Raw genomic sequence first — 114,685 nt, 5'->3', positions numbered from 1 at the left:
TTGTTTTCTAATTAATGTTGTTTTCTTGACGATACCCCCCGGATTTTTACTTTTTTTTAACTATATATAGTATGAAGTATTTTTATTCGGAAAGAAAGCTACTGAGTAGAATAAATCCACTTATTTATTTCAAGATATATCTTGTTGATTAACACCGTTCGAAATCGCACTTACCAATGTGTACATTTTATTTACAAGATATTTATTTTTGTATGCTTTAATTAGCTATAAGTGCTATTCGTGGTAGGGGAACGCGCTCTGCGGCTGAAAGGAAATAATGTTAAAATGAACACTGGTTTTCCCCGGTCGTCCCAAACCGGAATTTTAAAAAAAAACGTATCACCCCTATGACATCACCGGATCATTAAAGCGATCTCATGTGAGAGACCCCGCTTACCCACGCACAACCGTCTTCACCATCCCATTTCACTACCCCCTCTAAAATATGCGCTTTTAAAAAAAAAAAGAAAATAAAAACACGGTTTGAGCCGCGCGTTGTAATTCATCTCCGCTGTATGCGCGTCGCCGTGCTGTTCCTTTCGTGGGACGGGCACCTCGCTTTGTGTCGATCTGGGAATTTGGGTTTCGCACTTCCTGTTGAATTTCGTGGTGATTCTGGTCCTTAATGCTTTGGAGCGGATAGCACAGATATAGGCTACGCTTTTCCCTCAGCCCCTTCAGTGCTGCGATTGAGTATTTTTGCGAAGACCAGCGTTTCGTTACTGTACAACATCGAATAGGGTCTGATTCAAACAGGTGGAGTGGGTGGAGTGTGCAGAGGGGTCCTGCTAGTATTACCATATGAACATGTATTATCTGTCAAATCGCTCCTAGCCCGGCGTCTGGGGGAGGTGCAGCCCATTTCGGCTGTTCCCAAAACCGCTCAGTACTCGCCAGCGTGTTACTGCGGCTTCTCCGCGTCAGTTTGGCTTATTCGGGTTTTTTTTTCCTTCAAATAACAGCGTGAACATTTCAGAGACCTCTTAACATACAGGTGGGAGATACCCTCTCCTGTAGGACAGCCCCCTTTCTCTGCTGTAACGGAGGATGTGTGCGGCGGGCATTTGTCGTTGCGTTTTGGGACAGGAGGGGAATCGCTATTGCAAACAGGTGTGATAGCACACGGAGAGCCGGTTTCCAGGGGATCGGGGTTACACGCCAGACGCGCATGGTGCTCATCCTCTCGGACTAGAGCACCCCTTTTTCTTTTTGGCTTTTTTTGTGTGCTGAAAGGACATAAAAAAAAAGAGAGGCCGAGCGATGTCTAAAAATTCAGCTGTGGATTTAATAAGGAGAAGCCCCGTGTCGGAGGGAGAGATGTTCAGCGAATTTCAGGACTGGTGCCTCCGGACTTACGGGGACTCGGGTAAAACAAAGACCGTCACCCGGAGAAAATATAACAAGATTCTGCAAACGCTGCTCCAGAGCGACGAGTCGGACGGCGTCTATATCGAGAACAACCACATCAACGCCAAATTTAAATTCTGGGTGAAATCTAAAGGGTTTCAGGTCGGGAGCGGTCACAGCGAGCCGAAGAAAGGCGCAGCGGGGAAGCCTGTACTCTACGTCCCCGTAAAGACAACGGTTAGTCTATCTTTCTCTGTGTTACATACCCTTGCCCTGCTGCGTAACTAGAATTCGGGATCCCCTCTCTCCTCTTTCCATTTCTAACTTTTCTTCCCTTTCCTTTCGCCTCCGAGAACCGGGAATGTAAAGGACACGTCCCAGCACCGTCACCCATGAGATGGGTACGGGCTGTGGGAGCCAAGCAATGTCGTGAGCTTGCTTTTGTGTCCTAACAACTCTGGGGTTTTTATGGAGAGAGAGAGAGAGCATCTGTTTGTTTTATTATTATTAAAGGGGGGTCCGCTCTAGCCGTTCATTAAACTCAAGATGGACAGGTTCCCATTAGGTCCGATGTGTCCCGTGATAGTCTATTAGCAGATTATCAATAGGTGTGCGGGCGACGTGGAAATTGTGTGTATGTGGGTGTGTGCGCGCGTTATGGTCACGATGCCCTGTCCTGTCAGGCGATCAGCCTCGACCGATACGCTGACTCCTTGCGCAAGCAAGGAAGCACAGTGGATTATAAAAGTGGTATTAAAAAATAAAATGCAGACGTTTTCTTAATTACCGCATATGAAAATTACAGATAGTACAGGAATAAAAAAAAAACACATACTATTCCACTTATGCGGGTCAATTTCATGCATTAAGGAAGGTGGAAATGTGAAATATCCACGTTCGTATTAAATATGCATAATTTAATATCGCCTTTTAATAATATAGCACGCCAGTAAGTTTGATGTCCGCATTCGTGCCTACGGCTCAGCGGTGCCTGTATATTAGTGACCAGTGCCTTGTCTTGCATATCCAACAAGCTGGGTGCCCGCTTGGTACATTCGTCTTTATGATACCCAGTACCTGTTCCCCTCAATCTGATAGAACACTTTGTTAATCTATTTTCGTGTGCCTGCTGCACCATTTAAAATGGCTTAATCTGAAAGCAAGTACTGCTTTCACTGAATTCATCTGCCACTTGTCCAATGTAGTCTGCTGGCCTGCAGGAGTGCTGGGTCTGATTTTGTGTTCTGCTCCTTCAGGAGTGGTGGGAGAAGTAATGTATACCATTAAAGTCTGGTGTTAATTGTCTCATTAATCTATTCCACCTAACGGCACGTTTTTTAAGTATTCTCAAAAATGCTTTAGCAGGGCTACCACATCTGCATACGCTTTAAGACTACTGCTTTGTTACAGCAATCTTGTGACTTTAAAATGAGCGTCAGGTGAAGGCTGTTATTGAAAAGTCTGACACATGAAAGACTGTTTTTGGTTTGGGATGGAAGACCTAATTCTTGAAAAAATACCCATCTGATATACTGTAGATCTCTCCCATAACTTTCTGAAGAGGGTTTTTATAGACCTCGATCTAAAATGACAGTAGGCGCTCTATTGTTTTGACTGCATACTAGAGAAAGATCCATCAATAAGAGTTGGGTTTATTTTTCAGATGATTACATGAGCAGAAAGCGACTGTACACTGTTCTCTTGGCGTGAGTGTGCTGGTGTTAGTCTTGCTTGTGCTTTGTTTTGTTATAAGGGTTTGTCAGGAGGTGTGACAACTTATAAAGCCCTCCTAACAGACTTAAGTTATTTTTAGTTTCACCTGTGAGTTATGTAACAGTTTGCATGAAATTATGTAGATGGATTCCATTCAGATTTGTTTTGTGCACCCTTTGTTTTCTTCTAGGGTTTGCAATCCAGCATATTCTTTGTAACCGCATTGTAAATCAGCATAAAAGTGCAAAAACTACAAATCGTTACCTGTATTGTGAGTGAACGGCACTGGAAAGTTGGACAATTGCCCAGATTTTGGCTAAATGAGAAGGAATTGGCAATCTCCCCTGTTTTCTGAGCCAGGTTTCAGTGTGAACAACTTCTGTATTTTCTCCTCTGTTGGGGAGAGAATGAGAACTTAAAAACAAGAAGGAGATTTAGATTCGAGGCTGTGGGGGTTTCACTGGAAGATAGGTTCTGAATTCTATGAAAAGCAAAACAGACCTTCTGCTAACATCTGTGGATAGTGCAGATATAGTGTTAAGCCTTTGTGAAAAGCTATTCTGATTTCTATGCTATAGTATAATTCATATCCCTTATATACTAATTTACAAGGCATGCCTGTTAGAAAAAGGTTATGATTTGGTATGTCCTATTGGAAAGGACAAAGAAGGTCTTATCACTACTTTTATTGAAAACTCTTCTTTGCAGCATTTCTCCTTATGTTCTTACTTTGGTAAAGGAGAAACATCTGCTGCAATGAATTAAGACCTCTGACAGCACCGCTTCTGCGCTTACTCGGGGACTGTGAAGTGTTAATGGCAGCTTGTAAAGTCAAGATCCCTCGATCATTATCAACCCTGTGTTTCCTACTTTCATTTAGTCATCACTCTTGAATGGATAAATCATGCTCTCACTTTTAAGTAGTCTCAGTGTCATGTCTGTGGCCGCTGGGTTTGTCTCATGCAGCACAATTTCCTGAAGAAATAGGTCAGATGGGATTTTTTTTTTAGTTCCTGTCAAGATTTGTACTATTCCTATCAATGTGTCCTCTAACAGGACATTTCTTAAAACCAGGCAATTAATGAATGTTTTCTTCTCTCATGCAAACAACAGAGGTTTTGCCCCCAAAGTTGGTCTGCTGTTTAAAAATCACTGAATGTGGTGGTCCTGGTTTAAATTCAAGAAGAAAGAAAGATTTCTGGCAATCGTAGACCTTGAATTTGAAGAAAGTTCAAAGTCTTGAAGGCTTTTATAATTCAGTAATTCCGGCTGCTCTTCTTACTGCTGGTACTGTATATGTAGTTGATTCAAGACATCACATGCTTTGAGATGTTTTTATTTAAGACCACCTTTTAACTCGGCGTTGGGGATTAAAGGCAATGTCATAAACTGCTGGACTTTTCTCTTAGGTTAGTTGTATTGTTTTTAAATCTAAGTATTGAACATTGAAAGAAAAATAGTGGGATGCAGGAGCATGTTTTACATATAGCCCTCTTCAAGAGAGCACACAACCTGTCTCCCTCTGGATGGGAGTTCAGTCCCTTGCACAAAAGCAGCTTTCAAATACCAAAATAACATGGAGACCAAGGCCAAAATTTCCTAAATAAAAGAACACAGCCAAGAGTTCTCAAACAGCAGTACACAATTGGTTCAGTGCCAGTGAGAGTGGTTTTATTGTCTAATTTAGTGAGGTGACATCTCCAATGCTTTGTGAAGCACATGCAAATTTGCACTTACATCTTTGAAAGATGTGCCCCTCCAATCTACGGTGAGGCATCATGTGAAATGACACGTGGCTCTGAACGCTGCCTGAGCTGGAGGAGTATGCATGCATGTCCTCATTCTCCCCATTTGTGGTACAAGGGTGGTGACTGTTTAGATGACTCATGAACAATTAATTGGCAATCCCAAATAATTCAAGATTTATTGTCCTAATTAAAAAAAGAAAAAATGGTCTGTGAACAGGATGAAAGGAATTAAAAAGGAAGGGTGCCCAGGGTCTCACTGTCACAAGCTGCATTGGAGGTGGGCAGCTGTAGTTCTCTAGAGCTGCACCACCTATCCTCAAGCCAGCAACTGTGCATAATGTGTTAAATTTAGCATATAAGTGGTTCAATTAAGTTAACAGCAGAGCATAATCTAAATGACCCTGCCACCCTTGAGAATGAGGTGTCCATCACTATACTGTACGTTAAACACCTGTTACACAACCCTGTTTGGTCGAAGAGTTCCTCTCTTCAAAGAAGACAGGAGGCTTCATTTCTTTTTGTAAGAAAAACAGGAGCAGTCGCTGTGCATTTACACTTATGGGTACAGAACCTGAAATGTCTAGATTGGTGCACAAGCATGGGATGACCAGGACGAAGCTTTGTTTTCGTCCATTTTCCTCTCCTTTCTTTTTGTCAGCTGCACTGAGGTGTTGAAGACTTTCAATAAATGTGTGAGCCCAGGTAACCTAATTGTGAGCGCTGCTATCTTCCCAGAAATCTGTGGTCTCAATGGGGCTCTTATCCTGGTGAAATAAATACATGAAATTGAAGATAAAGTGATCTGTTTTTTTCTTACCCCTTCTGTTCACACGCAGTGGGTGTGTGTGGGGGGCAGGGGACAGGGGAGCACCTGGCTTCCAGTGATGAGTGTGCAGTAGCTGCCTCCTGGTTAGTAGCCATGTTTGCACAAGTGAGCTGGCAGGAGAGATACAGGAGGAGTGCCTGTGTGTTACAGTACAAGAGTGAGGAGGAGGCTCTCTCTGGGACTCCCACTAGAGCATCATTAAAAACTACTTTTGTTTCATAACTCAACACCCCAGAAGGCGGTGTGTACAGGGGAGCCCGCAAAAGGTCCACGCACAATGCTGGACCTTTTGACATCTTTACATAGTCCTATTTTTCCTTCCCATTTTGTGTCCTGAATCAGTTAAAGAACTTTGCCTGTAGAAGACTAAAAACAAACTCATGCTGTCTCATGCTGTCACCTCCTGACAGACAAAGCAGAACTGCCACAGCAGAGCTCTGTTTCTTCAGCCAGCGTGTGTCCAGTTTGGAAATCGTACATTTTTTTTTTCTTACTGACTGAGTCCCTTGTTTTTGCAATTGAAGCTATCCAGAACCCGGTATTTTCTGGATTGCGTAGCCAGCAGCCAGGCCTGTCCTACACCCGACAGTTCGAGCTAAAAGACGCTACGTCTGACCTCTCTGCATTGTTGCTTTCAATAACAGTGTCATCTGTCACAGGACAGGATACAGATGCTAGCGTTCTCTCCCAGGGGTGAGTGGGGGAAGTGTAGTTACAGGGGAGGGGGGAGGAAGGGGTGAGTTTGGGGAGCTTATCTACCTGCTCAATTCGATTTAGCTCTTGTTTGGCTATAGAAACAGCAGCTGTCGTTTTGCAGGCTTTTATTTATCTCATGCTGTTCCGAACTGATCTCTGATCTTGCCGTGAGAATCAATAGCCATAAAAAGTTGCATGGCTCGGTCTGAAATGAAGAACGAGTGAATTTACTTTTTTTCTCCCCCTGTTCTTTATCCCATTCAAATGTGTCACCTGGCCTAGGACAGACGTGTGGGGTGAATGATTTGCAGTCACTCTCCAGAAAATATGAGGTGCATTATGTCAAGGGACCCGAAAGCTCTGAAAGAGATCCTCAGTCTGGGCAAACACTGTCCCATTCAAAAACAGCTGCAGTGTAGCCAACTGTAAATCAGAGTGTGACTTTAATTATATTAGGATGTCCTGCCCATGGAGGGGGGTCAGGGAGAGAGTTGGGAGCACACTGGCCACAGGCACACTGTGGTCTCTGGGATCCCGTCTCATTTTTCTTTTCTCGTAACTAAATACATATCATTCAGACCTCAGGGAGAGCTGTTTAATAGGAGTGCCCTAAAGGCCTGGTTTATGTTATTTCTAATGCCCTAGGCATGTAAATTGGATTTTGGTCAGTTCCATCCAGTGGGTGGGTAGGGGGTCACATTGTTGATGAGTGCATTTAGAAGGACTTTTCATCTTTCAGTCGAGGGGGAACTGAGAACAAAGATGTAGAGCAAAGGCCAAAGAACGTCTGACTGTGGCAGACAGAAAACCGAAAACGCTGTGGGGATTTTGTGAGCCACTTTGTTAGATGTAGAGAAATTTGGCATCGTTTATTTTTTCCCGTACATAAAAAAAAATGATAACAGAGCTAAAGAAATGGAAGAAAGCATGTCTACATTTTGCATCCTGGGCCTTAAAGGACTTAGCATCCACAGTTTGGCTGGAGTGTGTTTGTGTCTCATGCCAGGGTATAAACTGAGCCTCAGAAACGTGTGCACGCATTTGAGAATGAGAGATTATTAAGAGTGCATAATGTTTCTATTTCTTTCCTTTTTTTTTGCTGTGCGGTAAGGGTTTCTAATTTCTAGTTTTAACATGAAAATCGGTGGGAATCATCTAGGATTCTGGATACCTCTGTAGGAACTATCATTATATAATAGGTTGAACTGGAGTATTAATAATATTATGACTACAAACAAAAAGGAAGTTTTTAATTCTACACATGGATTAAATGATAGAAAAATCATTTGTTTTTACTTCTTTTAGACAACAGTCTTCCATCGTGGTTCTTTTATTGTTACTTTTCTTTCTGTCCAGCTGAAGGATCTTTGCCTGAAACACAAAATAATCATTTAAACCTCGTGCCTGACACAAAATCAAAACAAAATGTTCTTTTAAGTGTTTAAACATGTGGACAAGTTGTTACATAATGCTAAGATCATTGTAAATCTTAAATTGATACTGAGAGCAAACTAATCTATTTATCAATTATTTTCTTTCCAATGGAATTTTAAGTGACTTTGAACAACTGAACTAGAACAACTGTGCAGGTTTTCAGGCCAATTCCCTGTATCTGATTAGCTCTTTTCATCCCAGAGCACTTCATATAGGAGGAGACCCACTTAATTCATCCCTACAGTGCAGCACCCACCTGGGGGGTGCACAGCAGCCGTTCTGCACCAGACGATCAATGTGGGAATTGATGAAGGGGGGATTTAGGTATGCTAGACTGAAATTTGGAAAAGCAAAAAATGTAACCTTGTCAACATACTTTAAAGACAAAGGCAAGTTCAAGCTGAGGCTAAAACATCACAGTATCCCCGTCATCATATTGGGACATTGGGGTGTAGAAATTCTGGTCCACCTTATGCCCATACATACTGTACCACTGATTTTCCTTGGGTCTCCATCCCAGTACCGACCAGAACCAGCTATGCTTAACGTATGAGAGCTGATGAGATCAGGGTACAAGGTGGTAACTGCTGGAATGAACTGCAAGTCAGGCTACTGAAAACAGAAGAGCAAACGAGAATTAGCGAGAATGCTTCTGAAGATGACACGTGTCTAATGGGGAAAGTGTCTTAGTGCCTAGAAAGAGGCTTTTAGTCAATGCGTGCTGCCTATATTAACATATGAAGGCAAAACATGGACCCTAAATACAAGAATGATACAGAAACACTACTATAGCAAACCTGTAAGAGACACAGAAAGATGTATGCATGGGAAAACAAAATGAAATGGGTAATGTCAGGAATGGGTTAAAACGCAAGAATGCAACATCATTACATAAATAAAGAATTTTAATTTACAGTGGGCAGGATGCATAGGAAGAGAAATGGCCAAGCACTGGATCAGATCTAGAAGAGAAACCCTCAAAATGAAATGGAACATGATAAGATGAGAAAGGAACCTTTAAAATAAAGATATTGACTGGAGCGAGCGGGCTGAGGATCGCTAGGGAGATGCTCAAGGAAAGACTGACAGGCCTTCCTCTAGCAGTGGACAAGGGCTGATGATGATCATAGATATTGTGACACCAGGAAGGGCAGAGGTCTCTAAAAAAAGGAGGAGGTGCAGCAGATTCTGGTGGAAAACTACAGCTCCCAGAATCCAGCTGGTCAGTGGCCAGCTGACCAGGAAACAAAGGTGGGATGTTAGTCCTTCAGTATTAAGTGGGAATGGGTCTGTGACCCTTTGTTGTTCTATTGTTACAGGGAGGCCATGACAGGTGCACTCAGAACTTGGAGGACGGGTGGAAGGGCCAGAGGGAAGGCAGGTGTGCGCTGTCAGAAATCGACAGAGGGAGAAAGCAAACTTGAGTTTAGAGAGAAAGAACAGCCGGCGGCAAAGATTAAAAGTCTGTTTTGTTGTAGAACACGAGTGAGAAGCGCGTCTGATTTTGTCTTGTGCAGCGGAAGCAGAAAGCTTGCCTGGCTGCTTGGGAGAGAGAGGGAGAGGGGCAGGGAGGAGTGAGCTAGCACTGCGAGGCAGTGCCAGGCGTTTGTTTGTTTTTGGGAGCTAGGTTTTGTAAATAAACAGAACGGGTAACGGTTTATTCCTTGCTGAAAGGAAAAGAGAGCCGACGTTCCGGCTGCGGTGCCGTCTTCAGGCGGGAGGGAGAGAGGAAAACCGGCAGCTGATAGAACCTGAGAGAACTGAAGACTGGCGTTGAGAGGGGGCGGGAGCAGGGGAGAAGGAGTATCGGCACTCAGGTGGTGTGAAGGTGGTGCAAATAAATACCTTCGTTATGTTAAAGACTTATCTTTTCCTGCTGGAGGACCAGCCTGGCTCCCCAGACTGATAGGACACCCGGAAGCCTGTGTTTTGAAGTCTGGCAAGGCAGCCGTGGTGTCCTGGTGTGTGGAGTGCCCTCTTCACCACACCACGGAAACTGCAGTGTTTTTGTGAACGTGTGTGGCTTTGTTTGCCCATTCCCCTAACAGGGTTGGGCTGGTAGGTCTGACTGAAGCCGAACAATGAGCATGGCGTGTGTGTGACTCATGCCCAGCCAGGACCTGATCGTTGCCTTTCTGGCATCTCCTAGGCCAGAGCCCCACAGCACGCAGGCCTGTTACTCCAAAAGACGAGCCAATCAACTCTGGGAATTTCCCTGCCTCTCCCCTGGGGAGTGACGTCCCCACAGCACAAACAAATAAATCCAAATTGCAAGAGGCCACATTACCAGTAGGAAAAGGCTGGTGCGTCTGAGATGTCTGGTGCTTGTCGAATCTGGCTTGGTAGAAGGTGTCAGAAAGTCTCTGTTCCTTCAAGGTGGGGTGACAATTCGAGATGATCGAATGGTATGTTGGGTTGACGGGGTACTCCGCATTGCCAAGCCAGAAAAGGATCTGAAACTAGAAGAAACCTCGGTTAAGCACTCCTATTTGCATCTGTAATAAAATCTGACTCACCAGAATGGCGACAGAGGGTAAGGCATGGGAGTGTTGTGAGAAAGCCGCTTGCTTCTGTCAAGACCACAGCAGCCCAGAGGCTGGGTGTGTCAGGCTCGAGGCCCTGCGCAGCACAGCAGAGCCCATTGCAGGGCGCACAGAGCACACACATTCACTCAGGCTCACGCGAAAGTCCGAGGCGCCAATTAACACAGCCAGCATGAGGTAGGAGGAAACTCTTCCAGAGAATAGTTGTTGTTACACATAAAAATTTTCCTAGTTCAAGGCCAGTTCTGCTGCCCGTAAAACCAGCACACTGTGAGTGGGGGAATACTTGCTATCTGGGAAGATTCTGACTTATTTTCACCCTTGAGGTCAAGGTATTTCCCAAAAGGCCCTCATGAGATTTGCGAATTTTATCTCAGATTTTTTTGTGGGAGTAGAGATCAGATACTCACTGAAGCCTTTTCCTTTTACACCGGTCTACCTGAGCCATGCTAACTCCGTCTCATTGAAGTGGGATAACCTGGTGTAAGTATACCTTTCAGTGAAAACAAGACATTTTTTCCTCTTTCAAAAGGCACAGGACACATTGACTCCCAGCCAGAAATTAGAGATCTGTACAAGACACTATTCTGTTGGTACAATCCCAGATGTAATACACTAAGTCCTATTTTTTTCACATGTGTACACTCAGACACAAGAATAACATCCTGAAGACATTTAAAATGCAAGATTTAAATGTAGTCATTTTCGGGGTGAACATTTTGCCAGTATCTGGACAGTCGTGCTTAAGAAAGTCGTGCTAGTGTCCAGCAAAATTGTATTGCATTGTAGTGTAGATGAGTTTTCAAATTGTTTCTCGACTTTTCCTTTTTCATTGTCAAAACACCTTTGCGTTATTTTGGTAATAAACCAACCAACCAAATGATTGACTTGCTAGTTTAATAGAATTTTAGAACATGAGAAGGATCACTAATGAGTGGAGGTCCTTTGGTCCATATACAGTAGCCTGTTTGCTAACTGGTCTTCTTGAAAATAGCCAGAGCAAAATTGTGTTCTGAAAGCATTGAACCCTGACAGGAAAAGTTTACAGTCTCATTTGCATGGGACGAATTTTATCTCTCTGGTTTCATTAGCTCAGGACAAGGGCTGTAACCACATCTGAAGTTTTGTTGGTGTCGGGCAGCTCCGAATTGGATGATATCTGCCGATGTGTAGATGTGCGAGCAGATTCAAGTGCTTGCCTGTGGTTTAGCCCTCTGCAGCTGCTCCTGGCATGCACTAGTTTCAACTGCCAGGCCTCCCCGTTTTTAACTCGATTTCACTGGGGAAATGAACCCAGGCTCAGTGATTTCCAGAGGCAAGTAAACGGCGCCATATCCTTTAGTTCAGCAGTTGAGGGGGGGGTTAAGGGTTTGGTGTCTGCTTGGGGAAGTAAGTGGCCTGTGAGCCAGTTTCAGTAGGCATGTTGTGGGTGCAGAAGCTTTAACTTGTGAGTGCTGGAAAATTTGCTGACAAGGCGCCACACAACAAAGATCATACCAAGTCCCATCCTGTGTAGCTGGAGGTGGGAGTTGGGCAGGGGAAGGGGTTGGGAATAGAATATAAGGTCGTGAAGAAGCCGGATGGGGAGATTTTGTGTTAACAGGGCTCATTGTCCCGGTGAGCTCTGAGCTGTCTGCCCTATTGGCAGGGAAATGCTCAGCCAGTTAGCTTTGAGGTGCTGAAGCCTGCCTGATGTTACCCATCCATCCCTTGTAGCTGTCCAGTGTATGTTTACTGTACAGTTGCCATACACATTGGATTTATATTGCATTTGGCTAATGCTTTTATATAAAGCAAGTTGCTATCACATGCAGTTAGGATGCAAAGTATGCATAAAACTATAAAAAACGTATGCACGGCGTTAAGTGCTAGGATGTTGCACAGTGCTAAGCGGTTTCAGTGCTGCTTGACGGACAGACAGGATGCACTAACAAAGCGCAGTCACTATGTCAGGGCCAGGCACCGACCTCTGGGATCAGGTATATACCGCAGAGATGAGTTGTCAGTCTGTTCTGGCAGATGGCAAGCAAGTCCGCAGTTCTCACTGTGACAGGTATGTCGTTCCACCACTGGGGGGCAGTGCCGAGAACGGTCGCTCCTGGGACTTGCGGCCGCTCAGTAGCGGCATTGCCAATCAGCCTGATGACTCGAATCTCGGTGTCCCAGTGGGGGTGCGGGGTGTGACAGTGGTCTGGAGGCATGCTGGCATAGTTGCCTTGGAAGAGCTGTAGGCTGGCACCACATGGAATCACCCAAGGACTTGTTTTGAAATACATAGATGAGATATAATAAATGATGTTTTTTTGGACCCCGTGATTCTATATTCTACAGTTTATTGCCTTGATTTGCATTATAATAGCAATATCTACATGAAAGCCATTCTAAATTTTGTTCTGTCCCATTTCTGTGCTTCCTTCATCAAATTTGAACAAGCAGTCGGCATACATTCATAAGGGTAACGTTATAAATTACAGACGTCAATTGTGTTTTTTAAACCGCTTTGTCCTTATAGCTTATCATCAGAGCAATAACAAATTTTAAGAGCTGCTCTGGTGCAAGTTTACTGTGGTTGCAGGCTGCCTGCAAATCTATTCTGAAATGTTTGTAACATCAGAGGGTCTCAGTAAGCACCCATGCAGTGTCAGAAGGCAGACCCAGTTGACCAGATGAAAGAGCGCGCTGGTCCTTTCCGAGAGCTAGCGCAGCTGCTTGTACTGGGCCTCGAGGAAGTGGCGTGCAGAGGGTGCAACCATGTCTCCGAGGGGCCCCCTGCTCTTCTAGAATGGTGCCAGCGCACGAGGGGAGGAACAATAAATCGCTCCTGACTTCCTTTGTCCAGCCTTGTACCATCACCACGCAGCAGAGGCCCAGACAGAGCTGTCGTCCTTCCAGCCGCCACTGCTGGCGGTGGAAATCTAAGGCCATTGGCAAGGATGTATAGCTTTTTTTGTATGTTTGTTTTCCCTGCAAAGCAAAGGTCACCAACATGCTTAGACCAGTGATTATTTTAAGTCCCAGTAGGCTGGCAAACTTACTCTATGTATTCTTACTAACCATTCAGTTTAAAGGCTTCAGTTCTCTTTTTTTTATCGTGATGTGGGAGACCGGAGTGTGTGTTGCCCACGAAGCATTTGGATTGCAGTGGGGGCTGCCTTGCTTACAATTGCATCACTGGAGTCTCATGGAGAGCATGCTGCCTTCAAATTAAAAAAGCGCCAGTGGAAAGGCTGGTATTCATACCGATCTTACTGTGCATCTGCAAAATTTGAAGTTGTTCAATGACGAATGACTAGACTACTTATTGGATGGCCCGGTAAGCAGCTGAGGAACGCTCTGACTTCTTGTCGTCCTCGCTATTGTCTAGTGTGGGGAAGTTCTGTTTTAAAAATGAAAATCGGTTAGAGATACCCCCATTTTCACCCCACATGCCCCCTGCTCTCCGCCAGGCTTAGCAGCAATGTTATCACACCTCCTGATTCAATCTGTAGCTCTCTGGTACCACCGCCCCAGAAATGAAGCGCTAATTACGTGGGAACTTAAGAGTTGAAACGAAAGGAACATGAGAACAGGCTCACTCCCTCTCCTCCCTAAATAACCCTGTCAGATGGGTTTTTAATTTCCAGCGGTAGAGAACTCTGACGCCACACTCCAAAAAGGAGATGCAGGTGATTTCAGACTCTGCTCACCATCGCTGTATAGCTATATTGTCGAGTAAACCTTGGTTTCTTTCAGGAGCCATCTGGATGAGATTCTTGGATCGATTACGAGCTACCAAAAGGGCTAGATGGGCTCCTCTCTTTTGTAACTGTTCTTATCTAAATGCAAACTTTACAAGCATGAAATTAGCAGCATGGATTTTCAGAAGACCAGCCTCGGCCCCCAGTAGGTTGTGAATGCACGCACAGTGCTTGAGTCATCGACTAGGGATCACACAGGAAGGTGAAAAGATGTATGACTTTAAAGGGGGCACAAACCGAAACCACGCTGGCGAGAGGATGCATGTCATTGCATGTTTGGCTTCTGGAGCTCTGAAGAGAATCTGAAAGACACAAAGAGCCTCCCCTCCTGTTTGGAGCGTGCTGCTGTTGCTCGTCCTCGTCGAGAGGCCCTGCCGGCGCGCAGTTTGACCCCCACTCTGCAGTGGGAACGCAGCGCCGGCGACAGCGGGCTTGGGGCGGGCCGCTGGTGTGTCCCAGCCTAGAGCCCCCGCGAGGAGGAGGAGGAGGAGGAGGAGGAGCCGAGGCAGGGAGGGAGGGGCGGGCGGGGCACAGCGATGTTTCCAGGTCTCTAGCAGAAGTAACCTTTCTTATTGACACTGGTGACAACGGATGTGTTCCCGAAAATCCCTACAAGTTCTTTTCACAGAAAAACCCAGGTGTATTAAATGTAACAGGCAATTCTTTGTTCGCCCACGAGTTATTAACTTCCATAGTTGATTTTCTAAACGACTCCCACTTTCCCACAATGCTGACATGGCTTATTGTAAGGTTCCTCTAGCAGGATCTCAGATTCCACAATCCTTGCATATTGCATCTGTCACTGTTTTCACTGTTGCACAGTGGCAGGGGACTGTAGTGAAAGTCTGGTTTGCACAGCAGAGGTGGTTTGGGGAAGCTGTATCTGTACTCTGCCATGACTGGTAAGACCTGTTAGGTTCTCATTGTCTTCTGGGCTTGAGAGGCAGTGGGCTAGGGAAACTGTTTCAACACACTGGGAGCCATTGAGAAACTGAGCAATTGCAAACAGGATTGAAAGAGAATATGAAATCAATCAACAGCAACAGTTTGATAAAGAGATGTGGATACCTGCGGTGTTGACCTTTAAACCACATTACGTACAGTGTTAGAGACGTGTTGGTGACCTCATGTAAATATGGTGTCAAAATGTGCCCTTAAGACACGAAGCATCCAAAAGAGACATCCTTTGTTTTAACTAAGACTGTCTTTACACAAAGGGTTGTGGAAGTCTGAAGCAAGCCAGGCTGCACATCTGTGTGGTTGAAGCCAGTACTTTTGCTGCTTTCGAGAAACCTCTGAATGACATCCCAGCACCAGTTAGCTACTAGAAGTGAGAAATGGTCCCATTTGCTAACTTGATGTTCTTATTTCCTTTAATCAGTATGAATGAATCCTACACTGCTATTTTGAGCAGGGGGACTGCCCTCAAAAATACATCTGAGAAAGCTGTGGGAACCGTGGCCCTGCTTATCAGCTGCCAGTGTGCAGAGAAAAATGCCAATCAAATGGTTTGTGCAGCTTCACAGGCCTCTGACTTTAGATTGTAAGACTTCTAAGACCTTTGTAAGAAAAGCTTTTGGGAGACACTTTGTTTATAATGAGTATTTGCTTACATTAGGTTTTTGAATATAAAATTGGTGTCAAAATTGGGCAAAGTGCATGGTTATGTAAGGATAATATGAGTTTAAACTTAGCGCTGAGTTAGAACAAGCCAGGCTTGTAGAAACAGCTCTTGGCTCTCGCTCTGCAAACTGACAAAGAAAGTCTGCTTTTCCCTCAGGATCAGATAGCAAGTGTGCAATTTACAACCTAAGTCATGATCGCTGATAAGCTTTTAAAAAGGTGCACAGTGATGATGGAACAGCTTTAATTTTTGCTTGTGTGTTGAGTCTCACAGTCTTTCCTACAAGGTTCCGCGGCAGTGCTTGAAAATGCCACTTTTCATGAGCGCAGTTGTGTTCTTGCAAATAGCATTGCACATCTGCTGCACTTCCACAACATTTAGCTTGCTCCTGCTAGCAATTTATCAGTGACACAGTCTATCGGAAGGCATATGCATATACTGTACACGTTTTGAAATCAATGCTTCCCAGCGCAATTCACTTTCCCTTTTCCAGAGGAGAGCTGGGACAATAGCAGTCTGCTCCGAAGGGAAGAGAAAGCTCTAGTCCCCTACCCCCACCCGAAGGCTGTGCCCCCTTTAGCTCATCTTGGCTCAAGCTGCCAACTCCAGTTGGTAATTAGCATCCTAGCGTCCTATTAGTGCTGTCTCTTTGGTCTAATTACAGTGTGATGTAGAGAGCTTTCAGCAGTCACTTCATAACTCAGTATAATTAGATTTGCGGACCAACCCCTCGGAGTCGTGAAAGATTTCTTCTTTACAAAAAGGGGGACCATGGAAAAAGCCTTTTGTTTTTATGCTCTGCGTGGTGATGCCGTTGACCAAAAAGTCGACCAATTACTGCATCTGGAAAAGAGTAGAAAGTCATCAGTAGAGCTGCTGTAGTATGGTGTAAGCGTCGTGCCTATGCTATGCCGCTCAGGATCAAGGACTGTCATGTGTATTTGCGTTTAATCAGGCTTTGGGAAGGGTAAAAGGCTGTGAAGCCAGAGGACGTGTAGATATAATGACGGGAGAAGCGAAAGGAAACTTATTACCCCAGGAGATTATATGTGAAAGAAAGAGAGACTGTGACACATTCAGCAATTAGTCATGTAGGCATTCATCTGTCTTCAGTCTCCTGTGCCGACATGAAGACTGAGCAGTAGATGTGATCAGTGAAGTTTAAGCACGATGAATGTGCTGGGCTTTCCAGACTGATGAGCGCGTTGGGAATGGGCCGAGCTGGACCACTGGAATAAGCAGAGGAACACACAAGGGTTTTGCCATGACCTTTAGGGACAGGGACAGGGAGAGCCTGGGCTTGTTTGCCACAGAAGGTTGACTTGTAAATGTGACCTACTATTACATTAACAATCTGCTGATCCGATGATAGCTCGAGGGCCCCTGTGTGTTTCTCACTTGAGTGATCTCTGTCCGTCTGCGCAGGGTTTGGCTGCTCTTGGGCAAAGCATGGCCATGTTTTTCCATCAGGGAACAACAAGCTACTCTGCACTGTAAAGATAGCGATACTATAATGGCATATTATAACAGGTGATTGACTGTGAAATGAAGAGTCCAACATGTGTAAGAAATAAATCCATCCTCTGTTATTTCCCAAATAACGGTAAACGTTCGTGTCCAATCATTTCATGATCACATAAAGAGGCTCTTTTTGAAGAAACCGTGAGGAGATCAGCAATGCAGCTGCTCTTGTTGTCATTACGATCAGCAATGCAGCTGGTAGTTTCTTATGCATTTATTTGGTTTGCACTCTAGGGTCTGTTAAAGAAGCAGTGTACTAATCTGCATTTTGATTACGTCAAAGACGAACTTTTTGAACAGAAAAACCAAAAAGCGCTGCAAGAAAAGTACCCATTTGCAGAGATGACTGTCGTATCTCCCTCAAATTACCCTTTAATCCACTGCTCTTCCATGTCATCAGTGTGACAGGCCACCAACCCTCTCTTCATTTCCTGTGGTGATGTGACAGACGCATGTTTTACTATAGATTGTAGCTTCACAAAGCTAGACGCCACTTCATTTACTAATTATTTTACTGTAAGGGGCAGCATCTTTAAGAAAGAAGTGATCATTTTATTGGATCACATCCATAGAGTTTATCTAACAACCATGTGGGATTGCTGTCACTGGAACAGGGTATGATTGGAGTTTTTTCTTCTCCACCTGTGCCAGCGAGATTTCAGATCATTTCACAGGAAACCTTGGTTACAGTTGGTCTTGGGTACCTGGTCTTTCAGATCGGAATCCCTGTGACTTCTGGGTGGGATTTTTGGGTGGGTCCCGCAAAGGCAAAATGTTGAGCAATTACACACGACAGATGTCTGGAAGGGGGCAATATCCAGAGTCACAGTGGGCAATTGTCTTTGTCTACAACATAGAAACGCCCCCCGGCCTCGAGGTTTTTTTCTTCTTAGTTTCCGGAAACCTCTTTATGAATTATCACTCGTAACAGAATTATGTGCAGCTTCATAGAAGGCCTTTTTCAAAGACCCCACCCCCAGAAACAAACAAACAAACAAACAAACAAACAAACAAACAAACAAACAAACAAACAAACACAATTACAGCGTTACCCTTGCAATGCTCTATAAACGCCTGTTGCTCTCCTGTTGTTCACTCGGTCTGGATATTTTAAGCAGCAGCGCGCTTCATTGAGATGTGGTTTAGAGCATTTGAATGGCGTCGTTCTGCTCCCCTCCAAGCCTGGTACTGTATACAGCACACTTTGCATCTCCAGAGCAGCTACTTCCATGACGGGGGTCATGCAGCCGTTTACCAAATGAACCCTCTGGTATCCTAGCAACAGGGCTGCACCTTTGAGCTGTTTGCTCTGGGACGAGGAAGGCTCTGCGATAACGCACTGGGAGAGAGGCAGGGGGCCTCGGGCTGGGAGAGGAGAGAGGCAGCGCCTGGCCGGGGGGTCCATGTGAAACCGTGGATCTGCAGCCCAGCTCCGGTCGCAGAACTGTCCTCTGGAAGGCGGAGGGAAGGCAGCACGATGGGCATTGCGTGGCCTTTGCACAAAAAGAAGGAAAACACCAGTGGTTTAGATCCTGTGTATGTTGGTTTTAAAACAATGGATACCAGAGACGTAAAACCCCTTTGGAATTTTTTTGTAGGAATTCTTATAGGGAGACTTGTTTCTTACAAGTGTCGAGCTTGCACGGAAATACAATGGTTTTCAGTTTACCGTTCAGATTTCTAAAGGGAGTTTTTATTATTTTCTGTTATTTCTCATTTCTTCATTCTTAATCCCGAGACAGATGGTAGGCCTAATGTTCCGCGATGACCACAGGGTTTGGTGTGTTTTTTCGAGTGTAAATTTAGAAACGTGCTCTGAAAACCCATTCGGAGGTACGAAGGAGAAAGGAAGGGAGACTTTAATTACGTGGAAGCAATTGACAATATGGTGCACAAGCCTCCTTTTGTTTGTTCCTTTGAGAGTGGAACCCAGAGAGCACCAACCAGATAAAGAGCAGTTCCTACCCAGTACACAATACACCAGAAATAACACGAAGCCAAAGAAAATGTTAATTTCATTACGAGTTCTTAATTATAGTGGGACTTTTTCAATATTTGACATTTTGATAAATTCAGTCAGCACTAACTGGTTTATTACACACCTCTGGTCACTGCTGCAGGCAGACGATCTCAGACACAAGTGGTTAAGATGCAGGGCTGCACAGTGGCTTCGGCTGTCCGAAGGAAATTGTCCTGCTTTTGTGACATTTTCGTATGACAAGATCGGGATCATTGGGTTTGACAGACTGGAAAGCAGCTACACCTCATTGGCAGGAAAACGTAAAAACAGGATCTTATATTAATGATGATCGGCTGGGTAATTTGTGACATGCAGAAAATTCAGTGTTGTGACACATACTGTACCTCTCTTGGGGGTCCGTTCATGAAATGTTTGTATTTCCAAAAACTACAAAGTATTCTTCAAATTCAGTATTTCTGAAAATGGTACATTTCAGTACTAGTTGTTCGTCTGTTAATGAACTTAATGACACTTTTAATTACCCAATTAAAATAGACATTGGACAAAGAGGTCTCATTGGTATGAAGCGTGCTAGCCGATGCTGATTGTACAGGTGAAACCCCTGTCCTGTAAGATGCGGCCTTCTTCCAGCATAGTCACTTCTTGTGAAGTACTTGCCTGTTAATGTTTTACAGGGCCGGTTTATTGTTCAGAGCTTTGACTTTGACCTGTTATCTCTTGCCTTCAATATCAAACTAAGGAGCTTTGACCACCCCCTCCCCTCCCCATTTCTCAATAACGGGCATCTTCTGTCACAAACACTCCTTACACAGCCTGCTGATGTGCCCACCAGCTGGGAGCGCTTAACACCCTTGCGTTTCAACACGGGCCGACGTGTCTCTTCCCCGGAGTACAATTCCAGAGTTCTTTTTAGAAGACCCGCACATTTTTATATGTGGGGAAATAATAAGTACCTACAGTCCTGTTCCTTAAAAAAAAAAAACAACCCTAAACAATTAAGAAATCAGGGTCGATAGACAAAGAGTGCAGGAAGACCCAGGACCTGTTATGATTTCCTGTTTCTTTGAGAAACAAAGGCTTTTGAGCTTTTCCTTCTGGGTGTTTGTATTTTGCAATGACTGCCTGTTGAGGGATTTCCGCACATTTACGATATAAACAGACATTTTCCCCCAGGGCTGAAGAGCCGCGCTTGTGTCTTCAGCAGTGTCCACGTGAATTTTAACATGTGTACTCGCACAGGGCGTGTGTGAACTGTGAAAGGTGTCATGTGAAGGATGCACAGTACCTGCCTTCGGAACAGAGTGTGTTGTGCCTCTCCCCCCTCCGTCCCCTCCCCCTGAGGGAAACGCAGCCCTCGATATAAAAAAGAGGAAGAATCAGCTGACCCCTAGCAAGTGAAGGTGCCCCAGCTGTAGGAGGCTGGATTAGCTCTTCCCTGCCAGAAGTCTGCCTGTCCTGCACACTCTGCTGTGTCGCCATGGAAACACTCATTACCTGGCTTGGGGGAGAGTGAGCAGGCTGGTTGGACTAGCAGCTCTTTCAACAGGCCCCACTCAGGGCAGCTCAGGGGAGACGGAAGGGCCTCTTCCCTGCAACCTCTAATACCCCCCCCCCCCATCCCCGGCCTGGGTTCTCGATCCCCAGACAATAGACTACAGCACAGTTGCTAATTACTGGTGGTTTGGTGTGGTAAACACTAACTGCAATCCCAAGGCAAGAAGAAAACAAAGGCCCAGCTCCAGGTCCCATTTTCAAGATCCGCATAGGAGACACCCACTCCGAGGAGTGCCGGGATGAGTCAGCTGTTGCCCGTTTTCGTTTCGTTTCTTTGTTTTGTTTATTTTTTATTGTTCCCGTGGCCTTTATAGGGAAGAATCCGTCGGGGGGGGGGGCGCGATGCGGAGTCCTTGAGCCCCCGAGATTCGATAAAGGGTTCTGCGTTGAGAAAAAAAAAAATCAGCAGGATCCCCTCAAAGAAAAAAATGAAAAAGGCGACCGTGGCTCGAAATAATCGCCGCTGAAAGGTGGGGGGAAAAGTCTGGGTTGCCGCCCCTCAGATGGTGAGGCACGCTAGAGAAAGTTAACCTTTCGTACCGCGGCTGTAGTTCGGCCGGGTGTAACGATCTGTCATCCTGCCTGCAGCAGAGTGCACCTGCCCTCAGAGGTCAGCTCTGGTTTCTATGGAAACAAGGTTAGCCTTTAGGTAACCGGAGTGCATCTCTCTGGGTTTTAACAGAGCATTGACTGAATTGCACAGGCAGTCTAATCGCTAATCTTTGTAACTAGTTCCAAGTGTGGGACTAAAGGGAGACGAAAATATACATGACCAGTTAGTATAGTCTTTGAAAATAATTGTGACTCTTCTGCTTGAGATATCAAATGCTGTGGGAATGAGCCCTGTTTTCCTGATCACTCGCTTGCTTCTTCAAATTCGTTCTTCTGTGAACCATGAAAATATGCTCTAGTATATGTTAGGCAGGCCGATTTTGTATCCGGTTGTTTTGACGTGTTCTGAAATCAGCTAACATTCTAGCAGGGCCTGTGATTGTCAGAATGTTGTTCATTCTTTAAGGTCAGCATCATGCTCCAAATGTATCTTTCATGGTTTTAACCCACAGAGCCTTCCACCAGAGATCACGAGTTCCTGTTTTATGATTCTTCGCTAGCACTGGCAGAAATAATGAAGCATTACTGTTCTTTCCCTGATCATTCTTAATGAGGCTTTAATATTTAAGTACAGGATGGTTGTGGTGGCTGGGCACTGCATTGCTGTGTTGAAATAAATAAAGCGGCTGTTTTTGTTGGTAGAAGAAGCTCATAGAACTGTAGCAACAGTGCTAAAGACCAGCTGCTTCAGCATAGCGTTCAAGAGTACAGCGTTTCATACTGATTTGATCTGCATCTTCTTGAGTGACACCTCACCCTCCAGCTAATAGTATCACTCTTTTTCACCACAGCAGGAGGTCACACAGTTCTTGTAGACTAGAGTGAGAGGCACGGTTATTTATGGGAGGGGGGTTGAGGGTAGTCTAGAACATGAGGACCACGGAGCAATGAAAAATCTGATGTTTCATCTAAAGGGCGGCAGCATTAATAATAAAAAAACTTTCCCTCATGCATTAGGGGTGATTAATGACAGGCGTCTGGCAGGGCAGCAGGCCCTATAGCTGCTCAGCTGAGTCCCAGCCTTCAAGCATCCTCCTAGCCAGAGCCCATGCAGAGCGACACTGGTCAATACTTTTTAATTAAGTTGTGGGTTTCCATGCAGCTTGAGGTGTAAACAGTCGGCTGTGTGGTATCACTTAATGTACAGTTGACAGAAAACTATTCATAAAGGTGTGCGCCTTAAAAAGATCCATTCTTTAAATAGCCAGTAGAATGACCTTTTTTAAACCCTGTCCTAAGCGCAATAGAAAATGTGTTTTAGTCACCGATCTAATCGTAATATTAGAATGATGCTTATTAGAAAGGCTGCTTAGAATATTACTGAGCTGAAGAATGAGTCTTTTGGATAATAAAATCATGCTGACAAATGAATGATGATGCTCAGCTGTAGACCTTTTGTGACCAAAACTTGTATTTTCTAGGTTAGAACTTGCTTCTGTGACTTTACTTTGTTTAAAACAAAAATGCTGTTTAGAAAAAAAAAACGTCCACTGGGACAGCGCCTGTTGTGGTTACATTTCTTCTTTTTTTAAGCTTGTCCGTTGCAGCTGCCACGTCTCTGGCACGACTGTGGCTCTGTGCTCCGAGCGTTTGAGGTCGATAAGCCTGTCAGAAAGTGGAAAACTTTACCCATGAGTCATCTGAACTCCCGACAGAGGGCTCGATGCAGAGGAAGTTTAGGTTTTTATTTCTCTTAATGTATCTGTACTCATACTTTTCAGAGTCTGCTTGCAAATAAAAAGTTGATTCATAGCACGACCTCTTTCTTTTTGCTTCATACCATACCGGCCACTCAAGTCCCTTGAGTGTGGGCTGCTGAAACACATTTTCAGCGTGGTTCCGATCTAACCTCCAAAGCAAAAATGCCAAGGTAACTTTCAGTTGTTTGCAGAAAAAGATTATTCTTGCTACAATATTTTTGTGGTTGTTCCGTCAACTAAATATTTGCCTTCTCCTTGGTGTTCATAGAACGTGCTAATCCGGATGCCAGCCTGACTTGGCTGTCCCAGTGGTGGAAAGCTGTACAGTATGGGTTGATCCCAATCCAGATAAAAAGTGTGTATTATGTAAGCTATAACTGTACTGTGGCTATAGATAGTGTGATAGTGAAACAGGAACAATCATTTTTTTGGTCTGTTATTCACGTATTCTTTTATAAGTTATTATATATTGCTGCTGATCACTCTTTGCTCTGGCGATTAGCAGGTCAACATGAGCTTACGCATGTTCCTCTCTGTGGCAGTGTGTGGACGGGGTGCCAGGCCAGGACACCTCCTCCCTGAAGCGCGTGGCAGTGGTGGAGGACTTCTTCGACATCATCTACGCCATGCACGTGGAAATTGGCACCGACCCCAACAAGGCCCCCAAGCACGCTGGCCAGAAGAAGACCTACAAAGCAGTAAGATAAGCCCGTCAGCCCCTTCCCCAGCCATTCGGACTTTTCACCTCTGACTCTCCTTTAAGATTCTCCACCGCTGTTTTCCAGTGCCTCTTAGAGACATGCATCAGCAAATAGCAATTACAGGAACATAGATCTGCACTTGTAGAGTTTGTAGGTCATTAGCAAGGCGTGTTATCTGCACAGTGCTTAATTGTGGAGTGGCTGCAAAAACAGAGTCTCTCTAGTGGCAGATTGAGGCAGAAATCAAATTTGGGTACAGTCTGAACGGAAGTTAAAATACAGGCTGGAGGGATAAACAGTTCAAACTAAGCAAGGTAGAAACTCTGACTTCTCACAAAAAAATATTTTCTTTAAATTTGTTTGCCAAAGCCAGTATGTTGTGTGTTTTGAATACAGATTTTATTTTAATTTTTTACAACGTGTTGGATGTTATACTTTGCTCGCCCCAGATGAGACCCTCTAAATAAGAAGTGTAGTCTTGCAGATGATGTTCTAGAATATTTTTGTCTCCTGCTTCTTTCTGAAGCCATTCATTTATTTTTAAATTCTTATGATATCTTATTTAAACTCAAGACAAGTGTCAATAAAACCAGTGTTTTCTTTCAGAATGACAAATATTAGAATACAATGTGTCAATGGGACCCTGCTGTTTCAGCACTGTATATGACATTAATCTTTACCGTTACAGAGTCCTAGGCTGGTGTTCTTTTATGGGACAGAGCACAGTCGGTCAGTGGAGGGGTATTCTCAGCTAGACCACAAAGATTTACATATTCTAATCTATGCGTGAAATGTACTGTATAGTCGTGCAAATACCCCGTGCACGAATTGACCCATTGGAGTGTTTCTGTGCACGTTTTCAAGGATGCCTAAGAGACGCATTTAAAATAATGAAAATGTTAGATATCTGTTAAAACTGAGAAGTGAGACTCATGCTGAGCTAATACGATGATCAAACCAGTTCATCAGTTACAAGGAATGGGATGAATTCCAGAGCCCGCAGGATATTGACAGTGTCTGCACCTCCATTTGCTCATTTATTCCAATTAAGAAAGGCAGTGACGCAGATCCATGAAAATGAGAGATTTTTTTAAAAAAAGAGAAAGGTGTGACTTTTTTTTGTTTCATATTTTAGAAATGTTAAACATAAATCAGGAGGGATATTTTGATTTGGATTGCAAGTGTCTTGCTTTCTTTTTTCAGGGGACAGGGCTAGCCTTATGATTTTTTGTACAAAATGCTGTTTTTTTCTCTCTCCTGAATGGGTGCTTGATGCACAGAGGTTATGGGATCATTTAGATTAAGTGCATCATTTCACGAGTACAGAAATAGTCTTCATTTACTCTCTTTTGACAGATTATCAGAAAACACTTGTTACTGTATATTACAGTACAAAGGTGTGCATCTTTTTAAGTTAATTAGCCACAACATTATGACAGTGAAGTGTATCTTTTGTATAGTGTATACTGCAGTCAGAGTCCAACTGTAAAACAATCATCCTGTTCGGATACCAGAATTTCCACTGGGGCATGTTAAATTTTAAGTACTGATCTGAGATGCTTTGTCAGGTAGTTTTATCCCTTAGTGGAAGGATTTTCCCCCTCTTCTGGCCAAAGCAAATACTGCAGCCTTTGAAAAAATATCACTATTTTTCTGTGCCTTTTTCATTCCTGTTTTCTGTTCTCAGAAACCTAATATGTAACATGTTATCTTAGCCTGGTGTAGCAAAGCACAGTGAATGCATAAAGTCCATAGGAGGACATATAAATTAATGTGAAATATAAAGTAAAAACACATGAAAAAATCAAGATTACCTTGCAAATTGTCAAAATTAATCTTTCACAAAAGTAGTGACTGCCGGTCTAGACATGCCTATATAAACCCTGTGTGTCGCTCACTGCAACCTCTGCAATGGGGCCTGAAGAAAGGAATTAAAATGTGGGGATGACATGAAAAGTGTAGAGTAGTCCTTGAAAACACAGCTGGTGCTAATACTGTCAGACATTGGGAGGCAGAGGCTAATCGCAAGGAGGCTCCAGGGAATCCAGTTATAGACGTTACTGGAAAGCTGGAAAGAAACGCTAAATAAAATGAATCTTATCGGGAGAATGAAGGGCCTTGTGTAGCCGAGGAGGTGAGTTTCCAGGCAGCCGGTCTTGGCCCTGTGCTCCAGGAGGCGTCCTGACCGAACACGTCTGGCGGCAGGCGTTATTGAGAGCCGCAACAAAAACCGCCAGGGGTCCCGCGGCGCAGGGTCGATCCAAGGTCACCCGGGAATGCCAGCGGGGGAGCGGGAGGGAGCTGGCACTGGCGCTGGCGCTGGCACGGGGAGTGGGAGGAAGGGCGCCGCGCTCCTGACAAGAGAGACCTCCGGATGGGGGCGGGAGGGGAGCATTCCTGTGGAACGGCGCTCGGTTCTCGTCCGCCTTGTGGCGGTGATGGCATCCCCGTCACGCGCAGCCCCTGGCACCTGATGGCCAGCTGGCAGGGGACCCGGGTTATTTAATTGTTTTTAACGAGCCTGCGCAGCTTTTGAAAATTGTGCACTGCAGCTTTTCAAATTAGTGTTCAAATTCTGGCTGAACTGCCTCACAGAACCAGAGAATTGACAAATTAAACACATTTAAGAATGTGTCTCTTTTGTTTTCAGTAGAAAGACACTTTTAGATAAGGTATCCTCCTCTGTGGGCTGAGGGAACAGTAAATTTTCTGTGTAGACACTCCTACATGGGGTGTAAAATTCCTTCTCCGCATCAGTAAGCAGGCTTGCATGAAATGTCTTGGAAAGCATCCCATACAAAGCCCATCATTTCTAGGATCAGGGTTCCGGGGCTCTTTTTGTTTTAAAGGCGACAAGGCACCAGCTCCCTCTGCTCTGGGAAACACGGACTGACAGCAGATCTCTCCCCTGAGGCAGTGGTTGACATTTCTCTCCGAGCTTTGGAGGGCAGTAACGGAAGGAAAAGCCGCTTTGGAATCCTGTGGCTCATAATCGGGGCCTGTCCACTCTGCAAGGCATTAAAGTCAAATGGAGGCGCGTTTCGTGGGGGAAAGTGAGAGGTCTTAGAAAGTGCAAGGGTGGCTGGGACTTCAAGAAGAGCACAGCACAGCCAGCCTAGCAGACCCACATGACTTTTTCGCAGACTTAGGGTGACAGAGCTGGAATGACATGACCTCAGCAGAGGCAGATTACACAGTCCGCGGGTTTTTTAGGTAGTTTTCCTTCTCTGCTTGGAGGGAAAGCCACAGTCACGGGTGAGAGAGAACTAATTGGGGAGCCTGTGCATACACAAGGGTTGCTCTAGCAAATTACCTGCCTTGGCAACAGGAAATCTGGCAAAGCATAAATAACAAAGCGGAAATAAAAAGATATAGCAGCTTTTTTTTTTCTGATTGCGTCAATATAAGACCACTAAAAAGTGTGCTTTTCTTTTCTCTATGCTTCATATTCTTTCATTCTTCTGAGGCCTTGAGCCACGAATGCTAGTTCTAGCCTTGAGCCTGAGTTGCATACAAAAAAATGTCATTACTAGACCACGTCCAGTGGAGGATAGTGGATTCACATGAGCACAATATCTGATGGCCCTTATCACGCAGATGAAATATTTCTGCAACAACAAGTCAAAATTAAACTGCATTCCAACTATATAGCGTAGGCTAACATGGCATTAAGTGTAAGCAATTATTATTATTGCGTTTCAGGAGTATTTTCCTGAGATTTACAAGACTATGTATGTTCTTTTATGTAGATCTGAGAAATAGATCGACAAATTCTAATTGCACATCCAATTGCATTGTGAAATGTGTTATCCTGATTTTGTGAAGATTGGGGAAAAAAAAAAATCAAACACTGAAACAGCTGATTTTTTTCCCCCCGGGGCAGATTGCGGAGACGTACGCGTTTCTCCCGAGGGAGGCGGTCACTCGCTTCCTGATGAGCTGCCACGAGTGTCAGAAGAGGATGCACGTCAACCCCTGTGGAGTGGAATCCAAAGGTACGGAAGATGGACTTGATCAGTCAGCGGCTCTGGATGAAACGGGGGCTGGGGGAGCAATTCCCCTCGGAATTGTAACTGGTCGGTCAGTCCCAGTTCGGCACTGGAGCTGAAATTTAAGGTTCAGAGCAGGAGTTGACCGACTGAGATTTTACATCAAGAGTTGGAGGACTGGGCGGTGGAGTTTGCCACCAGTGCCGGGGATTACTCCCGAGTGATGACTCGGATCCATGGCAGCTGGCTGCCTCCATCCTCATTGTGCTGATCAGCATCATCCTCTGGTGTTTGTCAGAGGATCCACTGGTGTGAATAGAGAATCTATCCATACAGATGTCACAATTTGATTCAGTCTATTCTGTCTTTTCTACCTTCAGTCTGCATTATGTAATGTGCCCTAAAGGATCGAAGGGATTATAGGTTGTTTATGTTTATCTGTTAGGGGTTTCATGCAAATAAAATTTAACAGCCTTTCTCTTTGAAAGAGGGATTTGAATGTTGCAGATGGGGAAATATCCTGGTGTAACATAAACTTGGCTTCTTTAAACTCACTTAAACTGTCCTTATCGTGTACCTGACCCTTCATGGAGTATCATACACTGCTTGTCCCTAGTCCCTAGTGTGCACTCTCTCCTCGTGGCACTGTGGGTCCTATTTTGCACATGTTTTGGGCAAAATCCAGATAGGGAAACAGGTTTTCTCTTCTTTGTTGTGTATTCTGAGTAAGGATATTTATTGCTTTTGCCAAGTGATGACTCCAGTCATGGTCTGTCTCAGCAGCGGTCTGGTCTCACTGCAGGTAAGAAGATGTTGGCGCTGGGCAAGAACCCCTTCCTCCATCATCCCTAGGTCCTGGCCTGTCTTGAAACTGGTCCTCTCTACTGCTCGAGTCCACGGTTCCAGTTGGTTGGGCCAAGATGGTCAAATCCTTATTGGTCAGGGCTTGTAGAAACACTGACCATTGTTTTATGGGTCCCCTGCTATGGACCTGGAGAGTGGAAACCCCAACAGGGTATGTGTAGGGGGGTGTAATGGTGTGATTTATTGTTTTTGAAAAAGCTAATAAACAGCATCAGTTCACACAACACATCAAGGTACTGTATATTTAAACAGCCCCCACTGACATCTGATTAATTCGAAAGTCAGGGTGGAGGCTGGGAGAACGCGGCTGGGAGAGTCTGAGTCAGGGTGGCAGAGAGAATCTATCAAGCAAGACTATCGGCTGCCCCTTGCACTATTGTTACAGATTTTGTTGTGAAATTGGGAATGTTTGTTGTACTGTTCAATTCTAACTACTAGAGATAAAGCATCTACTTTCAGCAGTTTTTTGTTGCTAACTGATAGAAATACATTCACTTAATCTGAATTCCCTTGACACTATATTTGAAGAATATAAAGTGACTAAGGTGACCGGTGTCTAAGGCGCACACATTTCCCACAGTCCCCTAAAGGGTGCTTCTGCCTACCCCCCAGGCCTGGTGGAGAATTATTAATGCAGTCTGTCTCTTTGGAAGCAACACTACACCGGCACACACGAGCCAGGCCATTGTAGTAATAAAGAGCGGCACACAGTCTTAAAAATAGCACCCTTGCCTCTCTCAGGCAATCATTTTTGCAGGCTCCTGCACATTCTAAATCCAGCCAAGTGAAGCAGGAAGTCTATTGATTTAAAGGAGCGAAGAGGGTTAGCAAGTATTTTATAAACAGTGCAAAAGACAGACCTGAGGCTTGAATCAGAGTGCATTTGTTAAAACAGTGTTTTGATACGGAACAAACTGTGCAAGGAAATAAGTAACTAAGCTAATTGCTGATCTTCCCTATGGGTCTTTTATCCCCTCTGCCTCAGCACTTTATATTCAAGGTTCAAAAATTAATTATTGAATAGAATTAATTACTGTGCATGGTGCCATTTAATTAGATGCATGTAATCAGGGTGCTTTAAACACAGAGTTTTTCAGACTGGAGGTGATTTTGTTTGCTGACATTGTCCTATATAACCATTGATTTGAGGTTCTAACACAGATTGCACAATTGTACCACTGTGTTGTCTCGGCTCAAGGAGAGAAAGTCAGAATGCATTTGTGCACTTTTCTGCACATTAACTTTGACTTAAATAATGCTGACTTGTAATCAGTATAATTTAAAGATGTGTATATATATAATCTTCTCAGTAAAAACTTTAAATCTAGCCTACAGCCCCTCATACATTTAGGATTTCTGAGAATCTTGAGCAAAGCCCTGAGTATCGATCAGCTCAGCTTGGGTGTGGAACATTGTTCCTTGATCCCAGTGCTAGCCTAATGGATTGTTTGATTTTTTTCAATTGATCTGGACTGGATTGGCTTAAAACACCCCAGTTTTGCACAATTTAGGACTTCAGTGGAACTGCTGATTGCCCCATGGATGTGTTGAGGGGGGTGCTTTTATTTCAACAGAATGCACAGTACTCTAAAAGCAGAAGTAAAAACAATAGTTATATCGCCTTTATTACTACCTACTATTATCGAAATTCTTCTAAGGTTCAAATTATTTACAGCTAGTATTTTATGATACAGTGCCTCTTTTTTCTTCAATTCTGCTTTTTTCTTCCTCTTGTTGCCTGGAACAAAGGGAAAAATCTACTTGTCTGCTTTTCAGAGGGTTGGACTGTCTAAAAATAAACATTATCCTATTTATAAATACTGAAAGCTGTGATATGCCTAATTGTATAATTTCACGTTTGTATCCGTTTGCAAGCATTAACATGTGACTGGGTAGAGCATCTTGTGATTTGTTTTTCGTTTTGCACCTCCACAACGAAACAATCCACTGGTACACAATTTACGATATTGACAGTGTTTCCAAAGGCCTGGTAGAAGAGAAGCACAACCCTCTGAGGCAAACTGCAAACTGCAGGCCCTCAAAGTCATTTGGCCATCTTGGAAGTGCAAGATATTTAATCTGAGTACTAGTGCTCCTGTTAAAATGGTGCTCTTTATTTCATTCCTTCGTATCTGGATTGATGATTTCCAGTATTAATGATAGAATGGGAAATTTGTGGCATAAGAAATTATACAACACCAATGATAGGGCATTGGTGTTGCTCTCTCTATATAAAGCTCTGTTTTATAAAAAGGTCTGTATATAAAAGAAAACCAGAGTGAGAAGCTCAAAAAGATACTGAATAACAGAAGACAGGTTGGAGCTCCAGTTCTAACTCTAAGCTGCTCGTTTGGCGCAGTGCATCTCTCTACTGGACAGAGACATAATGCAGCACTGAGTTAGTGCAGGTGTGTCCCTCTAGTCTAGTGGACAGAGACACAGTGCAGCAGTGAGTTGACACAGGTGTGTCCCTGTAGTCTAGTGGACAGAGACACAGTGCAGCAGTGAGTTGAAACAGGTGTGTCCCTCTAGTCTAGTGGACAGAGACACAGTGCAGCAGTGAGCTGGTGAATACAGATTTGTCTGTACTCTTTGACACATAAACTTGCTCTTCCTGCATATCTATATTGCAGCCTCTACTTTCAAGAGAGCTGAGCAGTTGAGGCTGTGCTTTGATTTCAAAATTACTCCTTTGGGAATATGGGAGAGGCTGGCTCTGTTCATGCTTTAGTTTAGCTCTCGAGATCCATTTTGCAGTAACAGAGATTCTGGCAACAGAGATATACTGTGTGAGCCAATGTGGTAAGGGGCATAAAGCGCTGGCGTACTGGTTTGAGTAATTATTATCTTGTTTGTGGAAACATGGTGCTCGTGTCGGAGGAAGGCATGCATGTCATCTCCTTCCCACCTGTGCTGGCATGAGGGATGCAGCAGTGAGTCGTGCTGAGCTGCCAGTTGGCAATTCTGCACTGGGGGGCGGATGAAAAAAGGAAAAATGAGAAAGAGGAACTGGCGAAGACTGGTTTCACAGCCTATGCGGGCAAACTTGTTTTCCAGCTCCTTGTTCATGTGCTGAGCTGTTCTCCCTTCCAAAGGCCGTACCAGAGCCACGCTGCTTTTGAGTGGCAATTCCCCTACCTTTCAGCCCGGCTGAAAGATCTGAGTTTGGTTATTGAGAAAATAAATAAATGGACCTGCCGCATGATAACAGAGTTTGCAGCAGATGATTTCCTCTGCTGCGGATTTAATTTTTAAATTTGGTTGTATTGCTCCTCATTGCTTTCCTAGGTCCTATTGTCTGATGACAGTCTCAGTGCATTGCAGACTGTGAGCGTGGCAGTATTTCCATATTTACAGGTAGCCTGAATCTCCTTCAGTTAAAGGTGTGAGCAAACTTCGCAAGCAGGCTCCTTTGAAAGATAAGATGTAATATATTAATTAATTTGTCAGCATTTAGTTCTTTAAAGCTTTGATGCTGGCTGAACTGGCCACATATAACCGCAGAGAGCTGCTTCTCTTTTATCTCCCTTTGAATTGCCTCCAGTAATTGGAATGACCGTGAAAGGGTTCAGCTTAGAACAAGTGTGACATTTATACTTCTACATTATGCCTGCTTATTTTTATTTAGAGCATTTTAATTTCATTTCGTGTGCTGCTCCAAGACATGTTTAATAATCCTGATTGCATTTGTAACCGTTTTTTTTAATCATCTGAATTCCCTACATTTGCATTATTACATTATGGCTCCTCCAACTAAATAAAAATAACCATCCTAAAGTCTTTTGAGTTTGTAGTGAAAGCGTAGCTCCTGTAGCAAGAATGCTTGCATAATTTTTGAGCAAACGTTTTTACATGTTTTAGAACATCATAGCAGAAAAGAGCTGATATGTTTTGTAAATACAAAAAAAATGCCAAGACAGTTTTACAGTGCTGTTCAACAGGTGAAAATTGTCTCCATCCATCCCTGCTATTCTGCAGAGAGGCCAGCGACTGAAAGGATATTGTGTGGAATTTTTTACGACAATCTGAAAACGCCAATTAGACAGGATAATAGACTTGTTACATAAATCCAAAAACACTTTCTCTTAAGGCATTGTCAAAACATATGCATACTGTAAGTGCATTTCTATATTCTTTATGTTATGAGAACGTTACTGTATGCTCAGATTTTTTAATTAAAAAAAACAATTTAGTATGTGGGAATTTGGACAATTTTAACAATAACCCCAGAAACTCTCTTACCAGTTTGGAATGGAAACGTGTTACGCGATATAGAAAAACAGTTTGCTGATATGTCTTTCTTTTTCCAGAGAATGACCGCCCCTCCTCCTTGGCTCCAGGATTAATTGACTATAACATGCCAATCACCGCTACCTATCTGAAGCAGATGAAGCTGCAGTGTATGAGCACTAATGAGCAGGTAGGTGCATTTTACTCTGATCTGAAGACACTCTGTGTTCTGTCATTGAGGAAGGATGTTGAGAATCAGAGATGTCTGCTTTTGGGAACAAAACCTCTAGATTGGATCTCCCTTCTCCTGGCCTTCCTGGTTCTGTATAAGAAAAAATAGGACAAACTGTAATGAAAGCAGTAAACATGGACCTAGAAAGCAAATATGTAGAGTGCATTTCTTATACATTATTATTATTCATCAGATACAAAGTCCTGATTTTCACATTTAGGATTTTTTGGGGTAAATCTTTCGCCAACCCCTTCTAATTGGTGCAACAGAACTTGTTTCGCCTGTAAAGTTCTGAATAGAACCAACAGCACACCCTGTATAGATCAGATCACCCTGAAAAAAAATATGGTTTGGTTTCATTGAGACTTAATTATTTTCCTTTTCATGAATCTTTAAGCAAAGATATGTAAGAAGAATCGATCGAAAGACGGTGAGCTCATACGTGATATCCAGAGTTGTACTCCAATTATATAATCTCTTTCCCAAGAACTGGGCTTCGACTCCAGTGTAGCACTCCTGAGTGAGCAGGTCACTTCAGATAGGCACTTGAGAAACATTACAGCATTGCAGGAAACAGCAAAGAGCAATTACATCTATTTCTCACATTGAATCCTTTTAATTGCCCCTGTATGAGCTCTGCTTTGAAAAAGAGCAAATGCAATTGCCAAAAAACATTTTTTCCTATCAAAGGCGAAAAGAGGTTTTTCTTTGGGGACAGAGAAAGGAGCTGAAACTTATTGCACAGAGGGCTAGGTGTCAGTAAAGATTTTATTGTGAACCATGCAAAGTTTAACCAAGTTGTTTAACCAAGGGTAGCTGAAGGTGTTGTCTCTTTCTGTTTGTTAGTTTTGTTAGTTTGTTAACAAGATCTCATGTGCGACATCCCCCAGTATTCGCGCACCTTGTTTTGCTGGTGATATAACTGTAATATGAAGGAAATACTTTTTGTGGTTTTAATAACCTTTCCTTCCATACAGCTAAGCAGTCACTGGAAGAAGTACAAATTCATGGGTCTGAGTATCTCTCAGTAGGCGTGTATGCTATATTTGTGGATCTGCATTGAAGTGAAAGGGTGCTATCTATACTTTTGTAAATATTGCAATCCATGAATAATGTGTTCTTGACAACAATGTGGAAATACCAGGTGAAAAACTAGGATCCAGTTGTCAAAATGCTTTTACAGTTGTGTCTCTTCAGCTTCAGATTTTGAGGGCACCAACTGAAATAACAGAGGTTGACAGACTAAACTGAATGTGAATAATCCAGGTTATCTCAAAGCCTCACTGAGAAATATCACAAGTTTGCCTGGACACCACACTCAAAGGTGCTTGGTTATGGAAGCTATAAAACTTGTTTCATCATGGCTGCTCATGAAAATTCCTAAAACGTTTGCAGTGATTGGTGTGAGTAATAAAATTTCCACCTCTGTCCACAAAATATAGAATGACTGACTCACAGAACACTAAAGGTGAGTCTACATTAAAGAATATTACCACATACAATTGCATTATTAAATTAAATTATTCGACACTAAAGGGTCGAGATGTACAATTAGGTTTTACTGGGTTCCTGCTTTTGATTCAATATTAGTGCTCATCTGTATTTTTTCAGGGAAAGAAATTTACTGTACAAGTAGAGAGTGAACAGAATGCTTCTGGATACACCAGCACTACTCTGCTGCAGTTTATTTTCATGACTTGAGTGTTCCGTAATCCTTTATCAGAGCAAGGAGCCAAATTCAACACAATCCAGTCAGGAAATGGGAGACAATAACATTGCTGAAAGGCAATGGAAAGAGAAGGTACAGGCCAAACAGCTATCTAGTGCAATAAAATAGAGGCATGTGTCTTTATGTCTCCAAGGAGAAAAAGTGATAAATAAATAGGGTTAGCTTCAGTGTATTTGTATCCCAGCAAAATTCAGTCTTTAAATTAAAAAAGGGGTAGACAGTCAATTTAACCTTCTCTGTTCCACAACACGATGCATTGGATTCAATTTAATAATAGAGGAAATTACAGATGTCCTTCCTGCTGACTGTGGTTAGTTCATATGGCCTCGTGTTTTTGAGCTGCCAGTGAAGATTAGTCACCAGCCTAAAGCTGAAATGAAATTTCATTTGAAACAAAATGATTGTTGAATCTTGTTGCAATGAAAATTCTTGGTTGCACACTTCTGATAGATGTCTCCTTGTAAGAGTGTTGAATTCTTTAACTTTGAGAAGGGGCAATACTAGATATAAGCTATAAAATGGTAAATAATTTTGCCATTAAGATGAGAAATTTAAATTGCACCCCCCTACATTTCTCTTCCTGCATTAGATAGAATTGAATACCAAGACAGGCTGGCCTTTTCACAGTCATCCACAGCGGCATTGATCACTTGAATGAAAGTGGTTAAAAATAACACCAACTGCTCCTCTGTGCATTAGTATTAATATCTGCATTAGGTGCACGATTCGTATGAACCTTCAAGGTGCTGTGCAAGTCAGATGCACAGAGAATGTGAGCTTTACTTTTTTTAGTGCTGACTAAAACTTCCCTTCACACCATTTCAAAAACAGGTTGAATTCAGGAGGTCCTGAGAACATGTCCCTTTTTAAATGCCATTTTCTTTCTAAATGTTGGAATTGCCAGTTATTTTTAATGCACACACTCTGGAACTGGCAATAACGTCTTCATGTTGAGGGGTACAGGGGTTTCACAGGGAGTGAGGAGTTCTCAGACCTGCCCTCCCATTAAAGGCTTTTCATCTGCTGACACACTGTATGCTCTACAGCGATGAGCAGGAGGGTCCACACTGATTGGAGCAGACGTGTGTCTCTCTGTGATGTCACTGCTGTCATGATTAGAGTTCCCCCTCCTTAAGGGTGCTCCAGCCCGTTCACGTGAGACTTTATTCTATGCACCTGCTCCCTATTCCCAGCCCACCTTAAAAGCCAGGCGCTGACGCTCATCCGGGCTCTGCATCTGATTTCCATATCGTGCGAGTCCGGGACCCGGAAGCGCCTGGTCCCGTTAAGGTTTTAACCTCTGTTCCCGTTCCTGTTCCCCGTCCGCCGGTTCCGACCCGGGCTTCGTGGTTTTTAATTCTTTGTTCTGATGGATCTTCTGGTTTTGGACTTACCCTTGTGTTTTGGATATCCCCTAAGGACTTCTCTCTCGGATTGTTTGCCTCGGCCACACCTCCCTCGTGCACCAGCGCACCTTGGACACGCCCCCCTGTCTTCAGCCCCGTTTTCCTGCATGACGTTTCCCTAGTGTTTCCCCACTCCGTCGGACTGTGTCGTCCGCATAGGGTCCGGAAAGAACTGTTCGTTACAACTGCCAGCTGGTGTCCAGGACCTTTAAGGACTCGGTGTTGGATTAGGAGCTGAGAGAGAGCCATCCCGCTAATTCCAACCCCATCTCCAGCAGCACTGTGCCAATTACTGTATGTGCCTTCACATGGGGCACCCCAGTCACTTCCTAGATCCATGACCCAGGTTTGAACTCTCCACTTCTGGATGGTAGTGCACATGTTTGCCAGATAATCCAGATGTCAGCTCCCACATTATCATTTTTTAATTAAGTGAATGTTATCTGGTAAAACCATTAATGTCTTTAGAGAAGGATCAGATACGCTCTAGATATTCGCAAGTAAGGGACCCGTGTGCCTTTTCATGTATGTAATTCAGTCTGTGACACACTTAGGCCATGACCTGCTATACCTCTTCTGTACCCCTAGGTAGCAATGTTTCACAACAAATCTCTCCCTGGAAGCAGGCTGTTGCAAGAACGACGACGGAGTAGTTTCAGGAAAATGGGGTTTGCATCTAATTGGTGTGACTGTTTTTTTTCTTCATCTTCCAGCTATTGATGTATACCTGGAAGCCTCTCTATAATTTAGATTACAAATATGCACAATATTAATGTAAAATATTCATTGCTTATTAAACTACAACTTTGTGGTCAGGATTGGGACAAAATTGAAATACTGCAGCAGTGGTTACAAAGAGAATCATACAGATTTCTTCTTCTCACGAAAAGCTGTGCATTACGATTGTCCTACTGTTCACGACAGCAGCCAATCTGACTTTCTTGACCCTATCTTATCACCCTGAAAGGAGTCAAACACATTACAGGACTGAGCTTGGGCGGCAGAGCATTTGTTGCGTATCCTGGTCTGTGCATTAAGAGGTGGGTCGTACTGTAGCTGCTGCTGCTGGTCATCTCCCCGGTGTTTGCTCAGTACGAGTGGAAGCCTGCTGAGGAGAAAAAGTGGAGTTGGGCGGGGAGTAACGAACCGCAAAAGAAGAGTACATCACGTGGTTTTGATTGCGTGTCCCTATACCGTGCGTAGCTCTTTTCAATAGTTTTTTCAAGCTGCTGGGGAGCTCCCTTGTGTCTGATTAAGTGTTCCACGTCTCCGTGCCCCATGCCTGCCCATCATGCCCAATTCAGAAATAGTTTGCGTGGCTGGCTGGTTGGCCCTGGAGCATGTTTTGTGCCACTCCGTTTTCAGCCGGGACACCCTCTGAGCCCACGGGGGCTTGGCGTCCTGCAAGGTGCCTAGTAGGTGCATATTTTACTGGAGAGGGGCTGCGGGGAGCTGCTTTCAGCCGGCACAATGTCCACAAGAGATCGTCCCTCTTCCTTACCTACAGGCTTTTTGTCAGACTGAATGGTTCCGAAAAGAGTGGGGGGGGGGAAAGGGGAATTTTCCTGTTAATGGCTGTCATCCGAGGATGCCATTGAGATGAAGAGTGCAGAGCTCAGATGAGGATGTGATCGGCACTGTGGATGTTGAGACAAGGTAGCTCCCTGTAAAGTATCCAGTCCCCAGTGATGTCCTGTCCTGTCACAGCATGCGAATCGGAGAACTGCTTGCTCGCGGAGCCTCTTCTGTCAGAGGAACACTCTGACACACTTTTCAACTGCTCATTTCTCTGCCTCTGCTACAGTACTTCTCTGTTCTTCTCCGCTCTGTAACTTCTAAAAGTCGGGGGAGTTTCCTTAGGTTCCTGAATATCATGCTCATGTGCTCATGTGCTGTGTGACAGCAGGATGACGACTGGGAGGGGTGTGCATTGCTGCGGTTCAGAGGCTGGGTCGCTGAGCTTGTGTAAGTTGGATAACTGCTGTTTAGGAGGGACTTGGCTCGCTCTTGGGCAAAGGACCATTTCAGGGGAATTTCACATCACATTTGCATTCAATATCCGCTTATCCAATTCAGGGCTCCAGCTCCCTTGCCACCTATCCTGGGAAGCTTTGGGGGCGAGGTGGGGTACACCCTGGACAGGATGCCAGACCATCACAGGGCAGACACACCAACACGCACACACTGACACCAGGACCAACTTGCCCTAAAGCCTGTGAATCTCTCCATGTCTTTGGACTGTAAGAGTAAAACCCACGCAAACACCGGGAGAACATACAATCTCCACGCAGACGGCACCTGGGGAATTGAACCTTGAATTGAGTTGAACGGTGACAGAAATGCGAACCACCGTGCCTTGCAGGAACTTGTGAAATGTATCTATAGCTACTGCCGATTTTGGCCTGATTTTATGTTTGGGTGTTGTCATCATCAAATAACGAAGTTTGAATAGGTAGTTCTTCTTTTATTTCCCTGTTTAAATATGATGAAGAAGGGACTCCTCCTGTTAATTAGGTAGAACATAATTGATATTTTTTCCTTTGTGACTGCTGCCACTTCCACCATACACACACACCACCTGCTTTACATATCGATCTTTAATAGGTTTACAAAGAGGATATTACCCGGGGATACATTTTCTGTAGTGAATGTTTCTTTTCCTACATCTGGATTTTGACTATACAAATGTAGTTTGCATTGTGGCGCAGTCAATTCATAAAGGCTTTTGTGCGCTGCTAATTAAGTTCCTTGGTTAAAAGGGAGTCATTTTAGAACGACACAAAGATGTTCTAGAAAAAGCGAAAGCTGTTTTTGTTCGTTAAATTGTTTCCATTTCCTAACACGGTCTAAAGCAACCGGACTTTGTGATATCCAGTTCTTCTTATTAAATCTTACAGCTTCCCAATTATTACACAGTCGCCTGGGTCCGTGCGCAAGAAGACAATGTGTGATGAAGAGCGTATACAGCTTTCTGACTTTTTACTGTAGGTATCGTAAAATGCACGTGTGTTTCTGTGTGGGTACATAGGAGGAATAAGCTCTGCGGAGCAGTTTTTAAGGGATTAAAAGCCTGTAGCTATACTTAAGTCTTAATGAAAACCAAACAAGGACAGTGAGACAGTGAGAAAAATGGGGGGTGCAAGTAACATGAACGCCAAGACTAAACAATAGAGAGGATAGTGTTGGCCAGTACCGCCAATCAAAATTTAAAGGGGCAAGTAATTCCCACTACTGTACTACAGTGTGGCTGTTTGCAAGGGGCGTGACGTCAGCGCCAGCGGCGCAATGCCCCGCCTCCATCTTCTGGGCTGGATGTCAGTTTTAGTCTCAGTATGCTATCCTGTCTTTGAGATTAGCAGGATATTGTTTAAATATTAAAGGCCAAATTTGCGAGAGAGAGGGAGAGGAAAAAAAAAACGGAAGAATTCGTGGCGGTGGCTGCCTGACACGTCCACACGGCCAGGCTCTGGCAAAGGTAGGCAACTGCGTTGTTAGTGTTTGTGGTGGTTTCTCGGTGTAGGGTTTTCTTTTTTTTTAATCCCAGCTCCTGTTTTTTTTTTCCCCCTTTCCCTTATGGAAAAATAATGTTGCACTGGGCAATTGACCAGCCCTCCCTCCCTCTCTCTCCCTCTCCCTGTCCCCTGTTCCTCTATCCTCTCCTCTTCCTTCCCTCTGCTCCGAGCCGGGGGTCTGTTTTTTTTAAATGGTTGTTTCGCTCTGTGCAGTTTAGGAAAATTGCAGTCGGTGTTGGAAAAGGCAGACAGGTCGTGTTTTGATGATATTCAGAAAATCAGAAATCCCGGCAAGGCGCAACGCAAACTCTTCCTGCTCATTTGTGAGTGTGTGTGTGTTTTAGCGTGATCTCTTTTTCGGGAAGAGTACATTGTAGCCTGTATAATAATCCCAGGCAGCGGTGATGGTGCAGTCCCTAGGTCAATATTAAGATGTTTTCTGTAAATTGTCAGATAACAAACGTGAGAAAGTCATCTCAGAGGTCGCAACCGCTGTCTTGTAACGGAAGACGTATTATTCATACCGTGTCACGTTTTAAACTTTTTTTTCTGTTTTCATCGTGCCTTTAAAACATGCTGGGGCTTTATTTTGGCTCAAGTACATGTGCTTTGAATATACCGTTTTCTTGATGCACGTATTACGTCTCCTCAAAACGTGTTTTTTTAATACATCTGATTTTTCTTTTTTTTTAAATCAACAACTGTCTTTTTCTCTCTTTGTGGGATGTAGAGAGAGATCACCGGAACAACAGTAAATACTATTTACTGTTTTTGCTGTTACAGTCAATAATGAAAAGTCAGTCCTGTTTTTTTTTGTATTTAAGAAAAAAAAGATAATTGTGCCAAGATGTTATTTGGTGACTATATAACACGGTCAATGCATTAAACTGTATAAAAATCGGAGATAAACACAACGTTTTCTAATTAACCCGCTTACCAGTTATTATTACTTTGTTTATAATTGAATTCCTTACAAGACGTCTTTTTCCTGCCCCCTTGATCCAGAAAAAAAATAGTTTAAAAATTTTAAATCACTTTTTCAAATTTCCAGCAGCGCAGAATTCCAATATCGTTGGGTTTGTCAGATCCTGACATTCCATTAAATGCGATGAATATGGATCGGGATGATACGCACAGGGAGCTGAAAAAACGATTTGCGCCAGGAACCCGGGTCTTACTGCGCACCTCTTTTGTTTTCGCGTAGATCTTGTCTCTCCGCTCTTTTGTTGAGGTTGGGCAGCGACGCCGCGACACTAATCCTGTTTCTTCACCCCTGTGTTATTGTGTGGTTGGTTTTTTTTTTAAAAAAATAAAAACCTGTGATTCGGTTCCTTGCCTATGCCAAACGTGCAAGACGTTTGCCCTTATTTTACCAGTTACTGTTATTGTAAATTGCATCCAGAGTGACTGAACATTGGCATTTGGGAATTGTGCTGGAGCTAAGTACAGTACTTTGCTCAAGGGTATAACAGCAGCGTGTCACCTGGGACTTGAACCCTCGGTCCAGTTACAAGTCCAGAACCGTGACCACTGTGAATATTCAGTGCTTGAGTCTGATTTTAAAGAATACGGTAATTGCTTTCACTATTAAACAACCTTAAGCGGTTTAATACAATGTTCAAGTTCACAGTGAAGAACCGCGTTTGTATACTTTCACAGGCGAGACTAAGCTAGTCTTTGGCCGTTTGCGGAAACAGAAATTACTTTCGGTGCAACGATGTCTTTTAAGATCGTCGTGTAGCTTTTTCCCCCCAATACATGAAACCGTAAAGCAGTTACGACAGGTGTTGCTGTAAACCCCTTTTAAGGTCTCCTTTCTTGCTTTTGAAACAGGAAGAATAATGTGTCCTGCCTCCTCAGAAATTAGGTTATTCTCAGTTTTTTTTAGAAACACCTCCACATAGTGTTGGTTCTGTTGGTGATATTTTGGAAGCACAAAAAACAGCAAAGAATGGTTATTAAGCCGTGGATATTACAAGGTTCGTTAATTTTGACAAAAATAACTTGATCGTTTTGCACACTATTTTCTTTGGTTGTTACTGAAAGTTTGTGTTAATCCAGTCAGAAGTTCTAAGTTTTGTATGAATCGACAGTAGTGGAGTATAAAGCATTTTTGTCTGTCGGCCTACAGTACATTGTTCCTGATTACTACGGAATAGGTGTCTTAGACCAGACAGACTGTCGGAGCTGATCCTGGTCTCTCAGTGTGTGAGTGTTGCCACTAAATCCTCCGAAGTAAGGAAAGTCACCAGGTGGGATGACAGGAACAGTGTATAATGACCACACTTCCATGTTTGACTTGCAATAAACAAGTTTTTTTTTAATAAAAATGATTTGGTCTGTGCTACATATGCAGTTTGGTTAGTAAATACTTTTTAGGGTCATAACTTTTTATGTTAGATAGCTAGTTCCCCTGCATTTTACCAGCCCTAAAAATAGCCAGCAGAAAAATCATCTATTGGCAATAAGATGCTTTCGCTAGAAGAAAGGAAAAATACTCATTGAAGAATTCATTATTAAACAGGTGGAGAAAAATTGAGTAGGCCGCCTGTTTTGAGACAGGCCTATTTCTTGGTGTGGAGTAGCGAAAGAACCATTTGATAACTACCCTGAAATCAAGACAAGTTGTGAGCTGGCTGTCAGCTTATAATTTTAAGAAGGAAGCTCTCTCAGGAAATTATTTATTGTGTCTGAAGCAATATCCTTTTTAGGACCTTTCGTGGACAGTTTATTGTAGTATAAATTGAAAACAAGAATACGATGAACTGATAACTTAGAAGAAAATAGTTGTACCCCCATCCTGGCTCTCTCTCACAAACAAAAATACACAATATGTATTACCAACACAAACCTAACTGTTCTCACATATCTTTGTGTTTGCCATAACAGACTGGAGGTGAGGTGATTCTTATGTGTAGGTGATTCATAGTACAGAGCAAATTCTTCCTGCTTGCATAAAGCAAAGATTAAAATCTATTGTGTCTTGGCAGGGCTCATAGTATCACCCAGTATTGCATTAATATTTTTGCGCAAATATTTTTTGAACACTTACTCAACACGGAGCCTGACCCCTTTAACGTGCTTCAGCTGGAATTAAGTCACTGATTCCCATTATGTGTAGAGACTGCTGCTTTGATCTCCTGTACAAGCATTTATTGAGGATTTCATATGATTTTTAATGGTAGCTATTCCCAGTTATGATGTGTAAGGTTAATTATTGGTATTTATAGAGCATTCACAACAATAGGAGTGAAAGTAATTAGCAAATGATTATCCATTTGTTCCCTGTTTCCTTGGGCACTACAGCCTTTGTATTTTAAACTAATGCAATAAAACCACCCAGCTGACAAATTACAATATTTTAACGCTGCTGTGAGTGAGTGATGCAAGGGTTAGCAGGGCTGCCTCACAGCTTCAGGAACGTGGGTTCAATCCAGGTCACGGGGTCTGTCTGAGGGGAGTTTGCATGTTCTCCCTGTGTCCGTGTGGGTTTTCCCAAGGTGCGTTGGGTTCTTCTTACCTCCTAAGGCGATGCTCCTTAAGATGACTGACTTATATTAATTGCACCCTCATGTTCTTACACCGTTAGCAAGCCAGCTGGTGAGCTCACTTCATTATCTGACCATGAGTACTGTACGTCATGTGCACAGCACTGTATATGGGGTAACACAGACAGAATGATGCTTTTTACCACTGTTTTCCTCCATACAGTATGTCCGGTGTCTTTGTAGGGAAATCGCAGACCAGAGACCGGAGCAGTTTGAAGGGGGTTAATAGCTTTCAAAATCCCTCTTCTAATCATGTACTGCCTTCTGCCATTTGCCAAGATAACCCTCTCTAAGCCCCCTTCACACACACACACACAAACACTTTCTGCTTCCTACGTGGCTGACGCCTGGCATGAATGAGACATCAGCACAGTTAGTTCTGAGATTGTTCCAGTGTTTTGTGGCATTATTTTTAAACTATTTTTTAAGACACATCCGTTGATACCTAATAGAGCCGTCAGTGTGCCCTTGACCCTTGAACACATCGCAGAGGGAGACGGACCCTGAGAGGCAGTCTCTCTGTGCATCCCTGAATACTGGGATGGCAGTAACAGAGGAAATGGGTGAGAGCTGAGACTCAATAAATTACTGCAATTATCAGGATCCTATAAAAGCTTTCATTTGGGTTTTGCCCCTTGTACTGCAGCAACACAAATTGATACAGAACAGTATTTTTTCAATGTTTTCTCTTGTCCACGTTGGTGCAATTACTCTTACTGTTTTCATTTTCATTCAGGTTATTTTAAACTATTACTTTATCATCAGACTTTGTTGTTTGATGATAAAGCATGAGTTCACCTCTAAAGAGCTTTTCAGACACCTGGCTCTGTAGAGAAATCGTGATGAAAGCAGGCTAGCAGTTGTAAAGCATCACCTTAATGCAAAAGCACCTGGGAAATAGTAGCATACTGTTTAATTTTTAAGATACAATGCTTTCCTTAAATGGGATACAGTATGAGGGTTACATTATTTAATGCAATGATGATGGGGGAAATTCAATGGTTGTAATGACAAACCAGTTATCTCTTTAGGGCTAACGAAGGGAGACATGCTATAGTTTTTCTGAGCTGCTCTATCCTTGCATTACAGCATATAAACAGGTTTTGTCTGTTTAAAATGTGTCCTGATTGATGCTTTAGTTTCCAGCAGTAGCTGCTGAAATCTGATGTGACCTAGTGTCTGATTTCCTTGTTCATCCTTTCCTCTGAGGAAGACTTAAACAAATGCAGAAATTATGGGCTTCAGTCACATACCTATGGAGCAAAGCTTCTGCACTAAGGTAAAGTCATGTTTATTTAATTTTATTTTGTATAGAAACAAGTCTGTTTACAAAAAGGCAATATTGAACCTTATTCAACATAAACCAGGGGAATCCCTAAAAGATTTTTGGAAAAAGAAAAGCTCAGAACCTTGTGATTTTATGGCATTTTGCAGAATTACTGGTCCATTGTTTCACAACTGGAAAGGGTGTTTCAGTCATGTTTGTGATGCAATTCTATGGACAGTCAAAAGATCTCAAGTAATATTTCCTCTTAGCTGTCCACTAAAGTGGTCCTTTAGTTGAACAAAGTTACACAAACTGTAGGCCACCCAACAGGGCATGATTCTGTTGTGAATGATTGGCTGCCCATGATTCCTTATTCACCATACACAGAGCATGCTGCAGCTGTCACTGTGATATCTGTAATTGATTTTATGTGTATTGTGGCAAAGCCAATATAGCCAAGAAAGTACTGTAGAAGTGCTGTCTTTTTCTACAGCTTGTTTCTCTCACTGGGGAAATGTGATCCGTCACCACCCTGTGGTTAATCTTGCCAGCAACAGATCACCCCCACATGTGGTCATTTTAAAGCATCTTAACACATTGAATTCAACTGGGTTACCAGTTAAGAGAAAACAACTCTATATTCTGTACTGAATTTGTGTTATTCAGCTCGCCATAGAGCCTGTGATATGTATGTTCAAGGTTCCCTTTTAATCTATAATAACATATTTTCCTCCTTAATTCCAGGAAGGAAAGGTTGAATCCCGAACACAGTAGATTTATGTCGGGATTAAAATACAGACCACTGTGTGGTGAAGCACCGCACCGTGTAGTAATCCAATTCTTTTGTAAACAATGAACTGATGAGATGTCTTAAATATTGCAAGACCCAAAAGTTATCAGCACATTTTCCCTTTTTCACACGGAGCCATGGAGTGTTAATTGCATATAATTGCATCATTTTTCAAAATCTCCTTACTATTTAAGTTCTATTCTAAATTAGTTTTGGCGTACAGTGAGTATATTTCTACAGGAAAACGCAGATTTCACTGTAGTTGCCTATCATTATGGTTCAGGCTCTAATCTCTTGCTCCATTGTGTTGATCTATGGAGTGTTGTTAATCCTTTTTTACGCTTTGTGACACAGGCTGAAGATGGTTAACTAAATATGAGATTTATGATCAATGTGAATAAAGATAAATAGATTTAAAATGAACTGGTTGAGATGCATTCTTCTGGCGTAAACCTTTTTGAACCAGCAGGTAGATGTTAACCAGCAGTGATATTCTGCTTAAAAGTTTGATGGGCTTATTTTTAAACCTTCAGCCAAATCACTTGTGGAATACTAATGGCAGCTCAGAAGACAAGTCCTTAAAGCAGTTCCTCCAAAATGTTACAAGAGATCATTGTCTGCAAAACAAGAAATAAAATGCATCCTTTAAATGTAAAGACCTGAAACAAACACCATGAGATATGCATATTAATAGAGATGGATTTTTTCAGTCTGATTTTAATTTAATGATATGTATAAAATGATCATGTAAAGCGCAGGCTCTTAGAGCCGTGAATTGTGGTGAGTACAGAAGGGTCCATTCTGAACACATTTCTATGGACAGTGGATGCTGAACAACCTCTTGCAGTTTTGTGCAAAATACATCCACACATGCGACTCGCGGATACAGATGGTAATCATGGCAAACCTACTGTATGTAGTGCAATCTATGTGAACTCCACACAGAGCACAGTTTTTGTAACACAGATGGTCATGTAAGCAACTAACTTTGTAAGATCCCAATTGTAACATGCCATTTTGCTGATGCCTTCTGCTTTTTGCTTGGAGCTCCAAGTCAGCAAACATTAGTGATTGACAGGTATAGAGATGCTCCCAGTGAGACCGGCCTGTGCCAGGGGATGCCTGGGACAGAGCAGACAAGCCTGCATTCAGGCACGCGGAGTGTCCAGGCTGCACAAACAGAGATGTCTGAATGGCACTCATGGCTCGACACTGCCTAGTTCTGTCACAGGGAGAGTCTGAGCAGAATACGCTGACAAATCAGATTTGACATCATTTCTGTAGCAATTTGTGAGATGACAGCCAGCTTTTAAAAATTGGTAGAGTAACCAAATTGTCTGATTTGCGCCTGCGTGATTCTAGTGTTTAAGATGTAAAACAGACACATCCACGTGATGTTGGCCAGCAAGAGGTGTTCAAGAAATGTATCAGTTTTATTTCCTGCTGTTAACAGGGCAGAGACACCTGTGCAGTAATGGCTGGTTTATCTTTGTAGCATTTTGTTGGCCTTTTGTATGATTGCCTCAGGAAAGCTGGAAGTGGGAAAATTGAAACTGCATGAAATCCCAGATTCAGTAGCTCAGTACTGTAAAGAAGATCAAAGCGTCCCCCGTTACTGTTATGAAGTCGCAGATCATTTGAGAAACTACTCAACTTGAATATGTATTGCATCTTTAAAATGCACACATCGTATTTGAAGCCTATTACTCCTTCCTTGAAGAGAGAAATGCCTGTCAGTTGCACGATTACTCTTTCAAGACAGTGAGATGCTCTTAATGTGCAGTCAGGGGTTTTCTTTATCTTTCGTCATTTGCACAAAGAACCATGCTCAGGGTCTGATTGTGGCTTTTATTGAAATAAAGCTCCGAGGAGTGAGAACCACTGTCTGACCACAATACCTGGTAGTACTTGGCTTCTGTATTCTCTTCAAGCAATTAAATGCCACTAAGAGTTGCTGCCAGTCTGGTGCTACTGTAGGTCCACTTTTTGGAAACACAATTATGCAAAATCTTTTGGCTTTTGTTCTGTGCGATGGTTTCCACCTAGTCATCCACAAAAACACTATTTCAGAATCAAATACCAGTTTATCCTGCAATTTGAACAATGTAACTTCTCAAAGCTTTTTGTGTTTGTGAATGTAAGGACAGCCTTATTGATCTGCCTTTTGACAGGTTGACAGTTGCTCAAGGTGATTGACTGGCCCCTTTTTGTACAGTACACAATCACACCATCAGTATCTCAGCAACAGCTGCATACTGCTCCTGTAACTGTCAGCCTTGATCACAGATACTCACCAGCCAGCCCTGATCTGACATCTACATGGCCTCTTCAGAAAGGATCCAGAGATATTTGGACTTTCTGCTCCTTAACCTCATTGTTTGTCTCAGGAATCTACATCACAGGTCTCAGCGATGCAGCTGGTTTTCACTTTAAATTCTGTTTCACTGGAGAAATATTTGTTCTGCAATGTTTCTGTTTATCACTTGTATTTTAATTTACCATCTCAGGGAAAGTAGTTTGAGGCAGTCTTAACAGAATTGCTTATAGAAACAACCAGTATGCCAGGACACTTTTTTTCACAATCACAATCAATTTTCGCAATCACAATTTTTGTGATTTTTGTTTCCCAGTTTCATTTTGAAATGTTTGAAGTTCCCTTTCCCAAACATTCACATTTTCGTCCTTCTTGGTTTTAAAATTGTGATAATCGGCGATCAGAATGCCCATTCTTGCAACAACAGCTCCCTTTTGTCTGTGAGAAATGTCATTACTTAAGATGTAAGTGCACGGGGGGCTACAGACAGAATCCCAGAGCTCGCACATGCATTTGAAGGGTCTTCAGGATCGTTCTAAAGAAGAACAAGCAGGGGCTCGAGCAGGTGCACACAATGCTTGAAGAATGTTCACTGGAGGTTTGTTTTTTTAGTGAAATAAGTAAAAGTCTCGAGGTCTGAAGCTTAATCAGTTTAACCTGGGACCTTCAGTCACTATGCAGAAATGGAAAGGACTGTTTCAGGTGCTTCTGTCTGAATAATGAGTGTGCTACAGTAGTGTTTGAGAGTGAAGGTTTGTCACTGATTCAGCTGATTCATTTATAGCTGTTGTGTATCTACGAACTATAGAACTATTTTATGTTGGCATTGCAGGTGCAGAACAATGTTTAGCATTCTTAATGTTTCCAAAAACTTTTTAAAAAATATGTATTTTTTCCTGGGGCCAGTTCAGATGTGGCAGTTCTATCGCAAAAGTGGCCTTTGGGATGAGTACAGGGAATTTCCAAACTAGTTCCCCAGTATGGTGACTGAGCACACTCTGGTTTAAGTGGTACCATCCTTTGGGTGAGATGTTAAACTCGGGTCCCGTCTGCTTGTCCCATTGCACAATTTTTTTTTCCCAAAGCAAACTTAGAAAGAGTCGGCGTGCAAGAATCCAGTGTGGGTTTGCACAATCTGGCCTCCCTAAAGGTTCCTGCTTAATTCAATTGATGAAATAAGTTCACACTTCTGAACTTGATTGGCTGCTACTCGCACATGGCTGCCACGTGTTACCCAGGAAGGTGCTGGGGAAGTGGATCCCCTTATATATATATATAAAGGGCTTTGGGATCCAAGGGAATAAAAGTGCTTTTAAGTGTAAGGAATTCTTATTATAATTTTGATCAGCTTTTATATCATGGACAAATGAACAAACACATTGCAACCCAGTAGTGATTACTACAGCTAGTCTGGTACCTGCGTTGCTGCAGTGTTACTGGCAAGAGCTGCGTCTGGCCTCACTCTCCTGCGCGCGACCCCTTGATTGATGCCGTGGGCTTGCAGGGGGAATCAGAGGCCGATGGTCTGACGAGAGCAGGCTCCGCCGGAGGAGAGCATTGGGGTGCTGCAGTGAGCCAAGTTAAGAAGTGGCGATTTGATGAGTGGGATTTTTCCCAGTGTCGACTGCTAATCTTTGCAAAGTGGAGGATAATGTGGTTGAAATGTAGAGGTCGCATTTCATACGATGGTTTATTTTTCAGGTGGATAAGAATTGTCATTATTAATTGTCATTATTATTCATTTTCCATTGCCAGACTTTGTTGCAGTTTGACATTATGCACATGTTCAAAAACAATTTATTCACACTTCTGTGGTTCAATATTTCATTATATATACTTCCTACTCTGTAATATCATTGTAAATATTTCCTGAATCAATATATGCTGAGGAATTAAAAATAGAAGAACTTGTATTGTTTCCTATGCTCATTGATTCCATTTTGAATACTTTCCCCCCAACACATCTCCTCTATCTTTTTACAATCAAGAATATTGTACTAATTGTATCATAGGAAAGGCCACTGAGAAAGAAACAGTACAGTACAGACTCCTGTGAGCCCTGTCCAGTTTTGTCTGGAATCAATGATTTCTGCATCTTAGAAACATGCTTCAGGGTTTTCTGATGAAGGATTGATTTGTGGCTGTCAGCTCATCAAGACACAGTCACCAGTGAGTGAGAATTACATACGAGTTTTCCATAGATAGAAGCTCTTTAAGCTCAGAAAGACGGGAGCTATTTGTTATTTATACACTATAGGAACAGTCAATGGTCTATCCAGTTCTTTGGTGAATACTGCCGTGGATAATATGCGTAATTTATACAGTATGACACATATAGTATGTTCTATGTAGTATGTACTTTGTATACATTTACGTGAAAATGCAGCTTTGTAATGTGTTTCATCCCCATTATTGTACAGACTGCTTGCCTTAAATCACAGCTTGTCTTTTTTCAATTTTAAATTGTTTTCTATTAGCGAATCTGTTGTTTCTGTTGGCATTGTTGTACGTTTGGAGGCCCTTATCATACATAGGAATAGGAATGATTCCAAAAAGAAACAGACTGCATTTTAATTACTTTTCCACTGAGGCTGGTGCCTGCGTAAGAAGATGGCTTACCATTGAAGGGATCTCTGAGTGGCCCAAGCCATGGAGGCGTACGTTCAGAGCACAGGTTGAGTCCTGCTGTCCTGTTTGCCACAGAGACCAGGGTTTCCAAGTTGTGTTGTAACCAAAGGGTCTCGTGGTCTTGAATCAGCTGTGGTCAGTCTCCAGCCTGCTGCAGGGCAACTGTAAGTTTCCTGTGATGTCAGTGAAAGCCTCGTCACTTGTCCAGTCGATACAATCTCTCGAGAAGGCACTGTGGACTGTGTAAGAAGGCTCTTCAGTGCATCACTGAGGCTTGGTCAAGAGTATTATCCAGGACTTGAATTGGTTTATAATGGCTAACATTGAATTGGGATGGTATAAAAAGAAAGATCTGTCAATTACAAAACTGTAAAACGACAAAAATAGTGTTAGAAGTGATTATTTAATTCTTAAGAATTTACAAGGAATTATTTTATAATGATATATCTATACTAAATATAGTGCTTTAAGGTGGTTTTGATTGCTTTCCGAATTTTCTTTAGCTGTAGAAAGAATTCTGTGTGAACTCTTAACACAATGCCCTGCCAACCCAATAACCTGTTCCGAGTCCTCTGGTGCGTTCAGGTAGAAAAATTAACACGAGGTTATTGTCGGCTTTAATAATTCATGCAAAGTTGGTAAGGTGGGTATGTATTTCAGTTCTCTTAGGTCTTGATTTATGCAACATTCCTTAGTCACCTGCTAATGTTTCTTTTCCTTAGAATTCCTGCTTTAAAGAAATGGTAGCAAGTCAATGTTACCGATAAATCACACAACCCCCACTTTAATTTTCTTACCAATCTCTTGTAGAAAATTAATTTCTGACGTTTTTCAGAGACTGATCCTATTTGTTTCACTTGTCTTTGTGTTGTGTATTTGTGTTGACCAGGAGAGAGGGGGAAAAAAAGCTGAGTCATGTGAAGGTTTTAGCTACACTTACAGTCCTGGGCAAGCAAAATCTCTTCTTCACTGATGTGCGCTCCAGGATGTACAGTCAAGCTGTAGCATCTACAAGGGCTGGACTCTAGGAATTTGATTCTCCAAACATCCAAAAAAGTACCAGAACATCTGCTGGTCCTGCCTGTCCATTTTATGTGAGAAACATCCATAAGCACTGTTCACAAACCAAAAAAATGCTTTGTAGAGAATGAATTTTATGCCCTACAGGAGATATGGACTTGAAACAACGTCTGAGAATTACTAGGGATCTAAAAGCTGAAAGCCCTCCATGGGGATGAAATATATACTGTATCTTTACAAAAATTAAAGTTAAGAGATGCTTAAGTCAGGGCCTATGCTAGAGTAAAGGTCTGATCTTCCTTTTCTGTGTTTATTTAGTGTAGCCAGATAGCTCGGTATTCAGTGATGTAATTAATAGGCCCAGTGGGCATGTACAATATGGATTTTTTTCATATTTCTGATATCTAAATCTGCTGCCTGTACGAATCATAGAATAACCATGCTGAATGCTGTTAACTGAGTACACAATGCCATTAAGAAGCAGGCCTGTTCTGAATAATCTACACCCTAAAGAGTGGCTGATTCAGGGCTTGAATGCTTGTTGGGATACGCTCATGAGATCATTTAGACATCTCATCCTCTTGTTTCTCTCTATCTTATGTTTTTTTTATTCACAGTCAGAAAATGAGAATATTTTTTAAATATAGTCTTTATCTTTTAAAGACTTAGAGCAGAAAATTTAAAGCAACAAGAAAAGCACTGAAACAATGTTCAGGAACGTTTCTTTTTTTAAAATAAGCCTTTCGATTACATTTTAGCATTGGTTATACAGTATGACCACAGTAGAGAAGCGTGATCATAATCCATATTCAAATCAGAAAAGGCCTTCTTTTCCAGATGATTTTAGACTTTCCCCTCACTATTACTGTATAATTAACCAAAAATGAACTATTTTACCCCTCAGAGGTGAAGCTTTGTTTTGATATGACTAAAACGTGTTTTTTTTTTACCTAGAACATGAAAGTTAAGAAAACACCAGACTGGTGTAATGGTTCAGTAGAATATCTATTTAAAATTAAGTACATTGTAATTGTATGTAGTAAGTCTAAATACAATCACTGATCAAAGTGTGAGAGCCCTCAGATGAATGAAACTCTCAGAGTGGCACTGGTAGCAAGAAATGGACTTTCACCCCGTTTCCTGGCCAGAGCAATCCCCAGATCTCCATGCTGTTGAAAATGTATGGAACTCATGGTATGTGTCTATCACTCCCACACACTGTTACCTCCATCACAATCTCAACCAAAGCCGATCTTGCAGGAAATATGGAATGGATTTATCCTATGGAATACAGTATGTTCCATCCTGTTTTTGCTGTTGTTGTATTGATCATCATTTTTTTTGGCCAGTGATCACAATCGTATGTCTTGCATACATGTGAGTTAGTTTTTCTCTGTTTTCAGAACTGAGATGCTTTGCAGTTAATAATCCGCGCTGTGCTTGTGTCAGAACTGTGTTAATCCTCCAAGGGACAGGGGGTGTATATTTAGATTGTGCTTCAGCTAACAAATGGCTTTCTTATCAATACTTCACTTCACTGAAAAGAAATAATCTGCTCTATTGGGCACTTTTCAAAGCTTTCTTCGATTAAAAAAAATAGCTGTCACCCTAGGGCATCTTTAATTCTGCATGGGTGTAAATTAGTTTAAGTTAAATTTGTGTTAGTGTTCCCATAAATAACTATTTCCAATCTGGTATTGCAGTAATTACCTGGTTAGTGTATTCTAGTCTTTTCTTCTACACCTTAAAACACAGGGCTATGACAACTTTTCTTTTTTTTATTTTCTTGTACACTCTGATCTCTCTCTTCTGGGTTTACAGTTACATGTCTGTGCCAAAAAAATAAAGAGAAATCCACTTGGCTGTAATTTTCTATTAAAATTAGCAATGTCCTGAGAGATATGTTCATGTTTGTGATGTTAGCTTTCAGATTTTGTGAAACATTTTATGCATGTACGTTTCCACAACCTTTCAGTCCAAAACATTGCTTTAAAATGCACTACTGCTGCAGCACTATTGCCTAACTGTTTTGTAAACTGTGGTACTAGATGTTTGAATTTTGGTACAACATTAACAATAAAAATAAAAGCTCCACTGCACAAATTATTCTGTGAGTTACAGCGTCAGTCTCCCAGCCTTTGTCAGTGCAGTAGCCACATTAATAAAGTGGCTTGCAAAGCAGAGAGTACTTTTATTCTGGTGCTGCACCTGTTACTAACTAACCTGAGCAGGTGTGTAGATGTTTCTGCTTAATTTGTGGTACAGCCTTCAAAGTGGTCAGATTTCCCACCTGGAGGTTTGCATTTCACATGTACTAGTTCATGAAAAGGACACAGGAAAAGTATTCCTCAAAAATACATTGCAGCCTTTCAGGAGTTCAGAAGGTTTATTCAGTATATGAACATAACGTGTGTGCTTTTGAACATACTGTTCCTCTTCAGTTTCCATAGCAACTAGTAAACATACTTGCATTCCAGGTACTACAGAATATAAGATTTAATATGTAAACTCTGCTTGTATCCATGGTGCATTTGTGGTCTTCCATTAGATGAGGGCTAGATACAGGGTGCTGGGTTCACTGGAGCAGCAGGAAGGCATTTAGAAATTCCATCCTTTCATTAAAGTCATTAGGAACACTCTTTCGCTGTCAATTAGACTGTTCTGTGTGCAGTTTGTACATTGCCAGACAGATGCAATTCAAGTGGCCAAAGAAATAGTCAGCAAAACAACATTTCTGCTCAGTTCCAATTCCTTAAAACCTCAAGGCAGGGAAGCAGACAGATCAGAACTGATCAAATAGATAGATTTATTCATCTTTACATCATCAGCATGATCAAATCACTTTAGGTTTGCCCTTATCCCGCTCAGGGTCACTGTGGCCTAGAGCCTATCCCATGAAGCCCTGGGCAAAAGGTGGGATACACCCTGGCAGGACACCAGTCCATCGCAGGGCACACATATACTGTATACACACTCACTCCAGAACCAGCCCACACAAGGCAGTTAACCTACCAGCACACAGGGTGAACATACTGTATAAAGTCCATGCAGATTTCACCCCAGGAATTGGATGTTAGGCCCCAGCGCTGAGAGGCGGCAGCAATACTAACTATGCCACAGTGTCACCCTTCCACCTCTACATGGAAAAACACTGACCATAAACTGGAACATGTTTGACCTTGTTTCGTTTCCTGGTTTATTTTGTATTAAAGAGCAGGTCTAAAATATCACACGTTCGATATAAAACATAATTGAGAAGAAAATGTGTTCCATTAAGACCTTACAAATGCAGATATTCTTTTAAAAAAATAAACAGCCATTTTGACTATCCTGTTTTTCTGCTGCAGTGGAAGAGTTACCAACGAACCCCTATTAAACAAGCTGCCATGCCTGTGTTTGAGATAATGTAAGGTGTGTTTTGTTGCTGAATGCATGTAATTCAGACACTGGAGTTTCAAGGATTTTGAACTGCATAGTGCAGATCAATAAAAATCTTCAGCTACAATAAATCTGTTAAAATATTGGTTCTTGAGGCCTTGATAAGATAACAGTGCTTAGTAAACTAGGTATTCTGATTGATCTAATCACACTTTTTTAATAAGCACAGGAATTGTTTATCTAGCTTATGATCTTCACAACACAACTATATTCGGAGAATCCGGTATATTTTTTCCCTTATTTAAGCAACAATCACAATGCATGTTATAAGATTGTGTTTGCGATATCCTGTGCTTATCTCTTTTTATAAAATATTGATAAACTCTGCACATTGCCTGCAGTCCTTTTAAAAAACAGTACATTTAATGCAATTGTTCCATGTTTGTAAGAGCTTCGTAGAAGAGTAGAGAAGTGGAAGATCTTGTAGAGACTCAAAAGTTTGTGCTATTTTGTGGTGCATGCGGTCTAAGGAACAATGAATATTTAGATGCTGTTTTGAAAGGTGTAACCTAAAATAGAAACACTCCAAGTTAATTATAATTTATAGACTCTTCTCAATTTCATCACACTGCTACAAGCAGCCCATTGATTTATCTTTCCAGGATCAAAATTGTGCATGAGGACAGCTCGCACAAATCACATACAGCATCTTTTTTTCTCCTTTGGTTGTCTTGCAAAACACCTGCTGCCAGCCTGTTTCTCTGACAGAAGCTGAATCCTTCGTTTGATTACTGGATTTAGAAGACCAAAAGTAGACACTGTGGTTAAGGTCATGTAAGTGCATTAGTTTAAGGACAGAGCTTATCTCTAGGCTGCAAACCATTCTCACTATGGTAGATGTACATGTATGCTAATGCTGACATTGTAGAGCCACATCCACTACTGTAATCTGAGGAAAGACACTCAAATGTTCTTTTGTTAAAGGGATAACTTTGAAAACTTTGTTTTGTTATTGTTTTACACGCATGGATTTATGAATGACGTAATTCATAATTGGGTGAATTCAGTAGTGTCCTTTTATTTTCATTGTCATTGTTCATTGTTGTCAAAGAATGAACATGTTCAAATGACTGAAACCCCTGAAGCTCTTGCTCCTGCAGATCACATTCCTGTCCAGAAAAACTTTTCTCGCCACTCAAACACACGCCTTACCCCTGAAGCCTGAGTGAAAAGCAGTCCCAGCAAGGTTAATTTAGAAAGACACTGCAATACGATTAATGTAAAGGATTATGCAGAGTCATTACATTTTACGGTCTGTCAGTGTTGAAAATCATATTTCAGAGCTCGCAGACACTTGTAGCTTTTACTTTGAAATCACATAAAATCCGGTTGATAACCTGACGACACACAGAGCTGCCGATGAAAACGGAGAGCTGCCGAACTGGGAAGGTTGAGGCGTTTCAGATAGACAAGAGGGAAACGTGACCCGCTTGTCCCTGGAGAGCACTGACTATTCCAGATAGTATCACCTGTTCAGGGTGTTTTAGTTTTGACTCTTTTGCGTTCAGCTTGGAATTGTGTGTGTTCACTTTACAAATTTCTGTTTTGGTATTTGTGTTAGGTCTAAACTTGAATTAAAAAAAGGACTTTTCATTTCTGACCTTTGACATTCCCCTTTATTTTTTATTCAGTCTGTTACATATCTTTTATGGTATGACCGCCAATAGTGCAGGACATGATCCAGATGTGATTTTATCAGGTGCTGCTTACCGTTGACAGTGGCATGAATGACTGAGAGCTCTGTGTTTGTGCCTTTTCCTTCCTTAATTCCTCATTCCTGGTGTGCAGCTTCCCAGCCTTGCTCCATGATTCATTTCTTGGAACCCAATGATATCTTTATAAGCTTCACTTACCTGATGAGTTTTGTTACTAAGGCAGACAGAGATAAAAAGGCTCGTGAATTTGCTACAGATTGTCTTGATCAGTTCATCCTAAATTTCATTTGGCTTCAAATTTCTTAATACAAAAAAAAGAAGTATTTTATTTTACAGCCAAAGATGCCCATTATGAAACTCCAGCCATGCTTTCTCATTTAGCAGAGGCAACAATTTATCAAGAGAAGATAACAGTATCATCTGCATATAGATGAGGAGAATACATTAGGGAGATCATTAATAAACAATAAAAAATAATAAAGGCTACCAGGATTGAGCCTTAGGGGCTCAGTGTATAGCGATAGAAAGATAGAATTGATACCTTGTATTTTTCCAAATTGGATTATTTGTGAGATTTAGAATTTTAACCAGCTAAGTGAAACATTATTGAATTCTAATTGAAAAGGAATATAACACCAGATTAAATAATGTTCCTTGGGATCAAACATTTTCAAGTGATTAATGTGGATAGATGTTTTGTGAGTGTATTACATATATATTTATTTTTCCCTTAATAATTGTCTGTTTCTGACCGTGTGGTGATTCTTTAAATAAAGAAACATGACAGCTCATTTATGATCGCTGTCACTTTAACATTGCCCATTGGGTTGCCTAAAGGACAAGGGTCTGTGAATTCCCCCAGATCATGTCCTAATGTCGCTATGAATGAATTATACCAGTAACTGGGGTTAAAGGGCTATGTTGTGTAGAGAATCAAACACAGAATTAAAAAGCTGCCTCTCTATTGTTGTATGTCTGAAATGTATGTTTTGCTCTTGAAACGTTTTCTTCATTTTTGTAGTGTTTATGGCGTTCACACTATGAGAATAGAGGGTAGATAAAAATGTTAGGATTTGGTCTGTCTCTCTGAAGTCCACAGCTGACCCAGGCCAGTGCTGTCATGGTTTAACTGTGCTGCAGATCTGTTTATGAGGGACAGGCCCTGAATGCATTGTGCCTCTGAGTCTTGCTGATGGTCCTACTGATCACCTCTTTGAGCGCTGCTGGTCAGTTTCTCTTCTCTCCACATTCCTGTTGCTAAGTACGTCTGCCTTTTCTGTTCAGGGTTCTGCAACATAGTTGATGTTTAGACACACATGGACTTCCATTCCAGTATGCCAGTCCCCTCTCCGCCTTCAGCAGGTGGCATTGAGACAATCTGACCACAAATAAAAAGGGAGAGCTCTTGTCTCGAGCCTGGAAAGGACACGGACAAGAAAGAAATGCATTTGTTTGTGGGTATTAGATCATATGCCAAGTGGGTAGAGGTTGACACGTCCAGGTTCTTGCAGATTGCTGTGTGGAAACCAGCCTTACTAGAGCTGCTGGCCAGACCCTCTGAGGGAGAAGATCAGCAGATTGAGCTTTGGACTGTGTTCTGCAGAGTCCTGGGCAGCTGCAAGGCCTGAATGCAATAAACTCCGTCAGTCTGATTTGGAACAGCCATTTTCCGGGATCAATTGACCAGAACCATAGTAACAGGGTTCATTGTGTTATGGTGGTGCCAGCTGTCTGTGCTCCAGCTATGCTTTATGTACCTAATGGCTATTGTTCCAGACCTTGCAGGAAAAGGAGAGTTACTCAAGGGCAACAGTACTCATTAACATGGCATATTACTACTCAGCTAGGCAGCTTTAGATATGAAACCTGAACCGGTGCACCTGTGCCCTGGCTGCAGTACATCTCTGGGGCAGGCGCTCTATGATCCTTTTGTATGTTTCACTGGTAGGTTTGTGTGCACTTATCTGTAGGTAAAAACTCATTGTGATTGCTGTTGTTCCTATTCGAGCAAGTCTCACATTCTCAAATCCAGCTCCAGTCTCCCTCAGCGCCTGTGATATCAAGGTCTCTGTGAATCTCAGTCCAATATTGGCTGTATACAAAGCTTATTTTGATTCCACTCTAGTCAAATTTCATTTCACTCTCAAGTATTTTATGCATAATAATGCTGGTGCAGCTTAAGTGCATTTTTCTTCTGGTTCGACTCCCAGATATGCAATGGGGCTTCTTCCAGTCACTTTTCAAGGCTTTGTTCCAGCATACCGGGAGCTGTCTCTCAGAATGCACCAGGCCACATTAATAATGCAGTGGCCAATTTGCAAGTTAAACATGTTAACCAAGTCGATGGCATGCTGGGCTGCCAGCACTGGGCCTCGGGTGACTGACAGCTCGTGAGCCTGATGGACTGTGAGCTGCTGCCACGCCGGCCCCCCTGTGCCATTACCCGACATCCTATTGGTAAGACGCCACTTAGCAAGGTATGGGGCTGGAGGTTTCTCACTGTCTAGCATGTGGTCCCTAAGTAGCTTTTAATTCCACTGAAGTCATAAATCAGCTGCACCTGATTAAATTATTACTGCATATATGTGGCTTTTATTTTGTTTGGCCAGCAACACAGCTCAGGCAGGGGGCCCCACAATGCTGTCTCTCTCTCCCTCTTGGTTTAGTCTGATGCTCCAAGTCTTTGAGCATGTATTAATGGGCAATGGGGTGGCTAGGGTATTTAATGGGATACCTGTCACGTTATAGGTGATGGCTCTGTTGTTTAGTTTTAGCTAGATTGTGTTTCCACTGTATATTATATTTGTGTCTTTGCTGCTGGTTTCAGTATATGATTGGGAGCACTGGGATGCTGGAATACCCATGCCGACTTCAAGTCTAAAATACGGATTGAATTGCATGTGCTTATGCAATACCTTAGTTGAAATCTACACTTAATCACGGGGGTGCTGAAGAACTGCTGTCTTTTTCCAGGGGGTGCTGGGTTTTCCTAAAGCCCAGAGCACGTACAGAGACGACGCCAAGATCCGAAATTGTCTGTGCTCCCGATTGACATTTCCTTCAACCGTAACACTTAGGCCCAAACATGGATCTAGAAGGGTTATTCATTTCTTTTAGTTTTAAGGCTGAATGTACCTTTTTGTGGAATGGAATCACGTGAAAGTTGAGACTCTTTAACTCTGTCTCTGTGCTAAGCCATTACTAAAACCAGTGGTTGATCACTTGTTTTTGTTAAACCTGTAGAAGTTGTTCTATGTTAGAAACTTTACTGAAGTTTATTGGAAGTCTATAAGGTGGCATTTGAATCACTAAAATAAAACAAATTCAAACATCTGATGCATGTCATATTAATATAGTAGAACACATATGCATTTTAGAAAATAGTGAGCATTCTTGCTACGTGGATGTTTGCCTGTAATGCCTTGTGGCGTGTAGGGGCAGAAACATCTTGTTGCTGTTACCGTAACATTAGTGTTTTACAGGACAGGGTTGTTAGCCTTGTGCCCAACCTCCAACATGGAGGACCTGGCGCCCAACATAGGACACGAACCCACTACCCTGAGAGTATGAGTCTCATGCTCTACCAGCAGAGCTAGCTGGGGTGCTATTCTTGCTACAGTCCATGCAAAAAAAACAGTAAAACTTTGCTTATTCCTGTAATCTCCTCCAAAGAAGCAAGAAAATGTCTTACTTATAGGATCTGAGGCAGCAGAAGAGTTAAAATAAAGGCAGGCATATAAATGGAAACATCAAAATCATGCACAGATAATTTGAAAGTCTTTGCAGGAAAATGTTGTCTGATGCCGAAGTCAGGAATGTTTTATAGCAATTCCTTCACCAAAGTCCGCAGGATGGCAAAGATTACCTGTTGCTAGATCAAATGGATGTGTTGGGTTTTTGGTAAAAAAAATACACATTGCACATAGTACGTTAAAGTGTCTGAATCCTTTTTCTTTCGGTGTTCCTTATAATGTTGATCCCAGATACAGACAGCTATAGCAAAGCCTGGGTTTTCCGATAAACTCACTGTCTTCATCAGAGGTTTAAGTCGAAGGGACAAATACTATTAATTGAATAAAACTGCAAGAAAACAAAAGGTGAAAAAATATGACTCATATTTTATTAAAAACAGGAAAATATGAATACACACACACACATACATATATACACACAGGATGTCATGTAGTTCGTTACCAGCATGCTTATTTATTTTGTGTTCTGTCCCTTTTCTGGTATTTTGTATGCTTCTCTGGTTTTATCACTTTATTTACCTAAAGAAATTGCCCAGGGGGAAAGAAGTGATTATTCTGTCGTACTCAGACAGATGTTTGGAAATTGCCACGAAGGGTACAGCCCCAGCAAGGCGTCTCCTTGCTGGGGGCAGCTGGCACGTGGAGGGGTCCCTCCGAGCGAAAAAGCGCTGAGCTAAAGAAACGTTCTGATAAAGGAAGCACAGAATAACAACCAGGCTGGGGACAGTATTAGAGAAGGAGAAAAACACTGCCTGTATTTCCCTGATTCCTCCATGGTTTCATTAAAAGCCGGAATAGAATTTTGCTCCAGATTTCCTGGGGATTGTTACTCAGAGGTTGAGAGATGAGTTTTTCAGTCCAATTTTTGCCCTGGCTGTGCTGACCAGCTGCTGTAAAAGAGTTTAAGCTGTGGGATATTGCTTGGTGGATGTAACAGCTTAGGAGGAGACCACAGGGAGGCCTTTCCCTGCTAAGTGAATCTCTGCTTGGGTTTAGATCATACAGTATATCCCTTCATATGCTGTAGCTGCTGTATAAAGCATTTGATATTACCTTATAGCAGTGGTTCCTTTCTGACTTGGGCAACTCCTTTCAAAAACATGTTTTTTTACATAAAATATTAAAAATGGAATTTTATTTAATTTAATGAAGTTCAATTTGAAAGCATATATTTTAAGCACTGTCAGAACTGCGTGGGAGTTCTGATGTTAGATCTGGAGGTGAATTGTTGTTTTTTGTTTCTAGAGATCTGCAGGACACTTTTTTGAGGGCCTCTAGGATAACAACTCCTGGTTACGTCATTACAATACAATCATGGCCTTTTTAGAAGTTATCTCTGACAAGATAAAGGGCTAATACTTTTAAAGGGAAAAGTTAGTTATAAGCAGGCTTTAAAATGTTTGTAAAGAGTGTGATGACCCTTTTATATTGTGAAGACTTTACTGTGGACCCTTCATGCTGTGATGACTTGATTTATCAATGAAGAATAGCAAAGCAATGTAGCCCTGCACAAAATCTGTTCACATTGTATTCGTAATGCAAGGTGATTTTGGCACTGTATATTTTCCTCACCCATTTCAGAAGCAGCACTTTCACCACTGAAAGATTGACATGACCTTGTTTTTTTCATCTGGCTAGGATGAAAGTTCAGTGAGCAGTGAGGATTTTGATATGACCGACCCTACATGGATATCAGCTGATCACGGTACCACATCCGACCTAAGCCCCTGCCGAGGAGAGAGAATGCATAGCCCCCAGAACGCCCACAAAGAGGAGGACGGTAAGGACATTTCTCTCCCAGAATGCTCTGTGGCACTGCACATGTGAGAGAGGATGTGCTGGATGGGGTTTACACTTTAAAAACGCATCTTCAAGTTCTGATCCAGAGCTGTTGTGCTGTACTTCTGAAGCTTCTTCATGCTCAATGTCAATTCTGTGCCTTAATGAACAGTACAAAATAAGAAAAGAATTTTAGGAAGGTATAAGAAGAATGATGTTAAAACAGAAGCTTTTTTCAGGCTTTGGGCCTTCCCTGATATGCTTGATTCATTTTAAAACTTTGAAAAGTCAATAAATTATTCGCCGTAATACCCAGTAGGGTATTGTTGTGCTGGGAGACTTGCTCCGCATTGTTGTGTTGTTTAGCTACTGGAATAATGCCATGATTTATTTTTAACTGGCAAACGTTGTTTGTGGTTGTGTTTCTGTTTTGGATCTCGGGGATCAACTCCTTTACCCGAATCCTTAAACTTTTATTTTTGTGTGACATAAGTAGTGACTTCTGGACCTTTGGCATTTTATTTACCACTTAAATCTAAAGGCAGGTTCTAAAAAAATAAAGTAGAGGAAAATATGAACCTACTGAATGAATGTGTATTGTAGGTTGTTCTATTATTTGGCTCTTTGAAAGGAACTAATGATAAAAATAATCCCCAAAGCACATTTTGTGCACCTGTATCTTTCTACAGTACAAATTTGTTTTGTTTTTCCTGCTGTCTCATTTTGTTTTCTCTTGAACACAGATGGTTTTTTTTAGAGTCTGTTTCGGATATAAATATGTTGATAAGGAATTCCAGTGCAGTGTTGGAGAGGCACTGGTCTTTGCACTAGGGGTAGGCCGAGTGCGACGAAACAGAAACAATCAGACTTGATCCTTGCTCTCACGTCAGCAGATCCGTGTTTAAGGATGTATTACAACACAGACTGCTAATCTGAATCTGGGGATTTAATCGTTAGGGACCACGTGGCTTCTTCTGATTAGCACATAAATGTTTAATGTAGCCCTCCAAATTTTGCACTGCGAGTAGTGTCTGAACTACAGACAAGAGTAAAATGCAAAACGGGGTGTCTTGTGGAAATGATATTTATTGTGTTGTGATAATAACTGCAGATCATAAAGGCAGAATTTCTTGTCTGGAGTCTGTAGGTGAGCATCCTGATTTGACTCTACAGCCATCCCTATTCCGTTGAACGCAGAATTTTCTGTTTAGATAACCCAATCTAAAAACCTGATTCTTTTAGTGACGGGAAGGCCATTGTCTATGTGAGAAAATCTATGTTTCCAGCGGGTTTTTTGTAAGAGATGGAGAAGGAAAAAAATGGAACAAGTTCTGCGCAGTAATCAGGAATGCTATCGAGGCTGATTACTGTACACTTGACTTAGAGTTTTTTTGTCTTTCTGCTAACAATCAGGCACTCTCACTGATTGAGGAAGCTGTAATTTTTCCCAACAAGATATATCATAATCAAGGGATCAGATAATGACTCAGACACTTGCCTTTAATTTTTTAGCTGTGGTATTTGAGGTGATGGCCCTGAAATATTTCACTGAAATATTTCACTTGTTAGAGGCGCTTCACCAAATAACTGTGCTACTTGGCAAAGACATTTTCTCTTCATTTCATAGTTAAATCAAAAGAGGACCCTGGTGGAAACTGTTTTTATTTTATGATGCTTTCGAGCAGCGTAGCATGATGACGGTACTAATGGGCAGTAAAGCTGGCACTCAGAGCCCTCATTACAGACCTCAGAAGACTTGATCCCTGCCGATGCTGTATATCAGCCTTTTAACAAGCGTCGCCTCTGTGTCCTTTCATCTGCTCTCCGCTCCTTCCCAGTGCCTGGCAGAGTGGGGCGGAGAGGAGGAGAGGAATACAGGCCGTGCTCTACAGCCATCAATCTAAAGGGTAGCTGAAGGTTGAGTTTGTCAAACGACTCAATACCGCCGGTGTTGCGTGCCTTACAGTCAAGGTTTTAACTCAAGACTGCACCAAGGTTGGGTGCTTTTGACAAAAGAGGCCAGCATTTATCAGCCCCATGGCTAAATCACTGTCATCGCTAACAGCACGCAGTCTTTTGGTGTAGGCCTCTTCCTCTACGGAATATTCTTTTCTCCAAGAATACCTGCAACATGTCAGCAATGTAGCAAATTTCCTGTCACTATCTTACGGTGGTGTGATTAAATATCAAATTTTGTGTTGCGTTGCATGTAAGGCACTGATTTCTGATGTGCACTAATGATTTACCAACTGCTCACGTGTCTTGCAGTGTCAGCTGGAGTTTATTTTTTAAAGAGGCTGTAACTTTAGAAAGCTGAATCCTGATGGGTGTAGAAAACAAACTTCATTGAATTATGTTTTGGAATAGGATTTGGGTTTTTTTCTGTAGAGAAAAGGGACCTTATTCGGCTGGGATTGAATTCTGTCAGCATCCTCGGGCATCCTGAGATCACCTGTGGTCAAGGCCTTGGTATAGAGGTACCCTTCATCCAGCATTTCAGACACAGGGACAGTGCAATTTTTTAATGCTTTTGCTTACTAGTGAGGTAATGTAGCTGCAGCTATGTTTCATGGCAATAGGATCTGGTCACTAGGTTTGTGGCTTTCCATAAAAATCTTGTTTATGCTTTGATTGTATTTGATGTGAGAGTGGTACAGGATATCTAGAAGCAAAACAGTGGACATATTGATTGAGTGACATTGACATATTCTCATAGCTGGGAAGTGATGCTTTGATGGTCTTTGCTCACATGGCCTGTGAGTCACCTCTTCCATATGATGAGTGCCTTGGGCTCTGCACAAAAGGGACATGCCTTCAGGTCAAACAGCTGACCAGTCTTGATCTGAGAAAGTACTGAGGAATTCAGGGTCTCGGCAGACTGTGCGCAAGTTGGGTGGGGGGGCGATTGTTTGAGGTTTAGAAAATCAGAAGTGCAGTACAGCATACTCATGTGTTCCCAGATCCTGCTGGATGGCTCTCAGCTGTGCACTGTGCAGACTGAGAATAGGTGTGCTTGTATTTGGCACAACTCTTCTCATAATAAACTTAGCAACAGACTCCTGTGTCGATGCCAAGTAAAAATATGAACAACAGTAGTTCCCTTACTGAATATGCACTATAACCAGCATGACGTTAATGGTTCTGTCATTGCGTTAGCTGTGTCTGTAAAGAAAAGCCCTTGATTCTAACATGTGAGTTTGTGGTTTTGCTAGTGGTCTGTATGGAATATGATGGGACAAGGCTGCCTGCATTGATTATGCACGCTGTGGTGACCAGTGGCCAGTCTCCAATGACCAGGATATTACTTGTTTTGCTGTAAGCTGTAAGTAGAGATATCTAAAAACTAAATGTTAAAAACTAATTTTCCATTATGATACTAGTCTGTAGTCTGTAGTCTGTCTAGTCACTAAGAGCAGCACGTTTAGTTAGTTTAATAGGAAAATCGAAAAGTCTTTTGGGAAGCCATTGAAAAACCAAAGCAGGAGGGGAGAAACAAAGTGTGATTAAAGATAGTGACACTTTAAATAACTGTTTTCTTGACATGCTTTTGAACGGTTCCAATCAATGCATTAAGCATTAATCTCATCTCCTCTTATTTTACATGTATCTTTAATTTTAGTTTCAGCTTACCAAAGCTCTCTTTTCCCTTAAGAATGGCGAAGTGATATTAATAGGTAAACAGAGGATGGAAAAGTGGTTAAATTGCTTTCACTGTGTTTGTGGCATCATACTGTGATTGTCTGACATTTTTATAGGGGTGAAATTATTCACAGCTGGGATTAGGCAGTTGGAAAAAAATATAATGATTATCATGTGATAACCTAATGGAAATACTATTAAAAATTCAGGACCATTAACATATGACATTTCACACTGTGTGTTGCGTTCCATTATTGGTATGTTTGCAAAGTTAATTTCAGGGACTGGGGTCTAACTGCTTCAGAAGAATACGTACTGACAGAGAGTGGAGACACCTTACAATTTTGTAGTGCTTTTTAAATATATACAACTAACCATCTGTTTTGCCTTATTTATTTTCTTCTTTAACATCTTTCTAGGGAAAATCCTGCCCCTTCCTCCATACACATCTTTGAGAGAAGGGGGGTATTTATCTTGAGATGTGTACTCGGCAAACACCTAATATGTGCCCGTAATTGAGACTTTCCACTGAGTATGGCCAATCACCTATAATTATTAACTGGCATTTTCCAAGGGTTCAAGTAATTAATAATCACATGCAAAAACATGGGGTTGAGGTCTTGACAATCTGTTTTTCTCAATCCCTTTGTTTCCACAGAAGCAGACCTTGATTTCTGCATTCTGCATATTTCATTAAATGTATGACCATATGTCAATGTGGTCAGTGGTCTACCTTTAGGATCCAACAGTAGTGTGCAGCATTTTTCCTAATGACCTAGGACCATCTTGTTAGCACTGCCATTCATAAGACATTCTGTCTTTAATATGAGATCTACAGGTATTATTGCTGAACTGCCCAAGGGAGGGATTCTCTGACTTCATTATGTGAAGCAGAAGCTGTAGTGCTTTGCATTGTCCCGCTCAAAAAAGCAACACATCAGGATTGGCTTGCAGAAACACAAAAACTGTTGGCTCCAAGACTTTGTCAGATCGCTTGGATATGCACTGAAGGAGTTCTTGTGTTGAATGAGATTCCTCCCCATGTCATCACACTTCCATTGCCTCCACTGGTTGACATGCAATGCAACAGTTAGCAGACCACAACATCTGTGTACATTTTGTTCCGTCAGTACTGTCAGCGCAGAATGACATCCTTTGGTGATTAACACAATTAACCACTTTTCTGCCACCACATCAGTTGTGTTCTGTCCATTCTGAACAGTTCTGTCTTTGAGCTGTCAGCATGTTCATGTTCCTTAAGACATGTGTTGGGCTACAGTTATTCTGCTGGTGTGCAGGTCAATACTTCCTGAAATTTCTCCAGTAGCCAATGCAATCAGCAGGAGATTACGCAGAAGAATTTGGATATCCCTGGGTGCTGTGGTGAACCCTCAGTGCAGGATGTGCTCTGTCCATCACAATGACGGTGTCCTAGTTTCTCTGGACTCGACTCCTGAGTGATGATGGAATATCTCATTCTCTTGGCAGCTTCTCTCACAGACAGCCCGTTTTTAGTCATGCCATTTGTGTCCAGGTTCATTACTTAAGTGGGGCGTGGTCATGTCTTTAAAGAATTTGCATTAATTAAAAATGTTTTGGAATGCATTATGAACCTGATGGATTATTGATGTAGAACTTCAGAAATGCTAAACACTTTCAAATTCCATAAACCAAATTTAACCTTTTTATTCATTTGTGGATTCTACCATTCTTAAACCATTTTTCTGCTGCATGGTGCGGACATCACCGATTTAAGTTTGTGCCATGGCGCTGACTAGCAGTGACTGAAAGTGACTGACGTTTCCCAAGTTATGTTCCGAAGCTGGGCTTGAGTCATCTGGGGTCTCCAGTTCTTGCCATGTAGCAGTGACCTCAGGACCTTTCTGCTCATGCCTGTGTGCTTACTGTAGTCATGCTAGCCACCTCTTCACTCCAGAAAATGTCTGGTGCTGCTTTTCAGTATTATGGAACTCAAAGTCTTAAAAATGGTCATTTGAAGAATATTGAAAATGGCCAAAATTAGAGGCTTTATCAAATGAAAGAATAAAAATCTGTATCCTTCCATGTTAAATGGCCGTTTTGCTGTCAGAGCTTCAGATGCTGTCTTTGTCGATGGCTGTGGCTTGAAGGTGTAAAGGAGAGTTTTAGTTTGGCTGTTTGGAGCTTGTTTCATTCCTCAGATTTGACGATAAGCGCACCCCTGTTAAGAGACCATTTTAAATTGATCCGCCAACCCATCGGACCTCTGCCTCTCTCCTTTCTTAGGTGTTTTATGACAACGTTTTTAGATTGTTCGTTTAAAGGTTGCTCCATAAATCTCAAAACAACCCTGAAACCTGTACTGATACCAGGATGTACTACTCCTCTTTGCCCTTTTTACAAGTGTCATTTTAGCAGAATAGGAGGGACATGATAAGATAAGATATTATAAAAGGGCATGTCTTGATACTCGGTTTGAGTTTGTAACCACAGTTCTCTTATTTCAGTTTCAGGTGGTTCTTAATGGAACTTTCCATTGCAGAGCATCTTTCATCGCTGTCTTGGAGCTCAAAAGACCATTTTACAGAGATGTTGTAAGGAAAGCAACAGCAGGGATTTCAGTCACTGTTAACTCTGTAGTCAAACACGACTTCCATTCTACACCAGCCTGCCCCAGAACAGCTTAAAGATGAGCCCCAGCAGAGAACCATCTTTATTAGAGACTTAATTAGAGTAATTAGCATAGTGGGCTTTTCACTCCTGCCCTATAAAAAGACTGCCATTGAATCATATATTGTTCCCAGGGCCTTAATCCAATATGTCATTGGATTTGTGCTAATATGAAAGTCTGAGCCCTATTATTACTGAGAGGCAGAAAAAATGATTTGAGAACAGCAATGACCAAGGTGACACTGAGCTCTGAAATACTCAAGAGTCATTTGGTATTTTTCCCCAATAGGTGGATGTACCTTAATGTAGAGAGGTACTGTAGCACTAAAATGTTAATAATTTATCAATAATATGAAGGAAGCTATTTAAAGGAGGGAAGAAATGAATCCATCTGTTGGACCTGACATTGGATTGCAAAGGCACTGCATACAGTACCTGCCCATAGGCTTTTTTTTTCTCTGAAATATTCATTTAGGCAGCCCTGCTCCTCCTTGACTGACTTCTGTAGTGTGTTGTAGAACTAAGGATCCAAGGATATTGACTGGCAATCCTCTGAATTCAAAGCACATACACTTGTGCAGCATTCTGTGATGCAGGCAGTACACAAATAATAAAGTAAAAAAGCTACATGAAATCCATCTCTTCAGTATGTTCACAGATTACATACCAAACATCCATATGCTGGTTTTATCCTCTAGGAAATTATCAAAAAATAGTTTCTGGTTTTTAAATCTGTCCAACTTTGGTTTGTTTTATTAGAGAAATATTCCCCCCAGAGCCCAGTCCTGTGAGATTAGATTTTTTTGCTGAGAAATTGAAATGCAGTAGTGTATCTGCAGACACAAAGCATTGCTCCTTGGCTTATAGTACTGGTCAACACTGCTGCTACACTTATGGCATTCTTGAATACTACAATTAAAATTAAGATGTGGACCTACAGGAAATTGTAACAATTTTCAGTAATTGATTGTATCATTTCGCCATCCAAGATTCTACTGGTATCTTTATGAGCAGAAATTGATTCTTTGTTTCCTTCCCCATTCACTCTTGCATGAATAACCCAAACCCATTTTGTGCATTCTCTTTGTGACTTTTTAGTATTTCATGCCAGAAATCAAAATTGATTTTTTTTTGCATTTGAAGGATTGTGTGTAACATATTTTCATATTTAATTTATGGGGATTAGGGGATTTCAAATGAATAGCCAGTGAATAAGTCATGGTTTGAATTACATTTCATATTTAATCTATCAGAGCTAATATCTCTCCAGCCTGTGCTAGTTTTCTCTGGGACAATACTGTCTTATACTTGAAATTAAAACCTACATGCTACAATGCAATAACAAAATTGTTTACCTTGACCATATTGCCATTTATGAACCATAAGGCTATTATTTAACATGCAGGTCTAACAAGAAGATGCAAACCAGATTTGTTCTGACTCATAATAGTGAGGGAGTCCAGCTTCTTGAAAGATGTGTCGAAAACATACTGGGGATCCACACACAGACTCTGACTACATACAGCTCTGTTTCCTGACAGAGGAGTGCAAATGTAAATACTGTATAAACCTTGTGAGTGTTTTTGTGCTGGGGTCACCGGCCTGAGCTATTGACATTAGGAAGGTATACAGTCATACACTCACACAGGTCTGGGTTTGTAATCAGGAACCTATAATAAGATGCCTGCACAGCCCATTTTTTTACTCAAGAATCACAATATCTGGATCACACAGCCTCTGTATCCTGTTGATGTTGGGGAACATTTGTGTAAAGTGAACATTATTTTTTTTTATGAACAATTCAACTAAGTTTCTTTTGATGTTTAATGCATTTCGATGTACCAGCATGCACTGCTATCCAAGCCACTGGGGGCCTTCCCAGACCTACCTGATCAAACATCTGAAGATGGACAGGAAGGCAGATGAATCTTAAACACTTCACACTACAGGCTGACCAGTAGAGTCTGTGTTCTTTGAAATTGTAATAGCCAACTGCTTTTGTAGGCTATGCTTTCCTTTCTTAAAAAAAAAAAAGCAATGCTCAAGCATCGGTTTTTGTGGGTATTTGGCCATTATTAGTAAAATCTCATGCATTTTGTAACACATTATTGTATATGCAAGTACAACTCTACATCTGTAGGTTTTTACATGTTAACCTATACATTACTGTAGGTTATATGGGCTTTAGGGTACAGTTTGTACCACGCAACCATTGTTACAGTGCTCATGCTACAGTACATGTATTTTAGTTTCAACCTAATGACATCAAAATCGCTGATTGAGCTAAAAAAAAATCTTTCTTCCATTTTGGATGTGTTGTGAGGACATGACCAGGGAAATGATGAATGTTTGATCATGTTCACGGAATGAATTTGGTTTGCAAACTGAATTATACAAAATCCATTTTATTTTATTTTTACAAAGTAAAGTGCAACTTCATTTTATTTGGCTTCTGATTCAAGCCTTGAAAAAATAACAGCATATGGATAAGAAAAGAACAGTGGAGAAAATGTTTATTAGAATACTATTGTGATGTTTGCGCCTCTACATAGAAGAGGATATGCCTTTGGATCCATACCTTTTTGCCATGGTCACCCCATGTGGCTATTGACAATTCAGAGTTGATTCCTCCCCTGAGTAGTATGTATCAGATTATCAGTTCATGTGGGTACTGGTATGCTTTCTGAAAGACCCTTCATTTAGCTGTCTTTACCTCCTAGAATAGACGTAGATAGTGTCACTTACCAGTAACGCTAATTTTGAAGACTTATTTACAGATATAAGAATTTGGTTTTGCAATTCAAAACTGTTGCCTTTTCCCCTATGTGGCAGAGAAGTAGTAGCAGCTCCACTCTCAACATTAATGTTTCACCTCCTCAGGAATTGAGGTGTCTTAGTGGAGCAGTCAGAAAAGGTTTTGATGCCTTTGGATGTAAAAGTGAATCTTAGGAATCCTAGATCATAACATTTTCACAGATGTAGCAGCACTAAAGATATTAGGGTTCATTTCTATTGAAGTGCAAAACAGCCAATTTTATTCCTCTAGTAATTGGTCGCTCTCAGGGGTAGGTATGTGAAACCTAATGGGCTGCAAATGGCTATCTGGTTTCTGAACGGCAGACCAGGGGAAATAGGAAAAGTGTTACATCAAAGTCTTCCTGTAGACTTTGTGGTCAGTGGAATATGAGTATATTACTGTTGGGAATGTCATAGCCTTGTATATATTATACAGTTTCCTGGAACTATATATTGTATGGCAAAAACAAATTTTAAGGGGTAAATAAAAATACTAATCATAGAATTGCGTCTTCACCCATTAATAGGCTTTAACACTGAGTATCAAAGCTCATCTGGTGAAATGTACTGTGTTAACAGCAACAGCAGTATGCAGTTCATAACCAGATTCTAATAGTGGTCAGATCCAAAACTAATTAACCTTTAAAAAAAAATTAAATTAAGATGTCCTGAACGTTCCAAATGTTCTCCGCTGTATATGCAGCTTAAAGAAAATTGAGTGTATTGAAATAAAGGGGAAAGGCATTCAGAAGATTTCTGTAGGGGGTGATTTTCAAGCAGAGTGACATTCTCTCTCCAGTGTAAGTCCCATGCTCCAGTGTATACAAACAAAGGAGAAGCCTTCTGAAATATTGCAGAGGATGAAGGCTAAATTGCACTGTTACAGTTTGAAAACCATGCAGCCCTTGCCCCCCAGTTCATGCTGTTGCCTTCTGGAATGTGGCACAATGTGGTTTGAAAAGCTGTTTTATTGTGCTGAAAAAGAAAGCAATCACTGAAATGTAGGTGCCCCTGAACCTGAGAGTGGAATAAGAGTGCTTGTCTGTAGCTTAGGACAGAGAAGAGGAGGGGGAGGAGGGGGTGCTGGTGGAATGTTTTATGAGAAGTCATCACTGTGTTTGTGAATAACAAAGATACAAGGAGCAGCAACCTTGGAACAGGGCATTTGAACAAAGTTGAGCTCTTACTCTGCGGTGGAGTCCAGCTCTGATTTTTTTTTTTTTTTGGAAAAGCCGCTGAATTGCTGGCAGTGCCACTGTCTTGTGCAAGAGAATTAATAAAAGGGAACAAAGGTCACGAGCTCTCACAGGGTGTGTTTTTCACTCCGACCTTCTTGAGACAGCTTGAGAAATAAGTGCCACACTCTCTTGGCTTTCTAATCCTTGGGTTTTTTTTCCCGTGAAGCCACACAAATTCACTTGTCAATGACAGTATTTCCATTAACCTGCAAGGTCGGTTTAAACCTGCCTTTTTTATCAAAGATGTCTGGGTGTGGAATTTAGAAATTAAATACACAACAGGAGAGCTACATAGTGTAGTTCCAGGGTTGTTACATTTTGACATGTATGTAATGTGATTAACGGAGGTCACAGGATACAGTTTCTATTCATACCATATCTGTTATTTTGGGCTTCAGGTAACAGCACTCGAGCACAATCTGGTGTCTGAATACGAGGCCCAAGAGGAATCTTCACACATTAAATACAGTTAAATACATTAAATACAGTGGAAACAAAAAGTGCAGGATGAGGAAATAAGTGTCCCTGGGGGTTGTTTTTCTTTATCTTTGTAAGTTGTAATAAATGATGGAGGTTACACCTTAAAATCTTTAGGATTTCTGCAATTTCAGATTTATGTACAGGCCTGGCTTACGGTTAGATGTTTTACTCAAGGAAAATATGAAAGTAAGGACACAAAAGAGTTAATTCATTTCTCTGTCGAAAAGCCATCCGTTGCAACTGAGTTCCTGGTAAGGCACTGGAGAATGTCATTTACCTGCTACCTGATACTGTCGGCAAGTGTGCTGGTGCTTTTCTTGGCCACATTCCCGTGGTACTGCACACCCCCGCCGTTCGGGAGGGTGGCAGGAAGAGGTGTCTTACCCATACTTGGATTTAGGTGCTGATAGCAATATGGGGAAATCACAGAAATGTAGAGGTTTCCAAGAATCCCAGTATTTTCTAGGACAGTTCGTGGAGACTAGATTTATTAGTGGCTGACCAGTAGCAATAACTGTAATACCATTACAAGGCTGAGATGCAAACCACAAAATTCTACTCCATCATTTGGCACAGAAATCAAACGTTGGGAGTGTACCAAAGTTTGGGGCAGACGTTTGAATTAATTTTCCCCTAATGCATTTGATATGAGGCATCTGTCATGTGTATACAGGGGGGTAATAAAAGCTTTCTAACTCCCCTTTACTGCAGTTGTACAGATCGTTATCCACCTCGTCCCGTTAATGAGGCAAGGAGAACAAAAATAATGGATTGTACCTCTGCAGCACTTCCCTGTGCCACAAATTCACACTAACAATGTTTTGCTTTCCCATGTGACATCTTAAAAATGACCACCTCTGAATCTGTCTTCTTCCGTTAGAAGAAGAGGAACACCTCCTCACCCTTTAATTAAATTAGGCGAAACTCTGTCCCCTTGCTGTAATTCATTAGAGTCCATCAAATGAAATAAGATAGATTCAGAAAAGAAACGTGTATTTTTCAGATCACTGCAAACTACATGGTGTTCTATGTGGCATAGCAAACACAATTAAGGGCTTCTGTCAAGTGTAAGCCTTTGTGCTTGTCAGGAAAAAAACAGCACACTGAGTCAGCTCTGAGATACACATACAGGTATTTAAGACTTTTTGCTGCTTTGACATGTGAGCCAATAGCCAAGTGCTAAAAGTTTTGGTGAAGAGGTCAGAGTTTTTCCCTTTTGAAAACGGAAACAGGGCACTATTTTGAGTTGTTTGTACAGAAGGAGCTCTTAGGGAAAATGCTACTTGAGGTCGAAAAGTTGCAGTAAATTGGGCAGAAAAGTAGAGGCAACTCTGCATGTAACAGAACAGACAGTTTTGAAAGAATGTTATGAATATTATGGTTTAAGTTGCATAGCTCAGAAAGGATCTGAGAATAATCTTTCACTTGTATGGAAAGAACGCTTCAGCCAGGCTCTGACGATGTGGGGTCCTTCTATGTTAAACACCCTTGTAATCCATTACAGTACAGATCCCATCAGCCATTAGGTATAAAACCTAATGTGGAGGCTGAGGCCGAATATAGTCCACTTCAGACTCCTCCTTCTGCACCAGTATTGATAACCACCCCTCCCCCATCCCTAGTGCCTGTTCAGAGCGCACACAGCACTGCCGTGTACTCTGGACAAAAGCTGATGAACCTGAGTCACCTTTTCCCATGTGTCACTTGTCCTGAAGTCTTGCCTTAAGGCCTGGTGATGCTGGAACTGTAGATTCCTTATTCACTTAAATCAGTCTACAATCCACAAAGGCATGGCACGGAAACCAAACTGTCCAGTATATACGGAGCAGGGTAGCAGTTAAGGTTGTAGGATTCTAGCTGGAGGGCTCTGCTGTGAATCCAAGGAGGGGATAGCACTGCTGTATTCTTGAGGAAGGTGTTTTGGCTGACATTGTGCCAGTAATTCCACGTACAGACCGTAAGCTGGTGCCAAACCTTGTATGGGGAAAATCAGTCATCATTGCAACCTCTGTGAGCCACTTTGCACAAACGCATCAGCCGAATAAATACAGAAATCCACATTAGCCACAACGTCTGTGTACTGTGTTTTTCTCCCTTTGGCTGTTGTTCCCTGTGTTGTCTCCTGTTGACGGTTTCTGCCTGTTCGGGAGGACAGGGACGGAACAAGGCCCACGTTTCGGAATCCGGGGGGGTGGGTGGTTCACCCCGAGTCAGGGCTGTGTGCATGAGGACAAAAAAACACCCACATCAAGCATGCTTGCGGTTTGATGAGGGCAGATCGAATCAAAACATGATCGTGTGCCATCTGCTGTCTCTAAAATAACCTTTAAAGTCAAATTAGAAAGGCTTGCAAGGGAAAAAATAATGGCTTTTTCGTGGAGCCAAAACAGGCACGGAGAGGCCCTGTATGGGCTCCAGAAGTGAAGGCACACAGGCAGTGAATATGAAAATAAACCTGGACCTTAGCAACGAAATGCCCTTCATTTCACCTCCCAGTCCCCTCTTTATAAATTGTCATAAATTTTGAGCCCTGTTCATGTTCCTTTGTAATTTTATTTGCGCAACTTTCGAAATGTGCAAATTTTTAATTCGTTTGTCTGTTGTCTCGTTCCTGTAACCATACTGTGTTGTCGCTGGCCATGCAGCCCCTCAGCATTTTCCTCATCTAGAGAGGCTGCTAACTGCCGGGGTGCTGCACTGAATGGTGTTTTTGGGAACTGTTAGCTGCACTAATACTGCACCCATTATCTGCAAACACTAACTGTCCTCTTTGACCTACCAGTAATTTACCAGGATATTCTGTAATAAACACTCGACTTCCTGCTCCCAGTCGCCTGCTTACCTGCTTTTTGCATTGTTCAGGGTTGAATAGACTTTACCATTTTTGCAACTTTTACCTGGCTTTTCCTGTAGAATTTGACATTTTAACAGTAACAGGGAATAAATAGCACTCTCTCCACCACCTCTACCTCACCTCCTTCAGCTGTTGCTTGAAAATCTCTGGCCCTGCGTTGTCAGTGCCTTGTTTAGACAGGAGAAAACCATGTATTATTAAGCAGCAGTTGCAATATATTAACAATAATGGAGCTGTGCTAGTGTGACATGCTGGTGCCTATTGTGACATTCAATAAAGTGTGATCACCATAATGAATTAACGAGCCAGATGTTTCCTTTCACAATCCAGCCGGGTAAATAGCAAGCCCAAAGGGAAGTGGTAGGGTTGTGAAGTTATTAGATTGTTCTCTCTCCCACACAGCAGAGCAGTCAGTGAACTCTGAGTAAGTGCCACCGAGATAGTGAATCACAGCTTGTTGCACTGCAGTACCTGCTTCTGCCTTTGAAAGACCAGCACTTAACTTCAGCTGCTTGAGCCTTGGCAGTCCTATTCCTGAGGCAGGTATTCTCTCACACTGGGTCTGAACCCTAAATTAGTGCATGCCTCGTCATAAATTATCTTGAGAAGAAATGAGGATACAGTTTCCAGCTTGTGAAGACAGAGTTTTAGACTGAACAAGTCCGTGGCTGCCTTTCTCAGTCGCTGGGGCCATTACCTCCTTCCTTCTCCGTGTTTTGTAGGAGGTGGTTACGTCGAAATGTGCAGAGATTGAGCTTTTCCTCTTTTTCTTAATATCTGGTTTAGAAGCTTTAGCAGTGCTGTAATAGATAACCTCTTGAGCTGAAAGAAAACTTCGTCAATAACCCATTTTTCTGGGAGACCTGTTCTTTATTGGGGAAGGCTGTGGCTACTGTGAGCACTGACAACCAATGGTTCGTTAAAATGGCTGAAAGGGCAGCCCTTGCGAAGCTCCGTTCATTCACTGCGCAAGGCCAGAACGACAGACCTTGCTTGGGCTCTGATGTGTAAATCAGGTGACACTCTGAACACAGGCTGCTGACTTAGAGACTGGGCCACATTCAATTTGACCAGCTTCCAGGACCTTGGAGTTTCTAAAGAAAAGGGAGGTATTTATCTAAGTATTCATTTTTAGTTCATGTTTTGTGTTTCTTTTCAGATACATGTAGCCATCAAGGTGTCAATAGACCTTGTACTATACTTGCACAGAGCTTGTCTGAGAAGTTTGTATGTTCAAAGTACAGGTATGTGTTTGCTGAATTCTCTTTTAAAGTCAGTTGTGTAGTAGACTTGAACCAGTCGGCTTTGTACAGAAAGCTGCTGTTTTCTGAAGATAATTGAGGGATGTTTTCTTGAAAGAATGTTGAGTTTGTGCAACATGTCCTCATTGTTTCTATTACTAGTAGATCATAAGAACATACGTTACAAATGAGAGGAGGCCTGTCGAGGTCTTTTGCTTGCTAGTAGCTAATTGTCTGGAGCCATTTCCAAAATTGAGTAGTGCATATATCACTCCCAGAGGTAGTAAAAATATGACACAAATGTCATCTGAATCAAATTTTAAACATTTGATAAATCGGATAGTTACATATATTACAGTTTTAAACATGCACGCAAGTCTATGAGTTTATAGTTAAATATTTCATATTTATATTACATTATGTTAACACAAATACTGGATAATTAAATGAAATAAACACCAGTAAACTGAAATTAGAACTTTGACAAGTTATGCTTTTGGCTTTAAATGTAATAAGTGCGCTGGCACACTGAGTAGAACATTTAGTCGTATGTATTGCAGCTGTGAATCTCAGCTCTCCTTTTGAAGTGATTGAAGTTGCTGCTCTGGGGTTGCGCTCATGTCTGAGGTGCTCTGATGAAATGGTTACAAAGCAAATGACTCAGTGATGCCATTTTATATTAGTGAGATGTGAAAACGTGTGAAGAGCGAAACTGGAAAGCTAATTCTGTTGAGCCACAAAACTGAGTTGCTTGTAGCAAGTACACCTTACTCTGACCGTATTTAAAACAGATTTAAATATTCCAAATATGTTTCATCATGAGGTTAAAAGTTTTAATTTTGAGAAGGAGCACAGTCTGCTGCTTTTTAGAAAATTAGTGTTTGTTTCACTTGTTTGAAGTGGATCAACAGGTGGCCCAAGTCTGGGTTGAACTCTGGGATCCCGGGTTCGAGCCAGGGTCATCTCACTAGCCGACTGTGACTGGGATTCGCCAGGGGTGGGATGGTGTTAGTCGGCCAGGGCTTTCTGAGCTCTTCCGATCCCCTGGGCGCTGGCAGGAGGGTGGTGCTCGCGGGGAGGGCCGCGCCCCTTCTCCAGTCAGTGCTGAACCTCCAGCAGGGGGCAGTGTGTCCGGTGATGTGTGGAAAGATGATTGGATCTCAGGTGGGAGAGCTGGAGGCGCCTTATTCATCCCTGTGTATGGTCACAGGGTTCATAACTGCGAAACAGCCTCTTATCACTCCTGTTTTGGAAAGGAGTCAGTGCTGAAGACATTGCTGCTTTCTGTTTTTAGCTATGCTTTCAAGGGTGTTTAAGCTAAATATATATATAGCATCCCACTTTAAAAAGAAAAGGCTGGTGGAAGTACCAAGTTAAAACTTCTAACATTTTATAGTAATATAGAATTTGGATTCACAACCTTCAGATTTTGAAAAGGGGAAAAAAAAAGTTTCTCCATTGAAAGATTCTTGCTTGCATTGCATTGCTTGCTCTCTACTGCCTTGAGAACCTTTGTCTTGAGGTGAATTTAAGGTGTTTTTTTCTTCAAGCGAAAATCATGTAAAAGGGGAGACCTGTACCTTTAAGCAGAATTCTAAAATTAGGCAGTGAAGAATGTGGAGAGAAGCTTAATAAAGAGAATTACAACTAAATCACACTTCAGGCACACTATCCACAAACCCATAGAGCAGCATGAGAGAGAGAGGCTGAATATTAAACATGATAAAATCCTAATGACATTCCTTGGAGGAGTGCAGACGCAAAATGTCAGTGACCTAGATTGAGATTGGAGCGCCTTCCTGCTGAATCTTTTATAGGGAACAAAAATTGGAGCAAATTTAATTTACTGTAGCCAAGAGCTGAACTAGGTGGAGAGAATGAGGAGGGGCAAGGGGTGTGAGGTGGGCAAAGAAACCAACCTTTATTTCTTTGCATGGAAAAAACACTTATTTCCCAAAAGTTGAGTTTTGCACAATCATTTTCTACTTATGCATCAACATCAAAGACTATTGTGAGTTACTGCTTTTTCTTTTCCAGTACTCAGTAACCAAGGACACTGTGACACAACCTTTACTGTTTTTCCATTCTCAGTAACAAGCTGTACACTGTCCAAATGACCCCAGTGGTCAAATAAGAGCGTAAGAAAGGCTGCAAATGAGAAAGGGCCATTAGGTGCACCTGGACCATTTGGTAAATAAAGACTTGTGGAGCTTCACATTTAAACAAATTCCACAGTATTTCAATTTAAAACCTGTATACCATACCGACTGCTATTATAATGACCTAAAGCAGCCATGAGCCATGAGGAACGTTGTTAAAGAATTGTAAAATAGCACATAAAACTGTATCTACCTGCATTCATACCATCAGGGCTGGTACGTGATTCAAAATTTTAATTTAACAGAGGCAAATTTTGAAAAGCATAATTTCTACAATAGTTCGAAAACTGCAGCCTGTCTCTGTCTGCAGGTCACTTACGTGTTAGCTAGGCTTTCACAAAGGATCGATACAAAACAACATGCTCTTGGGTCTTCCATTACTATTTAATTTTTCTTGTGTTCATTGGTTAGTTTAGGCAACACCATTCCTAATGATCCACCAAGTGTTCATTTGAAGAAACTCCCGAAGGCCCCACCCTGAGCTTCACCTATCCTCCGTCCCTTGGGGAGTTAGAATTGCACCAAATGCATTTTACAATAAGTGATTAAAATGGAATGAAGTTGCTTAGCAAACATAATTTGCTTTCAGTTCTTATTAATGTTATATTTTGCGGGCAAGACGATTAACCACTGCTAAGGAGGAGATCACTCGTGTTCGATTCCGTTTCTCACCACACTTCTGCTGGGGAGCATCAAAAGCATTTGCAGACTGCATTTAACCAAAGGCTACTGCGGGTACCCATTCCATCAGCCATTCCTGAAACATTTCCATGCCAGGAAGCAGCTCTGTATAGAGACCTCTCTGATGTCTGGATTACAATGTGATGCTTGCTTCTGTACTTGCATGGTGTGGGACTTCTCGTGATACCTTCCTGTATAGTTAGTTTGTACGTCTTCATCTTGTTAGACTTGCATGTTGTCCTGCTGAATGTTAAATTTTGCCTTTGTCACCAATTAGGGGTTTTAAAGGACTGGTTCAGCATCTAGAACTTAGCTATATCTATGCAGCAGACACATGTGTGGTGTGTTTGATAGTCAATCCAACCTAATTTCTGAAAGTAATTTTCCCGTAAACCTAATGCTTAAGGACACTTTATTATTTTTGCAACATAAATACAATTGTACACTTTTCTGGAGCAACCTCACTGACACATACTTCCTTTCAAAAGATGATTAGCAGTCATTGTGTTCTCACTAGATCCCAGTGTAGCAAAACATATTCATTGCCCTCTTGGTATAGGATTTTTTATCTAATTGTTTATAATAATTATTTTTAAATATTGCAGTTGTGATTATTGTAAACAAAAACATCTTTACGCTGCAAACAATATTGTCGGACATCTTGTTTAATAACCAGATAAAATGATTGTGGAGCTATATAAAGATTTTCAGTTGGGAAAAGGCAGGACTGGATTGGGAGTTCAGTCCCTTTAAATTTTACTTGAGGGACTGATGATGCCAGACTCTCAGTGGCTGAGCTGTGAAGTGAAAAGCATCACACCTTATTTTGTAATTATCAGGTTTTTATTGAGTTTCTTTTGGCCAAATGCAACTATGAAAAAATACCAAGCTACAAAATAAACACTGAAAACATGGAATACAGTTGTTATTCTTAAACTTCTAGTGTTATGTGTTTACATAATAACTTGAATTATAATTTGTTTGCTTGATCGTGTACCACCACAGGTTTTGACCACTTTATGTAGAATTACTCCAAGACCGAGATCATAAAAACAATAAAGACCAAGGAAATAGAAACAATACTCCTCATTCATCAGCGCTGGTGAGTCTACAATGCCCCCTCCTTGTGAGAATAACAAAATAAAAGTCACCTTCTTGCAAGAGCTTACACAAATGGGATAGACAATTTTGGCAGTATATCCTTTTTTAAGTATAAGAAGCTGATTACCTTGTCACTATTTATAAACGAGTTGCCTGAACATGGGAGCACAGCACTAAAAACTGGTAGTCAATTTGGAAAACCTTGTTTGCGCTGCTTTGACTCTCTAAGAAATATATAGTAGCAGAACTGTGTAAAAAGCCACAGATAAAAACATTACTTGCACAGTTTGATATCTAGGAATCTATTTCGTTTAGAATCCCTCTGATGAGCCGAGCTGATCCTGAAGTAATGACTGGATGCATTGACCTATTAAAGGAATGAGGATTCATGGTGTTTCCACAGAGCTGCTTTGAAAAACTGCAGAGAACTGAAATACATTATTTTCTGAATATCTGTATTGTTTACCCACTTCAGATGAGCTCCTCTAGTTCTGATACACACTAGTGGGGATGTGATTTAATTCTGGGTACACTGACAATAGGCTTTCTGGAACCTTTATTGTACATTAACAAAATATTCAGAGCTTTATAATGAGAAGGGGAGTGGGTTTAGGGTTCGTTTTAATTGCTGGATTTGTCACGATCAGCACAGTTTCAGTGTTATGTATTGTGTGCGAGCTCAGACATTGTCATGTTTCTTTAATCTGTTGAAGTGCATAATACATTATCCCTGTTTTGCTTTTTTACATCTGTACAAGCTCGTCGATGAAAGGATTTGTTCATGTAAAAGGAGTCCACCCTTCATTATGGCATTGGGCACTCCGGCCCTGTCTCCTGATGCCACAGTGTTCCTTCAAAGCAGCCTTTTCCTCTTTTCATGCTTCTCTCCTCTCTGAATGGCGTGGGCCCATCATAAGGATACCTTGAGCGCGTTTAGTGAAGGTGCCTGGTAGCATTTTTCTCTGGCAGAAAGAGATGACAAATTAAATATGCAAATAATCTGAAGTGGGCCATGTAGCAGTATCGTGACTGAGACAAAATGTCCTTTCACTAGGGGGCATTTTCCTGTAACCTGTGACTCTGTGCCGTCTCTGTAGGTTTTGTAGAACTCGGCTTGTTCTGTTACCGTGTTTTTTGACATTTTAAGCTTGGGACAGTTGCAGCCTGGATAGGACACCATGCAATTGAAGGATATTCGGAGAGACTCTTTTGGGACATTAATTAACCTAGATTGCATGTCTCTGGGAGATCCCTTCAAAATGTATTATTACTTACAGTATAAAGGCATATCATTTTTTTATCTTTTATTCTCAATGTGCAATATTGTTACGTGTTAAGTAATGCAGAATGATTGATAAATCATTTTTTAGTTTGCTATTGGGTTTATCATGGGAAGAGATCAACAGCCAAAGAGATCTCTCCAACACTGGAAAAACTGCAGGTCAGGGATTCACACTGGGTATTGGACTGGTGAAGTGTGTTCTGTCCAAAGCAATAGAGCTCACAGACACTGCTATTGGCCTTGCACATTATATCTTTTAACAGATATAACAGGACAGGCTCCGGGTTTCTGTTGTTTTTTTCTAGTTTATCATCTCGTCACAGGTTTTCTCAGCCTTGTGCTGTGTGGCGCAGAAAGCATGACACGAACCGTTTGAAATTGACCCACAGTAATATCAAAGCGCTTTCTGTTAACAAGTACTAAATAGATCTGCACACTAAAGCTGATTCTTTGCAGCAGAAGGTTGACTTCATTCTGATTAAGTACAGAAATTTAAACCAAATCCCAAATCTGCTCCACATGTGCCTTTAAAACCAGACAATAATAATAATACTTTAATTGGATTAATTTGGTGTCTTTGTATAAAATATTAACTCAAAGTGTTATACAATAAAAAAGAAAAATAAATATAAACAAAATACATCACATTACAATCGATACCATGAAATCTCTAGCAATGTCATTTGTAACACATAATGTAACATGTAATGTGTAATGTGTTTTCTGTATGTGAAAACACACAGACACACAATTCCTGGTCTCATGGAGAAGAGTTTTTCATAGCTCAGATGTGGAGGAATTCAGTAAGGAAAGACAATAGTAATGATGTGTTCCTATAATAGGATAGGGCAATACTGCACCTTGTAACCAAAAAGAATTAAAAACAGGAAAAAGTCATTGTTAAGTTGGCAAACTGAAAATGCTGTATATAGTTTTGAAATAAGGTCCAGATAAAATCAGAATTTCCCACCCAGTCACAGATTGGGCAAACAAACCAAGGATGTGCTTGTGGCGTTTTTTGTGTGAGGCTCCAGTCAGAAGCCCACCGTCACGTTCCAGAGTGGAAAGCTACAATGTCCGAGTCGAATGTTTGACTTAAACCCGGACCCAAAACAAGGAGCTGTGGGAGGTTCAGCCGTTCAAACGTCTTTGCACAGTGATCTTTGCCGTTAAGTGTTTTCCGCAAGTTCCTTCAGCTGAGTGGCTGGATGCAAATTTGACAAAGGTAAAATTACAGGTCTGAAAATAAGAGGAAGGCAGGAATGAGAAGGTAATCGTGAGTAATGTATTCATTTTACTTACCCCAGGAAGTGAGCTTTCCCTCTGGAGGGAGGGGGGGCATGGGAAAGATCTTAACAGGGAAGCCCAGCATGTAATTAGAAGTGACAGAGCAGGACCATGGGCTGAGCATGTTCAATTTTGCTCGGTGGAGGCAGTAGGCCCTGACTCCTGTTCCACTGTGGGTTCTGCAGTTTCGCTCATCCCCAACGGCAACTCCCAAGTCTCCCTTGTGATAAGAGGCACGCTGAAAGAGTCACATTGCTGCTTTAATTGCGAAAGGACTGGATCAGAAGGGGAAGATGGTTATTCTGTAAATCTTAAAATAGTGCTCAGCTGAGTCATTCTGTGAGGCTGCTGGACTGTTTCTTAACCGTTTACTTGCCTAATTTTTCTTTGGACAATATTTTGAGGGCCATGTCCAATTTCTGGTCATCTATGGACATCTCTGTTTTTTTGTCAGCTGTGTCCTATTCTCTTGCTGGCCTTCTCACTTTCTTTTCACCATCTCCTTAAATACGCACAGTTAAAATGCAGATCATATTTTCTTATGATCCTCGGCGTCTTGCAGAGTTCGTCCAAAGTTTTTCAGAGGTGCTGACAGAGAAGTGGAATGAAGGTCCAAAAACTGGAGAACTGATCATGCAGAGCTCTGACACTCGGGTTCTGGTTTCCCTGCATTTACTGCCCATTCTTTGTGTGTTTGGTGTTCCCGCATATAATCAATTCAGTCCTGATACAAGGCCAGTTTTGTGGATTAAAAGTGCTTTTGAGAAAAAAAATAGTCTTTATATTTTTTTTCCAGGAAACAATTTCATGCAGCATGCGATCGTTCCCGTTAAATGGAAGAATTCATGAATATTGCATGTAGTTATGCTCCTTTTATAATTTAATTAAAACTTCACCAAACATTACGAAGTGCAGGAGCTGTGTGGAGCAGACGGGAATGCATTCTAAATCAGACAGATTACTGTGTTCCCATAGTCCCTGCAGTGAAATGAGACCCCGAGCTTTGCTTTACGTTTGGAAGCAAGAAGTCTTTCACGGGATAAATATCGGGTCTGGCACATGGATATCGGTGAGCTACAAACTTATTTAAATGCCTAAGAAAATGTAATGTTCTTAAGGACAATGTTACTCAAAGGAGATAACAGTTCACTGTCTCAACTCTGTTACTGCTGCACATGGGGCTAACTAGGCATTCTAAACACATGGCTAATTATTCTTATCTGCACGAGAACGAGGAATTCTGAACACGACCATGAGAGTCGGCTCTCCAGTGCTCAAATAAGCTTTTAAGCTGTGAAATATTTTGACTTCCTCTGTCAGAGGAGAGAGCGTACCCCAAATTCCCTCCGTGCGCGTTCTGCTGTGCTTTGTCCTTTCTCCCTCCCTCTCTAATGGAGGGGAAGATGGGCCCTTTTCATGCAGCACGTGCACGTACAGACCCTTCCCCCACCGCCGAGAGGAGTAGCTCATTGTTAGAAGCCAGCGTGATTCCGCGTGGCGACTGTGCCACTCGGTGCAGCTCTTTTGGAGAGATTTACTGGTGAAGACTCTTGGTGTGTGCTGAGAAGCTGTCATGCCAGGCATCTTTGTAGGGACAAAGGTGGCCTTTTTAATCCATTTTTATTGTTTAAGCCTGGTTGCATGGCTGGGGAAAATGAACGGATCTCTTATTAACCGTCCCCCACTCACCTCTTCCTGCAGAAAGCCATTTCAGGCTAATGAAATGATGGAAATAGCCAGTAAAGGGCGATTGTAAGAACAAGGAGCAGGTCCACGTGAGTGATTTCTCAAGTGCTTCGGGAGGTGTGGCGGGTCATGTTATGAAGGCCCGTGGTTTTGTGCATGTAAGCTTTACAACTGGATCCTTGACTTTGAAGCAAATACTGTTAATCACAGACTAAAGAGTGCTTAAACATGTCGATTTCTTTCCCAAATAAAACAATCCAGCACGAAAATGCCTCTTTTTCCTGGAAAGGGTTGTGGGAACACGGAGTCTTGGAAGCACGGATCACACCCTGGGAAAGATGCGGGTGTGTCACAGGATACACAGACACCCCAATAATTCCTTTTTTATTTGACACTCAGAGGCTAGAGTTGATAGCTCCATTGAAAAAGGAAGAAATGAAAGTGTCGGTCTTAAGAGTTTGTCCAGGAATGGACAACTCTAGGTTTATGGAACAGGATAGCGTTGGATAATTGACATCACCTCTTGTTCAGGTGTAACCTTTTGTTTGTCAATAGAGAAACACCAGTCAATATGACAGCAATGAGAAAGGATTTCAGTGGTGCTGACGATTTGATTTGGACTGTTTTTACTTTTTTTATACTGCACCGCTTGTTTTAACACAGTGAGCATTTAAAATTTCACTGTAAAGATGCATAGATTTGTAAATATGTGATGAAATGTTTGACAAGTGGTTTTTTGGCTTACCCTTAATCAAATGTTATTATTCTTTGAGGAACATTTCTGAGATATCGAGAAGTTGAATTATTTTGCTGTTCTGTGCAGGAGTGGGTATTTCCAAGTGGAATTTTGTCTCTAATGTGTGCAACTCATGGTCGTGTCTATAGGTTGAAAATGGTTTCCAGCAGCACTTCAGCATCAGAATCTTGGTATGGTGGTAATCACAAACTGTAGAATGTGATATAATTAGCATTGTTAAGTCTGCATGAAGTCAGCTCTGTCTTTCAGGCATTTAAAGTCTTGAAATCTATTTTCAGATTCTGCTGCACATTAGAAAAGAAAAAAAAGTTCAGTACTGTAATTTGTACTGATGCAACACACTTTAATTCAAAGCAGCACTTTCCTTTTATATTGGAATAAACATGTGTCTTGACCATTCTCGAATTACCGTGTATTCTGTGTGGATGAGTGCAAGAGTAAACACACCCACTCCTGCATTTTAGTTTTTAAGAGGAATTCCGTTTTGTAATGTAAGCGTACCGTTTTTTCAAGGAACGCAAATGTACTCCTTAAACTGAAGATCTGATGCACAGAAGTAATGCCTTGGTCATTTTACACTCATAAGTGTAAGAGATTTAGAAGATAGATTTAGACAGTCTAGTGTTTTGTCTTGTGTTCTAAGATGGCCACGCCAAGAATGGTCATCTGTGTATTCTTAAAGATACTGTGTGAACTGCAAGACAGGGTCACCCTTTTGATATTTTCTCAGCTGAATCAAGTCGCAGTGAATGAAGTATAGAGCTTTTGCCATGTGGCTTCAGAGCTTGTGATTTGTCATACGTCCCTCAGATTACTGATTTTCTTCTGCTCAGCCACAGCCGTGTCTTTTGACCAGACCATTAAATGGGCTTTTTGTCTTTTCTTTTTAAAGGACAATAATGTCTATTCATTTGGGAAAATTTGAGTCTGCCCCCAGCCCTCTGCTGATTTTTAAACAGGCTGAACTTCTGACTTGACTCTTTCAGCATCAGTGTGGGCTGTAAACCCTTGTCTCCGCTGTCCCGCGTGGGTGACGGGATTCACAGCTGGACACACTGTGGAGGAAAAAAGCCTGGAATGAAATTGAAAGCTGCTTAAGATACATGCGTTGCAATTTTTCTGTGGTATTTAGCCTGCAAACATGATTGTTTACTACTCATTGCCTGCAATAATATCCCATTTCCAGTTGAATAAGTGCCCAGTTTGTGCGTTTATGGCATTTTGCAAGCTAGAATGTACAGTGCTGTTTCAGATATGTTTCCTTTGATTACTAAGCTTATTCACATCTGCGTTTAATTATGTGCCAGAAATACAGTGACACAACAAACCAGGGGAGTGATGTGACAGGTGTCTGGCTCTAGGGTTAATGGCAAGTGTGGCCGCCTTGTGGGACCTCTCTTCACCTGTCAGCTCCTGGAGAGACGATACACATTCCTCTGGACCGCCCTGTACATCCACTGGACATAGTCTGCCTGACAGTGCTCGAAGAAGGGGCTTCACAACTGACAAGGCAATAAATTCATCATACTGACTACGGTACAGCAACACCTAGTTGCTTTCATCCTCAGCATACCAGAATCTTACATTTGTCTTTATGGTAGTAGGGTAAATCAATGCTCCATTGCGTTGAGAAATGGTTTATGAAAATGCCATAAGTGTCCTGCCAGGACTATTGTATTGTTACAACTGTTAAGGTAATTATAACTCTGTCAGATTGCAATTTCTACTTAAGTTCTTATGCAGTTGTCTAAAATGTCACCATTTCTTTTCTGATCATCGTATCAATATCAACATACTGTATTTGGAAACTGAGTTTCTCTTAAGACTTTTGTTCTGGCAGACGTCTTACCCATTCGGGAGAGAATGAGACACCTAGACCTGCAGAGCTATTGTGAGCTCCATAGTGCCTGACAGGAGAGTCACGGCAGGTGAGAAAAGCACGACACGTTGACACCGCAAGACTAATTGGGCCACTTGGTATCGCCCTTTTGTGTTTTGTTCTATTAACACGCCAAACTAAGAACAGAGAAAATATCGCAAAGAGAAACTATTTACACATCCAACTAATTTCTACATTTTAAGTATAGGCAGAGGTGAATTTACAAGCAGAAAAAAAAAATTGGCGCTCTAGTCTTTAAGGCTGGCTGCGCTGTAGCTTCCCGAATTCGGGGTTGTCGTGGTGAGAGTTTGTTCACGTTGTGAAACTGGCCTGCCTTGACAACTGTTCATGAAAGCACATCTCTGCACGTCTGTGAAATCAAGGAGTATCCCTTGTAAATGAGGCCGTGAACCATTTTCCCAGGGCTAAAAGGATAGGAACAGAACAGTGAATTGATGTGGCTAGTTATTTAGCACTGCTGGGGCTCACAGGACAGGTGAAGATGCCCACAGAGTGTGTAAGCAGTGGCCAATTAGGGAGGTAGCACTGGGGAATGGAGCCTCTTTAGCCCATGCTGAGACTTTCTGTAATAGCAGCTTTCAAAGAGGTCTTATGAGGAATATTGGTTTCGGAGAAATACAGGAGAAGATGTATTAATAAATTAGACATTTTTTCTTTATTAAAACTCTCGCAGGGAGATTTCTCTCTTCTAATTATTTCTCTTCCTTTGAACTTTTCTCCAAACAGGAGAACATACATTTTAAATTGAATTCACTACAGGGCCTGTGATGAAGTGGCATATTAACTTATTAGTTTAGGGGAGTTCAAATAACTTTGAGCTGCTGTTAGAAATATTGCCATGAAGCTGTCTTAGAGGTGTGATTAAGCTCTCCTATATATAGCCGCTTACATTAATGAAATGTTTAAATTCTGTGTTTCTGCAGAATTCCTGCCTGTAGGTTTCACGAAGAAGGTCTCATCCATTTCGTTTGTTCATTCTATCAACACCCTTACCCAGAACACACATGCAAGATGTAAATGTATACATAGTATGAAACTGTAGTGTTGTAAGAAGATATTCTTAGGTGTAACGATGTGGTATGTTAACCAGCAATCAAAACAAGATACAACAATTCTAGGAAACGATTGAAGATTTCGGAAATACAGTACATGTTAATATCAATTATAGTAAATATGCATTAAAATGAGAATTTTTAACTTTGATGCCATTTTAGTTAATTCTAAAATGTAAATATGAGCTTATGTGTGACTACAGAAGTTTGTACTAGCCATGTGAGTGCTACAGAAAATGTGTTAGGATTTGGACTTGCTGAATAATGATATTTGTATGCGTGGAAGTGTTCTAAGTCCAAATAACAGGCTGTAGTTTGGTGGAATGCTGCCAAGAGTTTTGCTTCTGCTAGACAAACGTCTTCATTTTTGTTTAATTATTAAATATCTGGTTGCTGAATACAAGAAGCACAGGTGTTCATCAAACTTTCCCTTGTTAATTCAAAACCCTCTGCATATAAATATTTTTACAGTGCGAGTGTTTTGCAAATCAGGAAGATGTGCTGGCTTAAAAGAACATTTTGTCTGTTTTAGCTTTTGTGGTTGGTTGGTTGAATACCCTTGTATTCACATAATTACAAACCTTTCTGGAGAAAAAATTCTCACATGTCTTGAAGCGTCTCGGTTCGCATCATGCATTTTTCCGAGAAACAGGTAAGTGCCCTGTACATTGATAATATGGAGCGTTCAAGTTGGATTTGGTGAAGTTCATCCCCTTGGCTGGGTGCTTCTCTCTGGGGTGTGCCATTCCCCTGAGAGCTGTGAACGTCTTTGACAGCAGGAAGTCCAAAGGGCAAAAGAAGTGAAAGGGAGTGAGGGAGGAGGGGTGGAGAACTATGGAGGACAAATACACAGTTCCTCTCCACCAAACCAACAGTGAGGCAAGTCCTGAGCCCTGGCTGCTCACTGTCAGCCAGGGGCATCTGTCATTGGTCCACTTTACAGGGGGCTGGGATTGGCTGAGCTGTGGAGGAGGGGGGAAGAGGCGGCTTGTTGCTATGGGGATGCCAGGCCTAGTGCAAGCATGGGGAGCAGCTCGTGCCGATTCTTAGCAGGATAATCCATTGTAATCCCGCGGAGGGGAGTCAGCGCAGGAAAAAACAAGGCAGACCAGCTCTCCCCCCTAACCCACCCGCCCACCTCAGGGGAGATTCTGGAAGTCGGAGTAAAGGAATTAGCATCTGTTCCTGCTATCGCGCAGGTCAGGCCCGGGGAAAATCACTTCAAGCTGTCAGCGTGCCTGAGCTACAGTGAAGAACGATGGAGCTGAAGAATTTCGCCACCACTCCACTTCTCATTGTGCGCTGTGAAAAGCAATTTGCACTTCCAGATGTAATAGGGATCCTAGAAAATATTATACTCACTTAATACCAGAGATTAGCTTCGAATTAGCATTTGTTGATTGATAATGTACATTTTGCTATTGATACACTGACCGTATATGAGTATTAAACTGCTTAATAAATCACTTATTGTATTCCAATTACCACCCTTTCAGTATTATAAATACAATGTAGAAAAATGTGATCTACTTTTATTATAGCAAAAATTATTAAAAGCATGGGGCCAGTCTTTGAGAGAGAGGCTATTTGTGGGCAGAATTGGATTTTAGTAGTCATTCATTTTCTTTCTATTGTTCAGCATGACTGAAACGGAGGGTCTCTTTTATCAGAAAGCTTCTCAAAAGTTTCCAGTGATATAGATCAAGAGACAAATTGAACATACTGCCTGCTTTTGGAACACATCTGAATGTGATGTAGGTTGAAAAATGTAGAAAGGCTTTGTTTTTATTTATCAAGAAACAACGCTTTTTGCTTTTCATTCATAAACACTGGTTATGAACTGGTAATGTATAGGATATAGCCAACAGTTCACTTCCAGATAAAAGAAATATACAAGACATTATCTTAAAAATAGTTATATTGAATAATTGCACAAGTATGGGGATTCCGGCTTCTAGTCTAAAAGAAGTATAGAATCTAGAGAGGTCCTGAAGTACTGAGGACTGAAGCTGATGGCTGTTTGTGAGAGCAGGCAGGACAAGCTGAAGCACCTTGCACAGCATGAGTGCTGTGTGACCAGGGACTGTAGCGATATTAGACACTTATATTCCCTTATCTGTTGAGTGATGATGATGGTGCTCTTTCTGGTCTTCTAGCGCTACTGTAATTGAGGTTAGGAGGTCAGGAAGCCCTCAGCTTGGCCTGGCCATGCGAGATCCAGCTGGGAGCACGACTGGGAGCCCCTAGGGATAGGCACAGACGCACCGCCATGCCACACCACTTCTGGACACTTTGTTTCTGAACTGAACGAGATTGCTAATCAAATAATCTGGGGCCGGTAACTGAGCCCAGCCAGTGGAAGATTTGGAGTGACCACATCATTGTCAGCTGCTGGAGGCGCTAACAACTCATAACAGGTGTGGCAGAAACATGCCATCCCTCCAGGACTTACTGCAGGTAGGCTATTATTTATAGAGCCCCAATCCTTAAAGCCCACTATCAGTATTTCTGCTGTAGACCTGCTGTAATGAAAAGACGCATGTATAGTGATTCCCTGCAAGATCTTAATGCATAATTACGATAAAATCTGATAATTTGATCAAATCAAGTACAATACTGTAACTTTATTACTTGATTTTTTTTTTCAAGGTGTTTTTTTCTCATCAGATATAAAAGAGAATAAAGAATAATTGAAGGGCTTTTTTTAATTTAATTACCAATCTGCTGAAATCGCTATATTTAAATGGTGTATGTCAGAGATGTCCATGACTGGTCTGACATACAGTCAGCAAAGAAATGTGTTGTCTTTTCAGTCTGCTTGATAACTACTGTAAAAGAGAGAGAAATTACCACTGCAAATTATAGAAAATGAATGTATTGTTGTTTTAACAATTGATTAAACAATATTGTATATAATCATCATTCTCTATATAAGCTTATATGCTAATATTTAATTATGCAGAAAAAAAACCTGGGGTTGAAAACTATCAGCAGTAAGTTTGTGTAGTCATGAAGCAGTGATAAGTGTGCACAATACATTGACATTTTTCAAGCTATTTTATTACAAGGAAAATAGTATTTAATTTATTGGCATATCTCCTTATTTTAATTAACGATAGAGCTTTAATTTTCACTATTCATTTTAATTAATGCTAGTCTGGTGACAGTTGAATAATTGATCCTACCCATCTCCTTATTTCTTTACAATGTAGTTTTTCTGTTATGGCTCAGTTAATATTGATTTAAAATGTTTTTTGGAGAACAAATAAAGTAGCCTCTTGAGTATGAGTATCCAGCAGGATTTTCAGTAAGTGAATTTATCATCTGCCATTTTGAAATTGATTTAGCAAATTATATAAAATTCTTTATTTATGAATGCAGTGTTGACTATATTATGTTTGATTAGACCCAGTCAAATTAAATTAAATTAACATAACTCAATTAAATTCACCTGCCTTGTTTAAATCAACTTAAATTAATGCACCTGTCCTGTTTTTTTAAAAAGTGATTAGGCCTTACGCATTCAAATGCTGTAAACAGTTCCTTTTCCTTATAACATCCACTGTGTAAGTGTGTTTGTTACACATGTTTATAGCACATTCTGTAGGGTAAAACATTTGGATGGTAACACCTTTGTTTCAATTCTATTGCAAAGCAGAAGTTACAAGAAATAACAATATTCTTCTGTATCTAGGGATTTTTCACTGTATTCTCAAGGTCATCTAGAGAAATGTTAGGCAGCTACTTGCTTCTGTGAGCGGTTTCCTTGAGGTCACACATTATAACAGGTGGGCTGCTGGTACAGATGTTATGTTTCATACACATACGTAAATGTTTGGGGATCGGTATGTATACATATGTGTTTGTCTGTTTGTGCCTGCAAATTTGCATGTCTGTCTGTACATGCAAAAAGAGGATTCTTTCAAAAACTGAATTTTTTTAGACCGGGGAAGCAGAGTGACCAATCTTGGTAAATATTTTCTTTCAACTGATTCTTTTGCCCAATGCCCTAGTCTCTGATCCGTGTTAAAGAGCACTAAAAACTGAGAGGTGTTGTTAGTCCGTGTCAGCAGGGTCAACAAATAGGGATGAACTGCACAGCAGTTTCCGAGAAATATCCTCCTCCGCCTCTTTAATGCTATCGTTGAGATCCCAGAAGAAAGCTAGGTAAAATATTGATTTACTGGATCATCCCCTGGCTGGGTCCCGTGAGCCTCTGCTCTCTGCTCGGGTGGTGGCGTGTGGTATTAGGCGTTTTTAGGATGTGACAGATTGTCTCTTTCAGTCCTGCTGCTTCGCCGCTGTGATTTGCAGTGAGGAAGTGAACCCAGCCCCTGCTTCACTTGAATGCAGACAAGTCCTTTCTTAGACGCTCCCAGCCTGCTAAATACTCTCATACATCAAAGTGACATTTAAATTCCAGCGGAGCCCAGCTCGCACTGTCAGCTCTGGGGTTCGGGGAGGGAGGAGGGTGGGTCTGGTGATGGGGAGGAAGACCTGACAATTCTTTTTTTAGGGAAGGAGGCGGCTGCAGGAAAGGGAGCAGAAATGGAAGAGGAATGCAGAGCCAACAGCAGCTGCTGCTGCAAATGAGTGAGAAAATCAGCCATTCCCCGATGGGGGAGCTGGTTAATTTGAGGTCACTGTCATGAATTAAAAATCAGCCAATTACACATCTCTCCGTAGGAAATTTGGTTATTGCAATAAACAGCAGCTCTCCTAATGGTAATGGTGTGTTAACAGGGCCTCTCTCAGGAGAGCAGTGAAACCCTTGAGTGCTGTTGGGAGTGACTGAGCGACAAGGGCAGACAGACCAGGTGGTGAAGACCAGGCTGCAGTACCCCTGCACGTGCACAACAAAAGAAACATGCCACTTGTGCGTCCTCTCACAGCAGCGTGGTAGAGCCTGCCAGCCATGACACACACACGCAGAACTGCTGCTACGTGCTCTTACACTGACAAAGACACGTTTGCCCGATGCACGATCATATAGAAGGACCAGAAACCTCGGTCAGGAAATTTATATCGAGTGTTTCTGTCTGCCTGTAGTGTACATCATTATGAAATGTACTATTTCACCTTTCTTTTCTGGTATGGTAAAATCCATATTCGCTTTAAAAATACTACCTCGTTCATCCCATTGGCAGCTCCCTTTTCTGCCGCCTTGTGTTTCTGTGCTCAGCACTCCTTAAGCAACAACAGGGGTGGGAGATTCAAAATTGCAGTGGAAATAAAATGGACATTTATTACAACAGAGCGCAGCCACCGTATACAAATTACTCCAGTGCTGCTCTCCTTGGCACTGCTCAAGACTGTTGGAAATATCAACTACCATATGAAAGGATAATTCATTACCTCCCCAGGGCAAATTGAAAATTACCTAAATTGTGAAACCTACATAAATTATTAAAAAGTATTGTAAAAGCTTTTTGCAAAATACAATGTGACATCCAAGATTACAGCAACAGGACAATTACACACATTACTTGCTGCACGATGTGCTGGTTTACCTGTACCACAGTCAAATAAATCCCCATGCTGAGAGCTGCTGACTCTGTTTCGAAATATTTTTTCGACTTAAAAAAATACTTATACTGTATGTCTGGAAAACTCAGTTGAGAGGTGCCGGTAGTTCTTGTATTCACCAACTGGATTGCCAACTAAAAATATTTTTTAATGAATTTTGATTAATGTAACCATCGTATAGTATGTCTCTCTAGAAGGAGCGAATATCTTCAAATTATAGTAGATTGTAAAAGAAATCTAAGTGGTTGAGCCTGTTTTGACAGGCGACCCCTGCTCTGTAAGAAAGCCTTTTAGATTGTGGGCTTTTGAAGAAAGTTCTTTTGTCCTGTCTGAGCTCACAAATAAACACACCTCAACCCACCTCAGCTCAGACAGCCACAACTGGAGAAGCGGCAGTTAAGGGACTCCAAGGTTTAATGGTTGGAGGTGGCTTTAATCTTTTCGAATTAGGAGGTTTAGTGTAGTTTATCCAGGAACATGACACATTTGGCCCTTGACCCAAACTTTCAAGGAAATGCAATCATTGTTTATTTTTACACAGAAGTGGTGCTTTAACCTTGGTGCTGAAGGGCCTGTTGTTTATGCTGGTGTCCAATGGCTGGACAGATCTGAGGATACTATCTCCTTTGTTCCCTCTGCCCAGATACAGCCGGTGCCAATCCCTCTGCTCCACTGGTGTTTATTTCCCGGGGTTTCTAGGCAATTTCAAGGGCACTGCTGTGTGAAAGCGATACACACGGAGGGCCTAGCACCCGCATGGATCTGCCCTGCCAGCGCGGTTTGTTTTTACTTGGTGCTCACGAACTGTGAGAAACGATAACAACGACTGCAGCCAAACACGCTCCCATCAAAAGCCTGCTCTATCGCACCAGCACTGACCCAGGGGCAGGCGGTGGAGCTTGTCTTTCAGGAACACTATAGAACTGGGCGTATGATACTTTGCCCAGCTGAATAGGAAATAGCTGCTAAAAAACGAAGGAAAAAAATGTTTTTAAAGCAGCTGGGCATGGATCCATTCAAATTAAGGCATTTGTCCACTGCTTGCCGATGTGTGTGTATGTGCATTTGTTTCTGAAGAGCATGAGAGGTACTGTATTTGGTTTTTGATACATGTGTATAGTTATATATTGTCTTTAATAATAATATTTTAGCCAGTGTTAATAAATTATATTGAAGTGTAGAAAAGGTACATTAGGAGTCTGAGATCCTCAGTATTGTGGGTAAAATTCCCCATTAGAAATGTACTAATACTGCTGTTTATTGAAACACTTTTCACTAATTGCTGGCATTGCCGGAAGGTTTCGGGGGTGTTTAACCTGCAAAGGGTCAGTGTCCTGCCCAGGGCTTTCTTTTTTTCCCCATAAAGTTCAAAGTGAATTACCGATGTGCAAAGTCTTAGCCAGTCGAGTGTGTAATATACAGTAGCTCTCCCTCACTGTAGTCTAGGGATGTGAACTGTCTCACAGAAGACTCCCTTTGTGTGTCATTGTTGCCCTCACAGAGGTTTGGAGTCTCCCAACAGGCAAAAGAAGGAATGACCAGAGACTGAGTTTAGCCTTCCTGTGTAGTAGTTAATTGTTTATTTCTATGTGGCCCCATAGAAATGGAAGTCATTTTGAAACTATTAGATCTGTTAGAGGAGGAGCTGCTCTCCCCTGTGGGGTTTAAAATGCTGATACGGTATTGGAACCTGTGTTTTTATAGGGCACGTCAGGAATGCTACATGCAGCTGGATGTATTTTATAGTGAAGTGACATAACTCTATTGCAACGACACTGTCCCCACAGGGCTGGCAACATTCCCTTGCCTTTGTCACCATCAATGTAGCTCTATGTAGGTGATTTAAATGTGCAGTATTTACGCAGTGCAGCAAACATGTAACAATAGAGAATCTCAATGTTTATTACTGGAGTAATCCGTTCTAAAATATGTGGGCTAATTCATATATAGAAGACACTTAAAGGAGCACTGCTTTAGGCTGAGAAACTCAATGTGATCTTTTATAATTATCTTATTAAAACAGACTACTCTTGCAAGTGGAAGAGACACTGGTCTTCTATAAAAGAGGTGTTGATTTCCCAGGATGCGCTTATTGGATTTAGACCTGGAGAAAGCAACCCTACAAATGGTTCATCTCCTACTGAAACTCTGCTGATCTGTGGTGGAAAACAAGAGGAGTGACCCACAGAAAACAAGCGCCACAATTGTGAATGACTTGAGAGTATCTTTCGATAACATTTTGATTCAATTTACTTTGCGTGTTAATGCATTTTATGAAAAGAAAAATTGTGTTGCTAAGATACAATTGAACTATATTCTCACTGAATTCCTAGTTAAGAATTTATATAGAGGATGTTACACCCTACATGACTGGAGATCAAACCAGTTAATCTCCAGGTCTTTGGATCCTAGTGCTGATCCTTGTCTTCCAACGTCTGGCATTATTTGTTTTAGAACGATGATGCTGTTAAGAGCGCTGCTAATGTGGTGTGTTCCACAGGGGCTACTGATCATGTGAGAAAAACTGGCTGCTGCACCTTTAAGGAATTCTTGTGGGGTTAGCCGCTGATCCCCTGTAGACCAGTGTGGGCTTCCTGAGGGGGATTAGTGTAGAAGCTGGCAGGAATTAGGCTGGCTTTACTGTGTGCGCATGAATACTTTTTATACTCTAATAAATACGCCGCTGCCCTCGGATGGGCGGCTGGCTCTGTGACCCACGCTCTGCCTGGCTTCCTCACTGGCACGAAGACGAGCTTCCTCTGCTGCAGCAGTCCAGGCATGGGAGACGCGGCTGGCTCCCTGGCAAACAGAGTGATCCTGCGTTCTGTGTGCTGGTGCAGTTCCTGACTCTTTCCAGGACTGCCCCCACGGCCCTCATGTTTTCGAATCCCTCTAGATTAACCCTTTGACTATGCTATCCAACCCTGGCTGGCAGGATGTTTTTTCCTGGAGAGTTTAAATGTTCATATGTTTGATACTAGATTACAAAATCCTATATTAAATATTTGTTTTAAATATTACATTTTACACATTTACACAGAGAGGTACAATTTAGATAATATTTGTGTGTAAATTCATATTTATACAAAACAGATTCTGCGCTAGAGCAATATGATAATGTCATCTGGTCTGGACAGGGTTTAAGCTGGTTCTGTCCACTGTGGATGTATTTTAATCGGGTGTTGAGCTGGTCCTGTGATTTTAAGAGTAATCTTTAAAAACACATCAACAGCTGCACGTATAATAAACCCATTACAAAGGAAAGATTGAACGGTCCCTGAATTCACCAACTCTTTCGCACATTGCATTCCCAGTTCTTTTCTGGTGCCAAAACTGTGACTGCCTTTCACAGGGGGAAATCGGATCAAAGATTTTTAGTGATCCGATTCCCCCCAGTTTGGCTCTGCTAAGGGCAAGAGAATAATTCTCTTAGTTCCTGTTTTAATCAGATAACTGGTAAAATGAAGCTACAGTATATGAATGAGACCATGGTTTCAGAGAATGATAGAGTTGCTAGCTAAATGGGATTTGCCTAATCTAATCTAATGACCGTTTTAAGGCAGTGCTTTGGCTGAGACCAGTTTTGGTTTATTAAAAATGCAAGAGCTTCAGTTTGTAGTAGGTTTGATAGAAACCCAAAGTTTGATAGGTAAATATCAGTGGGCTTGTTTTACTTGCTTGTATGCTGAAAAACTGAATAGCAGCTGGATTAAAATTAAAATAGGGCTGCATGTCGAGTAGAAAATATGTCAATGGACAAGCCAAACATCACTTGCAGAGAGCGTAAAGAAATACGGAACCTCACATCATGTGTGTGGAGAGACAGCAGATGAAAGAGAGCAATTGCAAACTTCCAGAAGGATCAGTAATAGTTTTTTTATTTCAACTCGCAATCCCCTTTATGATTATTGTGTTCAGAAAAACAGCTTTAGACTTTAATTTAAATATTTCAGCTGTTCTGTATGTTCAGTAAACAGAATTATAGCAATAAAGTAGGGCTTAATTACGTTTTTTGGCATCAAATACTTGTTGCTGTGTGTTTCTGTGCACTTTATTTGCTGTGGTAATTAATTTTTTGTGTTAACTTCACTGTGCTTTAGGAGAATGTCTAATTAAGTAGGAATGTTGTTAACTCCACCTAGGTGTCTCAATTAAGTTGCTTTTTTGTATTTTCTTCAAGAACCATGGCAGCTTTTGTGCATACATTTTTTACAGAGGAACCTGCAATTAATTTGAAAGTAAGCAGAAGGAAAAGAAAATATGAAATGATCGCATTGTTGCTCCTCATAAGACATCTTTAGTCAGAACAGACTAGAATCAGCAAGACAAAATGCCTTGAAAACACAGTTGTGCCTTTGATATTATGTACTAATACACTGCATGCTTAAAGACCACATGCAAGAGTCCCCATTGTCTTCATATTTCAGGAATTCTCTTATTGTTATGAAGCCAGGAAAAGGATGTAAGTGTGCACAGTTGGCACTTACCCTTATAAATAAAATCAGTGATTCTGTCGTCCGGTTACAGCCCATGTACAGTATAAAGAAAGCAAGATAATTGAAAACGTGTTCTCGCAGCTCTCTACCAAGTGACAAGCAGCCACTGAGCTGAAAGTACAACATACACATTGAGTTCTGTTCACTATTCACTGGTCCATGTGTGGCGAGGGGGGAGCTGGGGGGAGGGACAGACCAAGGAAGAAGAACACTACCATCCATCAACAGCTGTATACGGCAAAGCAATGGAGTAAGTGATCACTTATTTAGTAGCTGCCTCTCTTTAAGTTGAGGTACGCGCCACATATTGATGGATGGTGAAGAGAGCAGATCCATTAGTCTCTAGGTGAGATCGAGGGAGGAGTGGTGGTGGTGAAAATTTGCCTAGCTGGCTTTTCTCTGAGCTCAGCTTTGTCAAGGCTACTCTGAAAAGGCTTGAGCTCCTTGACAAGAAAACATAATGCATGGAGGCGAATGTGTGAGCCTGCAAGCTCCACGATGAAGGATGATTCATTCTTAGGGGCACCGGCATTTCCTAGACCCTATGGGGCCACCATCAGTGTTTTTCTAAAACTCTACAGTTTAGCACTGGATCCCAGTCCTGCCTCTGGGGTGTATGCTGGTTTTCATTCTGAATGACCTCTGGATCACCAGTGTTACCTTTCAGTATGTCGTTAATTCATCTGCTTGCTTTGGCTTGTAGTTTATTTGTACTTTCATTCAAGCCAGAGTTTTACAAATACCCAAATTCAAGTGTATTGTTTGCAACAACTTCAGCATGCAAAACTTTAAGCAACCTCTCCATATTGTACTTACCCATATCTCTAACTAAACAATTATTCATAGGTGATCATGTTCTGATGAACTTACCCTTGGGAAAGACCGTCTGTCAGTCACTCCCATCATGTCTTTGAAATGTGATCAGAAATCCATTTGATTCTATTTAAGGTTAAACTCTGAATGAGGGGAGTTTGAAACTCAGGAACCTGGTATAGAATTGATAGCAATTACAACTCCCATTCAGTGATTTAAGAGCTTTAAATCACTGAGATTTTAATTTATGATTTAAATTGACTAATCTGCCCCAAATAGAAAATTAAAACCAATTAGCCTGTGATTAAGAACCTGACTGGAAGAAAAACTAGAAGGGACACTGGTCTCCCAGGGCCAGTCCTTGCAATATGGTATTTAAGCATTGTGAAATCCACAGATTGTAAAACAGGTCCTTAAAATTTGTGACTAAGTTATACTTTGCATCTTTTAGATAAGATCTAGACAATTATAAGTGTTATGTAATTTCTCATCCTTGACAGGTTGAACACTTATTTCTCTTTTGTTTTACTTATTTCCTGAGGCTTATTTCGTGAAGCTGTGTACGATTGAGAGCAGGTATTTACCTGGTCTCTCACTTGGATACAGTAATCAGTACAGCAGGCACCACATCCCATTGCTGACAGCTGGATTTCCTCCAAAATGTATCCACTTAATAAACTAATGCAGAGCAACAGCTCCTGCAGAAGGCCAGCTCTCACAGCGTAAATCTTTTAACAGTTCAGTGAACTCTTTGAAGTAGTTTAGCTTTTGCTGTCTGATGATTGGAGTCTCATTTTTGTCATCCTTTTCCCCATTGTACAGATTTATTTACTCTGAAAGTAAAACATACAGCACCCTGAGGCACAGCAGGAAAGCAAGAACAATATTGAAATATTTTAAAGCCGTTTTCATAAGCATCTCAAAACAAATGTTATTTTAGTCCATCTGCTAAACCAGCATACTTTCTTGCAAACATTTTCTTTTTTTTAACCTTTTTTCTTGCCTCTGAAACAGGCTTTTTTTATGGCTATACAGGCTAGCTGCATCCATAACTGATTTACAGACGTATACGTGAAGGTTTTCACACCCCTGCCTGAGAACAAAGCATTGCATATCAGCAATAGGGAACTACCTATTGGTGACAGACCACTCAGAAGCACTTGATTCTGCACTGTTGTTTCAGTCTAATCTGCCTGTCTAAGGTTGATACCCAGGTCTTTTGTCAAGTGCAAGAAAGCACAGATTTTCTTTGTTGCCATTCACAATGTTTCTAGTTTGGCTCGTTTGGTCATGTACAATGTTGTGCAAGCATGATGTCAGATTTTTGGATTTTTGACTGCACCTCACAGACATCCTGGCCTTTTGCTACATAATGGCGTGTCTTCTCCCTCCCAGTCTGCCCATTGTATCCGGCATCTTACAGTTTGTACTGTACGCATGCTCTTCTGCATGACTTTCTCTGTGAATCTCCCTCAGCCCAACAAGCTCTTCCTATGCCTTACTTTGTGCGCTGATTTGGTCTAAAAACAAAGTCATATGATTTTTTTTAAAAAGTATTCAGTATTATGGTATGCCATAAAGTATTACTTCTTTTTCCATAGCTTATGCCAATGTAGAGAGGACTAAGGGGCAGGGCTTTTAGCGATCCCTGGTGGAAGGAAAACTGGCTTCTTTTCCCTGCAGGCTCATAACTAATGCATCTCAGTCACCTTTCTGCTCCCACACAACAGAAGAAAACCAGGCTAACAAAAGGAGCACCTGCACTCCCACAGGCACGACTGAGCAAACTGTGCGTGTTTGCAAGACGGAGGTGTCGGTGGGGGGGGAGGGCAGCGATTTTATAATCAGATTGGATGAAAGTGGAGAAGCCTTTGACATACATTGGGAATCCGTGAGTTCTGAGAGTGGCCTGCTCAGAAGTAGCCTCATGTCTTTTAAGCAAACCCCCCCACCACCACCCCTCGACTCTTTATTGCAACACTGTGAGCCATCTGTTAAATGTCAGGCACGATTATTGTACGGTCTTGACCTTCTGTTACTGTATGCATGTTGCATATTGAAAAGTTGCAAGGGATCGGTTTTTATTTGTACTTGGCATCTTTTTTTATGGTCCTATTCCGGATACCCGTCCTGTTCTGCGTGTCCCGTTGACCGTGGTGCCCGGTGTGTTTCAGACGACTCCTCCTCTGAGAGCGGCAGTGGGAACGGCCTACCGACCCTCAACCCGCCGGTCCCGGGCAGCGCCGCCGACAGCGCCTCTTACAACGAGGTGAACGGCAACGGCGCGCCGGCGCCGCTGGACTTCAGCACCACCTCCTCCTCCTCCTCCTCCGAGGACCAGCCCGTCAACCTGAGCGAGCGGCTCCCGCCGGGACCGCTCCTCTGTCCCTTCCAGCCGGACGCGCCCGACGGCTTGCGGGGCCGCAGCAAGTACGCCGGCAAAGCCGCGCCCGCAGAGCTCCGGCTGGACTACGGCAACAAGGTAGACACAAACAGCCCCAACGCCGTGCAGCAGCCCTGCCTTTATCCCGGGGTTGACTTTTGCCTTGGTTGTGCGCCTCCAGTCGCAATGCGTTTGCCTGAACGTAGCACAGAAATTCCCCGTGAGGTCTTGCACAGCAGAGACAGCAGGTTGCGTGTTTTATTTTACTCATTTATGGTTTAACTCATTAGCATGGTTGCACAGGACCTTTTCTGAAGATAATTAGCACGGCTAATTAAGACACAGAAATCTCTTCCCTACCTTGCCAAACTAACAGCCTGCTGTCTTTATAGGATCTAACTGGGTCCTAGTGCTCTCCCTTCACTGGTCTCCATAGTACAAGAGGAAACTGCAACACACGCAGTACCTTTCAGTTGGTGATGCTCTTGGTCAAATCGAGATCGGACTCACACAGCGTGTGCTAACCAATCGGCATATCCAACAGCCATTTTGCGAAACAAAGCGAAATAATAGAACATGATGGTGTTTCTTTGGATGTAAACCTGGGTGTCCCTTGTGACAAACCTTTGCTGAAAGCCACACAGCCCCTGCTTGGTTTCCTCTCGTGCTGAAGTGGGAAATGTCAACATTTCCCAGGTCCAGGGTGGGAGCTGGGGTGTGGAAAAACCGCATCTCAGGGAAGTTAATGTTTGACTGCGAAGGTCAAAGCAGTACCAGCGTGAGAGAGGCACAGCCGCCTGGAGACCGCCCCAGCTCCGGGAGTACGCTCAGAGACCGCGATCACAAAGGTCAGGTCCTCCTTTTTAGTGCGGAAGGTACAACATAATGTACGACCACATTATTGGTAATAATTCCTCCCGGTCTTAAATGTCTCGATCAGGGATTTGCTGACAGGCCATCATGTAACCACTGAATTGTGAGAGACTGAAAAGGCCTGTGAGAGGCACATAGTCAATCCACAGTCGTGCGGGATGGAGATGCAGCCTAATTCTTGCCCAGCATGGTTTTTTTTTTTGCTTAAAACTTTACCCTGGCTCATCTCTTCTCCTCAGGTCTGCCTTTGGTGCTGCGAAAAATCTTTCAAATGAGGCACATTTAAGAGGGGTTTGAAACAAACGTTTTCTCTGTATAATCTCCAGCAACAGGGAATTTTTTGTGTGTCCATGGCACTATTGTGAAATGCCTAGCAAACAGAAAATAGCTGATTAAATGAGAAGGAATGCATTTCACGCAACCTTGGTATTATTGGATGAGTAAAGAAAAAAAAGGGTTATTTTCTATTTAACAATGAAGTATATTATGGGTTTGACAGCTCATTCCCCTTTATATTTGTTGCCCCTTTGTCACCACAATATGTATCAAACTGACAAAAAGAAAACCCCCACAATGCACCAGAACATTGTGATGGAGCCTCTTGTGTTGGAGCACAGCTGGGAGGCATGTCTGTTCCTCTGCTTTCTACAGTGGCGAGCCAGAGAGATCCACCTTCAGTAAACAAGGGCCTTTTTTAAATTGCTCACTGCACAAAATTTCAAGGAGAGCTGCCGCTGCCCACCCTGTCTCCCCCTGCTGATTTTCCAGGGTATAAAATGCTTCTGACAAAAAGTCGTGCCTCTTTCATGTTATGGTACAAGGTGCTCCTACCTCTTTCAGTAAAATACTGAAACAGATTTTCTGTTATTATTTTAATTACAGGTTTTCATTTAATTAACTGTGTGAAAGATTTGGTTTAATAATATTTTTCTTTGCGTTACCGGCCATCAGAATACTAAAGATATCTCTTGAATTGGTTACTCGAGGCATTACTGCTAACTATATGCTGGTCAACATTATTCAACATTTTATTTTTAAATTTTCATCCAGAAATAGCAGACAAAAGTGTGTTTTTCTGGATTATTTCTATAGGAAACAAGTTGTCTAGACTTACGTGTTTCCACTAAATCCAATTACGGACTCTCGTGTCCACGCAGAAAACCATGAAAAAAAAAATATCTGAGGGGTTTCAAAAGATGAAAGATCTGTCACTCTTGATTTACACTGAAACAAAAAGGAGCTGGCTTTCAAAAGAATATTCTGTCCTTGTGGCTGAGCTGCTCCCCGTATTTCATGATGGATTGGAAATGTTATAGCTCTATACGAGTTTTTAAAAGGAAGGTAAGAATAGTAAGAGCATTTTGATACAAAAAAGTCGCCTTTCAATTTGTGGATATTGAACAAGCCACCGACAATAAGTCATGTCCTTGGAAATCTCTTGCCTCCTCTACAGCCTATCGGGGGCTCCATGGAAACCTGGCTGTACAATTTAAATGACTTCTTTTGCCGTTGTGGAGAAAGCTGTCTCTCACTGTCTCGCTCCCCGTGGGCAGTCTCCTCAGTACAGCTCAGGGAGTTACGACTCGGGGAAGACGGAGGTGAGCGTGTGTCCGGAGGACCTGTCGATGAGCCGAGCACACACCGCGGACGACGACGACGACGATCATGACGACCACGAGGACAGCGACAAGATCAACGACTCGGAGGGGATGGACCCCGAGCGGCTAAAGGCTTTCAACGTAAGACCCCTCGCGGCCTCGGCCCCCGCGGGCTGCGCCTCGGCATTGCCTTGGAAGTCGGGCACAGGCCAATCGGAATACCGTGAGGATCATGCAGGCTCCTGTTGCGAATTGTTTGGGTTTAAGGAACTAACCTTGGTGTGCGCTGGAGTGGAGCAGTTTCATATTTTCTCCTGTTCTGAGTCATTCTGCTCCCCAAAAGCTGTCTTTAAGAGGTGTGTGTTGACAGCACTTTCCCTTTGCTACTGTCCTTGCTTTGTCTTTAACAGGCATAAGATGTAATTGTCTTTTAACATTAGACCTTGCACTTGACATAGTTTAATAGCTGCGGTACATCACTCCATTACTGTGGAAATAAAGTCCCATGCATACATCATTAGCTCAGCCTGTCTCTACAATGCTGTTAAGATGTCTGCTCATTGTGCCCTCCTGTGGCGGCACGTGACCTGCGTCTCTGTCCGTAGCTGCCTCTCTCCGCTGCTGGGCGCTCACTCAGTAACGGCAGCTCTGCTTGTCCCATGCTCTCAGATGTTTGTGCGTCTCTTTGTGGATGAAAACCTGGACCGGATGGTGCCCATCTCCAAGCAGCCGAAAGAGAAGATCCAGGCCATCATCGAGTCCTGCAGCCGGCAGTTCCCCGAATTCCAGGAGCGCGCCCGCAAACGCATCCGCACATACCTCAAGTCGTGCCGGAGGATGAAGAAGAATGGCATGGAGGTAAGGCGTGACGGTCTCTTCCTCTTACACCAACCCTGCAGCACAGTGCCCTGAGGACACCCTGAAAATGTGAAAAGATGGTCTATGTAAAAAAAAGTTTCAGCTGCAGTGTTCCTGGCTGTTATCTTATTTATCTGTTCAATTAAAGCAAAATGTCATGAGCATTAGCTCCTAAAATGAGGAAATTTTATAAAGAATTAGTTCTAAATATGCTAACGGCTCTATAATAACATTTTTAATTTATAATAATTCCTCACATTTAGAAAGCACTTTTCATCCATGCCTAAATAAAAATGTCATTTTCTGAACTAATTGCGGATAATTGTTACTATGTTAAACCTGCATCGTTTCGCGCTCAAATTTAACATTTAATAATTTCAAGTTCAAATATTTCTTGTGGGGTGTAGCTGGATCGTGGTCAATTTCATTTTAAGGAGCAGGCCTCAATAATAGCCCTTTTGACAAAGGGGGTGAGCTGGTGACTCGTTTTTCCCCCTCCTGGAACAGATGGGAGACTGAAGTGGAATGTGGAAATGAAGCCAGAGGACAGATTATTGTGTAATTCCTATACGGTGGTATCTTTACCACCACATGTTTTTACTTTAAAGGTGCATTTTACCTTTTCAGTTTCCATTTATATAGCCAGTACTTCCAGTACCATTAAACTTAAAGGGCCTTGAAGATGTAAAACCAGCATGCCAGAACTGTTCATTTGAAATCTGTCTCTCTCTGGGCCTTTAGGGTCAAAAAGAAGTCTAGATGCCCGTAACTCATTTCTCACTCAATTTCTCGGAACCCTTAAATAAAAGTTGGAGAGGAAAAGTTATTAGACGGTGCGCCGGGGGCCCCGCGTGGTTGAGGTCCCGTGGCAGAGAGAGGTGCCGGACGGCCCTCATGTGAGAAACTGGCTAACCACAGATCTTCGGTCCCGTTCCAGACGCGGCCCACCCCCCCACACCTGACCTCAGCGATGGCCGAGAACATCCTGGCTGCGGCCTGCGAGAGCGAGACCCGCAAGGCTGCCAAGAGGATGCGGCTGGATGTGTACCAGGCACACGTGAGTGCAGAAACACGGGCGGGTCACGAGGCGCTCTCGAGCGCAGGAACCCCGAAACCCGGAGGCTTATTTTCTTTTGACGCGCAGGCTCCTGTTCCTTTTATCGGTGCGGTGTTGGTGCTCCGCTTCCTTGTACGGTCATACGTGCGTGCACCTTCTAGAACAGGTGCACGAGGACCATTTGGAGGCCCCTGCCATGTAAATGTAACATCTGAAGAGGCGTGTTCCCGCTGATCTGTGGAGCTATGTGCTGTGAAGACAGTTAGCTGTCAGGGCTGTGGGGGGGCGATTGATGATAACCCTGTCCCTCTCTGCAGGATGAACAGATTGCACTAGAAAAGCAGAGCGCCCGGGAGCCCGCCACTCTTGCGCCCTCCGCCTACTCGCTGGCTGCCTCAGCCTACTCGCAGGACCAGATCTACATCAACGGCGGCCTCAACTACAGTTACCGTGGTTACGGGGGTCTGGGAGCCAGCCTGCAACACCCAGTCTCCCTAACAACGGGCACTCCTCAGAGCAACGGTAAGGGCCCCTACCTTATTTTAATCTTGATCAGATACCACTTACACAGCTTTCACCCGGCTTCTGCCAGGCTAGTCTCTTGTCTATCTACTTTACAGAACTGGAAATAACTGCCCCCTCGTCCTGTTGTCTGCAGAAGTTGCATTCTTCCACTGGGCTCCCCGTTACAGTGTGCTGACGCGGTGGTTTTTTCCCCATTGTCTAGGTCCCACTGACCTCAGCATGAAGTCCTTGGCGTCAAACTCATCGTCGTCCAGCACAAACAGTCGGGGCGTCCCCTCGGCCCAGCTCAGCCCCACGGAGATCAACGCAGTGCGGCAGCTGATCGCGGGGTACCGGGAATCTGCCGCCTTCCTGCTGCGCTCCGCCGACGAACTGGAAAACCTCATTTTACAGCAGAATTGAACCTCTCCGGCCCCATCTCTCCCTGAGGGAAAGGCCCAGGATTGAGTTTATACTGGACCTAGCCCCCCCCCACACACACACACATACACACACAAACACACAGCTCTCCCCGAGCCCCCAATCCCAGACCCCCCCAAAACTCCTCTGGTCGATGTGCCTCCTCTTTCTTTCTGTGGCCCAGGTGTGGGACCCCTCCCTGCCTGTCCAGGGAGGCTCCAGCGGAGAGAGAAAGAGAGCACCATGGCTGAAATCACCTCCAGGGCCACTCGCAGCCCTCTGAAAGAGGAAGTTGCCCTGTCTGCGAGAGGATGGATCCTTTCTTCCCATTTCTCTCCCACGAGCTGAGATATATCTACCTATGGAGCATTTCTAAACACAAGCTCTCTGAGGGACAGTAGCTGTGCTTGCTGACTGGTTCACTTTCATTTGAAACGGATGCTGGTATTTTTTGCCTGATGGCTCATTATTTACCAGAAGGGGCGCTTCTCAGCAGTCGTTAGCTTCTTTTTGGTGTCTTTGGGGGTCTTTTGGTGCTACAGAGACCACAGTGTGTTACCCCACTGGAAGCGAGATTGAATAAACCCTTTTGAAGTTTAACCAAATACCCCAAAGACAGACCTTTCTAACATCAACGAAACTTTATTTCAAGAAAAAAAAACATTTTCAATGCCAGTTTAGCAGTTTTTCCCTAAGCTACGAAAGGTGTGACCTATCTTAAAGATAGCACTAAACGTTTAAGAAACTTTGGATAGAGGCAAAAAGAAAGGACAAAGAGAGAAAAAAAACTTGCAACAAGCTGTAAATATGCGCTCTGTGTATTTTTAAGCACTTTCCCCTTACTCAGACCTCACATTCCCCACCAAGTAATAAAGACTTCATTTAAGGAGTAACAAAACTTATGCATATGGAACACCATTTTATCACATGGAAATACCTCAGATATATATTCGCTCATATACCAGTTTTCTGTTGACTCAGAACAGAAAAACAAAAGAATAAACAGCCCACCTTCTTAAGGGTTCCAGTAACACCAAACTGTTTGATTTGATAATCAGTACAATAGATCTTAAAAATTGGGATTTTACCAAAGCAGTTTTACATATCGTCACTGTGTATGTATTCACTGCTTTCGGCAAATTTGAGAAAAAAAAGGAAATTTCTTTTGTACATGTATTCTCTGCAATTACACATCCTTTAATTTCCATTAAGATTAAACAAAAGGACTGGATGGAACAGGTTCTAAAACAGAACATTATGATTTAGGAATTGATCTAAAACTATGTACCTGCTCAGGATGGAAGTTTCAGCAGGTGACTGAGGTATATTTGTGGTATCTCCTGCCTGACAGCTTGGTTTCCCATTTCAGACCAGTCTGACTGGTACAGCTGAACCCTGGTCTTCTAAACTCTGTGCAAAGGGCGTTCTCACCCCTGAGTGGCTCACGACTCGCAGTGCCACCTGTAGAGTGTTTGGAAGACAATATAGACACACAGACACACAAACACATATGTGCAACTTCGAGGGGCTGCAGTTTCATCCCGAAACGCCCATCTTGTTGTTGCACAAGATGGGTTATATTCTGGACATTTGGGGAAGAATTTCTTGTCTTGTTCTAAGATGGCCATTAATCCATTTTGCTGCTATGGACCTGATGTTTGCCACAGACCTGTAACCTCAACCCAAGACTACAGCCTCCTGCACAACGAGAGGACCTCAGCAACAATGCTCTTCTGTCTTCGCAAAAACAAAATCCCTCCTGACATCTTTCACTGCTCTGCACTGTGGTTATCGCTCCTTTTGTTTGTTTGTTTGTTTGTTTGTTTGTTTTTGAGATTCGTGATTTTTTTGGGGGGAACTTGCAGCCGAATGTCAAGCATCTGAATGCACAGGGACCAAGAGCCTAGAGACTCTCAGAGACAGAGTGCCGATGGGCATCCGGGGACTCAGGGCTGCTCTCGGGACTCCTTTAACAGCTGCAACACCCAAACCGTTTGCCATCGTTAAACACCTTCGATCCGTTCACTTTGCGTAGGTGCACTACTGGACCGTGCCATACTGGGTTACGGGCTGCTCTCCGCTCGCTGCCCCGCGCCGGCTCGTGTTGTTTTCCCCGGCACGGCTACAGTCTCCGGCTGCTTCCCCTCCCGGCGCAGTACAGCTCCCCCCGTGTGAAACCGGACCTCGGCACGAATCAGTGGGTGTAAACTAGTGCCACTGAAGACAAAAAAACAGGGGTCGCAACAAAAGGCAACACATCTGTGCTCTTTTATGTCACTGTATTATATTCCCTTTTGCACATTTGACAAAGCAAGCCTGTGCTGTTGTTGAAGATTTTATGTATAAAACCTGTTCTCAGTACCAGAGCCTGCTTCAAGGCTGATTTTTGCACTGGTGAAAGTTATTGTATTGAGATAATGCAGATGATAATCAAACTATATCCGATTGCTTACAGAATGGGAGACTGTAGTGTTAAATAGCGTGAGGCTGCCTATAAATATCGCAGAAGCTTTCGTTGGGGAAAAGTCTTTGACTCAAAAGCCATTTGTGGAAGTTGCCGTTGAAGAAGGAAAGATGCTCAGTACTAGAGCTGAGCTCAGGAGAGAGGAGCAGGTGTTTAAGTTGATTTTAACTGTCATGCTATGGAAGCGCCCAGGCTCAATCACAGCCAGAAAAAAAGTGTTCTGTGTGGGAATTGCACTGCTGTGTGAGTCTCTGTATTTTACTGGATCAAATGACTTGGAAATGGGCGTGGTTTCTTTATTGGCAATGCAGGTGTACTTGCTACGGCAAGAGAAAAACTGATTCATTGTGCAAAGGTCATGGTTAGACCCCCACAGTAGCAAAAATCATCCCTCACGTATTTGCCTCATTTTAAAGAATATTTTCAGTTTCTCAATCTTTGCCATATTTTCTAGTTTAATGTGAAAAACAAAATAAGAATGGGCCCTTCAAGAAAATAACAGTATGTCTAGTTCAGTGCTGGGTGAGGAGAACCAAGTGTTGTTCTTGGACAAGGCCAGGGATTTCCTGTATTTATTAGGCTTGTGAGGGTTCCTGGAAGGATGTTTGTAAGAGACCTGCTTTCAAGCCAAAACTGAAAGGTGATGAGACAACATCATGAGTGGTCATTACTGATTTTGACTTCACTTAATTTGTTTTGCATTTGACAAGACTCATATTTACTAAAGCTATCCTTGATTTGGGAAAGGATCTTCTAGATGCGTGTTACCTTTGTGCCGGTGCTGTTCTCCAGCGATGTGGCTCTGTAGATCTGCATTCAGAGTTGTCTCCTGGGCAGAAGGAACAGCTAGCTAAGCTCTTTGCCACAACCCACAGACACACAGCTGAAAGAGAGGACTGCATGTCTGGCATGTTCAAACTGGCCCTGACAAAACTAAACTCATTTAAAATCCTGGCCAGTCCAAGAAAATCCCATATGAAATTAAGTTTTCATCAACTTGTGTACTACGTACCATTAACCTCCTGATTAAGCAATAATTTATTTTGCATTCAATGCTTTTCCACCTGATGTATTCAAACAGCATGAGACAGTCAATGCAATGAAACAAAATGGATATAGGTTTCATATTCTGTATGAATTATGTAGATTATCAGTCCATGTGCTAATAGTACAAACCAGCAAGTGCTGTCACCATCTGGACAACAAGCAAGCAAAATTTATTAACAGTATAGCACAGGGCAGTGCTAATGGGGGCATCATTAACCATATCATACTGAACTGACTATTAAAGTTCAAACCTTTATCTAGTCAGCCTGATCTGTCTAGAGCACTTTCATGTCAGAATCGCCCGTGCCATTAGGACCACTTACATTTCCCGTCTGCACATCACCTTCTTAACTGGCTTGTGCCTTTCCCTTTCGACTCGGTTGGTCAGATGTAGCGTAAGTGCTCATCCGACAAAGCAGCAATCTGAAATGAATTGAGATCGGCCTTTCCTTGCTGGAAAACCGTAGGATGGTAGGATGAAAAACGTACACATGCCATCTCATAACAGCCACATGCCAACAACTGGCTTGTCTTCTTTTTGTTAGCTCAGTCTCAAGCCACGTGCCAAAACAGGTTCTACAAGGGTCCAAAAAAAATCAAGACAGCGACCAGCCTGCCTCTCAGTGTCCTGCTGCACCAGCTTGTCTCCATGTGGAAAACGCTGCATCTATCAGTTGGAAATTCTTTAATGAGCGCTGCTGAATTTTAACCTCAATCCTGAATCCATGTCACCTCCCGGGGAGAAAGAAAATATGTCCTCTCTGGCAAAATGACTTGCTTTTTTTAATATGTAGGCTAGATAGAGATATGCATATGTAATATAGACCATCAGGTTTCTGTGGAAGGACTATGAAGATTATATGGTGTACAGGCTGTTGCAAAATAACTCCCCCTAGTGTTTGCTTCTTATGTTTCCCTTAATAGCAATTTTAAAAGAAACTTTAAAAAGAAAAAAATTAGGCAAAAGACAATCTTATCCCCTTCTTTGGAAAGGTGTTTCTTGTTCATTGTTTGATTTCCATTCCTTTTTTTTTGTGTGTGCAGCTATTGTATACAGTGAGTCTTGGAGACCACAAAAGTATTTTTAGCCATAACTGAAGCATTCTTACTGTACTACGTGAACAGGCAGTGAAACACAGCTAGCTTGCTGTTGATGGGCTTTTCTTTTTTTGGTGCAAGTGGTCTTTTTAAAGTTTCTACAATGATGAAAAGTCACAAAAGACATTTTTCTGAGAGTGTAAACATTCCAAACAAGACAGAACAATTAGCAATCAACCTTACCAGCATCAATTACTGCACAACCTAAGGGTAGAAATTAACGCCTTAAATTCATTTTCCTTTAATACTAATGCACTGACAAGAACTGAGTATCACAGTTGTCAGTTTTGAGGCTTAATGGTTTGTTTTTTTAATGCTTGTTCATAGCAAATTTAAATTTCAGTGAATAGTCTCTGATGTCACTTGCTGACGGTGGGAGATTCTAAAAGTGCTACTTCTAAAGCCTCATGCATGTGAAATGCTACGAACTTTGTCTCCAAAGTGGCATGCTTGAGCAGTCGTCTAGATCAGGAGTTCCCAGTCCTGGTCACTTGCTGGTTTCCGTTCTGGCTGAGTCTCGCTTACAAACCTGAACCCTTAATTAATAATAATAATAGTAAGATAAATTCTGAAATTTTTGTTATCAGCTCTTTTGGCTTATATAGAATGTTGCCTTTTTGACTATTTTGTTCGCCAAGTAAAATTGCAAAGTTTTGAGTAGAAACAAAATGGCAAATATTCCCATTAAACAACTTATTAGTTTAAGTAAGGCTTAAATGAGGTAATTAAGCTCAGCTGGAATAAAAGCCCGCTAGTGTGTGAGCTTGATTGGGACAGATTGGGGACCCTAATCTATCTCCATGGGTTCCTAATCCTGGAAACACACACACACACACACAGGGTTTTCGTTCCAGCCGAGCACTGAGCTCAACTGAATCCACAAGTGAACAAACGTTCCTTTCAAGGTCTGCATTTTTTTTAAACTGAAAAAGTTTAAAAGGTTTCAAATTGATTTGATTCAGAGGATAGGCAGAATGAAAATCAGTAAGGTATGGGCAACCCCAGGACATGGGACTGTAAGCTGGATCTGTAGAGCCTGGGGAATTACAGCAACTGAATTTGTAAATTCCAAGTTTAATACTTACGAACATTAATACAATTAACACTGATGTCTGAACATCCATATGGAGACTCTGGGTTTTGCTTGTAAGGTTTTTTGCTAACTTATACATTGCATCTGCTTTGGTCAGATGTATATTTCAGAATGACAAAATATTACCTCTGTTTTTTATTTTTCTAAAGGGGTAGTGTACAGCTACAGTCTAATCAATATGGTTCTGACCATAGTCTTTTTTATAATTTGGTGGTGCTTTAGATTTATTTTTTAGTTTTTCCTTGTTTGTTCTCATGTCCTGGGAGCTGATGGGCTCAGTTCCTTTTCTATTTGTACCTAATACCAATGTGAAACTTTGTATTTTTCCTCCTAATTTTGGACTCAGTGAAAGTGTGATGTTTACATGTACAGATTTTGCGATTTCTCCCCCCTTCCCCATGTTTTAATTTTCTCCCATTCCCCTGTACTTGGAGGGAAAACTCGACCATAACGCAAAGTTTAAAAAAAATATTTAAGTGGGAATTTTTTTCCTGGGCGTTTCCGCTCCTCAGCTGTTACCTGGGGAGACACATCCCATGGGATTTACATGAAGGCTCAAGCAACACTTACAGTTTATTTTGTACTTACTATACTCTGCTCTTTGTACTGAGCAAACTCTTGTTACTCTGATATCGACAATATTTTGTTGCAGTTTGTGTTAAGAAAGTTGAGTCTTAATGTAACACCCCAGGTAAACCTATGTACAGATGTAATTTTTAATTATAAGCCATTGCAATCCCAATATAAAACTGGGATTCACTAGCAGGATAGTTCTAACACTGTAAAAAAATCCTCAGGAAGAAGAGGGACCCATGAGTCCTTTTGAAAAACGTCTTATTTAAAATGGTCGATTTCCCTCTTTGCTACTATATAAAGTTATATCAAATTCTGTTTTTTTATATTTATTGTGTTATATAACAGTGGATATTTTTTTTCCAGTACATGTGGCTAAATATTTTAATTCTTTAGAAAGTGTTGATAAATATATATGTGAAGCAACTAAAAGATGAAAAAATCTATTTCTGTTTGTTCAATGCAAAATAGCATGGGCAGTTCTCCTTTACCTTACATATCACTTTTGTTAATGAAATACCAATGAGTTTAAATTAAGCTTTTCCTCAGCGTGATGTTACCACTAGGTACACACTGGTTTCTGAACACAACATTGTGGAACTATTTCTCCTGAGCTGTATATCACAATGCTGATTATACTAATAAAAACAGTATGCTATATCTCAAACAGAATGACATGAAATGAGCTGTCATTTGTCACAGCGGAACAGCAGATCTCAGCCATGCTACATATTTTGTGTGATATATCCGTCCATCCATTTTCTAAAGGCTGAATCTAATTCAGAGTCACAGGGGAGCTGGAGCCTATCAGGACAAGCAACAGGCACAAGGCAGGGTACACTGTGGACAGGACAACAGTCCAGCACAGGGCAGACAGACACAAACACAAACTCGCACACACTCACCAGAGTCGGTTTTTCCCAGAAGTCAACTAACTTTTTAAGTGTACATATGGCCTGTGCACTAGAAAGCATCAAAAGCACATTCAAACGGGACAGTGATAAAAAGCATTGCCATTCAAAATGCCAGTAGCCACCAGAGGGCGCTCCATTGCCTCATGTAACCTTGATAGTAAGCATGGCCTGTCATGCACAGCTTAACGAACGTTCAGTGTCCTCTTTCATGTTCAGTTACTGAATTTGCATACATACTAAGCTCCTTTCCAGTATAGTAAGAGTTAAAATTGCATT

The 114,685-nt window shown here is 42.0% G+C and overlaps 1 protein-coding gene and 1 long non-coding RNA gene across 3 annotated transcripts; one reads left to right on the top strand and one right to left on the bottom strand.

The window, feature by feature from the left end:
- The first annotated feature begins 439 nt into the window (after positions 1-439).
- nol4lb (nucleolar protein 4-like b) lies at positions 440-114,167 on the top strand. 2 transcript variants are annotated; one of them, XM_015365149.2, is made up of 11 exons: positions 440-1,584; positions 23,579-23,734; positions 27,621-27,732; positions 32,901-33,010; positions 61,750-61,891; positions 101,702-102,009; positions 104,337-104,522; positions 105,051-105,239; positions 106,177-106,296; positions 106,614-106,818; positions 107,024-114,167. In XM_015365149.2, exons 1-11 carry the CDS (start codon positions 1,261-1,263, stop codon positions 107,221-107,223), a joined length of 2,052 nt encoding a protein of 683 aa, XP_015220635.1. In that variant the 5' UTR covers positions 440-1,260; the 3' UTR covers positions 107,224-114,167. The 2 variants fall into 2 exon arrangements, with proteins under 2 accessions (XP_015220635.1, XP_015220636.1); XM_015365150.2 differs by lacking the exons at positions 440-1,584; positions 23,579-23,734; positions 27,621-27,732; positions 32,901-33,010 and adding an exon at positions 39,438-39,662.
- Positions 80,021-83,587, bottom strand: LOC107079614 (uncharacterized). Its single transcript, XR_001480566.2, has 2 exons — positions 83,313-83,587; positions 80,021-81,690 (listed from the first exon to the last, which is right to left on the bottom strand). It is a non-coding gene; the product is annotated as an uncharacterized lncRNA (long non-coding RNA).
- Positions 114,168-114,685: the final 518 nt, after the last annotated feature.

The sequence above is a fragment of the Lepisosteus oculatus genome, chromosome 16 (assembly GCF_040954835.1).
Source record: "Lepisosteus oculatus isolate fLepOcu1 chromosome 16, fLepOcu1.hap2, whole genome shotgun sequence".
Taxonomy (NCBI): domain Eukaryota; kingdom Metazoa; phylum Chordata; class Actinopteri; order Semionotiformes; family Lepisosteidae; genus Lepisosteus; species Lepisosteus oculatus.
This window is presented reverse-complemented; position numbering and strand designations above follow the sequence as displayed.

Coding starts and splice junctions, on each gene's coding strand:
- nol4lb (XM_015365149.2), top strand. CDS start 1,261: ATGTCTAAAAATTCAGCTGTGGATTTAATAAGGAGAAGCCCCGTGTCG. Junction 104,523..105,050: donor AGCGGCTAAAGGCTTTCAAC/GTAAGACCCCTC, acceptor CCATGCTCTCAG/ATGTTTGTGCGTCTCTTTGT. Junction 106,819..107,023: donor GGGCACTCCTCAGAGCAACG/GTAAGGGCCCCT, acceptor CCCATTGTCTAG/GTCCCACTGACCTCAGCATG.